This window comes from Rattus norvegicus, chromosome 19 (assembly GCF_021556685.1).
Source record: "Rattus norvegicus strain SHRSP/BbbUtx chromosome 19, alternate assembly SHRSP_T2T, whole genome shotgun sequence".
Taxonomy (NCBI): Eukaryota; Metazoa; Chordata; class Mammalia; order Rodentia; family Muridae; genus Rattus; species Rattus norvegicus.
This window is the reverse complement of record NC_141552.1, coordinates 46,348,731-46,492,909: the sequence shown is the minus strand read 5'-3', so window position 1 is coordinate 46,492,909 and position 144,179 is coordinate 46,348,731. Positions and strand designations below refer to the sequence as shown.

At 38.0% G+C, this 144,179-nt stretch overlaps 2 long non-coding RNA genes across 6 annotated transcripts; one reads left to right on the top strand and one right to left on the bottom strand.

Moving 5' to 3' along the window:
- The first annotated feature begins 45,039 nt into the window (after positions 1-45,039).
- On the top strand, positions 45,040-51,417 carry LOC147999429 (uncharacterized). 2 transcript variants are annotated; one of them, XR_015644103.1, is made up of 6 exons: positions 45,040-45,146; positions 46,233-46,434; positions 47,596-47,789; positions 49,057-49,214; positions 50,542-50,674; positions 50,785-51,417. It is a non-coding gene; the product is annotated as an uncharacterized LOC147999429 (long non-coding RNA). The 2 variants fall into 2 exon arrangements; XR_015644104.1 differs by lacking the exon at positions 49,057-49,214.
- On the bottom strand, positions 46,440-129,149 carry LOC147999428 (uncharacterized). 4 transcript variants are annotated; one of them, XR_015644106.1, is made up of 4 exons: positions 129,058-129,149; positions 67,902-68,037; positions 51,430-51,532; positions 46,440-47,863 (listed from the first exon to the last, which is right to left on the bottom strand). It is a non-coding gene; the product is annotated as an uncharacterized LOC147999428 (long non-coding RNA). The 4 variants fall into 4 exon arrangements; XR_015644105.1 differs by lacking the exons at positions 67,902-68,037; positions 129,058-129,149 and adding exons at positions 61,528-61,642; positions 98,310-98,386; XR_015644107.1 differs by lacking the exon at positions 67,902-68,037.
- Between the last annotated feature and the right edge of the window lie 15,030 nt (positions 129,150-144,179).

The following is a 144,179-nucleotide window of genomic DNA, read 5'->3' as shown; positions in this document are numbered from 1 at the left end:
AGTCCATACATTCACATGTACCGTCTTCTGAGCTCACTGCCCCCACTCCAAACAAAAGGAAGAGATTCACAGAAGTACTAGCAGTGCCAAGAAGCACAGCAGGAAAATAGCTTAGAATAATAAGCCTGTCAAACATCTTCACTAGCGCCCCAGAGAATCCTCCCTTCTGTTTGCCTCCTTCCCACGCTTCCCCTGTCGGTTCTCCTTCTATTCCTGAACAACAGCTTCAGTCATGCCTAAGGATGGTCAGATTTTAAAGTCAAGAGGTATTTGCATAATGGGACAGAAGGACAAAACTAAGTGGGACAGATAGTCCAAGTTCTGAAGTTCAGTAGACTGAAATCCGAAGCACACTGTATCTAACAAAGGAAGAAACACATAATCACACAAGTTACTAATGAAAATTATCCACTTAAGCACAGTAAAAATGAGAGAAAATTAGAGTTTGGCAGGGTTGGTGCTACCACAACCTACCAAAATCTAATTATTGTCATGTCATTCATATGTGAGTTTAATAGCCCGTGAGAGAACATCTAATCACAATTAACTAGGTGCTGTAATGATGAGCACTGGCCTTAAACAAATCTTTTTCTTAATGAGTAAATATGGCATAGGGAGACAGCTCTGTTAACAAAGTGCATGGCATACAAGAGTGTATGCCTGGATCGTTCAGATCTCCACCACTCACACTAAGTCAAGGACAAGTTGTATGCACCAGAACACAGGAGGTCACTAGCTAGTCTAGCTGAATCTCAAGCTCTGCTTCAGTGAGGAAACCTTGTCTCAAAAAAACAAATATGGAAGAGAACGATACATAATAACACTGATACCAACCTCTGACCTTCACACACACACACACACACACACACACACAGAGAGAGAGAGAGAGAGAGAGAGAGATTCTGTGCAGTAAAGAAATGATACATTGAAATTGCAGAAGACCAACAGTTTTAAAGAACCATTACTTTATGTTACCAGAGGTTCCCTAAAGACACAGTCTACTAAATTATAGGAAGCCATGGAATAACAGAACGTCAACTGCCATGAGATGACCATGTTCGAATTAAAAAAAAATATGGAAAAGGCTTGAGTTGGAGGAGGTAAGTGAATAAGATAAGAAAGTTAGTATTTCAGTGTAAGAGCTAAACTGCATTAAATTGGTGTATCATGAATAATGCAAAAATTCAAATCAACAGTGGATAATACAGAATCCAGGAATCCATAAAATCAAAATGAAAATTCCAAAGGAGATGGGAAATAGAACATTAACAGAAAAAAAGTCAAGGTACAATTACAAAAACTTCCCAAAATTTAGATGTGAATGTACTGGACACATGAAATTATTATCTCTCTGGATACTGGGAAACATTTAAGTGAAAATAAAAGTCAATTCTCTAAACTGTCTTATCTTGAAATGTTAAATTATAAGAAAAACTGTTACATAAACAAAAATTGTGCTTAAAAGATTTTCAAATTATACTAGAAAATACAAAATGTAAAAATGAAGTAATTCATAATTGTGATTGTATTAAAACAGTCATTTAAATGAATGGGACAAATTAATTATGTAATACACATAGGAAGTCAGGTAACAAAATACATGCCTCCAAGATAAATAAGCAAAAGCTAGAGCCATTGAATATAAATGTCAGAAATAATTACTTACTATGGGAATATGAAACCAATTCACAATTACTTTGCAGGATTATCCTGTAGTAAACGTCCAGATTAGTTTTAACAAATTAAGTCATTTTAGAAAACAGTACTGTTCAAAACTAGCATCTTCTTTCTAACCAAATAGTAAAACCAACTTGAAAACTGAATATAATATGTAAAAAAAAAGTTTTAAGGTCTGCAATGGCAGAGGTAACCAGGGAAGTGTGTCTATTAGTCAGCCCAGATTTGGCATGGGATGGAATGAGGCGTCAGATGAGGAGGGAAAGACAATTCCCTGAACACGTAAGTCTGGAGATCTGCTTATATCGGTTAGAATGATGTGGAATTCATTGGCTGTCCTCAGCCAGACCGTAGGACACACCACAGTTAGGAAAAAACTTAGGTGAGAATAGGGAAACAAAATATTTCATAAAGCATCTAAAGGGCTGTTTTCGCCAACAATAAGGTGAAGATTTGCAGGTATGTGGTAGTTTCCCCTGTACTCTTCAGCCTCCAGAACCAATGAGAAACAAGCATGTGTGGTTTAGATACCCTGTCTGTCTTTGGTATTCTGTTAGAGCTTCCGGTCGTGCTTCGAATGCATGGTTACCAGTTAGTGGTACAGTTTGAGGAGTTGGTGAAAACTTTAGCAGGTCTTTGAATGGTGAACTCTGAGAGTTGTAACCCATCTACTCCGCTACCTGGTCAGTGCCACATCACAAGTTGCATCTCTGTGTGTCCCCTCCCTGTGTTCAGACACCCCAGTGGTGAGATGGAGACTGAGCCACAACAAGCAGCTGCTGCACACTACCCTGCTACGGAGGCATTCTGCTCCTCCACCCCACACAATGGCTTAGTTCTCCTCAAACTATGAGCCAAAAGAAATTCTCTTCCTCCCATAAGTTACTTCTTGTCTGGTGACAGGAAAAGTAATTAATTAAACTGTCCAAAGTAAGACAATTGGAATTTAAAATGGTTTCAATGTGACAAGTAAGGAATGGTTTAAGTTTGTCATTCAAAATTATGCTTAGGTAATTATGCTTGGAATGTCTTGAGCCAGGAAAATGCGCTTGAAGGAAGGCAATTTAGCTACAAGGACTGTGTTAGGAAAGAAAGAGGAAAGAAAAGAAAAAGAATAGAGGACCTATATGAACAGGAAGATGTAAGCAGAATGTTTTTTGAATAAAAAAATCGGCAAGTCAATGAATCAGATCCCATTTCCCAACATTTGCAAAACCAAGAAATTAGATTGGAACCGCCCCTCTCCATGTCATTATTGAAAGATCGAAAGAGTAATAGATTCAGGGCACAGGATGTCTTCTTCCCAGGCTGCCATACAAAAGTATCCTAATCCTCTCAAGGAGCAATGTCTATGGGACCTGAGCACTCTTCAGCAAGTTTGAATCTATCTGTGAGAAAGTATAGTAAAAATAGGCTTGGTTTAGTTTTAGAACCATGGGTCTAATTGGCGGTCTCTTTGGATATCAGATATACTTGTGGTGTTTCCCCTTTAATGTTAACTTGATTGGCATCATATCCTGGTGGGTGTGTTTGGGTCTACGGAGCTGTTTCCAGAGGTGTTTGACTGAGGTCGGCAGACCTATTCTGAATGTGTTGGGGGTCTCAGACTGAGTAAAGAAAGGAAGTTGAGGAAAGCAGGTGACATTGGCCTCTACCTCACCATGTTTCCTGGCAGTGGACTTGAGGACAGCCACATCCCAGTACCACAGAGAGGACTCCTCTCACCACCATTTTCTCTACATCTCAATGAGTTGTGCCTTCCTCTGTGAGGGAAGATAAACCTTTCTCTTCCTTATGTCAGCTATGTGGGGTTTTTAGGGAGGTGTAGAAGGGGCAGCAAAGAGAACTATCACTATATGTATATATCTACACATTTATGAGATTTACTGCACAGTGCTACTATCAAGAAAGGTCCCTGAAAAAAGAGAGAGAGGAGAGAGGGGGAGAGAGAGAGAGAGAGAGAAAGAGAAAGAGAGAGAGAGAGAGAGAGAGAGAGAGAGAGAGAGAGAGAGAGAGAGAGAGAGAGACTGAGAGAAAGAAGCCAGGCATAATGGCACATATGTTTAGTCCCAGCACTTGAGGGGTAGGGGTAGAGAAAGGTGACTATGCATAAATTCAAGGCCGACCTGTTCAACATAGTGAATTCTATGACAGCCAGGGCCATTTAGAACTTTTTTTTTAAATGCCCTACTTAAAAAGAATTTTTTTTTCAGCTGATTCTGACTGTGCAGCATTGAAGGTAGCTCCCTGTCTTTGTCCCTAAATACAAGGAATCCAGTAATATGCCACTGGGTGTAGCGGCAGCTCCCTCTCACAGTGTAACTATAGCAAAAACATGACCTGTGACAGAACTATTGCCATTTTCTCAAGTGTCTGTGCTCGTTTCCTCTATCATACTGTATCTGTCTCATTCCTAGTACCTGTTCATAATGTTTACATATTGCTTACATGTAAGCAGTGAAATATTATGCTATAAAGTTCACAGATCCATTCTCTAGTCTATAAAATAAGTCGTATTCTATCATTGAAGGGAAATGGATACAGAAAACAAATTGCACCTGATTATATCCACTCTTGCCCAAGGTAATCAACTACCAGTGATCCACTGAGTCTCTCTCTCCTCTCTCTCTCTCTCTCTCTCTCTCTCTCTCTCTCTCTCTCTCTCTCTCTCTCTCTCTCTCTCTCTGTGTGTGTGTGTCTCAGGTACATATGTACACAGCATGTGGTTAGAGGTAGGAGGACAACCTAGGGTTTTGGTCCTGAAGCACAGCCTACATTTTGTTTAATACTGGGTCTCTCATTGGCCAAAACCTCCCCATGTAAGCTAAGCTGGCTGGCCTGTGAACTTCCAAGGATCTGCCAGTCACCATGCCTGTCTAATTATCACCATGCCCATTTTTCTCTGTGAGTTCTGGGGATCCAAACCCAGGTCCTCATATTTGTGTGGTAAACACTCTACTGAACCATCTGCCCAGCCAACCCAATACCCTTTAAATCAATCCTTTTTTATTTGTTTGTTTAATATCATAAGAAACCATTGGGCTACTTTCAAGTAAGAATATTGACTATAGATTTTCATCACCTATTTACCAGATGAGTGACTCAGAGTTCTATGGGGATGCCTACACTGGTGTTACCTGCTAGGTCTTGGACAGGAGGGTTCTTTACAGTTACTTCATCTCAGTACAACACTGGGAACAGCTGCTATCCAAGATGTATGGGTAGCAAAAGTGAAGCTGATTACCATGCTAATGTGAAAATTGTCATTTGTGAACAACTGGAAGAACAGGAATGAAGATAGAACTTCTCAGAAATACGTGGTTATACAGGTGGTAGAAATTGGATTTTGATATCAATATGATCTTATTTTGTTTGTTTGTTTGTTTGTTTATTACATACAGGCACCACTATGCTTTTCACACTGGCTTCAAACCTTCCTGAATACCTAGACTGTAGGCACACCCCAGTCACACACAGAGCTGTTGTAACTTCAATTCTATCCAAAGGTCATTCAGGAGCTTCAGATCCAATAAACACTGTGGTGGTTCACTTTGAGGATTCAGAAGAATCAAGTAGTTTAATAAAGCACAACTCTGAATGTATTTCTAAGGGGGTTTTAGAGGAGATACACTAAGGGGCAAGACCCACTCTAAATGAGAGTAGCACCCTCCTGCAGGCTGGGAGCCTAAGTGGAATAAAGGTAAAATATGGTAGAGACCTGTTGTCCCAAGCGTCCTCTTCTTCTGGGCAGTCATGATATGGGAGGTTCAGCTCTCCCATAGCCTCTTTTCAGTGAGACACTGTCACCTCTCAAAGTGGGGGGAGGTGAATCCTTCCTACCTTGAAGTTGCTAGCCTCAAATATTTTGTTACAATAGTAATAAATAATGAATAATAAATAATGAAGTCAAACATTAATACAATTTCTAGCCAGTATCTCTTAAATTTTCTATAATTAATGCAAGTCATTTATGATAATGAAAACTTAGCTTTCTAATAACACTTGTTTAAAGGTGGAGACTGTACAAATATGGTGGTATAGGACATGAAACACAAATGGAGTTAAATGTGTTTTACACACGTGTATGCATAGATACAATAACTGTTTTCCTGCCCATTCTGCTATCAAGGAGGGAAAACTGACAGGGAGCAGAGCAAATGCCTAATTGTAGGCTGCTCTTCTTTATGGAATCATAGAAAGGCCTGCTGTTGTCTTCTCTGCACTCATGTTCTATACTTTCAGATTTCCTTAATAATCATTGTTGCAATCAAATAGAATAAAAAGAGTTTATTTAAAAGAGTTGTGACAACTTTCAATTTCTGTTACAAAATACATGAGAGAATCAACTTACAAGGACAAAAGTTTTTGATCCACAGCTGCTTGGCACTGTTGACCTAGGTCTATGACAATACAGAAGATCATGGTTGAAAACTCATGACAGAGAAAGCTGCTCACCTAATGACAGACAGGGGACAGTGAGAACAGGACAGTCTGTGATCCCAGTGTCCCAGTCAAGGGCACACTCCTCTCCAACAGCCTAATTTCCTTCCAGTAGGCCCCCTCCTCCTATAGCTCTAACTACCTTCCAGTATTACCCTTAATTGAGGGCCAAGCCTTCAATACATGAGCTTTGAGGTACATTTAATTTTCTTTTTTAAAAATTTTTATTGGATATTTCTTTATTTATATTTCAAATGTTATTCTCTTTCTTGGATTCCTGTCCATAAGTCCCCTATCCTCCCCCCACCCCTTCTATAAGGGTGTTCCCCTCCCCATCCATCCCCCCTTACCGCCTTCCCCAACATTCCCTTACACTGGGGGACCATAGAAAAAGGATCCATTCATGATGGTACACATCTTTAGTCCTAGCACTTGGGGAGCAGAAGCAGACAGATCTCTTAGTTTGAGGCTATCAATCATGGTTTGCATAGTGAGTCCCAGAACAAGCAGGGCTACATAGAGCAACATTGTCTCAAACCCTCACACACAGAAAAGAAAATATACCAACTCCATTCAATGAAATAATATGAAAATCTTAACAACACATCTTTTAAAATATGTAGTTATTAAATGTATATGAAAGAGCAATGCGTGAAGGGGTAAAAACAGTTCATAATACATATAAATCAACTTTATACATGCTTGTGATATATATGTATATATCAGGAATTTGAATAGGACACTTCCTGTTGTCTTAAACTTTTGGCTGAAGCCCCAAAACTAAGAACAATGGGCTATAAATAACACTACACTCTAAGGAGAGATAATACACCTTTCAATGAAGGATTGGGGAAGTAGAACTTACCCAGCAACTATCGACCCCAGCACCCATTTTTAACCTACTTAAGTCGAAAGTTCAAAACTTAATTATAGAATGCCTTTAAGGGAAAAGAGTGGGTTGACCTTGAAGAGAGTCCAGGAGCATTTCCCTCCCCTTCCAGCCTACTCTCTAATTCTCTATAAAAGAAACAGCCTTACAGAGGCAAAACATTGACAAAGCATTGCTCATAAGCCCCAGCCCTGTGAAGTAACAGGCCCGTGGTTGTCATGGGACTAAAATAGAGTGAAAGGTCTTAACACAGCTTCATGAGTGTCTCCTTTGGAATCTGGGGAGATGAAATTGGCTTCTTAGTCAGTCATAAAAAGTGAAGGCCTGCACTGGGCTGGAGTCCCTTGACCTATTTTCCTGGAGTTACATTAGTTAGTAAGCTAAGGACAAAGGACAGTCATTAGACATGGTTTGTACTTAAGCTGCACACAAGTTGCATAGGATTGCTGAAGATGGCATGGCATGATGGCTGTGTTTTCCATCGAGGGAGGCAGTTGGGGCCCACTGGTATTCTGAATTGGCCTTTTCAATAGAGAGCACATATGGCATCTTACTGAGGTAGCCTGGGAAATGTCTGTATTTTAATGGGTGTCAAGCTCTCCAGTCATGCACCTCTTTAGCTACCTTCTAAAATATAGGTCTAGCCTGGTCAGTAATACCAGTCAAGAGAGAACTATAATAGGATGAGCAGCTAAGCTTTTTGTCTCTTTTCCACATCTCTTTGGTTAGTCCAAAATCAGAGAGGGGAAAAAATGGATAATACCATGTTCTCTTTCAAATTCCAGGTTCTTAAGTCATACTGAGACAGGAATAAGCAGAAAGAAAAGCAGAAGCTTCAATCTGGAGGAGAAGCTGAAGCTGTGAGTTAAGCATTACTGAAATTTTCAGACCTGAACATGGATATTATATTTCAAAAAGGAATATATTATTATGATTAAGAATACATAACAGGGCAATACATTTGATTTAACAAAATGTTTGTGTACACAAGGACATGCAGACAGATGTCTATGTACTGAGGAGCAGACAGATGGGCAAATGAAGAGAGAGTCTGGTAAAGATGCATAGAGATTTATACCCATAACCGTGTGTATAGCAAAATACCAAAACTCTTGTAATGATCATCTCCAAGAGGTGAACTTGAGATATTTTTCATGTATTTTGAACATCTTTATTTTCTCCTGTGTTTTACACCAGCACTGCATATTATTTAAAGGTTCTGATGAGGTTTGTACTGTTACACTAAATTCCACTAGACTAAAGCCCTCATGCCAGGGATCACTCTTTGTTTGCTATTCTGCCTCCCCAAAATGGTATCCAGCCTAGAACAGGCTGAACGCATGCTGCATTTGTTAATCTTTTAGCTAAACACTTCAGTGTAAAACACCATTAAAATTGAAGTGCAAGGAGAGGTTATACATATAACTATCATCATCATCATCATCATCATCATCATCATCATCATTATCATCATCGTGTGTGTGTGTGTGTGCATTATGTATGCATGCCTGTGGAGGTCAGCAGAAAAACTGTGGATTCTTTTCTCTCCTTCTGTCTTGACGTGGATTTGGGATCTAATTCAGTTTGTTAGGGTTGTAAGACAAGTCTACCCACTGAGCCACATCCTCATGTCAAAAAGGGATGCCAAATATATTCAAAACCCAAAATAGTTGCTTAACACAGCCAGGCCTCTTAGTAATGTAACATTCAATATACCTCACAGAAGCGTTGTTGATTATTGAAAGAACCTTCATTCTTTGCAAAGAACCATTTTCAAAACACAAGAAATTTTGGAAGGAATATATAGATCTCACTTTATGATATTTTAATCTTCTCTTGATTATTTTTTGTATTTTGTTGATTTTTTTCTACATTTTATTTCACCAAGTTTTACTAAAGTTTTCTATGTTCAGTTCCCAGATTTAAGCACTCACCTGCCAGGCAATGTACTAGATCACTCTCCTCTTGTCTTATGTCATGTTTCTATCCTCAGTGATTCCCCCACACCTGCTTAGCACCCTTGAGAAGCTGTTCACTACACGCTGAGGAAGGGAAAAGACCTGGACAGTGAACTGAGAACTTGTTGCCAATCTTCTGGCTGACACAAATGCCACAAATGTCAAGTTGTTTGGCCTTACTAGATCTCTTCACGCAAGACCCAGTGATGAATCACCACGTCTTTCTTTCACACTGTCATGTAGGCCCAGGTGGTCCTCCTGGGTGTCATGCTCTATCTATTCTGACAGTGCTCTTCAAGGGGAGTGAGAGGAGGCTGTGACATGAGCCAGATGCATTCAGAAATCTCAATTAGAGTCTTCTGTGACACTTTGGAAGCCCCCCCTTCCTTCTTGACTCGTGTCAGTTAAAGTCGGGAGCCTAGCATTTCATTCACAAAAGGAATTTAAGCTATTCATTAGAATACTCTTGCTTTAAAATTTGTGATTTTTTTTCTGGGGTGCCCTAGAAATTTCCAGGTCAAGTTGCATTACATTTCTAGGGGTCATTAACATAGACTTACAAGATGTTTAAGTGAATTATACATCTGTCATTGATTTATAACCATTATAAGACCATTTTTATTTTAATATGTTATACACACACCAACACACACACAAAACACACCCAACAAACACATACACATACAACACACACACACACACACACACACCACACACACACACACACACACACACACACACACGCACCTCCTTTAAAGTTCCCATCTTAACAAATTAGCCAGACGTATTCTGCTGGTTAAAGTTTTGCTTTCCTCCATTTTGGTGAGACTCTCCATTGGTGGACCTCCTTCTACCTTGGAATTTTATATTGACACTCAAGACTGCCTCTCCAATGGCAGCTTTCATAGACACTCAAGTTCCGTCAACATGCTGAGAATATGTGGCTTCCTGAACCAGCACATTACATTACAGTCCAATCTTTATCCAACCCACAAATCTGCCTCCAAAGGCTTTATGAGGTGTCCAGCACCCAGGCAGTGTTAATTAGATTGTACAAAGGTAAATGTGTCTGTTCAGCTTTCATAAGTAAAATCATAGTAAAGTTGTGTTCATTGGCTATAGCTTGAGAAAATGGAGTATGTCTGTTCCTTTCATCAACTTGTTTTCTCCCACTATTAAAACATAAATTTATGTCTTTCTCTAATGTCAAATGACCTAGACCTGTTTTCTTGAAGGGCATCACAGCATTTAAAAAAAAAAAGTCCTTTCTAGGGTTGGGGATTTAGCTCAGTGGTAGAGCGCTTGCCTAGCAAGCGCAAGGCCCTGGGTTCGGTCCCCAGCTCTGGAAAAAAAAAAAAAAGTCCTTTCTTACAAAGCAAATTAAAAGGTCCCAACAGACTCATTGGCTATTATCATTTTTAGGGCAAGTTTGCATTCTATCCTGTGGAAGTCTTCACTTTCTGCAACATTAGTTAATGGTGTCAAAAATACCAAAGCTATCATTCCACTTCATGTGACTAACATCTACTTCTACCAACTAGTGAATGCATGATTGAAATTCCAATGACCCAAGCCCAGAACTCTGGCTCAGATTCCTAGCTCAGTGAGAACATAGTGCCTGATAGCTGAGAGGCACTTCTTACTTTGGAGGATTTTTTGGACCTGGCAGAATACAAAGCATTCTGGGAAGACATTTTCTTCCCTCTTTAAGCCTTTTAGGTTTCTCTAAATTGTAAGTAACCAAAAATCCTAGCATCTTCTATCAAGCCTTCATTATCTCAAAGAATTGAATTTATAGCGAGGTAGTGTTCAATGTAAGCTGTTTATTTTAAGAAACAGCTAATACTTCCTGTGTTTCTCCCTGGAAAACTATTTTGCATGTATTGTATATTTAATCCCTAATGATCAATCAGGCTTTTCTGAACTGGCTGGATTGAATATTGTGTAAATCCCTCATGAAGAGATAGAGCATTTTGCACAGAAATAGATCCAAACTGAAAATAATATGATAGCATGTTATTAAATACCACCTTTCACTTTGCAGAGGTCCTCTTTTTTCTCCTTCAGAGACTCTCCCTGAAAGGAAACCAATAAATTGTTTCAGTTTATACATTCACAGATAAAAGTAGGTATGTATACAAACAAATGATCTTTGGGTTTGAAATTTTCAATTTGAGAATCACACTGCACATTTCCTGAAATATAGTTTTTCCTATTTATTTAATGTCTTAAAGCACTTCTTAATTCTTTTCTAAATGTAGCTGCAAATTAACTATTTAACCAAGCTGCCAATTAACTACTTCACTATTGACTTACACATAGACTAAACTGTTAGGTCTTGACTGAAATTACTTAGTAGTAAATACTGAATCTATTTTTGTGAGTACAAAAGTGTATCCGTGTGTGTGTGTGTGTGTGTGTGTGTGTGTGTGTGTGTATGTGTGTGTGTGTGTGTGTGTGTGTTTTAAGGATTTAGCTTATTAAAAAAAATGAAACAATATTTCCAAATGTGCTCCAAGGAGCCTTAACCAAATTGAATTTCCATTAACAATTTAGTTTCCACTTCTTCACAAATCTTTCAAAACTGTATAGTATCAGTTCCCCCAGTTTTCCTCAACCATGGGAAGAAATTCATTTAACTCCCTCATATTTCAGCTCAAATCCATTTATTTGAATTACAATTTTATAATTTTCATGACTTATAGATGGATTTTAAATATCAAAGATAATTTTGTTGTATACGCATACTTTTATTCCACCCACTCCTTGAATGTGTCTTTTATCATTCCAAACATCTTTATTTACTTAATTGACTTTAAACGTTGATTTTCTTGTGTCTTGTTTTTCTCCTTTAGACGATAGGTTTTCTTCCTTGTTTAGGAAAGAAATCTTCAAATAAACTGAAGCATTATCTTTATTATACATTACAATTTTGCATTCATGGTAAACTATTTTTGACCACATTGGAGTAACATTAGTCTATTTCTTTCTGCATCAAGATATATATATGGTTAATACATAACAACATTTAAATTTACAATTATTTAAATATATTAGCTAATATTTGTTGCTATAACCAAAAACCTGACAAGCAGCAGCTTAAGAGAGGAGAGGTTATTTTTCCTCATGAATTTTGGGAGCAGACCATGAGAAGGGGAAGGCATAATAACAGAGGAGGTCTGGTTCTGTGGCAGCAGCAGCACGAGGCCGCATGCTCCTATCTCAGCAGAGTGGGAGTCAGGAGAGTGCCAGCAGTATGAAGGATTCTTCCGTTTTCACTCTGAGATCTGTAAAATATCAGCAGTTACATTCTGCGTGTATCTTTCATCCCCAGACACAGATGTATCCAGAGTGTATCCCATAGGCAAATCTAAATCCAGGCACTTAGCAATGAATATTAACCACAATGATTAACATGTAACAGCTTACAAAATGCTTGTGTAACACACATATATAGTATATGTACATAATTAGGATGATATAATGAAATGTATATACCATAAAATTGGATATTGGTAATTTTTGGAGTTTATTAATTTGATCAAGGTGTCTCATACAGCATAGAGTACTATATTCATAGAGTATAGAGCACATCATACAACATTACCAGTTATAATGAACACTTTTGTCCTGTGCTTATCTGTAATATGAATACAACATACTTGAAGCTTTTAATAATCATATGCTAATTAAGGGATTCTTCTCCTATCTTTCTAAATTATTTTATTAATTAGATTTTTTAAAAAATGTATTAAAGTATTTTCCCATAGCCTTATAAAAGTACCAGTTAAGTGAGTCTTATAGCAGTCTTTCTGTTAAATGATGCTTTAAAAAACTATACAAAAATTAACTTGCTCAAACTATATGGTAATAATTGCTGTTGAAATTTTATATAATTAGAGACATTTATTTATTTGACAGGACAAACTTATGATCTTTCATGACAAATAAAAATCATGATAAACTTGATCTTTCTGCCTCAGCCTTGTGCCACTCTACCCAGTGATATTCTCTGTCTCTCTGTCTCTGTCTCTGTCTCTGTCTCTCTCTGTCTCTCTCTCTCTCTTTCTCTCTCTCTCTTTCTCTCTATCTGTCTGTCTGTCTCTCTCTCTCTTCTCTCTCTGAGTGTGTGTGTGTGTGTGTGTGTGTGTAATAAAGTTGCTATAAGTTATTATCTTTGGCTTATCTATTATTGTCCTTTCCTCTCTTTTTTTTTTTTAAATAACTCTGTACAATGACAAATGGCGTATTTACCATCTTACGGAACAGTTTGAAAGGCAAGCGAGTTCTAAGCACTGGAATAACTAGATGACAGAATTGTTTGTTTCTTAAAAATTCAGCCAAACATATACATTTCATTTTTTACTATGATAAAGTTAATCAGTACTTCAACTATAAAATTTTTATATTATAAAAATGTAAACATTAAGAAAACAATTGAAGGAGAAACTAGAAGATGAAAAGACATCCCATCCTTATGGATTGGGAAAATTACTAATGTCAAAATGAATCATCCTACGGAGAGCAATCCATAGGTTCAGTACGGCTCTAATAAAAATCCCTGTGTTATTCTTCAGAGAGATAGAGCAAAACCTTAAAATCCAAATGGAACTACAAAGACACCAGATAGTCCAGACAACTCTGGCCTAAAAGAACAATGCTAGACATATGAGTCAAACTGCTTCCAAGTTATAATAATATGGAACCTTACTGAAACCAACATAGTACTTGTGGGAAAAAAAGAATATGTAGATTAGGTAACCAAAGATCCAGTTCATGTAGGTACAGATATTCTATTTTTGACAGGAATGCCAAAAAAATAATTGAAGAAAACACAGAATCGTCAACAAATGGTGCTAGAGAAACTTGATGTCCACATTTAGAAGAGTGAACTATGTTCTTATTTCTAACCCTGCAGGAGAAATGACCTCTGAATGAATCAAGCATCTCAATGTAAGATCTGGACTTCTGATACTGCTTGAGGAAATAGAGATTATACTACATGATATAGACAAACATAAGGGTTTCATGAACAGGACCCTGATCACTCAGGAAATAAAGCCAACATTTAATAAATGGGACCTTGTGGTGTGAAAAAGCTGGTGTGCATTAAAGGACACAATCACATGAATGGAAGAAAATATTTGCTGGCTATATTTCCAACAAGTTTGATATCTACATATTACAAAGAACACAAAAATGTAAACAGAAAACAAACAAACAAGCAAACAAAAAGCCCAATAACCCAATCCAAAATTGGGCAACAGAATTGAGAGTTCTCAAAAGTAAAACTAAAATTGACATCATATAACTTGTTCAGGACACAGAGAAATCAAACTTGAATGTTCAGAAAACATCCTATTTGCTGACTACCATTAATAATACTGGAAACTGCTATATGAACTATGGTGGAGAAGAATCATCAGCTAAGTGTGGACCATATGCAGCAGTACTGAACTGCCTTTAAGGATATGTTCAGGGGTGCAATAATGGCATGAATATTCTGGACATAACCAACCACTTTATATTTCAATTTGAGACCTGCTCCATAAGAGAGGATAAGTGTCTGGGTACTGTAGACCTGGATAAAAGCCTATAGCTACGGAGGTCACAAGCCCATGGGGGAATCTGATAATTTGTCTTGAACATAAAATGATTTCTAAATATTTAATTTTATGACCATAGACTAATACAGCTCTTACCTTTGGTCATAGAAATCGTTATTAGCAGTGGGTGAAGATCAAAGTAAAGACCCTCAGTTTAGCCAAAGTGCTGAGAATAAGTAATCATTGAATGCTTGGCCCCAAATAGGTTATCTATGTCAGCCCTTCAATGTCCTTCCGGTCTACATACCTAGATGCTATCTGTGAGGATCTGTGGGGCTCTGGCCTGGATGATGCACGATGCAGCCAGAGTTACAGCTCTCGAGAGGACGATGGTACAAGGTGGGCTGCTATACTCCTTCCACAGACTCTACTGGTCTAGAATTGGTAGCAGGTGTCAGGAAAGCTTCGGGAGAGAAAAGTCTTCCCTGAGCGTTACAGCTCGATGTAAGATAGGCACTCTCAGACGACCTTTGGTGAAGTAACTCATGTGCTTGTGGATAGAATCTTATAAACATTTGGGGGTGTGTTCAGGAGAAGATTTAAACACCTATTATTCTCAATTATGAAAATTGCCAGGGTTCCTGAATCTGTCGACCTTACCAGGTTTCCTCTCTGGTGGTAGGATCCACTGCCCCACAATATCTCAGGGAGCAACATGAAACAGAGAGTAGGAAGTCTGACTATCAGAACGAAGGAATATGCAGAACTTGAACGACTTGCTTTTCAAGATGTTATATACCCAATGCAATCATGAACACAGCAGATGGAACCATTTATACACACACACTGGGAGCTATAGGGAATAGGAGGGCCACTGTTAGGGAAGGAGAAGGGCCAAGGGTAGGAGAGAGTACTGAGAAGTGGTTATAATAACAGTATAAAGTATGGAAATGTTAAATAAAGTCAACATCACAGACGCATGTTTTATGATTTATTTTCAGAAGTCATTTATATGCATGATGTAGATCACAAACACAAAGTCGTGTTGTATTTGTACAAATGACCCACAGTTTCAGAACTGCTAACTGCAGCTAACAAGAACAACAACCAAGGTTAAAAATACCTGCTTTGGAATTTCATCAATTCCACAAAGATAGCAATAATACTCCAGGAAAAACTAAGATCTAGAGACATAAAAAATAAGAAACCACACAATGGTAGTACACAAAGCATACTTTTAAAACTGTAAAATTGTTTAGTTATTTGATTTAACTGTATAAAACATGCTACATAGTTAATTTATCCTCTTTTTCACCTAATCCTATCTCTCTAAGAACTGACTAAATCTCAAACAATATGCCATTAAATCATAATTAGTTGATTCTAGATGTTTATATGAAACTTTCTGACTCTGAAATATCTGGAATCCTCTGTTTGCTTACTAGATTAGTTGTGATTATGACCACATGTAAACAGTAGAAACCTCAAACAGCAGCACTTTAAATACACTGGAAGTTTACTGTTTTATTTTTTTTTTTTAGGAAGAATTTGGGAGGTAAACAATCCAAGAGACTGTTTTCTATCAACATTCTTAGAGACCTAGGTCTTCACTAGCTCTCTACCCTAGTGTTCCATGGATGTGGTTGTCACTTAGACTCTGGGGTAGCCTGGTGACTATCACATACATCTGTGCAACAAGCCAAAAGTAAGGGTTGAGGAGAGTCAATGGCTGCATGCCCGCTGAAAGATCCTGAAATGTAACAGGACATTTATACTTACATCTCTAGGAAAACAAGGAAACGTCATACGTCACTATAAAGAAAATCAACCAGTATACTTTTAACATTTTCTTTAGGAAGCCATACAGTAGGCTAAAATTAGATTGTAAGACACCTAAAAACACCTATTAAGAGAAAGGTGTCATCCCTGTCATTGCCACTTCACACACACTCCCAGGGAGTCTGCATTTGCTTCCTAATCTCAGTCCCTTGAGTGTTACCCTGGTAACAAATGCCATCTACAAGCAGATGGATCTGCAGTAGTTGTGGTAGCTTGAATGACAATGGCTTCCATATGATCATATGTTCAAATACTGGGTCCTCTGTTGGAGTTGTTTGGAAAGGATTAGGAGATGTGGCCTTATGGAGGAAGTATGTCACTAGGGGCAAGTTTTGAAGTTTGAGAAGACTGGTAGCATTTCCAATATGCTCTCTGCCCCTGATTGTGGATCGAGATCTAAGTTCTCAGCTGCCAGGCTGAGACTTCATGGATTCTAACCCTCTAGAACCATAAGACTAATTAAACACTTTCTTTCATAAAATGCCTTTGTCATGGTGTTTTGTCACAGCAAGAGAAAGTAATGACTGTTAAGGAAATAGCTCAAAGGATGTGTTTTACTGTCTGTGGTTTGGTTGCTCTATATTGAGAGATAAAATCCAAATAGTTTATGAATTAAATTCTAAATCAGCAGTATATCCTGGATACAGATGACACAAAGCCAATTGTTCTGATGCCAAGTGAGTCACAGCTAGGCAGTTGAATTCAGCTGGAATGGTGGCATAGACACATGAAACCCTATGCAAAATCCAAAACTGTTAATAATAAAATAAGAAAATTATAGTCTGACTAGGATTAAGCAATATTCTGCTAGAGTAGACACAATGAGAGGATTTCTGTTTCTACTGTGGTGGCTAGGAAACTGAAGGGACTGATAATCTTTCTGAAAACTAAAAATACTGAATTAAATATATAACTGTCATGTTAAAAACACCGATGGTGTGACAAAATAGTAAAATGTTGTCAATCAGAAATCAAGTGGGAAAAGACTATAAATAGAGGCAGAAAATTAGTTCCGCTCTTGTCACAGAAACATTTTTCTGAACCAATACATTGGGATTTAATTTGCACAGCCTTTTGAAATCATATGTATTAGAAAAAAGTCAGGGGGTTAATGCACATTAAAAAACAATAACTACTTCTCAGCTAAGAACTTGGGATCTTGTATGGCTGCACACAGCAGAAAAGAATTGGAAGTCACTGTCCCCTCCTACTTCCCACCAGTCACAGGGGCCCCAAGGAAACGTGTATTGATATTAAGTAGAACAAACATGATAAATTGTCTCTGAAAAGCTGTGATCATAAACCAGCATTTGAGCAGATTTATGGTTCAAATTCATATCACTTATGTGGACCAAGAGACCTTGTACTATAAATTTAGCTGAACATGGTCCTGGACATGGTTCCCTTGGTACTTGGAAGAAACAAAGAAAAGTCATCTCTGAAATTTTAAAAATAATTCATCTTCATCTTTATTTTTATTCTAAGCCTCAAATTTTTTCCCTCAAAATTTTTCCTATAGGAAAATGAACAACTAGTTATGTATACACAAAGAATAACAATAATTCAAAGCTCCTTCGGACAATGTATTCAAGTTGTTAACTACACATTAGCAAATGCCTATTAAACAGAGTCAATATGTCCATCAAGGGCTACAGTAATGGGTGCAGCGAATCTGTGTGAAAGACCAAAATAAATATTCCAGACAGTAAGATAATGTTCTTTCTATATTGTCTCAAACTTTAATGACAGTATACTTTATTCTCATAGTGTTCTTGTTTTTTTAAAAAAAATTAAAAGGCCTGTCATCTCTAATGTAGAACCAACTATTCAAACTTGCAGCTCACCTCTGAAGGAGCTGGCTGCAGGGTTTCATGTCAAGTATCAGGGTGCTACTCTTTAACAGTGACAACAGTGGGGAGAGCATGGATCGAGGGTATAGATAAATTCTTGGTCTATGGTTTTCAGATGGGTCTTACTCAAAAGAGAGCTACAAGCTGCCAAATGTCATAAATGTGTCTTTACATCATGGAGGATTTCTGGAAATTTCTGGAAAACTTCTACTCAAATCATAGCTTACACAAATATTCTAGAATCTGCTAAAATGTAACTAAATATGTTAATAAAATATGCGGTTTCACCTGAAGGCAAACATCTTCCCCAACTTCCCAAAAATGTATCTGGGGAAACCCAAAGTAGAAAGCTTAAAATAATGGTGAGAACTTAAAATTAAGATGAAATGTACTGGATTTCATTTAAGAATTGGCATAAAATTAATGTATATTAAAGTATATTGTCCTCATATCCTCTAGCTCTAAACTTGAGCAACAAGACTTATCTCTGGGAAAGACAAATAAAGCTGACAGTTCCTGAACCGTGGTAGGAAGATGAGGGACGACAGAAGATTTTACAGTAGCATGCTTTCGGGTGGGCGCTTAAAATGTGGATATAGGAAGCACCATGGTTTAAGAGTATTTTAAATTTTTGAAGTTAGTTATAGAAGAATAAATAAGTTTAATACTTCTTAAAGTGTTTTAAAACTGTACTGTGGGACCTAAGTGAAACTGAGTAAATAAAACAAAACTTTTATTTACATGAAAACTTATAGGAATAAAGGCTTTTGGGTATTGATATCACAAGTACTTACCTTTCTGTTAATGTGCTTCAGACACAGATTTTCCTAAAGACCCAGGGGCAAAGGGCAATTTTCAGAATCAGTGGTAGGGTGATATACTTAACTTCTCCCTCTTCAGAGCTCCTGCCCTTACAGTTATAATTTTTTTTGAAGATACACTTTACTTTTAATTAAGTGGGTGTGTGGCAGGGGGAGGGCATGGCCATGTGCATGTATGTGCAGACACCCACTGAGTCCATAGAACTCCATTCTCCATGGAGCAGGAGTTTCAGTGAGCTGCTCAGAATTGAGATCAGGTTCTCTGTATAAGCACTAAATGCTTTTCTACTCTGAGTCATCTCTCTAGTACAAGGGAGAAATTTTAAAAATAATTACCTTATCACATCTCTGTCATTTAGGATGCATAAAAATTCTATAATCCATTTGTTGTTTCTATTAGATTTGAACAAAACCGTCACTGGGAGAGCAATATTTATAAGATAAAAGAAAACTTTTCATCAAAAAATTTTAATCACTAAAATTTTAGATTGTATATTATTTGTCTGAAGGTTGTTACTTCATTACTGTTTTCATCTTATTTATTTTATGTTTTTTAATAAAAACTAAATCGTGAAAAAAACAGTCAAAAAAGAAAGGGAGGAGAGAAAGAAAGAGGGGAGAGACAGAGACAGGGAGAAAGAATGAGAGAGAGAGAGAGAGAGAGAGAGAGAGAGAGAGAGAGAGAGAGGGAGGGAGAGAAAGAGAGAGAAAGAAGAAAAAAGAAAACTAGGAGACAGCCAGAAGAAAAGCAGGCAGGAAACTTGAACATCATGTCTTATTGTATTCAGGAGGGAAAAGGAGGGGCTTCCAAAATGCTAATATTAGTACAGCTTTCTGACTCATCCCTTTATCCCCCACAGCACCTGGCACATTGCTTTGCATATGTACATAATCAATATTTAAATGAATGGATGCATGCATATGAAGCTTTGAGTTCTAAAATGCTATATTTCAATTCTCCCCCTCAAATTTCACACCATACACTCATTACCGTTTTTCAAACCTGATAGAACTGAAATTAAAGCAGGATTTGGGACCAGGAAGGGCACCAATTCCTTATTGTCCTGAAGTTTAATACAGTAGATACCCATCTCTGTGTGAAGATGCTTTTCTAAAGTCACTATATAATTCCTTCGAAATACCATTCTGTTATTCATAACAAATTTATACAAGAACTTCAGGACATAAAGCAACATTTATTATTATTATTATTATTATTATTATTATTATTATTATTATTATTATTATTATTTCCTGTGGTTCTATGGGGTGACTGTTTCCAACTTAGAGATTTTTAATAAGGTAGCCTCTGAGGCTACAATCATGTGAAGCGCTAACTAGGCTGGATATCCAAGTGGCTTTTCTCATGGGGGTGGCAGTTAATAATAGCTACCAAGTGGGCTCAGTTGAAACTGTCAAATAAGTCTGAGCTTGGATTTCTCACAGTTAATGGAATTTTAGAGAAAATATCCCCCAAATTATGAAACATCTCATAACCTGACCTTGAAGTCAGCGTCACTCTGCCCAAATCCTAGTGATCGTACTCATGGCCCACATCATCCCAGGTTAAAGAGATGCAATTAGATTCCACCTCTTGATGCTGCCAGTAGCATATTGTAGAAGGAAGGAAAGAATCTATGGTGTCTGCCACATGGAGACTACCACAATGCTTACTCTTCACGGAATTCTGAATAGGTTAGATGCGAACTGGTCTAACTAAAAATTGTGTTATATAAAACCCCCCTCTGAAATCGTTTTCATATCATTTTGAGCTGCATAATTATAGGGCAAAAGGAATATTTCGACCATACAAAAATCTTGAAAAGGGGCTCGAGAGATGTATCCAAAGCCAAGAGCACTTACCGCTCTTTCACAGGACAGAGGTTCAGTCCCCAACACTGACGTGGAAGCTCCTAACTGTCAGAAACTCTGGGTACAAGGACTTGCCACATTCTTTTGGCATCTGTGGGCTTCAGGCAGGCACAAGGTATACATGTATACATGCAGGTGAGAATTCACACACGTCAGAGGAAAAATAAACCCTTTCTTAAAATCATGAAACAAGGCTTCAGTTCCATTCATGATAATAATTGGTCACATTACCCAGAAGTTTTGATGGACTTTCAGATACCTATGTTGTTTTTTGAGAAAAACTAAAGAAATACTATTATTATTATCTCTGGTAAATAAACCCTGTTCCATCCGATTGACAGTTTTACATATTCTAGGAATGAGAGCACTGTCTTTTCTTTCTCCTGGCCTTATTAGAATGGCCTGCACCCCCTGCTAATGTACTCAGTGTCAGAAAAGAAGGAGAAAGGGGTTCACATGTTCTCTTTACTACAATCTGTCAGGATTCTTGCATTGCATATTAATGTTGTCTTCATAATAATCAAAAAAGGCAAACATGACTGACTCCAATGAAACTGAGATTCTTAAAAATTGAGACTCTTAGCCAAGAAAATGGAGGAATATTTGTGGGATTCCAACATTTTTTCTTACATTATGCTACCTCGTGAACCAAGATGAGTTTTATGTACAGCTGTAAACTGATAATTTTATACATATGCATAAATAATTTTCCCATTTTTAAATTGTATATACATGACAAAATACCACTTTGGACATTGGAGGACTTGTGGAAATCTGTTCTCTCTTCCATATGCGGTTAGGGGGAATGTTCCAGGGATCCAACTCAAATCATCAGGCGTCCATCATCAAATCGTCAGTCAGTGCCCTTTCCCTGCCTTCTTTCTTTATAACTTGTATGTACTGCAGATATGGCAAAATGATAAATATCATCTATAACCTGTACATATCATTTAATATGAATTTTATATTATATATTATATACAATATAATTATATACAGTATGTCCACAAAAGGTGATAGTTCAAAAACATATTCTAAAATAAACAATAATTATTATTTTCTAAAAAAGGAAAACACACGCTAGTCATTTTTCTATTGAGCTGATATATGAAGAGAAGGTTCATGGCTATATTCACATAGATTCCAACAAAGATTTCCTTACCTATCCCCATGTGGAGATGAGAGTCTTTCTAACAGGTGGAAATGACAGAAAGCAAATTGGTTTATTGGTGCACATGCAATGCTGTGCTTCAGTCGGATCCACAGGAAGAGTGTTACCCAGCATCTTTACAGCTCAGGTACAACCTAAACTAGTTAGCAAACACCTGGTAAGAGGGTCTTGGGTAACATCCACATATTGTTGTTCTTCCTGGTAAGCAGGAATTAGAATACCTTCACTTTTCTGTTAAAGAGAAGGATTAACTTAAAAATACCTATTATTCATTTATTCACATATGCATATGTTGTTTGTTTATTTGTTTGGAGGAAGGGGTACCTCACATGTGTGTCAAGGTCAGAGGAAAATTTGTAAAGATAGCACCTAGGAATGTCATAAGGCTACAAGCACACCCTTAGAGCCATCACACAGGTCCCGAAGGCTAATTAATTAAATTATAGCTTTCTGCAAAAGCCTAAAATCAAAGACAGCCAAAACACTAAATCGGAATCTGAGAGAAAGATGTATTATTTAAATATTAGCACAGAAGCACTCTTGAATGTGAGCCATTAAAGTTTAAGTTGTTTATCTCTTAGACAGATTTAATTTAATATTATGCAAGGCAAACAGACCTTCACTTACTCTAGTCAAGTAATGTTGAATCAGTCACAGCTACTTGTTATTAAAAGAGAAAAGACAAATGGAGCAATAATCATTTGTGTGTGTCCACAGAACAGAATTGACTTGAAATGTTTGGGAAACAGTGTTGATATTTCTCGTGGTTAGTAGCTTAAAAATGTCCAGGTGCCTTGGGTCTCGTTGTGATAAACCCACGTTCAGAACAGTTAATACATTCTGACATGTTGGTCAAGGTCAGGTAATTCTGCTTTGGCTCATAGGCTCTGTTTCAATAGCTTATGCTCTGTTTGGTAAATGTTCTTTTTATAGTGATTGTTTCCCCACAGCTCAACCTGGTCACATGTCTTGGGAACAAACTTGAATATGTCCTCTCCTCTTCTGCAGGAGACAGGCATTACTCAGTCTGTTTCATTGTTTACTTTGGAGTAGGGCATGCATGCCAAGGCACACATGTGGAGGCCAGAGGACAATTATGGGAGCTGGTTCTCTCCTTCCACCATATGAGTCTTGGAGACCAAGCTCAGACCATCCGCCTCAGGAACAAGTCCCTTCACTCAACTGAGCCACCTCATCAGCCCAGCAACACAATGTTAATGGTGATTTTCATGTTGCTATTTCCCTTACCAATTTGCATACATGAGGTATCTTACTGCAACAGCTGATCTTTTTCTTTTCCTGAAAAGTTGAAAAAAATCACAGAGTGTGTGAAGAATGTCTGCGCCCTCTCCCTTTCTATGCTTCAAGCACAAGTCTTTGCATGCCAGGTTTGCAAGCACCTGTGAGTCTGAGCATGGCCTCTTGTCTTTCAAATAAAGTCCTTATCTCGGGTTCACATCTACTGTAATGGTTGATGTCATAGTGTCACAGCCTCTAGAGTGGCAGTCATTTAAAGGCTCGACCACACCCCCAGTGAGATAAGAAGTTGTCAGCCTCAAATTCATGGGTAGCCATTCAGGCAGTAATTCCAAACATCATGTTTCTAAGCAATTGCGATTAAAGGAGAGTTGCATTTGGTGGCCTTATGCAGTTCACCTAATCAACTGTTCTGTCTCTTATAGTGACCAACCCAAAACTGTTCCTAAGGAATGGATCTAACTTTTCTTTTTATCAAGTGAATACAACATATCCCATCCAAGCACCCACAGGCCTGACCCTAGTTAGCATCTGAGATCAGACTAGATTAGGTTCATTCAAGGCAATAACTTGGGAAATGTTCTCAATTCCAGTTCCCATGTGCAATAGTCCTATTCACAAGCATTAAATAACCTTTGCTCCACTCACTGGCTACAAGTAGAAACCATAAAATTATCTAGTTAGCACTTTTGAAAAGCTGGTATAGTGATTTTCTTACTTGGTTCCACTCAACATATCTTGTTCACTTTCTGTATATCCATTTTGAAAGCAAGCACTGTGCCTATGCCTGTATTTCCAGCACCCGGAAGGCAGAGGCAATAGGACGGCCTTGGTTCAAGGACTGCACAGTAAGTTCCAGGCCAACCTGACTATACAGCAATACTCACAAAATCATATTCTCTAGGTATCTCTCGGCAAGTCCTTTTCAGTTTAGTTAAATTGTCTGGGCTACACTCTTAAAGGGAAGCCAACTATAAGACAGCAAATTTTCTTTTTTTTTCTTCTATTTTTCGGAGCTGGGGACCGAACCCAGGGCCTTGCGCTTGCTAGGCAAGCGCTCTACCACTGAGCTAAATCCCCAACCCCGACAGCAAATTTTCTAAAGTTTAACCTAAATACTCTTCAACACTTTTTGTTTTTTAAAACTCAGAAAAATTTCCAACAGTATTTCTTTAAACTTTAGCACTTGCAATTTACTTTCAAAAGTATTTGTTAAAAACAAAAGTACATATGCTCCAATTTGTATGAAACAGGCACGTCTATGGGTTTAACTGGTTCTTAGGTGGCAACAGAATTGCTGGTGATATATAAGAATAGAGAAGGTGGGGACACTGACTGACATTCAAATCTAACTCTCTTCCATGACTGGAATTGTTTCTTGTGCTTATTGAAATAACAGGCTCATACATCAGGTCACGAGATTAAAAAAGAAAATGCATTGAAAAGAATCCTTAGTAAAATACCGAGCCCATTCAGAGCCGCGACAGGAGGTATTTACTGGCACAACCAAATGTGGAGATGGAAGAAATATTTGCAAGAGATTATACTCACCCCACCCAGGTGATAAGGCCAAGCTCTTAAAGAGCGTGTCCGGTTTCATTAGTCAGAGATTTGCCGGTATTGCTCTTTTGAAAAAATTTCTCACCACAGAATATGATATGGATAGGAATAAACCCATTACTTCATCCTGAGGAAATGTCGTTAGGTTTACTTTACTCCCTGGAAACATATTAAAATTCCATATTTCTCTCTGAAACCTTACTCTTGGTGAGTTAGTGAACTTGTCATCTGTATATAAAGACGATTTGCTTTCAAGGAGAATGAAAAATGGTTTTCTTCTATAATCAGGGGCTCACCTCTCTTTCCTCCCTGGCAACATACGCCATCGTGCCTGGCTCCCTAGCAACCATGTCTCTCTATCAGACAGCTTTATTTGAAGCAATCTTCACTGGAGAAAGGGTAGCACAAAAAGCACTGATGTAAAAAAAAAATTAAAAGAAATGTCTGTGCTTACTTTTAAATAATCCTTGTTTCCTTGAAATGCTAAGCACCTTTTCCTTATATAATTTTATAGGAAAATAAATTAAAAGAGCATAGATTTATCACAGAGGTAAGCCTCTGTTTAGAAAAGTGGTGCACTATGTTGAAAGAACACAATTGGTAAATTAGGCTGGAAGCATAATAGAAGATGCAACTGTCTTCTAATAGAAAGTTCTCAGAAGCGGCTCGCCAAGTGCTTCATGGTGTCATAGATGACCAAATGCAATTCTGACACAACCGGTACTTTGAGTGTATCCGTCCTGCAGCCTAAGGGCACACTAATTTCTATATTGAGTTGGTTTGCCGCGTCAAAGGTCTGGCAGAACAGGGGAAAGTTTAAGCAAACACTTCACTTTATTTGAAACAGATTTACTGCTGTCATCAGGAACACTGTGTCCTTCAGAGGCACATTTTATGGCCGCTCACCTGATGGGCTAGTTCCCTGCAAGTCATCCTTCTCAAGCCCTCCCTACGCGGAAGCTTGCCCACAGGCTTCTGTCCAGCCCCCAATCCGGAGCTAACCCCAGCACAGTGACCCAGACAACCAATTTTCTATTCCCCAAAAGAGCTTCTGTCCAGATGAAGTACCAGTAAAAACACCCTATATGTTACAAAGATAATTAATATGCTAAAATAAGAAATATTTTCTATGAAAGATAATCATTTTTATTTTAAAGAAATTTATTTTAAGAAAACCATATCTGATTATGAGGAATTTATTTAAGAAATGGATACTTTTTATATTTCTAAAGATGTATACTTTTTCAAGTCTCTCTTTAATGTCATCTATCTGTAAGCAAAGATTTATTCACTAACAAAAACTAAGCTACTAAACATATAATACTAAATTAAAATCTTATATACTGTACCTTTAAAACCATACATAGGAATATGGCATCTTAGGGAAAATATTTAAAAATAAATGCTTCCATTTTAAATTTTTATTTAAATGTATTTAAAGAAATATATAAAATTTTACATGTACATAGAATATATTAGCTTTTTACTTGAATTTACTTGTAACTCACACATAAAATATTGCACACATTTCAGCCCATAAAATTGGAATAAATATGTATGAGGTAAAAGGTCTAGAATTTTTGGGGTGAAAGATATACAATTTTTATGCATATGTTAAAAATAAATTTATACTTTAAAATGAAAATATAAATGAAAGCTTTGATAATAATGTATTCACAGATGTGTATAAACCTTCTATATTCAATATCCTATATAGTGTTATCTTGAAAAGTTCTCTGAGACAAAAGCAAACAGGCATTAATTTACAGACACACACACACACACACACACACACACACACACACACACACACTTCCCATTATAACCCTTAGGCACTGAAACTATAATAATCACGCTCAATCTCATGTTGTAAATTAGTGAAAATTATCCTCATTATTACTGCACACTCGGGGGTTCTGGGCATTTTATGATTAGCAGAAAGCTCACTGTCTCAGTTCGCACTGTCTCAGTTTTTCTAAGATCCATTTGTCCCACCTCTACTTCTGTTTTTATTCCCTCAGCCCAGCCCAAGGCCCAGTACACTCTGCAACCACTCACTCATAGATAAACAAGAGAGATCATGCTAATTTAAAAGACAAAAGACAGGGGTTGGGGATTTGGCTCAGTGGTAGAGCGCTTGCCTAGCAACCGCAAGGCCCTGGGTTCGGTCCTTAGCTCCAAAAAAAAAAAGAAAAAAAAAAAAAAAAAAAGAAGGTAAAAGACAAAAGAAAAAATAGCTTTGTTAGGCATGGTAGATGTGTTAGCTTTTACTGCAGGAACAAAAGGCTAAGGTAGCACCTTATAAACCAAAAGTTCTTGCTTGGGTGACAGTAATGATGAATTTTCGTCCTTGACTGACCTGACTACTCTCAGAGCTTGGTAAGGCATCATCATGACAGCAGCCTCTAGAAGAACAGATCCATTTATGGGGCTGAGAGATGAAGTTTTAGAGCACACTTCAGAGGACTTGAAAGCTTCTCCCCATTTCTTAAGGCTCTCAGCACCTCCCAGTGTTGCCAAGCATTACCATATGGGCCTTGGGGACATACCTTAGACCCAAATCATAGCAATAAACATCATTATAAGCCATTAATCAAAAAAATTTTTACTTAATTTAGCTAACAGTTACTCAATACTCTCTAATCTCCAACCACTGGTAAGCATTGGAAAAGCAAAAACTAACATTTCTTCCCTTATAGGACTTTGAACCTAGGAAGAGAGGAAATATGTCAAATCGTAAACAATTATCATGGTTCAAACTTGCAATGGACTCTTATTTGCAATAGATTCCTGATTTTTTTCAAATATTTGGTGCCCAAATGGTGGCATTTTTTTTGGAACTTTTTTTTATAGTAACTTTGGTGGGAGGAACTGGGGAAGGGAAGCAAGTCGTTAGGAGGTTTGGGACAGGGCTTAGTATCCTTGGTTTCATCCTGCCTCATTCACTCCTTCTTTGTTGGCCATGCCTCGGGCTCCCACTATCCATGGACGCTCACATGGGCCTCAGCAGCTACGGAAGCACCTTGTGGAAACATGAACCACAATCAAGCTTCCCTGCTTTACAACGTCCCTACAATTAGCAATACTCAGAGTATTAGCAGATGATAGGCCATAAGGAACACAGCAGATAGTAAGTGGATTCATCACAATTAGGCACCAAAAAGTGCCTAATTGTTCCGACAGATCCCGATGGCCTCTCACACCGTGGCCTACTTGACTCTGGTCTACTAGATAGTAAGTGATGTTTGTCTCTGTTTATGGGAAAACTTCCTGTGTTTTTTGAGGCAATTTTTCATCCCCTGTCCCTTCTACAAGACCCATTCTGCATGAAGGAAGTTCTTTGCTGAAGAAGTTTCTGTGGAGATAGTATGCTTTTAGTTCTGAACCAAGTTGAGGTTCATTTCAAATGAATGGCTTTCTCTCCTCTCCAGGCTCTGGGGCTTGCCCACAGGTTCTGGCCGAGTCAATGGACTCAGTTTCTCTTGCTCCTTAGCAAGGCCGATTTTACAATTGATCACTTGAGAATCAGAATATGTTGCTCATTTTGTATGTTTTCTTTTTCTCTATCATACCTCTGTATATGAGGAGTTCTGTCCTCTCCTGAACATTTCCTCCTTCTTTTTTTCTTCTTTCATTTAGTTACTCTCTCCTAAGAAGTCTGAAGATTCTGTTATATTTAGGTAAGTCTTCCATATTTACCTAAATCGATTAGCATTGATAAATGTTCTACTACTGGTATCTGAAACACATTGCTTCCTGGTAAGAACTATTTCTCCATAAGCAAAGATAACTCTCATTGGACAAGCAAAAGCAGAAAGTGAGGGCCCTTCAGTTACAACAGCCAGAGCACCCAATTATAGGTTTAGCCTCCTCGGTCTTGCAATTCTGCCGCTATTATCAAAAAGGCAGAAATGAACTCTGTAAGTCAAATATTGTATCATAAATTTTAAAGAATGAATTTAATGGAAGGGGCACAAATGGAAAATAGAAAACAAACTCTTTGGTACCTCCAAGTATTGAAAGTTTGCTTTTAATATATAAAGAATTGGATATATACAAAGACTATTTTACAAAATGGATTAAAGAAAGAAAAGTGTTTGTAAAGATTGTGTATTCTTTCTTCCTACATGTCAAAAAACATGTTTTAGTATGACAGAACTTAAATTCCAAGTATAATACTAATAATTAAATTATATTGAAACAAGAAGGGCAATGATAAACACGAAAAAGTGCACTGCATATTGTATCGAGCATGCACAGCCGACCCTTAGCACGGGATTCTACCTCTGAGAAACAGCCACTCATCCAAACTAACACATGGCTCCCACGCATGATAGTAGATCTTCTAGTTCTGACGTTCAGTCTTTGCATGGTTTATAACAGTATATAGAAGTTAAGTTTAAAAATATTGTGTTTTATCCATGCTTCATTGGTTATAAACTATGAACCATCTCTATTATTCCAAGGTGAAGTGGTTCATCATGTAAATGGGAAGGTCAGTCCTACAAAGTAAAGACAGAATAAGGAATTGATATTATTTAAAACTAGGAATCTGAAATTCAGTTTTAATCAAGCACACAAAATCAAAACCAGAATGATCTTTACAACAAATTTGTGATTATTTGTTGTTTATTATAAAAATTAAACATTTAAGTCCCACACATTATCTTTAAAAATTTATATATTAAGACCTTTGTCTTAATAGTCTGAAGAGAAAAAGAAATATCACGTGACTTTTCTTCATACTTTTTTCCCTGTGTTCTAAGAAAGTTTTAAAAGAAAACTGGCTAAGTTAATAGTCTTGCTTGGAGAAAATATGAGTTCAAAACTATCTAATCCTGATTTCAATAGTCATGTTGTTTAAATCTAAGTGGAAAGAATCTGATTATCCATGTTTTGTGAGAGTGTTGAGAGCTAGTCTCTAAATAGGATGACCATATAAGGAGCATAGAGAATGCTGTCTCCCACATGCTGATATGGCTTAGGAGCATAGCGAACTCCATTTCCCACATGCTCCCCGTTGTGTTTATAAAAACAGAAGGGAGAGAAGGAATACATTTTGGTGGACGTATAGTCAGGTGTGGGGAAAGATGGTGCCTTGTGCAGACCCATGCTGAGGCTTCCTTTCCCCCTGAGGGACCAGCCACAGGAAAGTATAGTATAGAGTTTATTCGGGGCATGGGGAGGGGAGTTGAGAGAAGAGTAGAGACAGAGACAGACAGACAGACAGACAGACAGACAGACAGACAGACATGCACGCACGCACGCACGCACACACACACACACACACTCATACACACACACACACACACACACACAGGGGGGTGTAAAGGAGCAAGCAGCCCCTTTTTTAGTGAGTCAAGCACATCTGACTGTTGCCAGGTAACTGTGGGCGGAGCCTAGAAAGAATACTAACACTCCTGTTTTTTTCAAAGTATTTCAAATGAAAGATCCAGCCTAGAAGTTACAAGTAAGACTAGTGAGTATTTGTCCTGATCTTACAATGTATTTCACTGGCAGGCTGTCTAAAGAAATCAGTCTAACCCAGATCACTCTTACTTGAAAAGGAAAATCACAGTAAATCTAGTATTAGTCTAGACTGTATCATTGGCAAGGGGTCCTTTAATATTAAGAAGTCTTAGTCTAAGCAAAAAACATTGCAAAATCTTTAAAATTTTTCCCATATCTTACATCTTCATTTATTCACAAACGTTTCCCCTGAAAAAGATTAAACATGTGACCTTTGTGCCTTAGTGCATCCTACATTATTTCAAGAAAAAGACAACAGATAATGGACCTTATTAGTAAGCAGAACATATGGTATACTAAAGTGTGAGAAGTGCTATTGGCAAAATAGTAGAAGAAAATGCTTAGAGGGTCAACCATCATGAAGAGGAGACAAGCAATATGGAACTTGCTCTGAGGCTTGCAGCAGAGTGCCTGGAAGGGTTGTAGTAGCAACTGATGCTCAAACGGTTAAGTGAAAACCAGGCAGCCAGAGGGAAGCATGGTCGGACTCATGGCCTAGAGTTTCTGTGCTGAGATTGAGAAGCCTGCCAGAAATGTGATGGCATGAAACCTTTATTCCACCTCATGGGATCTCATTGCCAGAGACACTGATTGTAAAAGAAAAAGTGATGAGACCCAGGAAAAACCAGCGATGGACTTCCCCCAGTAGGAAATATGTGAGAAGGCTCTTCATAAAAGTACTGCATAACATAACACGTTTCAGAGCTAAGGAGATGGCTCGCTTAAGAGTGTTTTAGAGTAAGCACAAAGCTCTATAGTTGATTTCCCAGAACCCACATAAATGCCAGGAATAATGGCAGCCACTCACACCACCAGTCCTGGGATGGCAGAGACAATTCAGTCCTCAGGCTTTCTGGCCAGCCAGTAAAGCAGAGCAGAATTACTGAGGCCCTTGTTCATTGAGAGGACCTCTGGAAAAAAAGAAGTGAAGAATGATTTTAGAAAGCATCTACTGTTGACCTCTGGATTTCATGACTCGTGTGTGTGTGTGTGTGTGTGTGTGTGTGTGTGGTGTGTGTGTACAACATGCATATACAAACAAAAAAATAACAGTGAATAAAATCAACATTGTATTACTGTGTTACTACTAAAAGCCATTGGGGATGTCTCTGATCTGTGCTACCTCCTGAAGTCATGTAAAGGTCCCTGGGCCCATATGGGTGTCCATGGCCCACGTTGCCCCAGAGACTGCGTTGACTTTCCTGGGCTGCCACAGAGAGCTATGATATTGTCTGTGGCCCATGCTGCAACAAAGGTCTGTGTTGATGTTATAGTCTGTACTACCACTGGAGACCAAGCTGAGGTCCGTAGCATGTGCTGAGGCCCAACTACGTCTTTGTCTCTGGTCCATACTGTTGGCAGAAACTGTCAAAATCCATGATCTGTGATGTCGCTTATTGTAAAGGGCAAGCAAACTAGTTCTCAGCCAATGACTGCAGACTCAGAGTTGAGTAAGAGGGATAGAGAGAGCTTCTCTGACAATCTCTACTGGTGCTTCATGTCTTACCTAAAGTAACAGCCTAGACAGAAAGGCATCAAAGAGAGCTCTTAAAAGATGTGATAAGATGAACTGTAGTAAATCAATTGTGGTCAGTGTAGTTCTCCACAGTCAATGGCGTCTGGCAGGGTGTGGGTAGGTAAAGACTCAGTTTTCTCTAAGAAGCTGGTCACTGGGAAGTTGACCACGTTTTAGTGAGTATATGGGCAACAGAAATTGGACATTTTTTTTTCTCTGTTTTTGGAGGAGGATGTCACAGTAAAGGGATCAGTCTTGGGAGAACTAGAAAGTGAGTGTGATTGGGGTACACAATGTGAAATTCCCAAATAATCAATAAAAACACTTTGTTAGAACAGAATCAATATTGCAAAGATATGATCTCATAGCCTTTTTTAGAAAACAAATTTTCGATTACAAAAAATTCCAAAGTATTCGCATTCACAATAGCTTCTGTCTGAATACTGAGGATTTCCACTCCTCGGGGATGCAGATTGCCAGGAAGTCTCGCCCTATTCATCACTTTCAGAAGACTATATATGTATATATGGTCTCTGCTCAATGGTTAAAAATCTTGGGCTCTTTCAACAGGTTCTCCCCCTGTGGTCATGGCATGGAAAGAAAGCAATTCATTGCTAGACTTAGATTATTTACAAGCTATATTATTGATACTCCCCATCTCAACTTATCAAACAAGAGCAAATATGACTTTAATGCCACTAGGGATATCTGACTTAGTCTAAATTAATGTTTCCCAGAGAAATAAGTTTAGAACTGCAGATAACATTGGTCCAGTTCTAGAATAGCCACATTGGGAGCAGTTTGGGTCCTAGGGTTTGCTCTATACAGCTATCACAGCTCCTGTTTTGAGTCTAATTTGTATGGGAGCAGATCAGAAAAGAGCTACATTTAAGTTTCATTTTACGATGCAATGTTGTGTTAGAAGAGAAAGAAATTAGTATTATTAAACCCCTTCAGCTGTTCAAAGCCTTCTGAAGTAATCATTTTAGATTTAAATCCATGCTGGAAAATTTCATGTTTGGAATCTAGAGGTAATTTCATTTTGGAAAATTTGGGCACTCTTTTCAGATCCACAAGATTAGTGGAATCTTAAAAAAGTAAAACTTATTGGTACACTCCCAGTCTTCTTAGCTTTCATTTGACACTCAACTTAGTAACTGTCAATTTTGTTCAAGTTAAATTCTTCATTTTATTTCAAAATTATGAAACAGTTGAATAATTTGGGAGGGGAAGGTAAGGAGCAGATCCTTAGCAGCAGAAAACAGAGGCCCACCATTGCATTTGAGGTGAGCAACTGGGAGAACACTGGCAACAAAGAGATCAGAAAAGACATTCAGAAACCTAGGACTGTGGGACAGTAAGAGAAATACCACCGTCCTTGCTCCCTCTTGGAGCTGAGGAGAGTTTCCACTTTGCGGACATAAGAGCAAGACAGTTGCAGCAAACTCCATCAATGGATACTGTGGTGTTAGCAGTTAGTGTCCCCATCTCACAAGCTTGCAGCTCAGTTAGATAGTGACCCAGGATTTCATAGCAAGCAGCCTTTCTGTGAAAAGATTCAAAACTCCCATGGTTCACTTGGGAAGTGAGCCATCTTTTGGGATGTGGCTTCTTAGAAGTCAGAAACTCTTCTACATCCCCATCTCCAGGACTTCACAGGTATTCCACCACACTGGTTGGCAGGGGGCATTTTATTCCAGCAGTGTGTCTCTTACCTAAGCTGCAGAGTGACCTGCACTGTAGCATATGTGTAGCCCACACAGAGATGAGGGGAATGTGGCACATTGAAGAAGACCATCCTGTCATTGGAGACCATGGATGTGGCTAATAACATATAAACTCCCACTTAGGCCAATGTACATACAGAGGCTGATGCCTTTGCCTACACACACACACACACACACACACACACACACACACACACACACTCACACATCCCAAGGAGAGAATTTCAGAAGTTTCTGCTATAGTGCTGCCCCTGGGGACATGTCATATGTTCTTGAGAAATTCAGTGGTGCCTTTGTTGTTGTCCCCCAGTATGTGCTATGGCTAAAGGAGTGGTGAGGAGAAAGTCTTAGCTCAGGATATCCTATGTTGCTGCACCCTCAGATGCATGTGCCTAAGAGGGATTAAAGGAACAGTGCCTGCCAAGAGTCTCTCTCCTCGTGGGTATATATTACTACAAGTAGAGAAGGACTATGTAGGAGTCTGCTGCCTCTCCAGCCCAGCTCAGCCCAGCCCAGCCCAGCCCAATCACTGCCATGATTGTTTTTACCTAAAAGATAAATCAACTCCAATAAAAATAGGAGTAGAAGATTTCCACACCTGATTTCCAACAAGAGACCGATCCCCTGAAACAAGGAAATCAACCAAGGAACATCAGAGTGCAACTCTACAATGAGTTATATGAGCTTCAACCATGGAGCACTCCACCCGGAAGCTACAGCCATGCATCCCTTTCGTGAGCACATGGAACTCTCTCCAGAATACATTGTATGTTTGTTCACACAAAGAGTCTCAACAATTTTTAAAGATATGAAAATTGTCCTGGTCTGTTCTGGGAAAACAAAACCTATGAGTAAAGAACAGAAACGGTTTAAAAATTCTATGAATACATGGAAACTGAGCAGGAGAGGTTTGAATGAATGAGAGAAGAAATCTAAAGGAAAAATTTTAAAATTGTCAAAATTAATGAAGACAGAAACAACATACCAAATTTTATGTTACCCAGCAAGTGAAATACTAAGAGGGGATTTGACATCACTAAGTATCTACATGAGAAGGGAGCATTGCAAATAAAATGCTGATATATCTGAAGTACTCAGAAAAGAAAAAAAAAACAAATTCAAAATGATTTAGAAGGAGTGAAATGATAAATTGAGAAAAAAGTGAAAGAGATTTAAAAGTATGTAAAAGATCAATAGAACACTTCCTTTAAAAACCAAATAAACAAACTTTTGCCTAGAATAATGATAAAGAGAGATGGTTGAAAGAAATAAAATGAAAGCTGAAAAAGGAAACATGACAACTGTAACAGAAATCACTACGAGTTACTGTGAAAGGTGTGTGCTAACAGGCTAGAGAAAAGCTGGAGCAGGTGGACAAATATGAGCTTATGACATGGAATTGAACTGTAGGAATATACGGAACAGTAAGACACAAAAGCCAGGAATAGATAGTATATAAGATACATGATAAAAAAGGATTCCAGAGACCGGGCAGAGGCTCAGCCATCAAGAGTACTTGCTGCTCTTTCCAGTACCCACCCATGTTGGAAGGCTCATAATCACTTATAACTCTAGTTCTAGGGGCATCCAACAACTTGATCTCCAAGGCATCTATATACAAGTCGTGTAAATATGCTTGCTTGTGTGAACACACACACACACACACACAGAGAGAGAGAGAGAGAGAGAGAGAGAGAGAGAGAGAGAGAGAGAGAGAGAGAGAGCGAGAGAGAGGCAGACTCCATTGACTGGGTGGTTTTATTGCTAAATTTTTATCAAACTGTTAAAGATGAAGTAATATCAGGTTCTTTTCAAGTTAACCCACAGAACTGAAAATGAAGAAGCCCCTCCAAATACATTTTATGAGACCAGAATTATGTATTAAACCAAAGGAAAAAAAAGAAGAAAGAAATTTTAGTTGATGTCTTCGATGAACATACACGAATTTTTTTCAATAAAATCCCAGGAATTGAATATATAATAACACATCATAAAGATCATTCACTGTAACAAATTGATTTCACCTTAGGTGGTTTCAAAACAATGCACAAAGAAATAAATGCAATAACTCTCATCAACAGAATGAAAGATTAACTTGCTTGAGGCATACACTACAAAGGGATGCTTAACTTGGTCAATGCGTCCTTCATTGAGATTTTCACTTGAACTTCCATGAAGAGTAGTAACAATGAGCATATTTATGTGCTTCATGATTGAACACTCTATTTTGAGCATGTCTACTCTGATCTTTGGCCCATTTCATATTTTCTTGGTATTGAATTGTCTGAGTTTCTTATTTATTGTGGCTGTTCATTCCTCATCAGATATATGGATTGAAATAGTCTCTTTTGACTGTGGGTTGTCTTTACTTTTCTTAGTTGTTGCCTTTGCTGTGTAGAAGTTCTTTAGTATTTATCAAAGATATCATTCTTTCTCTGTGTATCTATCTGACATCTTTGTCAAAGAAAAAAAAGTGCCAGATGTTGTGGTAGGTGCTATAAGCCCAGCATTTGGGAGTTAGATTCAAGAGATTGAGTTCAAAGCCAGCTTGGGAAACATAGACATTCTTTGTCTCCAACAAGAAAACTGGTCCCACACACAAATAGAAAAGGAGAAAGAACAGTTACCAAGCCAGTTCAAAGCAATGAAAGTCAATGCAGTCAACTGTGAATGCACAGATGCATTTCTTAATTTTCTGGTAGAAAGCTTGAAGTGAGGGGAGTGGATCTCACAGTCTGTTTACTGAGTCTGCAAAATTAATTTTTCCTCCTTTTTTTCCCTCTTTTTGCCAATCCAGATGAGTGGGTTTTTTTATCTAATTTCTGACTGCCAACTCCCAGGAGAGTAGCACTGAGCAGCTCAGGGCTCACATGACTAAGAAATCCTTTAGTGTGGACTAGGTTGTATAGGAGATGACATGACCATTCACTCATGAACTGGCAAAAGTGTAGTTACTGGTACAAGGTCTGAACGATATTGGGCCTGTCAACATTTCATCATAAAGTCGTTCCACCCTTTCCAGAAGGACTATTGGCAGTTAGTGGTTGTTTGGAATGGGATGCCATTTTCTTCAGCAATCAAGCCCATGGGGTAGTAAATAGTAAATACCACCTTACCCCTTGCTGTGCTCATGCAAACAATTCTAAATTTATTGCAAAACATATTCTCTCACCCCTCTCTCTCATACACACACACACACACACACACACACACACACAGATACTCACATAGTCATATAGAAACATACACAGAAATGCAGATGCTCACACACATATACAAACATACAGATATACAGACATAGATGCACATCCACATATGTACAAATTCACACAAACGTACATACAGACACACACTCATACACAGACATATAGATACACTTATATACACAGGAAGTCACAGACCCACATTCACATATGCATACATTCAGACACACAGACATACAGACACACAGATATACAGACACACATAGTGACACAGAGATAGAGACAGAGATAGACAGAGACATACAGACACACACACACACACACACACACACACACACACACACACACCCCTACCATGAAGATAGGAAATGGGATTAATTGGAACCAAAAAAAGGAATCTGATGGGAGATTTCAGAGGGAAGTAGTGATTAATTGCAAATATTCATGGTATATATTGGTGAAATTGTTTTTAATACATGTCACAGGGATGCAACAGAAGTAATTGGGGTTTTGATTCAATGGTTATTACCGTGTTTTGTATTTAAAGGTTAGCATCAACTCAGACTTTCTTTGTGTATTCTTTTATTTCATAAGATATGTCCAAGGTTAAATAATTTGTAAAATCTACTCTGATTTTATTATGAATTACTCTATTCACTCAAATAGCATTCAATTTTTATTCTTAAAAAAAAAGAACAAAGATAAAAGCAAAACCCAACAACAATAAAAACCAAGTTTATTGACTCCTTTTTCACATCACGCATCCCAGTCTTGCTCATCTCTCCTCCCCCCAAATAAAACATGCAACATATTAACAATAACAAAACAACTCATTGCAATTGGTCTGGTTCAAGATCTCTTGCTTCTGTGACATCATCAATATTAGATCCTCACCAGGACTCCTGTTGTTGCTCTGTGCCATGAAGATCCAGCAGCTTTGCAACAGCAGGACTGGCCCTTCATGGATCTCAACCATTCACAAATTATATAGATTTTGGTGTAGGTCAACACAGAGACCTAGATCTGGGCCTAGATGGTAGCTAATCTGGTCAGCACACCGATCCTCCCTTATCCACACCACCAGGGCAAGTTCTTCAACACTGCTCGAGCTAGACCACTCAAACATTGCCAGCAGCAGGAGGCAGGGGCAGCTCCCTTGCTCTCAGACCTTGGGGCAGGCTGGTCTTTGCCTTTATTATCAGGGCCATCTCCACTGTGTTGCCCACTTGAGGTGCAGGGTCTGCTCTCCTGAGTGCTACAGCTGGTGCTGGGCAGGACCAGCTCTCCTGGCTACTGTAAGTGACCAGGAATGGAGAGGGCATCATTCCTGCACCCACACCACTCACAGCAGATGAGCGACAGGGTCAGTCCTCCCTTTGCTCTGTCCTTGGTGCTGGTTCACTGGCTCCTGCCACTAGGGTCAGCTCTACTGTGTCATCCATGTAAGGCACAGGACATGCCCTCCTAAGTCCTCCATCTGGTGAGGGGCAGGGGCAGCTCTAGTTCTTCCAAGCTCATGACCCCGGAGGTAGTTTTTCTGAATGCCAGAGGCAGGGAGAGGTAGAGGGGGGCACCACCTCTGCATCTGTGTCACCCAATGTCAGCAGATTAGCAGGGTCAGTTCTCCCATATTCATGCCCTCAGCCCCCACCCCCACCCCACCCCCACAAATACACCAGGGTCAGCTTCACTATCTTGCCTGGGTGAAGCACAGAGCCCTGCTCTCCTAAGCACTGCTACTGGTGAGAGATGGGGCAAGTAAGGTCTACATAGTGCTTTATCAAGTGGAGGATAAAAGCAGTTGTGGTAATATGGGTGGCATGGTGGTCTTTGGGTCTGTCTTCCTCCTCCTGTGCTGTGCTGCCTGGATTTTAATTGATTTGATTTTTATGAACCCTAGGCATAAAACATAGGAAACACATCTATGAACAAAGGATTGCCATCTGCTCTGTCTGTGACTGATATAAGAACACAACCAGCAGGGTATCTCTTTGCCCATCACCAGAGGAGGTTGACTTTTATTCTAATAATCATTTTATATATGTGGGGATAAGCTGATTTGGTGGTGCGTGACTGCCCAGCTCTTTGCCAGTGCCTTATCTTTTTCTGGTCTATCCCCCAGGGATCGTCACTGCCATGACATTGCCTAGGCTCCCAGGACACCCACAGTGTTGCAGCATAGGCAGGATGGAGAACAGTGGAGTTTCTTTCCTCTCCCACTTTCTCAGATATCAATCAAGTAGTTACCATAGACCTCCTAGCTCTTGCTTCCTCTGAGCATATAGCCAGCTACTAAAACATGCCTTCTTTCCTTCGTTTATGTAGCTTTTGCATAATAGCAGTGTGTGAGTAAGCATATGTATGGCTGCATGTGCACATGTATGTTCAGGTATATATGTGCGTAAATGACAGAGATGGACACTGGATGTCTTCCTTCATTGCTCTCTATATTCCAATAGGGTCTCTTGCTGAACACAACTTTTATGTATCTGACTAGTCTAACTAGTCAACTTGTTCCAGAGATTTTTACCTTTGCCTTCTGGGTACAGAGGTTACAGGTTGACCTCCATGCCCTCCAGACATTTTGTGTGCCTGTTGGAGACTCTGGTCCGTAAGCATGCATAGCAAGTGCTTTTCCCTGCTGAGCCATTTTCCTAGTCTGCTTCTATTCTAGTCTCTGGACTTATGCTACCTTGCTATCACCTGTAAAACCACTTGTTCATATTAATTCTTTCTGGTTTAAAAAGTGAAAAATGGTTAATATTTACCTGTTTGGATGGATATCTATCTATCTATCTATCTATCTATCTATCTATCTATCTATCTATCTATAAGAATATGGATATACATATAGATTGATATATAGATATTAATATATTGATATATTGATCCATACAGGTACATATAAACATATAGTCAAATATTTTCATATATATTCAAATGTATATATATGCAAGTGGATATAATTCTATAAGTTATACCACACAAAGGGTTAAATAATAGTATATAACTACTTCTACTCATATCTTCTTTTTCTATTATGCTCTGGAAGTTACATAAAACTCTAGATAAAATGTACAAGCAATTCTACCAGCAGCCTTGCTCTCTAGACATATATACAGTTTCTCCCACTACTAAACTTTGTGTGAGACACTTGATAAAACTGAACAAATAATACATTACTAACCACAGTTCACATTTTAAGTTACCATTCATGAAGGTTAGTGTGCATTTCATGTGGATGGACCAGTGTCTAGTGAGAAGTAGCCACCACTGAGGGTCAGCAGAGGTTTCAAAACTCTAACTATACTCTGTGCTCTATCTGCACCCTTTCCCTCGTCTCTCCTCTCTAAGCTCCTGTCTCTGATCTCTTTAGTGTTTCTATAATTTTACCTCTGCCGAGTTCCAATTGGACAGAAGCCTTTGCAGATTGACTTCTTCCACATAGCAATATGTGTTTGTTTCTTCTGTATATTTTGTGGTTGGATAGCTCATTTATTTTATTGCTGGAGAATATTCCATCATATGGCTCGATCAGAGTTCATATGTTCATATAGTGAAGGAAATCCTGGATCCTTCCAAGCTTCAGAACTTGAGCATAAAGCTGTTGTAAACATTTATGTTCTTGCTTTCATGTGGACATTTTGGCTAGTTTGAGTAAGCATAAGGAAATACACTTACTCAGTCACATGGTCAGGGAAACTGACCTGTAGTAGGTCCTCTAGTAGTGATGTGCCATGATATAAAACTCCTAGCAGTGAATGGGGGCTCCTACCATTCCATAGTCTTCTAGTATTTCTTCGTTTTAATTGTCTTAATGATTTTTTTAAATAGTGTGCTGATGATTTTTTTCTGTTTTGGTGGTAAGAAGAGTCCACTAGTGATGCTACCGTAATCATGTTTGAGCACACTTTGTTCAACTATCACTATTAATATTTTGCAAAAAAGCTTTCATATCCTAGGTTGGCCTTAAATTCTCTATGTACACAAGAACATTGAACTTCTGATCCTTCGGCCTTAATCACTCAAAAACTAGGTTTATACACCATGCCCAGTTATTTGGTGCTGGGTGCTGAGAACTCAACCCATAGCTTCATTCATACAAGACAAGCATCCCCATGTCACCTATTACTATTGTAAGGCTGTTTCTCTTCTGATAAAGGAAAACAAACTTGCTTTTGTTTGTTTGTTCTTGGTCACTCTTATTTTTTTGTTTGTTTCTTAATGGTTGTAAAGCCAGAAATCAAGGATGATATTCATATATGCATAGAGCACACAACTTGTTTACACAGTGTCGATTGAAGCTCACAATGCAATGCTAGATCTTTTAACACACCATCCTTTACTATGGTAGCATGTAACTCAGAAGAGAAATAAGACTGTCATTGTCAGTTCACAAAGTAACAGTGGTGGGGCTACACAGTACCATGTCCACAGCCAGCACATCAGACTCAGCTCCAGCTTATATGACACATGGTTCGCTCTCAGAGTCAATTATCTGAATGCTCTCATACTTTCACAATACAAGCAAACCATGACAAATCACCCATTACACACCAATATGAGGTTTAAGTACAGAGAGCTATGTCCACTGCAGTGAATTTCTTATGATGTAATAATAAAAACTGATAAAGACATACTCATAAGATGGTTCTGTGGCCTAAATAATGGCATTGTCATCTCACAGACCATACATTGTTCATGAAAATGCCACGGGGAGTTAGTTTTGGACAGGAGACTGCTGCCATGCCAAGAGATCCAGCCATAAATGATGAGGAGCTTAACTAGCTCCCAGACAAGGTTTAAAGATCATACTAGAGATTAGTTTCCTAAAGCCTACAGTAGAGAACACTCCAAAGATTATCATTTGCTGCCAAGCCAATGCCAATTTTCAGAGTACTAGAACTAAGGCCATTCATGTTCTGACCTCTGTCCCCTCTGCTACAGTAGCAAAGTCAAGCGGGGTTTTAAGAATAAAGGTGCTCTCTCTGGTGTCAAAAATAGTGGTGCCTATTAAGAATATAGAAAACTTATATGAGAAAGCTAGGTAAAATGGAATATCATTTAATTTTTATTTTCCTTATATAGCTATCATTTTGAGGTATTAAATATATGTATGACATGATAATCGTCTTTAATGTATTATCTATTAAGTCATAGTAAGTTATGAAGTAGATGTTATTATTTATTTACTATACATAGACTTTATTTGACATAGTGTAAGACCTCAGCCAAGGTCATATAGCTAATGTATCTGGTATTAAAGTTGGGTCTATATTTGGAAAGTTTGAATTTTAGTATGAACCTCAGTATTTCTAGTCACACTGAACTTTTGTATATCTCCAGTATACCTGCTGTGAAAGTCTAATTCCTTTTTACCCTTTTACTTTTACCCTCTGGTGCACATAGTAGGTGTGCAATGGTGGTGAGGAGAAAAGCAGAAAGTGGAATAAAAAGAGCAAGCCATCAGCTAGACAACAGAGAGGTTTCCATTCTGAAGTCGGATTGCAGAGAAACTACCTCTGATCTAAGATTCTTCCCTCTCCCAGATGGTCTAGGGCACCTCCAGACACTCCTTTGGTTCTTCTGCCTATTCTAAGAATTATGATGTGGCTAACACAAGCTCACAATTGTCTAGTAGGACATTCTACATATGTAGTCATTTTTTACTATCTGGCTCTCATTTCCTGAATGTGCTATCTTTTAAACCAAGATTTATTCGCACCGTTTTCTCAATGTGCCATGGGCTCCATTTGGCAAGAAGAAAACTCAAGGAGTGTCGAGTGTGAGGATTTTGCTTACTCTGAATATAATATTTATTTTCCACTCCCTGCCCTCTGCAAAAGAGATTACCTGCAGACTAAAGATAAATACAGCGGAGAAGGACTGCAGATCCTTGGATAAATACAATATTCAAAGGTCTGAACAGTCAACTCGGTGATCAGATGCCCTTCCACCAATTGGATGGATTCTCTCGGTGCATGAATGCTTGAGGTGTATTTACAATAGAGATGTGGACAAGAAAGAACGTGTACATTTCAATGTTTGAATGTGCCTTAGGAATTGCTGGTTTCACACTGCTCCTCTCAGATGAGAAGACTGAGGTTTGCTAACTGACATTAGTCACGCATGTAAGAAGGTTTGAGATCAGTTTAGATCTTGTCCCATCTGATATGCAGTGACTGTAGCACACAGCTATCTAATAGGTCCACTGTTTCTACCCATGCATTCACTGGAAGCAAACTATTAAACTTGGCAAGTGTTTCTAATCATGGCATGTGATATTCATATTGAAGTATATACTCTTTGATGCATATGTAATACAATAACCACAAGGGTAATGAGAGCAGTTCAGAGCAAGCTTGTTTCAGTGATTTGACCTGAGCTCCTACTACATGCTAGGCTTGAGAACTGCACTTGTAAGCAGGACACAGACTTGCCGTCCAATGCTTCATGGATTTACTAGGCTCTTGCTCTGCAATGTAGACCTTTAACTTGGCTTTGTTGCCTATACTCTTGAAGTACCAATTTCCTCAACTATAATTTGAGCTAATATTATCAAACAGACTTGTAAAACATTTTCCAAAGAGCCCTGAAGCACATTAGTGAGCATCCACAGAATTTCTCCTAGAGGTTTCTTTTTAAAGGAAAAGAAATGAACAGCTACGTTGTGTGATGTGTGGATGTCCACAGAAGAGCGACCAAGTTTTCTCTATTTCTACTTGCTAATGTTCAAGGCCACACTTCAGTTTTGTTTTGTAAGATCTTGGGCACTAGTTGCCTTCTGTACTAATTTTGTTTTTTGTTTGTTTGTTTGTTTGTTTTGTTTTGTTTTGTTTTTTGTCTTTACACTGAAATCATTTGGAAGGTAGAAGTAGATGAGTTAGCAGGTGTTGAGGGTAGGGAGAACTGAAATTCAGACACTGAATTTTTCATTTCTTTACATGAAAAGAGCTTCAATGGTCATTTCCTGCATCCTTCCCCACTGGTCATTCAAATAAAATCTTTTCACTGTCTTTTCTAAGAGTGATCACTTGTACGTTTTAAAAATGCTTATAAGGTATTAAACAATTGTCCTTTCAAAGCACACATGTGGCTTCAAAAACTATTTATTATAGGACAGATTCTCTAGGATACCCTCTTCAGGATATAGTAGGCTTGCTACTTTACAAAGAAGTCATTGGTACCCATTCAGTATTTAAGGCCAAATTAAATCTTAGTGAATATTCATGTTTTCTCTTACTCTAGTGAAATGTCATTTAAGGAGGAAAAAGGAAATGAAAATCCCTACTCCTTAAAGGACTGGATTTTAGATGCCTGGACCAAGGATAAGCAACATTATCTCCTCTCTCTCTCTCTCTCTCTCTCTCTCTCTCTCTCTCTCTCTCTCTCTCTCTTCTTCTTCTTCTTCTTCTTCTTCTTCTTCTTCTTCTTCTTCTTCTTCTTCTTCTTCTTCTTCTTCTTCTTCTTCTTCTTCTTCTTCTTCTTCTTCCTTTATTCATCTGTGTTTACCATTTTCCCCCCTTGGGTCCCTGAGGAGAATGTGAAGTCTCTGATGGACTAAATGAACCTTCCCTCCTGGGGTTAATATGAACTGGGCTGGAGAAAGCACAGAACTTTAAAAAGTTCTTAAGGTAACTTTTCCTCATAATAAAGTTTGGGGAAAACTTCAGGCCTGTTTGTTTCCATCCTGATCTTTGTTTTAAATCTATGGTTCCTTTGCTTAGCTGTAAGATTCCCACCTGTCACCATCTTGAAATAATGGACTTAGGCTGTAGCCCCATCAACAATGTTTTCTCCAAGTGATTTTCCTCAAAAACCTAGTTTTGAGAGTTTCTCTCAAACCTTTCTAACTTCACTCCCTGATGCCCTTGCAATCCTCCCTCTGTCCCTCGATCGATCCGGTCCTCTTTTTATAATGTCTAACTGACTGCCCCTGCCACATACATTATAAATTTCTAATTCCTGGCAGATGGGAGTCCTGAGCTGCCTGACATATGAAAAGCACACTGTAAAGCATCAGGGCAGGAAACAACTTGGATCTAACATCTGGATTGCTTACCTGTGTTCTAGTCATCAGCTTGTAATTCAAACTATGCCCTTTGTACCTGGTTCTGTGATTCTAATTACAGAGAAGAGAGGACACACCTTACAAGTAAAACAACAGACAAGACTCCACCTACTGCTGCTGTTTCAGTTCACTACTAAGACACAGCAGAAGCGATGGGACACAGGATTCAGTGTCATTTTATTCATCTCCAGTAGCTTGTGGGGACTCAGACTGAATAAGAGTTGGTTCTTTATCTTTATTCTGTGATATAGGGATATTTTTATTTCTTGCCTTTTCTCTCCTCTCTGCTCTCTTATCCCCTCTCCTCTCCTCCTCTCCCTCCCCTCCCTCCCCTCCCTTGCCTTTCTTTCCCTGTCTCTCCATTCCCCTCCCATTTCTTCCCCTCCTCTCATCATCCTTCTTTCTTTCCTTTTTTATCTTTGATGTGCTCTTGGATTCGGTTTGCCAGAATTTTATTGAGTATTTTTGCGTCGATATTCATAAGGGAAATTGGTCTGAAGTTCTCTTTCTTTGTTGTGTCTTTGTGTGGTTTAGGTATAAGAGTAATTGTGGCTTCGTAGAAGGTATTCGGTAGTGATCCATCTGTTTCAATTTTGTGGAATAGTTTGGATAATATTGGTACGAGGTCTTCTATGAAGGTTTGATAGAATTCTGCACTAAACCCGTCTGGACCTGGGCTCTTTTTGGTTGGGAGACCTTTAATGACTGCTTCTATCTCCTTAGGAGTTATGGGGTTGTTTAACTGGTTTATCTGTTCCTGATTTAACTTCGGTACCTGGTATCTGTCTAGGAAATTGTCCATTTCCTGCAGATTTTCAAGTTTTGTTGAATATAGGCTTTTATAGTAAGATCTGATGATTTTTTGAATTTCCTCTGAATCTGTAGTTATGTCTCCCTTTTCATTTCTGATTTTGTTAATTTGGACACACTCTCTGTATCCTCTCGTTAGTCTGGCTAAGGGTTTATCTATCTTGTTGATTTTCTCAAAGAACCAACTTTTGGTTCTGTTGATTCTTTCTATGGTCCTTTTTGTTTCTACTTGGTTGATTGCAGCTCTGAGTTTGATTATTTCCTGCCTTCTACTCCTCCTGGGCGTATTTGCTTCTTTTTGTTCTAGAGATTTTAGGTGTGCTGTCAAGCTGCTGACATATGCTCTCTCCTGTTTCTTTCTGCAGGCACTCAGCGCTATGAATTTTCCTCTTAGCACAGCTTTCATTGTGTCCCATAAGTTTGGGTATGTTGTACCTTCATTTTCATTAAATTCTAAAAAGTCTTTAATTTCTTTCTTTATTTCTTCCTTGACCAGGTTATCATCGAGTAGAGCATTGTTCAATTTCCACGTATATGTGGGCATTCTTCCCTTACTGTTATTGAAGACCAGTTTTAGGCCGTGGTGGTCCGATAGCACGCATGGGATTATTTCTATCTTTCTGTACCTGTTGAGGCCCGTTTTTTGACCAATTATATGGTCAATTTTGGAGAAAGTACCATGAGGAGCTGAGAAGAAGGTATATCCTTTTGCTTTAGGCTTTTTTATTTTTAAAAAGTGTTACACAATAGGAAATACACAGTGTGATTTATGAAAAGCAAAAGAATTCTTCTATGGTATAACAAATTACCAGTTGGGTTACCCATCACAGTGAATGAATTAGAAGGGGCAATATGAAAACCTTCTAATATACAAAGTTCTGTTTAATATGAACCTAGGGCCTCATACATGATATACAAGTCTTCTACCAAAATATCCTACTTCTTAGTCTAGGTTTTAAACATAAAAATATTTGATTTTTGTCGGCAGACGTGTTTTCTAATAATATTGTTTTACTTTATAACTTTGAAAAGATCTTGTGTGTATGAGTGTATTTCTGCAAAGTCCTGTTCTGCAACGTGTTCAGAAAGTCCTTCTGCTGAGGGGACCAACTGGTTCTCAGGGGAGAATTGCTCTGGCCGTAGAGTGGATCTGGTGTTCAGGGTTCATTGTCTTCTTCAGTGGGGTGGTCTGCCCTGCAAGGTTCTGCTGTTCTTCACGTCCAAATTCCTGCAGGTTTCAGACAAGAACTCTGGGTCTCTAGCCAAAGTCAGGAGCACAGAAACAGACAGGAAATGCCAGGCTTTGATGCTGCCCTCACTACTTGTGAACCAAGGTGAAAAGGCAGCTTTTAGATGACCATTCTTGTGGCCCTGGCACGGAGATGAGATCAGGAGATAGAACTTCCTGGATGTGATGCTAGTATGGGAGTGAGAGTGCAGACAAGGTGGGGCAGCTAGGTAGATGTGGAACACTGGAGGGTTAATGGTCAATTTGATTTTGGACAGGAAGAGGATGAAACTTTCCTAACTGCGGCTGATTTCTTTCCAAAGGCAGCTTTCCAACTCTCTTCCATGCTCCCTGAAAACAAGGAAAATTTCAAAACAATTAAATCAAGAAGAACTTGAATGGCCACTCCCTGGGTATATAGGCAAGGGTGCAGCACTCAACTCAGTTTCTTTGCCTGTGAAATGGTGCTGACCAGCAGACATGTCCAACTTCTCATTTCTGTGAAGGCACTTGTGATACCCAGTGGGCAAAGACTGGGAGTCGGGTTCTCCCTCCTTTTCACCTTGACAGGGCATCTCTACACCATCTTCTTCACTATTTTTTTTAATTCTGGCTCATTCTGTATTCTCAGCTGGGTGCTCCTGAGCAGTCTGTCCTTTCTGTGCTGCTGCAGTCAGATTCAGCTATATAATGGTTCCTACGGTCCCAGAATTGGACACAGAACTCCGACCATCCACCAGGGAAGCATTGGGAACCAGAACTCCTTATATCTCAAGACCAGATGGCTCCAACATACTGTCTCTCTTCTGTCTAATGAAGAACATCGTGGGTACCATTTCCTGATGAGGCCAAAATTTTATTAGTTCCATATTATTTTGCCAGCTTTGTATTTGAAATATCTGAAACAGATTTATGAAGAGAAAGGTTTATTTTGGCTCCTGGTTCTACAGATTTCAGTCTAAGATTAGGTAACCATATTGCTTCAGACATTTGATAAAGGTCATACATCAGGAGAGAGGCACACGAGAGAACAAACTCCTGATATGAACCCAGGGCTAAGAGGAGACTGGCCAGGAAATGAATATCACTTTTGGAGCCATGTTTCCAATGACATCTCCTAAGCTGTTAACACATAGAACTTTCAGGGGGACATTGAATATTCAAACCATAGTATATATGTTAGAAGTATATATGTAAGAAGATGAATGAAGATTTTTCTTTTATCACATGTTTAGAAAGTTACCAGCATTAGAGTAAGGTTAATGATTTTTCATGTTTTTATTCATAATTTAATCTGTAATCACATTAGAAATTGTGACTCTGATTACCTAAAGTTTTTAAGCGACGTTTCGACTGTAATGTTTTTCTCCTTTGAGAATCTGACTTGACTTTGTATTGTGTCTACATTCTAAAGTACTTTGTAGTCACAAAAAGTATTACTTTGTCATACCATCCTAAAGGTATGCCAATTTTAATGCTAGGCAAAATAAAGATAATTAATTCATAAAAATATTAGTCACTGAAAAAAATCTATGTAGTTATGCCCAAGATACAATAATAAAGTAGCAATAATTAAATATATGAAAAAGCACCGATAAGTAAATATGCGTTGCTGCATGATGTTTACTGAATGTGACTGAAGAATTTATCGCACGTGTCGTTTGCTTTCATCATCACTGTAGATCAAATGACTTCTTAAGTACTGAGAGATATTTAGGCCAAAAATCTTGTTCCACTTATGATACAGGTTATTTTTTCGAACACATATCCTACAGTTCATTAATTCTTTTTCTTACTTATACATAGAACACTTCTTAGTCCAATCAACAAAAGGTTTTTTATTTCACTCACTGTAAGTTTGACATCTAATATTCACATTTGTTACCCTATAAGTTGGCTTTTCTTGCTTTTGTTATACAAATGACATAGTTGCTTTTATTTAATTTGACATTTAAATAATCTTAGGCTATGACTTCTCTGTAACTCTTAGGATTTGAAGTATATTTTCATTATAAATAGCCAGCTATGTCCTGTTGTGGTGGGTTCCCTTATGTTTGTGACGTTTGACTGTGACCTCGTCTTCTTTTCTTAGGTAGAGTCTCTGACTAAGCTCAGCACCCAGGGGACCCAGTCTCCTCAAGACACAGACCTTTTTGCATATCCCCACCTACAAACTCAGTTCCCTCTTGAAGTGCCTTGTGCTTCTGGCTTCCAAACCACTCTCCTGTGATCGGCTTCTCTTCCCATTTGGTCAGTGTAGTTGTGAATAAGCCCTGGCCACATTCGAAACCATTTACTGCAGCAATTATTTCAAAACAATAGTAAAGGAACATTAATTATGTCTACTGAATTAGTTATTCTCTTACTGTCATACACACTCATTAACTATACATACGTGACTACACTCTAAATATTGGGGGTGAAACAGAGCTTATCTATCTAAGGAAAATGCACAAAGTCTGATAAACTATTATAGAATGAGTTCTAGGAGAACAGGTGATAGTGATCAAAGCAGTGGCTTATAGATATTTACTTAGTATCAGGCACTGTGCTAAAGATTTAATTTTAGTAATAATCCAGAGACACAGCCAATACTCAGAGACACATGGCAGCATTCTCAGCTCATAAATGAGGAACTAAGGTCCATCTGTCAAAAACAGGAGTTGTACCCCTAGTGAGTAATGAAACTGGCTTTTCCGTGCATGTATCTCTTGCTCTAAACCATTTGTTTAAAGGAAACAGGGAGCTGAGGGAGGAGGTGCTCGGGTCTAGGATGAGTATACATCAACCCCAAGGGATGCTCAAGGAAGAAGTCATACACAAACATGAGAGACCTTGAGATAGGGAATGACTCCCTAGGTTTGAGAAACAGGAAATAATGAGGCAAAATGGGCAAAGGATGAAAATAAACCCAGAACGACAGCCTCCTGTTTCTGATTGTGGGCATTAAGTGAACTTCACTTGACATACAGGTGCTGATGGTGTATTTGAATCTAGGGGTAAAGCATATAGAGATGCATATTTGATCAAAGAAAAGAGAAAGTTACCATATTGACCTTGTATATGATTTCTTTGCTACTGTTTGCCTCATGGGGCTCTTCAGGTGCCACTGAGCTACTGTCAAGCCTGTCAAACACATAGGCTCTTTGTCATCCTGATTGTGTTTGCCCTGTAAACATGTGTAGCCCAACTGCACCGTCTTTGCCCCACTGCAAAGCATCTGTTTTCATTTATTACCGAGCTCCACCTCAGAAGTTACAGAAGAAATGTTTTACGATTTGAAATGGTAGGCAACTTTGCAAGAAAAACAAAGTCCACCGCTGCCTCCCACCCCTCAGCCTGTGTTTTCAACAGGGCATGTTCAATGATTCTATGATTTAAGCAATCAAACTACAAACATCACAACCACGATGAAACATGTTTGAAATGACATTTATAACTTTGCCAATGATCTGTGGTGTTTTATCATTTTGTTGACATATTAATGTTTCAATATCAAATGAGTAATGTTGTTCATGCATATAATTGACTGTGTCTGGGAAGTCTTAGTTATTCTTTTCTTCTCTTTATTGCTTAGGATTGAACCCAGGGCCTTGTGAATGTCAGGAGAAAACTCTTCCAATTAGAAGAAAAAAATCAACTATCTTTGCTATATTTTTCCAAATTGTACAGCAAAGGATATGTAAGGGATTTTTCCTTGCATCTATAAGGTGGGGGTTCTATTTCACTAGTGTACTGATACATTTTAGTAAGAGTAAGTCATAAAACATTGTTACTTATAGAGCCTCTTTATTGATATAGATTTTTCTGTCTGGCACAGGTTCTCGTTGATTAACCAGAGGCTGTCTGAGCACACTGCTTCATTGGAAATCCCAATGTGTGTCGTATCTTGTTCAGGTTTAGGTGAACTTGTGTTCTTGGATTGTGCTTACTGTCAGCTCTTTCTTTGACTTCAGTGTGTTGTAACCACTAAATTCTTGTATTTATTTCCATTTTGCCAATTAGCCTAAGTTGTTAGTGCAAATTTATATGTCCTGGTTCTTCTAAGTCCTTGCCAATTACTTTGGAACATTGAACACTTAACTGTGCTTGCTCTGGGGTACTAGCAATGAAACAGTAATTAACTTGAGATAGCTGTCTCCTCTCCTTAAAAGCTAGAAAATGGGATTATACTCCAATAAACAGGTTTAAGGCAACATAATGGCAACTCTTTGATAACAAGTTTTACTCATCATTAACATGTTATTTGGTTTTTCAAACATTATTTAAACTCTACAGAAATGAAAGTATAGCAAATTAACATCTTTTGATATCACCAAATGTTAATGTATTAGAGCCGGCTTGGCATGGCACTGCTCCAGAATGTACATAAATCATAAAATGTCCATCTTGACCATGTCCGAATAATTTGATTTGCTTCTGCTATAGCTATGAAATGAATAAAGTTCTCTGATTATATTCCTACCTTTGAAAATCCACTTATTATGGAAGAACAGATAAAGTACTTCTTGAAAAATGTCTAAAAATTCATTTCTTTCAACACTTCCAACATTTTGGTGGTCATTTTTCTGTGGAGAAAAATGAAATGAGAGATGGAGTTATTCTAAAAAGGGTCTCCATAGTTAACATGAATTTCAGAGATACTTAGAAGCAATGAATAGATTTGCTGAATGTCTACTCCCATATCTAGGTCAGGATGTCAAGGAACTGGGTGAACACAAAAGAACAGAATTACCTGTGTGTACAAACACGTGGTGTGTATGTAAGCTGTATATTCATGTGTAGTGGAGTGTGTGTGGAGTGGGTTTTTTAATGTTTTCCTATTCATTGTGTTTTCTTAAACTGGTTTATTACTTTAGGAATGTGAAACAGAAAGATTACAAAAGAAAGTGTGTGTGTGTGAGTGTGTGTGTGTGTGTGTGTGTGTGCTTTCTCTAGATGCTTGTTTAAGGCACAGACTAAAAAGCAGACCAAGTGCTGAAGTTAAATGGTATGTACTCACTGGTAAGTGGAAATTCACCCAAAAGCTCAAAATTTCCACAATACAACTCAGACCATATGAAGCTTAACAAGAAGGAAGGCCAAAATATAGATGCTTCAATCCCAATTAGAAGGGGAACAAAATAATCTCTGGAGGCAGAGGGAGGGGGTCTTGGGTGGGATAGAAGAGGGGAGGGAAAAGGAGTGGCAGATTCAGGTATGGAAGAGACAGGAGAGAAGTCCAGAGAGCCAGGAGAATGAATAGAAATATGTAGCAGTGGGAGGGGGACGGGAGAGGGGAAAACACTAGAAAGTCCCAGATTCCAGGGATGCAGGAGGCTCCCAGGACCCAAAGGGGATGACATTAGCTGAAATGCCAACAAAGTGGAGATGTAACTTTAAGAGACCACCCCCAGTATAGGCATGGCCCCTAGACGAGGGAAGGGGCCACTCACCCATCTCAAAAATTCTAACCCAGAGACAGCAAGACAAGCTAACACCAGATTAGTGTTTGAGGGAAATGCAGGGACAAAAAATGGAGCAGAGACTGAAGTTTAGGCTATCCAGAGACTATCCTACCTTGGGTTCCATCCCAACTACAAAGACCAAACCCCAAAGACTCTAGACACTATTGCTGATGCCAAGAACTGCTTGCAGACAGAAGCTCAGTAGGGCTGTCCTCTGAGAGGCTATGCCAGCACCTGACTAAAACAGATGCAGACACTCACAGTCAACCATATGACTGGGCCTGTGGACCCCAATGGAAGAGGTAGGGAAGGACTGAAGGAGTTGAAGGGGATTGTAACCCGATAGGAACAATCAACCAACTGGACACCTCTGAACTGTATGTAGCAGAGTATTGCCTTATCTGGTATCAATGGGGAGGGGGGTTGTTGCTTGGTCCTGTGTAGGCTTGTTGCCTCAGCAAAGGAGGATGCTAGAGGGGTGGAGCAGTAGTAAATGGGTGGGCAGGGGAGCATCCTTTATGTGTGTGTGTGTGTGTGTGTGTGTGTGTGTGTATGTGTGTATGTGTGTGTGTATGTGTGTATGTGTGTGTATGTGTATGTATGTATGTATGTATTATGCATATATGTATACATACATTGTAATCCCTAAGGTCATGTCCTAAAAATGAATTAATTGTTTCTAATTCCAAACACATAACATGCCTCTATAGGTAACATGTAGAACGATTTCAAAGTTTGGCCACATAATCTTATAACAAAAAAATTGATTTTTATACTTGATGTGTCACTCTGTGTGTGACAGTAGCACAGAAGCCTTATTTGATACCTTGTAATGTGGGTACAATAAGAAGGCTCAAAGGTGATAACAAGAAGCCAGGAGTCATTTAAGGAGTGCAGCATTGTTCGTTTGATTCAGGAAGAAGATGGAATCTGATAAATTAGTAAACTGGCCACAGCCAGTTTGAGTATGTCAATGGAAATGTCACAAAGTCCTACACCCAAATCCCCTAGGGGAAAGAGCTGAACTCCAAGAAGTGCGGACAATCCTGAGACCGCAGGACAGACCACCACTTCTGCCCACTTCTGCCTACATCCCTGGCCCAAAAGGAAACTGCATAGTGCCTCTGGATACAGGAATATAGAAGCAGTCACTGGCGGGAACCTGCTGGTTTCTGCCTGCTCCTGGAACTGAACTGAATCTGTCATTCAGCTCCCTGCACCCAAATCCCATGGGAGAGAGAATTGTACCCTCAGAAATGCAGACAATCCTGAGAATTCAGAGGAGACAATTAATCTCTGCTCACATTCCTGACCCAAGAAGAAATCACCTACTGCCATCTGTCCACCCTGGGCACAGGCCTAGAGCAGTGGGGGCAGGAAACTTCTGGCTTATGCCTGCACACCAGGAGCTCCTACACACCTGAGAGCAGAACTCTCTATCCCAGATCCAGCTGAAAGAAAACAGGTCTATCTACAGGAGTGCTGACACACAGGCCTATAGGAGGGTCAGGCCACTGTCAGAGACAGCAAAACAGACTAACACCAGAGACAACCTGAAGGTGAGAGGCAAGTGCAGAAACCTAAGCAACAGAAACCAAGACTACTTGCTATCATCAGAGCCCAATCCACCAAAGCAAATGCTAGATATCCAAACACTGGAAAAGCAAGTATTTGACTTAAAAGCACATTTTATGATGATGATGGAGGACATTAAGAAGGGCATAAATAAGTCCCTTAAAGAAATATAGGACAAAACAAGTAAACAAGTAGAAGCGCTTAAAGAGGAAACACAAAAATTCCTTAAAGAATCCCTTAAAGAATTATAGGAAAACACTATAAATGGAAGTTGAACAATGCTCTACTCAATGATAACTTGGCTAAGGAAGAAATAAAGAAAGAAATTAAAGACTTTTTAGAATTTAGTGAAAATGAAGGCAGAACATACCCAAATTTATGGGTCATAATGAGAGCGATGCTAAGAGGAAAACTCATAGCTCCGAGTGCCTCCAAAAAGAAACAGGAGAGAGCATACATTAGCAGCCTCATAGCACACATAAAAGCTCTAGAACAAAAAGAAGCAAACACAGCCAAGAGGAGTAAAAGGCAGGAAGTAATCAAACTCAAGGCTGAAATCAACCAAATAGGTACAAAAAGGACTATACAAAGAAGCAACAAAACCAGGAGTTGATTTTTTGAGAAAATCAACAGAATTGATATACCCTCAGCCAGACTAACCAGAGGGCACAGAGAATGTATCGAAATTAACAAAATCAGAAATGAAAAGGGAGACATAACAACAGAATCTGATGAAATTAAAAAAATCATCAGATCCTACAAAAGCCTATATTCAACAATACTGGATAATCTGGAGGAAATGGATAATTTTCTAGACAAATATGAGCTACAAATGTTAAATCAGCATCAGATAAACCATCTAAGCAACCCCTTAACCCCTAAAGAAATAGAAGCAGTTATTAAAAGTCTCACAACCAATAAGAGCCCAGGACCAGATGGGTTTAGTGCAGAAATCTATCAGACCTTCATAGAAGACCTCATAGCAATATTGTCCAAACTATTCCACAAAATAGAAACAGACAGAGCACTACCCAATTCCTTTTATAAAGCCACAATTATGCTTATACCTAAACCACACTAAGACCCAACAAAGAAAGAGAACTTCAGACCAATTTCTCTTATGAATACTGATACAAAATACTCAATAAAATGCTTGCAAACCAAATCCAAGAACACATCAAAATGATCATCCATCATGATCCAGTAGGCTTGATCCCAGGGATGCAAAGATAGTTCAATATATGAACCTCCATCAACATAATCCACTATATAAATAAACTCAAAGAAAAAAACACATGATCATTTCATTAGATGCTGAGAAAAAATTTGACAAAATTCACCACCCCTTCATATTAAAAGTCCTGGAAAGATCAGGAATTCAAGGCCTACACCTAAACATAGTAAAAGCAGCATACAGTAAACCATTATACATACTAAATGGAGAGAAACTTGAAGCAATCCCACTAAAATCAGGGACTAGACAAGGCTGCCCACTCTCTCCCTACTTATTCAATATAGTACTCGAAGTCCTAGCCAGAACAATCAGACAATGGAGGAGAGCAAAAGGATACAAATTGTAAAGAAAGACGTCAAAATATCACTATTTGCAGATAATACGATAGTATATTTAAGTGACCCCAAAAGTTCCACCAGAGAACTACTAAGCCTGATAAACAACTTCAGCAAAGGTGGCTGGGTATAAAATTAACTCAAATAAATCTCTTCCTCTTCTCAAAGGATAAACAAGCTGAGAAAGAAATTAGGGAATTGACATCCTTCACAATAGTCCCAAATAACATAAAATTCCTTTGATATGACTCTAACCAAGCAAGTGAAAAATCTGTGTGACAAGAACTTCAAGTCTCTCAAGAAAGAAATTGAAGAAGATCTCAGAAGATAGAAAGAACTCCCATGCTCATGGATTGGCAGGATTAATATAGTAAAAATGGTCATTTTGCCAAAAGTAATTAACAGATTCAATGCAATCCCCATCAAAATTCCAACTCAATTCTTCACAGAGTTAGAAAGAGCAATTTGCAAATTCATTTGGAATAACAAAAAACTCAGGATGTTGAAAACTATCCTCAACAATAAAAGAATTTCTGTGGTAATCAACACCCCTGGCCTCAAGCAATATTACAGAGCAATAGTGATAAAAAACTGTATGGTATTGGTACAGAGACAGGCACATAGATCAGTGGAATAGAATTGAAGACCCAGAAATGAGCCCACACACCTATGGTCACTTAATCTTTGACAAAGGAGCTAAAACCATCCAGTGGAAAAAAGATAGCGTTTTCAACAAATGATGCTCATTTAACTGGAGGTCAGCATGTGGAAGAATGCAAATCAATCCATTCTTATTGCCCTGTACAAAGCTTAGGTCCAAGTGGATCAAGGGCCTCCACATCAGACCAGATACACTCAAACTATTAGAAGAAAAAGATGGGAAGAGTCTCAATCACATGGGAACTGGGGAAATTTTCCTGAACAAAACACCAATGGCTTATGCTCCAAGATCAAGAATCAGCAATGAGACCTCATAAAACTGCAAAGCTTCTGTAAGGCAAAGGATACTGTCATTAGTTATTGGTTATTGACAAACCAGCAACCAATAGATTGGGAAAAAATCTTTACCAATCCTACAACTGATAGAGGGCTAATATCCAAAATACACAAAGAACACATGAAGTTAGACTCTAGAGAGCCAAATAACCCTATTAAAAATGGGGTACAGAGCTAAACAAAGAATTCTCAGCTGAGGAATATTGAATATTCAAGAAGTACTTAGTCATCAGGGAAATTCAAATCAAAACAACCCTGAGATTCCACCTCACACCAATCAGAATGACTAAGATCAAAAACTCAGGTGACAGCAGATGCTAACAAGGAAGTGGAGAAAGAGCAACACTCCTCCATTGTTGGTGGCCTTGCAAGCTGGTACAACCACTCTAGAAATCAGTTTGCTGGTTCCTCAGGAAATTTGACATAGTGCTTCCTAAGGATCCAGCTATACCACTTCTGGGCATACACCCAAAAGATGCTCTAATATATAACAAGGATGCATGCTCCCTCCCCTATGTTCATAGCAGCCTTACTTATAATAGCCAGAAGCTGGAAAGAATCTAGATACCCTGCAACAAAGGAATGGATACAGAAATTGTTATACATCTATACAATAGAGTATTACTCAGCTATCAAAAACATTGGCTTCATGAAATTCATAGGCAAATGGATTGAACTAGAAAATATTATCCTGAGTGAGGTAACCGAATCACAGAAAAACACACATGGTATCCACTCACTGATATATTTGGTTGATTGATGAAGCTAAGAAGTGCATGCTGACATGAGCTGAATATAGCTGTCTCCTGAGGGGGCCAGCCAGAGCATGTCAAATACAAAGGCAAATGCTAGCAGCAAACCATTGAACTGAGAACAGGATCCCTGTTGGAGGAGTTAAAGTATTGAAAGAGCTGAAAGGGGCTTCCTTATATCACTCTTCAATAACTGTCCTTACTAACTCAAGTGTGTCAACCAAGATTGTTTTTCATTTTGTTGTTTGTTTTGTCTTCTTTTGTTTTGTTTGTACATAAAAGGCAAAGAATAGTGAGGTTCAGGGCTGGATGGCTTGTGCAAGATCCCTGTGCAGCCACTGGCAATGCAAACTTTGTATTCAGCTTTAAGAGTGTCCATGTGTTCTCTGGTGAGATTACTCACAGCATGAATAGCTGTGTTAATTCTGGGTGGAGACTTTACAACAGTGAAATTTAGAGATGAGGAAATACTACTATGAGAAAGTGGATGTGGACATGGTGTGTATATTAAATATATTAAAACAGAAAAATACACAAAACAAATGGCAAAATGTATAGGACAGAAACAGCTAAAACATCAAAGAGAAGCAGACAACTATGCAATTACGATAAAGATTTCAACAGCCCAACCCATGGAGTTATTAGTAAACCAAGAAAGCAGAAGATCAATAAAGATGCAGTTGACAAGAACTGTGTTATCCATCAGTTATTCTAACTGCCACTTGCAGATGAGTTTATCCATCCTAGACAGAATTATCCTGAAGCTCACTAGGAGTACTTGCCAGGTAAGTCCCCAGTAGGCTATGAACACCATACTACACATATAGTACAAATCAGAATGTGTTGTCAGATCCCAACAGAAATAAACAAATAAAGAAAACGTCCTAATATTTGGAAACTAAAGAGCACACTTTGAAATAGCACAAGGGTAACACATTAAGCACTTTTAAGCAAATGGCTTTTAAAATAAAACTTTCCAAAATTTGAGGTTTAAGTTAAAGCAATACTTAGAGCAGATTTTATGGCATTGAATGCATATGGTATAAAAAGATTTAAAATGAGTAATCTGTTTCCACTCTAGGAAGCTAAAGAAGCAGAGAAAGAGATTATTAAAATTGAAGCAGAAGTCTATAAAGTTTAAAGCAGAACAATGGAAAAGATTAACGAAGTCTAAGGTTGGTGCTGTCAGAAGATCAATGAAATAAATAAGGAGGAGAAAAGGCTTAAACAAGATATAAATTGCCAATAGAAAAATCAAGTGAGGGGCCATCACTATCAACCCTACATATGTTATAATGATAAGAAAGCACTATTGTAAATAATTCTATGAAAACATGAAATTAACCAATTGCAGCAAACTCATAAGTGACCAAAACACAAAGGCAGAAATAGCTGGATTAGAACTTCAGGTGATAAATCACCAATTTTTCATTGATAACTTTCAAAAAAGAAAATGTTTGGCTTTGGGATTTTGATAAACTTCACCAAACCTTTATGTTATTTAGAGAAACCAGCTTTCCATTATTTCTCAGAAAACAGAAGCAGAAGGGATACTCTTTAAATCTTTGTAATCTACTACATTGACATATTAAGAAGGAAACCATATAGTCAAATCAAATTAGTGTTTTGACAGAATCCTATCTTGTAACTCATTACTCCTAACAAGTTGTAGAGTAAAACTTATAAATAAATAAACAGTAGGTAACATCTCACCAAACATGAGAAAAAATGGATACTTTCTTCTGAAGAATTGAGAAGATGCCCTTCTTATTACTCTTAGTAATAATCTTGTAACTTGAGATTGTAGCTAGTGCAATAAGATAAGGAAAATTATAATTATATAAATCAAGAAGGAAAAATAAAATCATATATTAAATAACATAATTATAATAAAAAATCTCCCAAATTCACAATATAAGAAAATTATAAGACAAAAAGTTGATATAAATATTTTCCTCCACACAAGCAAAATACAACTGGGTATGGAAAACTTGGAAATTGGCAGTATTCTGTGTTAGCCAAGGAACAAATAGTTAAGATATAGAAAGCCCGGTAGGCTCCCAGGTAATCTTATCTTCTCTCTCCATTCCCCAAGATCCAATCACCCAGCATCCTACTGCTGCAACAGACCAGTAACTGCAGCCTTTCTTCTCTGATTCCCATACCTGTGGGAATCCCACTGGGTATTCCTACATTACCCCCTGATAAACTCAATTCCCTTTCCAATTCTCCATCTCCAGCAGTCAACTCCTGCTAACCCACAAGCCATGCCTGCCGGAAAATCAGGCAGGCTTCCCAGAGACCTCCTCTTCCATCTCTGTTCCCCCAGATCTTATCCCCAAGTCTCATTTCCAGCTCTGCAGCACAAGACCTGGGAGAGCTTTCCATGATTTCTGCTGCTGGACAATGCAAAACCACCCTGCAAAACCAAGAGTTTCTCCTCCCAGGGCAACAAGTAGACTGAAGGCAGGCCTGCACCTCTCCTATTGATCCTGAGATCCAATTCTCCCAGTCTCATCATCAGCTTTGTAGAAGGAAACCTCCTGTGGTCTCTACTCTTTGATTCCCCCCCCCATAGATCAGAAAGACCTTCTTTCAACTCATCCCAGTATCTCAGCCTCCAGCACCAGCAGGCATTCCCTGTGCAGACATCAACAGAGTAAGCCAGGAAGACAGGCAACACACAGCCATCATACTCTGCAAAACCAGAGAAGAAGTAGAAACCAGTGAGCAAAACACCTACCCAGTAAAGACAAACTCAGAAATCATACCTGTAACCACCCAGAACTGACATAAAAACGCAATCAATAATGGCAGGGCACTATCTATGTTTCCATTACAACAATTATTCCACCATATCAAGTCCTGAGTATTCCAACACAGCTAAACTCAAGAAAAAGGATCTTAAAAGTGACTATATGAAGATGATAGGGGTCTTTAAAAAAAGAAGTGAATAAATCTCTTTATGAAATCTAGGAAAAAGCAAACACTAGGAGAAAATGAATAAATCCATTAAAGAAAGCCAAGAGAACACAAGTAGTTGAAGGAATGAATAAAACTGTACAAGGCTGGAAACTGGAAATGCAAGCCATAAGGCAAATAAAACTGAGGGATGCCAGGAAATGAACATTTTAGGGTTCCAAACAGAAACAACAGAGGGAAGGAAGCTTCACCAGCAGAACACAAGAGAAGGGAGAATCTCAAGCACTGAAGATACAATTTTTGAAAAATGCATAAATTGGTCAAAAATGTTAAGTCTAACATCCTGACCACCTCCCCCACCCTTGCCCCAAATCCAGGAACTCTGGGGCACTGTGAATAAACCAAACCTAAGGATAATAGAAATTAAGGAAAAAGAAACATTCCACTTCAAAGGTTCAGAACATATCAACAAAAATCATAGAAAAAAGTTTTCTTAGCCCCAAAATAAGAGCATGCCTATAAAGTTACAAGAAGCATACAGAATACCAAGTAGAATGGACCAGAAAAGAAACTCCTCTCGCCACATAATAATGAAAACAGTAAATGCACAGAACAAAGTAAAAAGCTTCAAGGGAAAAAGACCAAGTAACATATAGTTATCTATTAGAATTATACATTAATTCACAATGGAGACTCTAGAACCTAAAAGGGCCTAGACAGATGTGTAGTAGATTCTAAGAGATTATAGGTGCCTGTTGTTGTAAAAATATAAAATAAATAAATAAATAAATAAATAAATAAATAAATAAATAAATAAATAAATAAATAAAAGGGTATAGTTGTCCTTTACCTTGCTAGTGGTAGCACTGCGGTGTCCCAAAATATCTGCTAGATATCTTGGCGGAAACACATCCCAGCCACACACTTTCCTACACTCAAACCCTCACATAAAAGAACACACAACACAATAATCTTAGATCCAATTGATAAGATATAATTGCCCACTTAAACTTACAAAGCCCGGTACCATCCATCCCTTAGGAACATTGATAACAACCTGTAAATACACAGAGCAGAATCTTAATGTCACCTGCCATATTGTCCTGCCACAGCTTCTTCCTTCTCCTCCTCCTGTCTCTCTCTTCTTGTCTCCTCCTCTTCCTTCAAACTTCTCTCTCGCTCATCTTTCCTTCTCCTCCAATGATAGGCCTCCTTCTATCCTGTACCTGCCCCTCACCTGTACTTTACAAATTCAATGGGGAGGTGGTTCTGGTAAAGTCACCTCAGTTCTAAGTGACTTACTTCTGAGTTACTAGGCAGCTGTCCTTGGGGCAGTGGAATTAGCATCAAAATACAGATAACTTCAGGGCAAACCACAGCATTTCCCCCTTTTTGTCCAGTTAAAAAGCCTCTTCACCTATAAATAAATTGAGTACAGTTATTACCATTCTACAATTTATAAAGCATATGATATACTCAACACCCAGTCCATCACTATATCAGTTAGATAGAACATTTAGTTATTCATTCCAGTTTAAGAAAGGCTCAAACTCTATATTATATCTTGGCTAGCTTGTATACTATCTGATAACTATCCAATAAAATATGTATATTCAGAGTTATACAGCCTGATAGACTATTAGACTATAATCAGTCTTCAACCCCATCAGAAATATATCTATACACATATCTATACACATAGATATACAAATATACACATAGATATACAAATATCTATACACATAGGAAGCCTAACATGGCTTCTAGAACTGAGAGGTTGTAGAGACAAATCTCCACTAGCACAGTCCCCTGTTAGCAACATGTGAGCATAAGTCTTCAGCCTTCTGGCCCAAAATCAACTGAAATGCAGATTTTGAAGGGCTGATCACCCTGTCTTGGCAGAGTTTATCAGTCAACCATTCTACATAATATGTCCTTTTCTACATCAGTATTAGACTGCAGATGAAACAGGCAGTTTTGTCTAGTGGCTCTAGCCACAAAGTATTGCCTCATCTGGAGGTAGAGATGTTCAAATTCTTCATTAAATCTGCCAAAGGGGAACTGTTAGGAGTAGATATGTCTCAACAAAGGATAAATAACTTTAAATATCAAATTTTGTGGATTGCTGAGGTTTTTGAAAACCATCAACCTATATATGGCAATCTGTATTGTTGTCTTTATATCTTAATATTATCTTGAAAGTACTCTCACAAAATCAGCAATATGTTTGCTATTTGGCCCTTAACTCACATGTGTATAATCAACTCAGAAGTTTGTAATGACATCAATAGAAGGATTGGCTCTAAACCTTGTACTTTTAAACTTTTAACAAATAAATTCTATATCAAAGCAAAGATACGATTTTATTTTAGTTAACAAATGAGATTATGACTCTATAACTCAATCTAGCTAATTCCTCCCTGTTAAACTACAACCATTTCTAAATTCCTCATCAAAACAACTTTACAATAACAACTTTCAGGCCTCCAAAGTCCAGGGATTTGGGGCGACAAGTCCTCTATAACTTTTTCAAACTGTACATGGGCGTTGAGATATCCTTGGGGGTAGGGAGGAGGAAGAATAAAGCAAATGCTGTAGTTGATATGTCCTGACTGGACCCAGCTGAAAGTCCTTCAGATCAGGATTCCAAATAGGCACACTCTGCAAAATACAACTCTCAAGACAAAAGTTTAAAATCGAGATATCTTTTTGTTTGATTCTCCTGAATAAATTTTTCAGGCAATCTACCTCTATCAAATCTGATCAGTATGACTCTATAAGGTTTCCAGAGCCTAATCACACTTTTTAAAAACACAAAGACAAAATCTTTCTCCCAAAATACTGTGTTCCTTAGTCTGAAACCAGAAAAACTTGTATCTTGCACTCTCTCCCAGAGTAATAATATAACCATAAAACTCAAAGTCACTCCCATCATGAAGATTAAACAATTTTTAAAAAAGGAAGTAAGCTAAACAATGAGCCTGATAGGCTTTTGTACTCTGTGATATCAGGAAACTAACCCAAAGTTCCCATGGAACCCACGTTAAGAGAATTTGAGCTTCCTATTGTAGTAAATATCAAAAGTAACCACAAACCCTCACTAGCCGGCATCAATGAGCCATATGGTCTTTAGCGGGATAATTCATAAAACAAACCAAATACCTTCTATGAATTCTAATATCAATAAGCAACACATCAAACCAGGACTTTTGCCCAAAATATCTCAATCAGTTAAGCTCTCTACCTAGAGCCACAAATTTTTATTTAACCTTAATAACTTCTATAATATATGTCTGCATTTACTCTCCCTGGTGTTACAGACATTAATCACAACTCTTTACTTGGAGTTAGTGACCAATTTTTCCCTAAGTTCCGAACCATAAATGAAAATCACCACGTGATTTTGGTAATCTCTTTACTCTCCTTAAAACAAACTTTAACACCTTCTATTAATTCTAAAACCAATAATCAACTTAAAACTCAGGACGTTAGCCCAAAATATATCCATCTGTTAAGCTCACTACCCGGAGCCACTGATTTTTCTTTAATCTCAATAACTTCTACAATATATGTCTGCATTCACTCTCCCTGGTGTTGCACACATTCAATCACAATTCTCTACTTGGAGGTAGTGACTAATTTTTCCCTATCGAAGTTCTGAACCATGGATGAAAATCCCCACCTGATTCAGGTAATCTCTTTATTCTTCTTTCTAAAAACAAACTCAATCACATTTTAATAATATCTGTAGTTAAGAATTAGCTTGTCTAACTAGGGTTTCACCCCCTCAAAAAAAAGGTGCCAGCCTAAATTACTATACCCAGTAAATTTTCCATAGATGGAGAAAATAAGATATTTCATGATAAAGCAATATTTAAATAATATCTATCTACAAATCCAGTCCTATTGAAGGTGTTAGAAGAAAAGCTCCAATCCAAATAGGTTAAATACACCAATGAAAGCAGAGGAAAATAAATAATCCCACGTCAGTAAAATCAAAAGAAGGGACACACACACACACACACACACACACACACACACACACACACACACACACACACGTACATCACCACCACCAAAAACAACAACAATAAAAATAACAAAATAAAATAAATCAACAAATACTACTGATATCTCATAATGTCAATGTCTCAATTCCCCAGGAAAAAAGACATGGACTAACAGAATGGATGTGAAAGTAAGGACTCATCCTTCTGCTGCATCCAAACCCACACCTCAACATCAGACAGACACCACCTCAAGGTAAAAGAATTGGAAAGGTATTCCAATAAAGATGATACAGCAATTTTAATATCTGATAAATATAGACTTCAAAACAAAATAATTAAAGATAGGAAAGGACATTACATACTTACAGGAAAAATCCACCAAGAAGACATTGCAATTATTAACATTTATGCACCAAACATAAGAACACCAAGTTCATAAAAGACTACAACTTCAAAGATACTGAGAGTGGGGACTTCAGTATCCTACTCTCACCAATGAAATTGCACTCAGACAAATATTAAACAGAAAAATAATTCAGCTAACAGATGTAGTAAGTCAAATGGACCTGGCAAATATTTACAGAACATCTCACAAACAAAAGAATATACTTTCTTCTCTGCACGTCATGGAACTTTCCCCCAAACTGACCAAATACTTGGACACAAAGCAAGTCTCAACAGATGTAAGAGAAAGAACTCCTTACATCTTATCAAACAACCACAGACTAAAGCTAGATACCAATAACAAGAAAAACAACAGAAAGCTTATAAACTCATGGCATATGAACAACTCTTTATTGAATGAGGAAAAGATGGGTCAAGACAGACAGACAGTAAGAAAGAAAGAGAGAGAGAGAGAGAGAGAGAGAGAGAGAGAGAGAGAGAGAAAGAGAGAGAGAGAAGTTAAAAGTATTCTAGAATTCAATGAAAATAAATACACTGCATACCCAAACTTATGGGACACAATTAAAGCCATGCTAGGTGGTCATAGCACAGCACTAACTGCCTACATAAAAAAATGGAGAGATCTTATTCTAGCAACTTAAAAGCATACCTGACAGCTCCAGAACAGAAAGAAGTACGCATATCCAAAAGGAGTAGATGGCAAGAAATAATCAAATTTGGGGGCAAACATTAATAAAATAGAAACAAAGAGAACATCACAAAAAATCAAAGAAACAAAGAATGGGCTCTTTGAGAAAATTATTCAAAATAACTAAAAAGGCTTAGAGAGAACTCCCAAATTTAAAAATTCAGAAACAAAAAAGTGTGACCAAACAACAAACATCAAGGAAATCCAGAGGATCAACCACAAAGGCATAGTTTGACAACCTGTGTTTCACAAAATTGGAAAAATGTAAAATAAATGAATAATTTTCATAATAGGTACCAATTATGAAAGTGAATCCAAGATTAGACAAACTATTTAAATAAACCTACAATGCCCAGGGAAACAGGAGGCGTCATTAAAAGTCTCCTAAGCAGGAAAACCAAGGGCAGGATGGCTTTAGCACATAATTCGACAAGACTTTCAAAGAAGAGTTAATGTTAATACTTTTCAAATTATTTCACAAAACTTTGTCTATTTCATTTTATGAGGCCACAACCACCCTGATTATCAAACCAAATAAAGACTCAACACAGAGAATTTTAGATCAATTTTCCTTATGAGCATAGATGCAAACTACTAAATAAAACACTTGCAAACTGAATGCAAAAGCACATCAGAAAGGTCATCCACCATGATCAAGTAGGCTTCCTCCTAGAGGTACAGGGATAGTTCAAGATAAAAATCAATAAATGATGTAATTCCCTATATAAACAAACTTTTAAAAATCTATATGATCATCTCATTAGATGCAGAAAAGGCTTTTGACAAAATCCAAAATTCTGTCATTAAAAAATTTCCTGAAAAGGTTAGAGATACAAGCGACATATTTAACATAGCATAGATGATTTACAGCAAGCCTGCAGACAATATCAAATTAAACAGAGAGAAGCTCAAAGCAATTTCACTAAAATCTGGAACAAGAAAAATGTGTCCCCCCTCTCTGTACCTATTCACTATAGCACTTGAAGTTTTATCTAGAGCAATATGACAACTGAAGGAGAGCAAGGGGATACAAATTGAAAAGAAAAAAGCAAAAGTTTTGCACATAATATGATAGTACACATAAGTGACCTTAAAAGTTCCACAAGGGAACTCCTACAGCTGAAGAACTCTTTCAGAAAGTGGCAGGGTACAAGATTAAAAACGACAACAACAAATCAGTAGCCCTCCTGTGTATAAATGACAAATGGATGGAAAGAAATCAGGGAAAGAGAACTTTCACAGTATCCTCACATGGTATATACTAGCATAGGGTAACTCTAACCAAGCAAGTACAAGACATGTATGACAAAATCTCAAGTATTAGAAGAAAGAAATTGAAGAATATATCAGAAAATGGAAAGATCTGGTAGGATTAACACAGTAAAAAATAAATAAGGAGTGGCCATCCTAAGGAGAGCAATCTACTGGTTCAATGCAATTCCCATCAAAATTCCAACATAGTTCTCCATAGATGTGGAAAAAAACAATTCTCAACTTCATATAGAAAAAACAAAAAACCCAGAATAGCTAAAACAACCCTTAACAATACAAAAACTGCCAGATGTTCCAACATTTCTGATGTCCACCCTTCCTAATTTTAAGTTCTGCTACAGATCTATAGTAATAGAAACTACATGGTGTTGACATTAAAAACAGATAGGTTGATCAATGGAATCAAACAAATATAAATCCACACAGTCAAGAGCACCTGGTTTTTTAAATAAAGAAACTAGAAATACATGCTGGAAAAAAAAAGAGAGAGCATCTTCAACTAATGCTTCTGGTCTAACAGGATATCTACATGTAGAAGAATGCAAAATAGATTCAGACTTAGCACCCTGCACAAAACTCAAGTCCAGTTGGATCAAAGACCTCAGCATAAAACTAGATACACTGAACCTCATAAATTGGCACAGAAAACAAATTCCTGAACAGTGCACTGACAGTGCAGGTACTAAAGTCATCAATTACTAAATGGAACCTCGTGGAAGAGAAAAATGTCTTTAAGGGAAAGGACATGTCATCCAGATAAAGTAGCAGCCTATAGAATGGGGAAGATCTCTACCAACTCTACATCCAGTAGTGGACTAATATCCAAAATATATAAATAACTCAAGAACGTAGATGTCCCTCAACCTAAAAAAAATAGATAAAAAATAAAATGCAGTACATTTACACAATGGGACATTACTCAGCTATTTTTAAAAAAATGACATCATGAAATTTGCTGGCAAATGGGCAGAACTGGGAAAAAAAGCCCGAGGGAGGCAATCCAGACCCAGAAACACAAATAAGTTTTTCAATTTGTTTATAAGCAGATATTAACTACTAAATAAATGCTAGCAATACTACGGATCTATATGGTAATGGTGGCATAGAACTTGTGGGAACAGCCAAGAAGTGTGTGATTTGACTTAAGGCTACTCCACGAGATGAAACCTATACCTGACATTGCTTGAGTAAACAGGAATCAGATACTAGATAGCCGAGAGACTTAGGGAAGAATCAAATATTACTGGTAAGTTTGATAAGTTATCAAAAATGGCATGATATTCCATAGATCAGTTTCTTACCCAGTTATCATCAGAGAGGCCTACTATGGCAGCAGACAGAAACTGATGCAGAGACCTACAGCGGATATCACTCAGAGAGAGGGGGCTTAGATAGGAAAGTCGCCATCAAATCTTTGTCTTCAGAAGTTGGGGAATCCTGAGGAAAAGGAGACAGAAAGATTGTATGATCCAGAGAGAGTAGAGGCCATCAGGAGAACAAGGTCCTCTTAATTAATGAAGTAAGGCACATACATATGAGCTCAAAGAGACTGAAGGAGCAAGCATGGGTTGTTATTGCTTAGAAGCCTGTTACTTTCTAGTGAGAGAAAGAAAAAGAATGGATCCAGAAGGGAGAGGATATCAGGGAAGGTGGGAAGGACTAGAGGGAGGGAAATATATAAGCAGGATATATTGTATAAGAAAATAATCTACTTTCAATAAATAAAAAATGAAAAAATATAGAAAGCCAACTAAATGGGCACAGGAGGTGCATATAGAAAAACTATAAAGTTTCCCCCCTCTTAATTAAAGCTCAAAATAAATTAGATGTAATGAATATTAACACAAATAAAAATATGCTTATCCAAGCTCAGCAAACTGTTTAAAAATTAGACAAGTTTTAAAGTTCATAACAAGGCAAAAATTGACAAACGATGGGCTCAAGTCCTTCCTTGTTAGAGTGAGAGGTTCCAGAGAAGAATTCTAGAATGTTCTGTGTGGGTGTGGATTAGAGTTGGACACATTTTATGAAGTTATTTTAGTTAACATAAATACAAACAACTTCATACAAAACTGTCTTAGATATAAGTGTATTGTGTGTGTCTTTGCTCTAAGAATATATGTGTTTGCTATTCCCATGTTCTAGCCTCCAAGGGAGCCTAAAAACAATGACATCAATTAGCTGTCAGAATATCTCAAATTCTGGATTCAAAATCTTGGCTTTTAATTCCAATTTTCAGTAAAAGGAACTGGAGATCCCTAGGAAAAAATGGTTAGTTCTAGGACTAAGGCAAGAAATATGCAAGGTCAGCCTAGAATATCTTATAGCCCAGAAAATAAGAAAGTACAGGAAAAACACCTTGCAATAATGGAATATGTCAAAAGAATATAAGAGCCAATTTAAAAGGTTCCCAACAACCAAGGTAAGAACAATTGTATCAAGAAAACAAGTGGTATTGTACCACAAGCCAAAATAAAATTTCCATAATGAGATAAACAATAATTTAAAAATCAGGAGACTATGCAAATCTTCCCTGAAGAAATTAATTTACATTGACACTCCACCCTTAAGCAAGTACAGTATCATTCTACTCTTTAGATGAGCTAAGTGTAATAGCATTGTTCGAGAATAACATTTATGTTCAAGGAATAAAAAGAGAGGAACAAAAGAAAGAACAATTTACAACATAGGAACTTGAGAAGGTACCCTAGGTAGGATGGGGTGAGATGAGAATGGCTGATTATACCTATGGTCTTCTCCAAATCAAATTATTCATTTTGGTAAGAAACCCTGAGACAAGAGCTGCTAAGGGATTTCCCAGAATGCACTGGAGGGGACTCAGAGATGAGGGGTCACTGAAAGTCAGGGAAGGTCTAAGAGACAGGCAAGCCAGGAGGAACATGAGAAATCATAAGAGCAGAATCTTAGGAGGACTCATGAATGGGAAGGTGGACAAGCAGGAAAAGGTATGAATCAACTGTGGACATGAAATTGGAGAAAAATGGACCTCAGGAAAATTTAAAACTTGTCCATCAAAACATACTATCAATACAAACAAAAGACAAGTCATAAATGGCATAATTATATTTGTACATTATATTAAATTTTATATGGGCAATTATGATATAACAATGTATTAATTATTAATACTTTAATAAATTGTCAGTGTTTATTGTGTTGATATTTTTATATACATACTAGCATTTTATACCATATGTATGATCTGGGAATTCATAATCAAATCACAGAAAACTCCTGGAATTCAATGACAAAATTCTCAGAAATAGGAAAATGAATAAACATACTTACAAAATGAAACGCAAGTGGTTAATAAGTGCACAAAAAGGAGAGTGTAAGTAAGCCTACAATGTAATAGCAATCACACAATTGTCATGATAGGGCTGCTGTCAAATAAATAGAAAAGCAAGTGCAGGCAACGGTGTGGGAATCAGAAAGGTAGCATAAGAGACAGTATTGAAAGCAGAAAAAAAATGAAATATCCTCCAAAGGTCATGAGTTCAGGCTTGGTGACCAGAGTTGGCACTGTGTGAGGCAGATGCAGTACAAAAAGAAGATGCTATATCAAGATGGTGTTCTTGAAGAAGATAACGTAACCATGATGCCTTCCCCTTAATGTTTCTTTGTTTCTTGGCTACCAGGACAGGAGAGGTTTCTTCTACCATATAACCCCAACCACATTACACAGCTTCCCCCATGTCCTACTCTTCAAAAACAACTGGGCCAACTAAACACAGACAAAAATTTCCAAAGCCAGGATATTAAGTAAGCTACTCTCTTGTGTATTATTATTATCTCAGGCATTTTACAATTATGACTGAAAGCTGATTAACACAAAAGGTTGTTTTACATAAGTTAATTATAGAAATATTAGGTTACATTAGGATATGGTACAACATAGAAAAATGTATATATGTATTTCTAAATATGCAGATCCATAACTAGAACTGTGCTTCTATGTATATATGCAAAGTTGGATTATGAATGTGTGTATATCAAGTTGGAGATACCAAGTTTTAAAGAGAATGCAGATGAGTATCAGCTTTTGTGCAGAACTGAAGATGTAGAAACTCGGGTCTTTCTGGAAAGCAATCTCAGTCTTCTTAGTGGAATCATGAATTTTTATGTCTCAATACTCCTGGAGAAGATTACATCCCCGAGAAACTCTTTAAAAATCCTACAAGAAATGCATATGAGCAGACAGTTTTCTAGTGGTAACTGAAATTAGAGGTTTGTATATTTATGAGTAGAGGGAATAAATACAGTCACCATGGGCACTTATTAAGAAAAGCCACAGAGCAGTAGGAACTGTGTCATTTATACCTGGTCCAATGTAGTTAGCCTTTTAAAACAAAATGTTCATGAAAACATTTTTGAGAGCCAAAAGAATCATATGGAGATTAGCAACTAGTTTGTAAGCTGTTCAGGCATGCCTAAGTCCTTTTATGTGTACATCACATGTACATGTACATGTACACATAAAATCATTCTCTGTAGATTACACAGATGAGAAAAAGTACTAAAAATGTGAGCTGATGCTATAGTTTTGACCTAAAATGTTATCCAAAATCTTAAATGTCCAAGCCCCATGAGAGCACTGGGGAACTTGGAGCCTTTAAGGAGTCACTGTGTGCAACTCTTGTTGCCCTCTGCATCCTGGACAGAATAAGAAGAGCTTTGCTTTGTCCCATGCTTCTGCTTCACTGCCAACTCAAAGTGAGCATACACCAAACCCTTTAAAACCATGCGCTACATAAACCTTCTTTCTTGAAGCTGTTTACCTCAAGTATTTTGTCACAAAGGTGGCAGGTCAACTAATAGAGATGGATTTATGATATGAGAGGACTAGAAAGTGGAGGTAAATCAGAGATGTTGAGCATGGCACACACTTAGATGCATAGTTGATTAATTTTTGTGACTTAGATTAACAATTGTAACAAAAAACTAAAACAAGATATAGGTTATAGGTGTGGAAAACCTTCCTGTCTTTAACTCTGAAATCCGAGTCTCTGGGAAGATAAGATATCCTAGTATTCCTTCTATTGATGTGATAAAATAATTGTACAAAAGCAACCTCTGTGAGAAATGGTTTATCTCAGCTCACGGCTCCAAGCAGATTCAGTCTATCATGATGAGGAGAGCACAGCAGCAGGAAGATAGGCTAGCCTGCTGCACTACATCAACAGTCTGGAAGAGAGAGTGAACAGGTATTCAGTCAGGCTATTAAATCTCAAATCCTGACCCCAGTGACATATCTCATCCAGCAAGGATCCATCTAAAGGTTTTATAACTTTTGAAAAGAACACTACAACCAGCTTGTGTCCAAATACATGAGCCTGTGCAGAAACAGTTCATATTTAATATACAGCAGCTAATTGGTGACTATTCCAACACAAAAACAAATATACCAACCTGGAAAAATCCTTCAAGAATGTTCTAATTAGGATGTAAACAATGAATATAATTACATGTTAGAATCAATGAGGTCAGCATGCTGTTAATGTGTCTGCCATGCATTTTTAAACCAACTTGTCTATAGTGTAGAATTGATATTGTGGCTATCTTAGCTCTTATGTCTCTTTTGAATCTTTGTTCCCAGATCACTCCATGTGTTTTGGGGGGGTGAGGTGGGAGAAGAGGATGTTGTCAGTCACACAGCAAAACTCTCACAACCTCTAATCAGTATTGAAGACAGTCACTGGAGCCATGAACAGCTCACTCTCAAGGAAATGAACGTTGAGAGGTAAGTAGTAAGGGTAACTGGTAGTCCAACCCAAACAATCTCTGAGACCCTGCTTTCAGAACCAATGAACAATGCCTCTGTGCTTCTCAGTCTGCCGCTTCCACTCCACCTCACAGTGTGTAGACTGAATATGCTCCCCTCAGCATGTTTTTAATTCACTAAGTTAATTATTTTGTATTACGCTGTCTGAAAGTAACATGTTAATTACAACAGACTTTAAACATTACATGAGCCACAAACCTTCCAAAGAAGTTTGAAATGTGGCTGAGTTATGAAGGAAGTTAGATGGCCCATGTTCTTATAATAGATTTCCATGAAACTCTGATTAGAAAAGTGTGGCTTTTTATTATGTAGATAGTACAGGAATTCAGATCCATCTTACTCATTGGTCATTCCAAAGGGACATCCCAATGTCTTCATGTTTACTGAGTGTTAGGATATCTAGAATTACCTGACTCTGAAAACCTTTAATATCTTTCTTTCTTTGCCCCTCCCTTCACATAAATCACAAGACACAATTCACTGGTAGCTTGTAGACAATGGTGTAATATTTAATGGCTTATTGTATATTTTCCTGGACAAAAACTTAAATACTTTTTCTTACACTATTGGGAAAGTGACCATTTGGGTTCTGCTATAGATGTTATTAAAGAAATGAATAAATACATAAAAAATAAAATGTTGCTATAGCTACATGGAACATAAGTCATAATTGCACAAATGCATATGTTGTTTTGTTTCATGGGACTCAAAATATTTCATTATCACTTAACTATTGACATCCCTGTGGATCAGGTATATAACCTTCAGTGTTCAGCATCATTTCTGCTATAGTCTAAACATTGTATACACACACACACACACACACACACACACACACACACACACACACACACGTATATATAACCTCCTTAAAGCATATGAAGCAGCAAGAAGAGAAGAAGCAATAATGGAAAAGGACTCAAGACAGGTGATGATTTGCCTGCTGTCAAACTATAATCTGGCCACAGAGGTCGATACTGTGATACCCAAATTATCTCCCATAAATTCAGTTAAAGAAGTTTTGAGAAATAAATCACAAAAAAGGGAGGAAAATCTGGTGATCAGCTCAAGCCAAGGCTTCACTTGGTCTCCTGTTTTTCCTACCTTGGAGCAGAGGTTGGCCATTGTCCTTTCTACATTAGCTTTCACTCCACTGTGTAGGAAGTTTGTCCAAGGGTGAGGTAGGAAAGCATTATCCAAGTCCACTTTAGTTGCTTCCCTCTGTCATGTCTGGGTCTCACTGTCCCAATGTTTGTATGGTATGTTAGATGTCTTAATTCTTCCTTTAAAATTTGTGATTGCTAGCTGAAGTTTGGAAAGAAGAGTGTGGAATTATTGGTTAGAAACTGGGTCAAGTTCCTTATGGCACAAGGATCAATCCTGTGCATCAAAGAGACAGGATGGTGAAGGTAAACAAAAAAAGAATCCTTACTGATTTTCTTTCACCTTTCATGCCAAGCAATTTGAAGACCAGTGAGCTATCCAGGTGAAATGAAGTTCTCCGAAAAAGTGACACTATCTCTGTTTGATCCATCTGTAATGGTTCTCTTTTGTCACTACCTAGAATATCTTACTTTAAATATTCATTTGGAAGGAAATTAACAAGAGCATTGGATTTGGGACTTATTTTCATTTTGCCAATTCTAGAAGGTAAAATAAAAACAGCTACTCCAGGCCTGGGCCCATTTTACCTCATTCTCTTGCACTCATAGAGGAAAGAGGGTGAGAGAGAAGGACGCCCTGAAAAGTGGGTGAGCACTGATAGCTCTGCTGTTTGAGTTGTGAAACTCAAGGCAGCGAATGAGAATGACTACCTGTGATGAAGATGAGTCATTAGCAGAGCTGATCTAATGACAGTGGCTTTGCAAGGCCACACAGGAGCCCTGTCAACACCCCCTACACACACCTTAGCAGTAGGTTTGCTTTCCATGGTATAAGCTGCTTGACATTAGTCATAGTCCAAAATATTAAATGAAATTTTCTAACATAATATGGCAGAGACTTCAGTCAATAGTAGGAAGCTTGTGTACCATGTGCCAAAACCCTTGGTTTAATAATGAAACACACACACACACACACACACACACGCACGCACACACACACAGATTGTTTCTAATTATACATCATTCTAATTAGCATAATACATTCTTAGGCCACCCTACTGTATCTTGCCTAGGATACATATTGAACACTGTATGTATTACCTTCCCATATACTCAACTGGGAGCTGGCATTATCCCATAAACAAGTGTATTACATACATGAATTACAATGCCTTACCTCATTCACTTGTTCATATTATCTCATTATGTAAGAATTGTATCCCATCACATTATCGCGAGCAAAGGAGGGTAGCAGTTTTATAGCAAGTCAATTTCAGACAGAAATTATATTGATATAACTCTATTAGAGTTTATGGTTATAATTATTCTATTTTCCTATTAGGCATTACCATTCATCTCTTACTCTACCTAATTTATAAATTAAGTTTTACCACAGGTGTGTGCAGATGGGAAAATGTAGGAATTTGCATCACCTACGTCTTTAACACAGTAAAATATCCAGTATATTTTTCTCTCAAAATTAGTTTTTCAAGGACATCACAACCCAAGGTAACTCTTTTCAGAAAACAAATACACCTTTATCTTTCTCAGCAAACTATGAAGGAGTTCTTATACCTGCTTTTACTTCACACTCTTAATAAATATTAAGAAGTGATGTCCTATTTCTGTTTTAATATGAAAGATCCCCATGTCCATAGATTTAACTTCTTTATCTTCATACCAACAAATTACTTAGTTGGGCAAAGATGATTTTCTGAATAGATGATGTCCCATGGGAAAGAAACAGGTTTCGGATGGACCTGGAAAGGCTATTGGAATTAGAGAAATGGTCACCTGTCAGATATGATATGTGAGTTATCTCAGTGAGTCATGTTCTATTTTACTACAAAATCGACTCACGGGGAATGGGTCGTGCTAGGACAGGAAGGGAGTCTCTCAAAATAAAAATGGAGCTGTAGGGAACAGTTCCTTCTGGACAGTATGTCCCTAAATGTATTTCTAACTGGTTTTGTCTCTAAGAATGAAAGGACATTTTAACTCAGCAACTAAGCAACAACTTTGCTGTAACTAGCCACAGAAAATCTCCTCATCGTGGACTTTTAAGTCCAAAACTGAGCTGAAATGAGAGAACTTGGAAATGGTGATGTTTCATTAGAAATTTAGTTTCAAGACTGTAAAGGAAATATAGAATTAGTTTGTGACCCTTTGAACAACTGTGGATCTTCCTTGTTGTTTCTATGCCAATCTACCCCTTGCCACATATACCCACCTCCTTGGTTCCCAAACACCACTGCTTCACAATTTTCACAGAGTGAGACCTCAGGCAACCAGGAGCACAGCTCTGACCACATACAGAAGGTACAAGTGCCTGGGAAGAGAGTTCCCTGTTTTCTCTCTCCTTTTAACTCACCAGGCCCCTTGGCAAATGGCCAGCTAGTACTGCACTGTCACAGCCAAGGGTCTTTGTCTTGGAGTCAGACTGACCCAAAACAATCCTGTCAAATCCCACCTCTGTTCATTCTGCCCAGCTTCCCTGCCTCCTACTAACTTCTATCAGAAACAGCTCCTTAATAATTAGCCACAAACCCTTCTGTCTGATTATGCTTCAGGGAAACTCATTTGGAAAAGCTGAATCTAACTCAAAGCCACTCATAAAAGGACATCATTTGCATTTCCCATCTATCAGTCATTATTAATATGTGCATATATATGGATCTAAATTAGAAATTTCTCAGAATTAGCTTATATTAACCAACTAGAATTCCCCACAGACTACTATACTCTTTACTGTACTCTTATTCAGAGAGAATATAAGCTTAGGCTTCATCTTATCATAAGTAAATAGCAAGAGTAAAATTATAAAATACAAATTAGTGTAGATATTTAAAACCATGTTTTGATTTGTAACAGTATTTTGAGATTCTTTCATGAAAAATAATTAAATTTGATTCCTTATACGTGACTTTTTAATGCTACATAAATTATTTCTTTGTGCCCTGCAGATTTGGCTACCTTCGAATCGACATAGCAGTTGTTCAGTTAAGTGAGCTCAATTTTTAAACAGAATAATATTAAAATATTAAAGAAAAATTCATAATAAATCGGGATTTTTTTTAAATGAGTAGTACATAGTTTTTGAATCACTTCCAGCTCATTAAAGTTTTTCTGAATCCAAGCTAAATTCTTGCCCCAGAGCCTTAATATTCTTTAGTGAGAGAAGTGAATTGACTTGAGTTTAACATGAAAACTGTCAAACAGGTCATGCATTTGATAACATTGAAAATTAAGTATTATTTTATATTTCATGGTGTAATGTGTGACACATTTTTAAAAAACAAAGAAAATACTTTTCATGCAGAAAAATGATTATCTTTAGCTAAAAATGTATGCTCTTTCTATATTAGTTTTGTTTCTTTTATTTGGAAACAAGAAAATGATCATTTCAAATATGAGTTATACATTTTAAATGACAGATTAACCTACATGCAAGCCAGATTACACTGGATAACAGAAACTATATGCTTCAGCATTCATATCCATCCATTTATCCATTCCATAAATATTGTTGAACTTCTAATATGTATCAGACATACACATGGACCCTGCCCCAAGAACTTAGTCTGAATGTTCTCTCAACTTTAAATCCCCATGAAGTTTTGCAATGTTGGCACCATTGATTAATCCAGTTCTTGTAATATTGACCTTTATCTAGAGTCTAGGCCAGCTGTTCTCAAAACTTTCTAAAACTGCAACACTTTAAAACAGTTTCTCATATTGTGATGACCCCCAGCCATAAAATTATTTTACTGTTACTACATAACTAATTTTGCTATCTGTTATGTATATGCAATTATGCATAATAATCTGAATATCTTATATCAAATATGTAACCCCCAAAGGGTCACAACCACAAGCTAAGAATCACTGGTCTTTGTCTTTCCAATGCTCATTTTACTTGATTTCCTATTTTATTCTTTTATCTTCCTTTAGCTATTCTGTTGTTTGCTCATTTCCAAATGTTGATTTTGGTCAGCTCTTATCTGGCTATTGCTTGCCACCACCTCTCCAAGCTTCTACTACGAAATAACCATTCCTGAGCTAGAATTGTCTTCTATGAATGATTTCAACGTGTTATTTTCTACATGTGTATGTCTGATACATATTAGATGCTCAACAGTATTTATGGAATGAATAAATGAATGGATATGAGCTCTGAATGTCTCTTGGGAGAAGCATATGTAATCTGTTACATATTAATCAGTGTTAGCTGATTGTAATCTGTTAGCCAGTGTAATCTGGCTTGCATGTAGGTTAGCTGTTATTTAAAATATAACCCATATTTAATATGATTATTACCTTGTTTCCAAATAAAAGAAACAAAACTAATCTAGAAAGAACATACATTTCTACTTAATATTCTAGCTAATTCAAAGTGCTTGTTTTTAATTACCCATTTCACAACTATGCTGGAAAGCACAAAATCTCAAATTCAAGGTGTCCTATTCCTAAACATAAGCTCCATAGGACACAATACTCCACTGATAATGAGTTTCATACTTTCTTGACCACTCTACTAGCCCTTAATATTGTTCTCTACTTGTTTGGAATCTGTCCTTTTTCCTCCACCTTCCTATCAAACCACGATCCAGAAAATACCATCAGGGCATCAATTAAAGTCAGACATAAGTTGTATTATTCTTTTCTTTTAAAATCTCTGCAGCTTTTTATTAGTTATAGTGGAAATCCAAACTCAGAGTAGGGTGTGTAAGGTTTTTCTAATCTATTCCAACTAACACCACCACCACCACCACCACCACCACCACCACCACCACCACCACCTACTCCATCATGCACCTGCCAATTGCTGAGCTGCCATTGTCCCTTGAAACTGCCAGGCACTTATATCCTTTGATGGTTTCATTCATAGAGTGTGCTTCATTCACGAAATATCCTTTGACCTGCATGTGACTCTTCAGGTAACTGAAAATGTCTGAAGACTCGTCACTTTTGTTCTGCATCACACACTCATAGCAAGATTCCATATTTGTATTCTTGTGGATACAGAGTGTTGAATTTAAAACAGTTTACTCTGTGCATCTAACTCTCCTTTTTGGTCTTATCCTTCACTTTTTCTGTAGTTCAACCAATCATTCAAGCTGTACATCATGACTGATGCCATAGTCTTTCATGTCTCATCATCCATGTAGAATCCACTTCAGTCTGGAACAGTCTTCTACCTTTTACAAGAATATTCTCCTTCACTAGGTGGTCAGTTTTCCCCCTTTCTTCCCTGACACATCCAGATAAAACTACTTATTTGTTCTCTGTGTCTTATTAATTATACTATCAAATCGAATCATGTATTGTAAACCTTGGTCTCACCTTATCAATCATGAGATGGTAATTTTGCCTCATTTATTGCTCGTCTAGCAACCAGCATTTACGCAGGAAGTGACTAAAATCTTCAACTCAATTCAATGCCATTGAAACAAACCAGATTAATTGAGCCCTAAGATTTTCATATATAATGGTGTACAACTATGGCTATCATTCAAGTAGCATGGAGAACTTTAAAAAAACAATACTTCCCTGTCTCTAGGTGATCCTAGTTGGTCTATGGAGAGCGCTACACTGGCGCCATCTGCAATGTTCATTGGGTGATAAGGATGAATGGTCATGTGTAGCATTAAGGAAGCAGGTAAGGAGACTGTTGCGCTCCATGAATGACAGTGGAGGCCCTAGCTTGCTGACATGTGGAGGTACACATTCCTTACTGTGATTTATGGCTGACAATGAGTTCTGGGTAAGTAGAAGTTTTCCATAATAATGAAAGTGTAGCATGTCCTGAGGACTGCTACACTCCTTAAAATCCAAACACAAAAGGCCAAAACATTCCTCACTTCTGCCATTCCAAGTAAATATAAGCTCACCTATCCTTCATGGAACATGAAATTTGGTCTCTAGAACATGATAATGTCAAATCTCAGACTCTGTATCTTGGACCTTATTCTGCCACAGCAGGTATGAATGAACTTCATGTTCCTCTCCATCTTCCCTGTGTCCTTTGTCCTTTTCACAGGGATAACTCTGGCACTTAGAAAGCTACCGGCTAGGGCAGTGAGTTTTCATGACACACCCCTCACACTGGCTATGGTCTTAGTGTAACTTCTGGTTTGGCTTCCAAGAAAGTAGTCATCCCACCTGCCCTCCATGTCCCAGACTGACCTCAAAGAAGTTCTGGCTCTCCACTGTACCTCTCACCTCACATGCCTCCTCACAAGCCTTTTTCAAGAGGTAAGCACCATTTGCACTGAATGTTTTCCTAGGATCTGAGTCCCTGCAAACCATACTTCTGCTTTGCTAACTGGCCCAGTTAGATGCTTTTAAAAGGAGTGTTAGAGGGACCCTGGATGACTAGAGGAGGAAAGGAATAGGTTCACTTCGATGGAATTTCAGCTCTTGATAGCACCATACTATGTTGTATAACAATACCTCTTCTTTACCCTGAACATTCCAATGAATTAGAGATTTAGCCATCAAATCCAGCTTTTAAGTATACAACCATTCTATCTCAGAGATGCCCACCACTGCCAGAATGCACTCTTTGTAAATCTAGTGATGGGGACACAGGATACTCTAATTATCAGATGCCAGGACTAGCCAAGAAGAAATCTCAGCCCAAGTCAAAGACCTGGAGTCTTATCCTATTAATGCCATCCACCTTCAAGCTTTTATGTCCGAATAACTCAGTCTAGCCTCTCATCTCTAAGCCTCTCCCAAATCTGAAGAGGATTTGGGACCAAAAGCTGACCACCCGGATCTAAAGAGATCTGGTCAAACAGCTGCCTGAACCCAAATCCCATGGGAGGGAGAGCTAGTTTCAGAGGGGCAGACATACCTGGGAAGCCAGAGGAGACTACTCTATGTCCACATTTCTGATTCTAGAGGAAAACACCTAGCACCATCTGGGCCCCATGTGCACAGGGTCCCAAGAGAAGGAGGAGCAGGCCCTTCTGGTTGCTGCCCTCACGGAGAGCCGAAACCCAGCTCTGAGGAGTGAATCCAGGCCCAAGACCAGAGGTAAGACCAACTTTTCTACTCCAAGTGACCTGCCTGGTGGACTCAGGACACACACCCACAGAAACACCTAAGACCAGTAGAAAGGAACAACTACATTCCCGAGAACAGAACACTCTGTTCCCATAACTGGCTGAAAGAGAACAGGAAAACAGGTCTATAGCACTCCTGACACACAGGCCTATAGGATGGTCTAACCACTGTCAGAAATAGCAGAACAAGGTAACACCAGACACAACATGATGGCAAGAGACAAGCACAGAAACCCAAGCAACAGAAACCAAGACTCCATGGCATCATAGGAGCCCTATTCTCCCACCAAAGCTAAAACTGAATATCCAAACACACTAGAAAAGCAGGATCTAAATTTAAAATCACTTTTGATCATGATGATGGAGGACTTTAAGAAAGACATAAAGACCTACCTTAGAGAAATGCAGGAAAACACAAACACACCACACACACACACACACACACACACACACACACACACAACAATAAAAACAAGCAGAAGCCTATAGAGAGGAAATGTAAAAAAAATCCCTAAAAGAATTACAAGAAAACACAATCAAACAGGTGAAGAAATTAAAAATGGAAATATAAGCAATAAAGAAACCACAAAGGGAGACAACCCTGGATATAGAAAACCAAAGGAAGAGATAAGGAGCCGTAGATACAAGCATCACCAACAGAATAAAAGAGATAGAAGAGAGAATCTCAGGAGCAGAAGATTCCACAGAAATCATCAACACAACTGTCAAAGATAATGGAAAATGGAAAAAGTTACTGCCCCTAAACATACAGGAAATCCAGGACACAATGAGAAGATCAAACTTAAGGATAATAGGTATAAAAGAGAGAGAGAAGACTCCCAGCTCAAAGACCCAGTAAATACCTTCAACAAAATCATAAAAGAAAATTTCCCTAACCTAAAGAAAGAGATGCCCCTAAACATACAAAAAGGCTACAGAACTCCAAACAGATTGAACCAGAAAAGAAACTCCTCCCATCACATAATACTCAAAACACCAAATGCACAAAAGAAAGAATATTAAAAGCAGTAAGGGGAAAAGGTCAAGTAACATATAAAGGCAGACATATCAGATTCACACCAGACTTCTCACCAGAGACTATGAAAGCCAGAAGATCCTGGACAGATGTCATACAGACCCTAAGAGAAAACAAATGCCAGCCCAGGTTACTGTATCCAGCAAAACTCTCAATTAACATGATCAGAAACCAAGATATTCCATGACAAAACCAAATTTACACAATATCTTTCTACAAATCCAGCCCTACAAACGATAATAAATGGTAAAACCCAAGACAAGGAGGCATGCTACACCCTAGAAAAAGAAAGAAACTAATCATTTTGCAACAAAACAAAGAGAAGACAAGCACACAAACATAATCTCACATCCAAACATGAATATAACAGGAAGTAACAATCAATGTTCCTTAATATCTCTCAACATCAATGGACTCAATTCTCCAATAAAAAGACACAGATTAACAAACTGGATACGCAATGAGGACCCAACATTTTGCTGCCTACAGGAAACACACCTCAGAGACAAAGACAGACACTACTTCAGACTAAAAGGCTGGAAAACAACTTTCAAAGCAAATGGTCTGAAGAAGCAAGCTGGAGTAGCCATTCTAATATCAAATTAAATTGATTTTCAACCAAAAGTCATCAAAAAAGATAAGGAAGTACACTTCATATTCATCAGAGGAAAAATCCACCAAGATAAATTCTCAATCATAAATATCTATGCTACAAATACAATGGCACCTACATACATAAAAGAAACCTTACTAAAGCTCAAAGGACGCATTGCAGCTCACACAATAATAGTAGGAGATTTCAACACCCCACCACCCAACTCTCATCAATGGACAGATCGTGGAAACAGAAATTAAACAGAGACATAGACAGACTAAGAGAAATCATGAACCATATGAATTGAACAGATATTTATAGAACATTATATCCTAAAACAAAAAGATATACCTTCCTCTCAGCACCTCATGGTACTTTCTCCAAAATTGACCATATAATCGATCATAAAACAGGACTCAACAGATACAGAAAGATAGAAATAATCCCATGCGTCCTATCAGACCACCACGGCCTAAAGCTGGTCTTCAATAACAGTAAGGAAAGAATGCCCACATATACATGGAAGTTGAACAATGCTCTACTCAATGATAACCTTGTCAAGGAAGAATAAAAAAAGAAATTAAAGACTTCTTAAAATTTAATGAAAATGAAGGTACAACATACCCAAACTAATGCGACACAATGACAGCTATGCTAAGAGGAAAACTCATAGCTCTGAGTGCCTGCAGAAAGAAACAGGACAGAGCATATATCAGCAGCTTGACAGCACACCTAAAAGCTCTAGAACAAAAAGAAGCAAACACACCCAGGAGGAGTAGAAGGCAAGAAATAATCAAACTCAGAGCTGAAATCAACCAAGTAGAAACAAAAAAAGACTATACAAAAATCAACAGAACCAAAAGCTGGTTCTTTGAGAAAATCAACAAGATAGATAAGCCCTTAGCCAGACTAACCAGAGGATACAAAGAGTGTATCCAAATTAACAAAATCAGAAATGAAAAGGGAGACATAACAACAGAGCCAGAGAAAATTCAAAAAAATCATCAGATCCTACTACAAAAGCCTATATTCACAAAACTTGAAAATCTAGGAAATGTACAATTTCCTAGACAGATACCAGGTACTGAAGTTACATCAGGAACAGATAAACCATTTAAACCAACTCATTACTCCTAAAGAAATAGAAGCAGTCATTAAAAGTCTCCCAACCGAAAAGAGCCCAGGTCCAGATAGGTTCAGAATTCTATCAGACCTTCATAGAAGACCTCACACCAATACAATCCAAACTATTCCACAAAATTGAAACAGACAAAGTGTTTACAAATTCTTTCTTGGAAGCCACAATTACTCTTATACCTAAACCACACAAAGACCCAACAAAGAAAGAACTTCCGACCAATTTCCTTTATAATATTGACACAAAGACACTCGATAAAATTCTTGCAAACGGAATCCAAGATTCAGTTTTCAAAATAATCATCCATCAAAAAAATCATCGATCATGATCATGTAGGCTTCATTCCAGGGATGCAGGGATGGTTTAATATACGGAAAACCATCAATGTAATACATTATATAAATAAACTGAAAGAACAAAACCACAGGGTTATTTCTTTAGTTCCTGAGGAAGCATTTGACGAAATTCAGCAGCAGCTCTCTGCTCCCAGACCCTGTGAGAGAGAGACCCAACCGCCTGGTCAGGTGGGCACTCCTGAGGCTGCAGAGCGGAAGAGACCACCAACACTGCTCACCCCTGCCCACATCCCTGGCCCAAGAGGAAACTGTATAAGGCCTCTGGGCTCCCGTGGGGGAGGGCCCAGGAGCGGCAGGACCCCTGCCTAAGACACCGCGGGAACCTGAAGGAAACAGACCGGATAAACAGTTCTCTGCACCCAAATCCCGTGGGAGGGAGAGCTAAACCTTCAGAGAGGCAGACAAGCCTGGGAAACCAGAAGAGACTGCTCTCTGCACACACATCTCGGACGCCAGAGGAAAAAGCCAAAGACCATCTGGAACCCTGGTGCACTGAAGCTCCCGGAAGGGGCGGCACAGGTCTTCCTGGTTGCTGCCACTGCAGAGAGCCCGTGGGCAGCACCCCACGAGCGAACTTGAGCCTCGGGACCACAGGTAAGACCAACTTTTCTGCTGCAAGAAAGCTGCCTGGTGAACTCAAGACACAGGCCCACAGGAAGAGCTAAAGACCTGTAGAGAGGAAAAACTTCACGCCCGAAAGCAGAACACTCTGTCCCCATAACTGACTGAAAGAGAGGAAAACAGGTCTACAGCACTCCTGACACACAGGCTTATACGACAGTCTAGCCACTGTCAGAAATAGCAGAAAAAAGTAACACTAGAAATAATCTGATGGCGAGAGGCAAGCACAGGAACCCAAGCAAAAGAAACCAAGACTACTTGGCATCACTGGAGCCCAATTCTCCCACCAAAACAAACATGGAATATCCAAACACACCAGAAAAGCAAGATCTAGTTTCAAAATCATATTTGATCATGATGCTGGAGGACTTCAAGAAAGGCATAAAGAACTCCCTTAGGGAAACACAGGAAAACATTAATAAACAAGTAGAAGCCTACAGAGAGGAATCACAAAAATCCCTGAAAGAATTCCAGGAAAACACAATCAAACAGTTGAAGGAATTAAAAATGGAAATAGAAGCAATCAAGAAAGAACACATGGAAACAACCCAGGATATAGAAAACCAAAAGAAGAGACAAGGAGCTGTAGATACAAGCTTCACCAACAGAATACAAGAGATGGAAGAGAGAATCTCAGGAGCAGAAGATTCCATAGAAATCATTGACTCAACTGTCAAAGATAATGTAAAGCGGAAAAAGCTACTGGTCCAAAACATACAGGAAATCCAGGACTCAATGAGAAGATCAAACCTAAGGATAATAGGTATAGAAGAGAGTGAAGACTCCCAGCTCAAAGGACCAGTAAATATCTTCAACAAAATCATAGAAGAAAACTTCCCTAATCTAAAAAAGAGATACCCATAGGCATACAAGAAGCCTACAGAACTCCAAATAGATTGGACCAGAAAAGGAACACCTCCCGTCACATAATAGTCAAAACACCAAACGCACAAAATAAAGAAAGAATATTAAAAGCAGTAAGGGAAAAAGGTCAAGTAACATATAAAGGCAGACCTATCAGAATCACACCAGACTTCTCGCCAGAAACTATGAAGGCCAGAAGATCCTGGACTGATGTCATACAGACCCTAAGAGAACACAAATGCCAGCCCAGGTTACTGTATCCTGCAAGACTCTCAATTAACATAGATGGAGAAACCAAGATATTCCATGACAAAACCAAATTTACACAATATCTTTCTACAAATCCAGCACTACAAAGGATAATGAATGGTAAAGCCCAACATAAGGAGGCAAGCTATAACCTAGAAGAAGCAAGAAACTAATCGTCTAGACAACAAAACAAAGAGAATGAAAGCACACAAACATAACCTCACATCCAAATATGAATATAACGGGAAGCAATAATCACTATTCCTTAATATCTCTCAACATCAATGGCCTCAACTCCCCAATAAAAAGACATAGATTAACAAACTGGATACGCAACGAGGACCCTGCATTCTGCTGCCTACAGGAAACACACCTCAGAGACAAAGACAAACATTACCTCAGAGTGAAAGGCTGGAAAACAATTTTCCAAGCAAATGGTCAGAAGAAGCAAGCTGGAGTAGCCATTCTAATATCAAATAAAATCAATTTTCAATTAAAAGTCATCAAAAAAGATAAGGAAGGACACTTCATATTCATCAAAGGAAAAATCCACCAAGATGAACTCTCAATCCTAAATATCTATGCCCCAAATACAAGGGCACTTACATATGTAAAAGAAACCTTACTAAAGCTCAAAACACACATTGCACGTCACACAATAATAGTGGGAGATTTCAACACCCCACTCTCATCAAGGGACAGATCATGGAAACAGAAATTGAACAGAGATGTAGACAGACTAAGAGAAGTCATGAGCCAAATGGACTTAACGGATATTTATAGAACATTCTATCCTAAAGCAAAAGGATATACCTTCTTCTCAGCTCCTCATGGTACTTTCTCCAAAATTGACCATATAATTGGTCAAAAAACGGGCCTCAACAGGTACAGAAAGATAGAAATAATCCCATGCGTGCTATCGGACCACCACGGCCTAAAACTGGTCTTCAATAACAATCAAGGAAGAATGCCCACATATACTTGGAAATTGAACAATGCTCAACTCAATGATAACCTGGTCAAGGAAGAAATAAAGAAAGAAATTAAAAACTTTTTAGAATTTAATGAAAATGAAGGTACAACATACCCAAACTTATGGGACACAATGAAAGCTGTGCTAAGAGGAAAACTCATAGCGCTGAGTGCCTGCAGAAAGAAACAGGAAAGAGCATATGTCAGCAGCTTGACAGCACACCTAAAAGCTCTAGAACAAAAAGAAGCAAATACACCCAGGAGGAGTAGAAGGCAGGAAATAATCAAACTCAGAGCTAAAATCAACCAAGTAGAAACAAAAAGGACCATAGAAAGAATCAACAGAACCAAAAGTTGGTTCTTTGAGAAAATCAACAAGATAAATAAACCCTTAGCCAGACTAACGAGAGGACACAGAGAGTGCGTCCAAATTAACAAAATCAGAAATGAAAAGGGAGACATAACAACAGATTCAGAGGAAATTCAAAAAATCATCAGATCTTACTATAAAAACCTATACTCAACAAAACTTGAAAATCTTCAGGAAATGGACAATTTCCTAGACAGATACCAGGTACCGAAGTTAAATCAGGAACAGATAAACCAGTTAAACAACCCCATAACTCCTAAGGAAATAGAAGCAGTCATTAAAGGTCTCCCAACCAAAAAGAGCCCAGGTCCAGACGGGTTTAGTGCAGAATTCTACCAAACCTTCAGAGAAGACCTCATACCAATATTATCCAAAATATTCCACAAAATTGAAACACATGGATCACTACCGAATACCTTCTACGAAGCCACAATTACTCTTATACCTAAACCACACAAAGACACAACAAAGAAAGAGAACTTCAGACCAATTTCCCTTATGAATATTGATGCAAAAATACTCAACAAAATTCTGGCAAACCGAATCCAAGAGCACATCAAAACAATCATCGACCATGACCAAGTAGGCTTCATCCCAGGCATGCAGGGATGGTTTAATATACGGAAAACCATCAACGTGATCCATTATATAAACAAACTGAAAGAACAAAACCACATGATCATTTCATTAGACGCTGAGAAAGCATTTGACAAAATTCAACACCCCTTCATGATAAAAGTCCTGGAAAGAATAGGAATTCAAGGCCCATACCTGAACATAGTAAAAGCCATATACAGCAAACCAGTTGCTAACATTAAACTAAATGGAGAGAAACTCGAAGCAATCCCACTAAAATCAGGGACTAGACAAGGCTGCCCACTCTCTCCCTACTTATTCAATATAGTTCTTGAAGTTCTAGCCAGAGCAATCAGACAACAAAAGGAGGTCAAGGGGATACAGATCGGAAAAGAAGAAGTCAAAATATCACGGTTTGCAGATGATATGATAGTATATTTAAGTGATCCCAAAAGTTCCACCAGAGAACTACTAAAGCTGATAAACAACTTCAGCAAAGTGGCTGGGTATAAAATTAACTCAAATAAATCAGTAGCCTTCCTCTACACAAAAGAGAAACAAGCCGAGAAAGAAATTAGGGAAACGACACCCTTCATAATAGACCCAAATAATATAAAGTACCTCGGTGTGACTTTAACCAAGCAAGTAAAAGATCTGTACAATAAGAACTTCAAGACACTGAAGAAGGAAATTGAAGAAGACCTCAGAAGATGGAAAGATCTCCCATGCTCATGGATTGGCAGGATTAATATAGTAAAAATGGCCATTTTACCAAAAGCAATCTACAGATTCAATGCAATCCCCATCAAAATACCAATCCAATTCTTCAAAGAGTTAGACAGAACAATTTGCAAATTCATCTGGAATAACAAAAAACCCAGGATAGCTAAAGCTATCCTCAACAATAAAAGGACTTCAGGGGGAATCACTATCCCTGAACTCAAGCAGTATTACAGAGCAATAGTGATAAAAACTGCATGGTATTGGTACAGAGACAGACAGATAGACCAATGGAATAGAATTGAAGACCCAGAAATGAACCCACACACCTATGGTCACTTGATTTTTGACAAAGGAGCCAAAACCATCCAATGGAAAAAAGATAGCATTTTCAGCAAATGGTGCTGGTTCAACTGGAGGGCAACATGTAGAAGAATGCAGATCGATCCATCCTTATCACCCTGTACAAAGCTTAAGTCCAAGTGGATCAAGGACCTCCACATCGAACCGGACACACTCAAACTCATAGAAGAAAAACTAGGGAAGCATCTGGAACACATGGGCACTGGAAAAAATTTCCTGAACAAAACACCAATGGCTTATGCTCTAAGATCAAGAATCGACAAATGGGATCTCATAAAACTGCAAAGCTTCTGTAAGGCAAAGGACACTGTGGTTAGGACAAAACGGCAACCAACAGATTGGGAAAAGATCTTTACCAACCCTACAACAGATAGAGGCCTTATATCCAAAATATACAAAGAACTCAAGAAGTTAGACCACAGGGAAACAAATAACCCTATTAAAAAATGGGGCTCAGAGCTAAACAAAGAATTCACAGCTGAGGAATGCCGAATGGCTGAGAAACACCTAAAGAAATGTTCAACATCTTTAGTCATAAGGGAAATGCAAATCAAAACAACCCTGAGATTTCACCTCACACCAGTGAGAATGGCTAAGATCAAAAACTCAGGTGACAGCAGATGCTGGTGAGGATGTGGAGAAAGAGGAACACTCCTCCATTGTTGGTGGGATTGCAGACTGGTAAAACCATTCTGGAAATCAGTCTGGAGGTTCCTCAGAAAATTGGACATTGAACTGCCTGAGGATCCAGCTATACCTCTCTTGGGCATATACCCAAAAGATGCCTCAACATATAAAAGAGACACGTGCTCCACTATGTTCATCGCAGCCTTATTTATAATAGCCAGAAACTGGAAAGAACCCAGATGCCCTTCAACAGAGGAATGGATACAGAAAATGTGGTACATCTACACAATGGAATATTACTCAGCTATCAAAAACAACGAGTTTATGAAATTCGTAGGCAAATGGTTGGAACTGGAAAATATCATCCTGAGTGAGCTAACCCAATCACAGAAAGACATACATGGTATGCACTCATTGATAAGTGGCTATTAGCCCAAATGCTTGAATTACCCTAGATCCCTAGAACAAACGAAACTCAAGATGGATGATCAAAATGTGAATGCTTTACTCCTTCTTTAAATGAGGAAAAAGAATACCCTTGGCAGGGAAGGGAGAGGCAAAGATTAAAACAGAGACTGAAGGAACACCCATTCAGAGCCTGCCCCACATGTGGCCCATACATATACAGCCACCCAATTAGACAAGATGGATGAAGCAAAGAAGTGCAGACCGACAGGAGCCGGATGTAGATCGTTCCTGAGAGACACAGCCAGAATACAGCAAATACAGAGGTGAATGCCAGCAGCAAACCACTGAACTGAGAATAGGTCCCCCGTTGAAGGAATCAGAGAAAGAACTGGAAGAGCTTGAAGGGGCTCGAGACCCCAAAAGTACAACAATGTTAAGCAACCAGAGCTTCCAGTGACTAAGCCACTACCTAAAGACTATACATGGACTGACCCTGGACTCTGACCCCATAGGTAGCAATGAATATCCTAGTAAGAGCACCAGTGGAAGGGGAAGCCCTGGGTCCTGCTAAGACTGAACCCCCAGTGAACTAGACTATGGGGGGAGGGCGGCAATGGGGGGAGGGTTGGGAGGGGAACACCCATAAAGAAGGGGAGGGGGGAGGGGGATGTTTGCCCGGAAACCGGGAAAGGGAATAACACTTGAAATGTATATAAGAAATACTCAAGTTAATAAAAAAAAAAAGACAAAATTCAACACCCCTTGGGGATTTGGCTCAGTGGTAGAGTGCTTGCCTAGCAAGCGCAAGGCCCTGGGTTGGTCCCCAGCTCCGAAAAAAAGAATAGAAAAAAAAAAGTCCTGGAAAGAATAGGAATTCAACGCCCATAAGTAAACATAGTAAAAGCCATATACAGCAAACCAGTAGCTAACATTAAACTAAATGGAGAGAAACTTGAAGCAATCCCACTAAAATCAGGGACTAGACAAGGCTGCCCACTCTCTCCCTCCTTATTCAGTATAGCTCTTGAAATTCCAGACAGAGCAATCAGAAAACCAAAAAAAAAAAAAAAAATCAAAGGGATACAGATTGGAAAAGAAGAAGTCAAAATATCACTATTTGCAGATGATATGATAGTATTTTTTAGTGATCCCAAAAGATCCACCAGAGAACTACTAAACCTGATAAACACCTTCAGCAAAGTGGATGGGTATAAAATTAACTCAAATAAATCAGTAGCCTTCCTCTACACAGAAGAGAAACAAGCCGAGAAAGAAAGTAGGGAAATGACACCCTTCATAATAGTCCCAAATAATATAAAATACCTCGGTGTGACTTTAGCCAAGCAAGTGAAAGATCTGTATGATAAGAACTTCAAGCCTCTGAAGAAAGAAATTGAAGATCTCAGAAGATGGAAAGATCTCCCATGCTCATGGATTGGCAGGATTAATATAGTAAAAATGGCCATTTTACCCAAAGCGATCTTCAGATTCAATGCAATCCCCATCAAAATACCAATCCAATTCTTCAGAGAGTTAGAAAGAACAATTTGCAAATTCATCTGGAATAACAAAAAACCCAGGATAGCTAAAACTATCCTCAACAACAAAAGGACTTCTGGGAGAATCACTATCCCTGAACTCAAGCAGTATTACAGAGCAATAGTGATAAAAACTCTATGGTATTGGTACAGAGACAGACAGATAGACCAGTGGAAGAATTGAAGACCCAGAAATGAACCCACACAACTATGGGCACTTGATTTTTGACAAAGGAGCCAAAACCATCCTATGGAAAAAAGATAGCATTTTCAACAAATGGTGCTGGTTCAACTGGAGGTCAGCATGTAGAAGAATGCATATCGATCCATGCTTATCACCCTGTACAAAGCTTAAGTCCAAGTGGATCAAGGACCTCCACATCAATCCATATACACTCAAACTAATAGAAGAAAAAGTGGGGAAGAATCTCAAACACATGGGCACTGGAGAAAATTTCCTGAACAAAACACCAATGGCTTATGCTCTAAGATCAAGAATCAACAAATGGGATCTCATAAAAGCACAAAGCTTCTGTAAGGTAAAGGACACTGTGGTTAGGACAAAACAGCAACCATTTGGGAAAAGATCTTTACCAATCCTACAACTGATAGAGGACTTACATCCAAAATATACAAAGAATTCACGAAGTTAGATTGCAGGGAGACAAATAACCCTACTAAAAAATGGGGTTCAGAGCTAAACAAAGAATTCACAGCTAAGGAATGCCGAATGGCTGAGAAGCACCTAAAGAAATGTTCAACGTCTTTAGTCATAAGGGAAATACAAATCAAAACAACCCTGAGATCGCACCTCATACCAGTCAGAATGACTAAGATCAAAACTCCGGCGACAGCAGATTCTGGTGAGGATGTGGAAAAAGAGGAACACTCCTCCATTGTTGGTGGAATTGCAGACTGGTACAACCATTCTGGAAATAAGTCTGGAGGTTCCTTAGAAAATTGGACATTGAACTACCTGAGGACCCAGCTATACCTCTCTTGGGCCTATACCCAAAAGATGCCCCAACATATAACAAAGACACATGCTCCACTATGTTCATAGCAGCCTTATTTATAATAGCCAGAAGCTGGAAACAGCCCAGACGCCCTTCAACAGATGAATAGATACAGAAAATGTGGTACATCTACGCAGTGGAATGCTACTCAGCTACCAAAAACAATGACTTTATGAAATTCATAGGCAAATGGATGGAACTGGAAAATATCATCATGAGTGAGGTAACCCAAACACAGAAAAACACACATGGTATGCACTCATTGATAAGTGGCTATTAGCCCAAATGCTTGAATTACCCTAGATGCCTAGAACAAATGAAACTCAAGACGGATGATCAAAATGTGAATGCTTCACTCCTTCTCTAAAAGGGGAACAAGAATACCCTTGGCAGGTAATAGAGAGGCAAAGATTAAAACAGACTGAAGGAACACCTTCAGAGCCTGCCCCACATGTGGCCCATACATATACAGCCACCCAATTAGACAAGATGGATGAAGCAAAGAAGTGCAGGCTGACAGGAGCCGGATGTAGAGCGCTCCTGAGAGACACAGCCAGAATACAGCAAATACAGAGGCGAATGCCAGCAGCAAACCACTGAACTGAGAATAGGACCCCCGTTGAAGGAATCAGAGAAAGAACTGGAAGAGCTTGAAGGGGCTCGAGACCCCATATGTACAACAATACCAAGCAACCAGAGCTTCCAGGGACTAAGCCACTACCTAAAGACTATACATGGACTGACCCTGAACTCTGACCTCATAGGTAGCAATGAATATCCTAGTAAGAGCACCAGTGGAAGGGGAAGCCCTGGGTCCTGCTAAGACTGAACCCCCAGTGAACATGATTGTTGGGGAGAGGACAGGAACACCCATATAGAAGGGAAGGGAGAGGGGCTAGGGCAATGTTGGCCTGGAAACTGGAAAAGGGAATAACAATTGAAATGTAAATAAGAAATACCCAATTTAATAAAGATGGAGCAAAAAGAAAAGAAACCAAAAGCTTCCTATACTTTTCAATTTGACAATAATTTTTTTGAACTCTTCATGCATTATCAAGCTTTCACTAAATAATTTAACTTACTTACATAGATTCTCAGTGTTATAATAACTGGTATGGCTTCTCCTTTCTACAGTACCCTATTACTTGGAACTTGACTTTATTAGCAACAACTGAAGTAAGTTCAACTATTTCTACTCCTTGACCTTCCTGTCCTCATTAGAGTAAGCCTCTGTAGCAATAGAATGGCTTGAGGTGTAATATTTAAACTACCACTGGTGTACTATAGCCAATAATTGTGAATTATTTAAGTCGAAATGTATCTATTTGGCTAATAAGGACGGTATTCATAACCAACTAATTTGGGGCCAGCTAGCATAACTACAAAGTCTTTTCATTCCTCTCTATGACTATCAATTGAATTGACGATCAAATGCAGAAGAAAAGTATAGCTGTCTTCAATGAGAGGCTGGAGAGAATGTGTGAAATAAAGGAAGCCTTCTTCACTCTTGGTGGGAATGCAAATTAATACAGCCAATATAGACATTTGTTTGCCCAATTCTCAAAAACTCCAAACAAGGTTACCACATATTCCTGACCTGGGATGTCTAAGCTCCCTTTCTTGCTAAACAATTCACTCTTACATCATGGTTTCACAGGTTACACATGATGCAACACTCTTACGCTTTAATATGAAGTGTATTTTATAGACTGATTAAAAGACAATTGAGACATATAAAGATATTAATATGTGAAAAATTATTATCATAATTGGTATTTAGGGCTTAGCAAATGATAATGTGTATGTGAATTTACTTGCATTATTAGGTAATCATTGCAACAAATCTGTGAAATAGTATTGCCTCCTCCTCCTCCTCTTCTTTTTCTTCCCTCTTCTTCATTCTTCTTCATTCTTCCTTCTTCTCTCCTTCCCACTATGTGGTGTGTGTCTACTTCTAAGTCTGTCTTATTTCAGATGATAAAAATAAATCAAGAAGTAAACTAATCTGTTGATACATTACAACGTGGAAATGACAGAATCACAGTTCAGCCCTGGCGTCCCTTGTCTGTTTGCCAATCTATTACATTGCTTCTGCTCATTTACTTTTTAGAATGTGCCCCATACCCTAAACACTTCATGTGTTTGTTTTCATTAAGAGTTGAATGTATGATTCACTCAGTATATTTTTAAATTTATAAATATATTCCTCCATGTGTGTATTACAGTTCTTAATTCATGCACTTACAAAAGTTAATCCTCAGATCATGGTTTCTGAATAAATTTTATTGTCCCACCAGGCTTCAAATAGACAAGTGGTAAGATTATAAATCTACAATGAAAAAAAATGGGAGTTGGTAACTATAAATTGAGAACAAAATCAAGTGTATTAAAGCTGAGATACTTTTACATTTGATAATATAAAATTAATTTCTAGAGCTGAAAAGATGGTTCAGTGGTTAAAAGTGCTTGTTGATCTTCCAGAGGACCCAGGTTCAGTTCTTAGCACCCAAGTCAGGTGTCTCACAACTCAGCTCCAGGGCATTCAGTGACTTCTGGACTCCACAAGCATCTGCACACTGCATACACATATTCCATACACCCACAGAGACATATATTATAAAAATAAAACAAAATCTTGAAAAATTCATGTCAAAGTAATGGTTCATAACTTTAGAGCTAAAGAATTCAGCTGGACAGTAGAAAAATCAGGTTTCTTGCCAGACCTTTTAAAGGGAAATGGAGAGAAATGAAGTCACCCTGAGCCCAACATTCTCTCAAGAGGGAAGATACCTCTCCACCACTTCCTGCCTGGTCACCTACACACACCACCATCAGCATGGCACTGTCTTCCCCAGGAGAAATGGAGGAAGATAAGTTGACAGTTATGAGCCTATCTTATGAATGTAGATGTCTACAGTGGAGAGCAGAAACCTAGAGCCAAGATTAAAGGGAAAAAATTGGCTTCCATGTTTGACCAGGAGGGTGACAAGTAAAAGATAGTAAAGAAATCTCTCTGAATAGCATCTTTGTAGGTCAATATTATAAGGCAAGAACATCAAGGAGTGGAAGAGGATATTGTCTGACAGAAGTCACCTGGACTGTGATTCTATGACAATGAAACCACATAATCAGAGAGCCACAGGGAAACTGCATTGCAGAGGTAATCCAAGACAGTTCTTTCAAAATTCACAATTAGCCTTGGTTTCTATTATTTTTATTTAGATAAGGCTTTAAATAGATCTTCTTTCCAGGGAGAATCTTGAAACTCAAACACACTTTTAGCAAAATGCTACTAATAAGGAATGAGTCTCAACTGTTTAAATGAATTCTTAAGGCACTTTGCTATTTTAGGCTCATTCATTCTTTCAGGCAAAAACTATTTATGATATGCCACATTTAAGGTACAGTTCCAGATGCTAGAGGACATAGGAATGAATAAAACAGATAAAATACTACCTTTGGAAAATTTATAACTCAATTTGCAGTAATTGGTGATTCATATACAAATAAATTATCAAAAATTCCCTCACATAAAGTTTCATTCCTCAATTGGGGGGATTTATAAGTAGGATTAATCACATTGTCTAAAAACAGTGCATTATAAAACCTTAAAAAGAAAATGGAAATTCTTACATTATCAATATATCATTTTCTTAAAGGAGTTCAGACAAATATGACTCATAACATTTTTATTTCATCTTGCTGTCATTGGCTCATAAAGTCTTGAACTACTTAAAGCTGTTTTCAAGAATACACACACACACACACACACACACAGAGAGAGAGAGAGAGAGAGAGAGAGAGAGAGAGAGAGAGAGAGAGATAAATAGGTGTGAGAAATGTGAGGAACATAACAAATATAAACTGGCAACCAAGAAGTTTCTGCCTATATGAACCAAAAGCTGCCCTGGGTCTTTGAATACTTTGTACAGTATGTGAGAGGTTTCTGCTAGTCAAATAGTGACAAAATATCCATTAGACACATACAGAAGTCCATCTAGAGTTGCTAATTCAAGGAATAAAGCATTGAATGTAGATTTCTACATAGGGATAGAGGAAATTATTTAACAATGACAAAAAAGGAGATAATATTTCAGATATATGAAATGACAAGATATTGAAACTCCTTCACACAGATCTTATCAATCACCTGTGCTAATATAATAAAAAAGATCTATTGATATAATGTCAATATGTTTTTCTCTAAAATGGACGACCCAGATGATGAACTAAAACTGGGCGAGAAAACTAGCTCAGCTAGTAAACTACTTGCCTCACATTATAAGAACCTGAGTTCAGTCCCCAAAATGCACACTCTTTTTAAAGCCAGACACAATAGCACATGTCTAGAATTGATCTCCAAGAATCACTAGCTAACAGAATCTCCAGAATAGTGAGAGAGAGACCCTGTCTCAATGAAATACTAAACAAACAAACAAACGACAAATGAGGTGGGCAGTGTCTGAAGAAAGACACTCCAGGTTGTGCACTGGCTCTGGTAGGCATACATGAGGTATGTACCTGTACATATGTGCACCTGCACACACAATGATGTGTCATATGTAAGCAGATATGAAGGTTGAAAAACAGCTGATTTGTTTTATCTTTAGTAACTCACAGTTTGAGATAGATCCACACAGTACAAACTTTTGTTTCCAATTGAGTTCGAAATGAAAGATCATTTAGGTCAAAGTTCTTTAATTTTCTACAAAGCTCCCTAGAAACACTTTTGTTACTGGATCACAGATGCACTTTGAATGGCAAGAATCTGAGTAAATCAGTACAAACTACATTGTAAGGGAAAGGATGAACCAGTCCAAATACACTACCACAAAATCCTTAGGGAAAATACAAACCCAAGTGTGTTAAGTATTTTACTTGGTAACATGCTGCAAACAGCTAATTGGAGTCAATACAAACTGTCAAAAATATAAACAAATGTTTCTTTGAAAAAATATTTACCTCACCAAATTTTTACTCTTTCATTTATTGATATCACTTTTCCTTCAGTTACTGAACATGTAGGAGAACATCACATCCATCATTCGTTCTGTGCTAGTAGGTCTGTCCATGTGTCTGCACCTGTGTGTACCTGTGGATGTATGGAGGTCACAGGCTGACAATGGTGTCCTCTTCTGTCACTCCCATCTTGTGGTTTGACATGGAGCCTCTCCCAGTAAGCCCTGTGCTCACGTATTCAACTATGCAGAGCTCTGGGGATCTGTGCTTCTTTGCAAGCCAGCACTTGAGTGACAAACATGAACTACCTTGCCTTGGTTATTTTGTACATGGATGTTAGGGGTCAAAGCTCAGGTCCTGATGCTAGGGGTCAGAGCTCAGGTCCTGATGCTAGGGGTCAGAGCTCAAGTCCTGGTGCTAGGGGTCAGAGCTCAGGTCCTGGTGATAGGGGTCAGAGCTCAGATCCTGATGCTAAGGGTCAGAGCTCAGGTCCTGGTGATAGGGGTCAGAGCTCAGGTCCTGATGCTTGAGCAGCAGGCACTTTGCTGAGTGAACCATCTCCCCAGTCTCAGGTTTGCTTTTTTATCCTGTTTGAATTCTCCCTGTTTATATGTTTGTTTTCTCATAAAACCAGAAGTATGCTGCTGAGCAAAAATCCTAAAGAGGCCATTTAAGTGCAAATCATAAAACAATTTTCCCCAACCTCACTCTATATTTGGCAAAGTAAATGATATTTTAAGGTAAAAAACTATTATATAAGACTTACAATAAATAACAATGCATTAATGTTGTAGGATTCTCACACAAGCACATGATCTGGGTGGAAACTCTTTCCTTTCTCAGAGACATGGGATTTGCTCCCCTCAATCAAACAGTCAGTTAAGAATCTGCTACCCTACGTCCAACTCCATGATCACTAGGTTTACCTTACCTAGATGTGAGGAAAGAATATAAACATAATATAAACAATGAAAATAATAAAACTTAATATTTAAAATTTAATTTTGATAAACTCAATACTTATATTTTTCTTTGTAATTTGACAAAGATTGGAAACATACACTGGATCTAAAACCTGAGACCCTTGATACACTTGTCAGACATGGCTCATTTCAGAAAGAAGGGAGCACTCACAGCGTTGACTCAAAGCAGAGACAGGTGCCTGACTCTGCATCTTCTGTGATTTCTACATTCCAGGAATTATATGAGGACTAAGAAAAGATAATGTTGTCTGTGACTTGTACTAAAGATACACAGATCACAGGCTTTGACCACTCTCATATTTAGATGTCTTTCTAAAGATGACCCTTAAAGAAAGAAATTACCTCAGCTCTTTGCTGGCTAAAGCCCATGGATGTTTCTTCCTTCCTCCATTCTCTCGTTAAGGGTTCTCTCCTGTGACTGATCTTTGTACTTCTTGGAAGTGACTAATGATGTGTGTTGAACTGAAAATACGGGCCCTGTCTGGCTCTGAAAAAGACATTCTCTGGAAATGTACTAATAAAATACTCAGGTGAGCACAGTGTTCTCATACAACTCAGTATTTATGTGTCCAATACTCGCCAAGACATAGCATGCTAATAGCAGTCGTTGATCCTCCCCAACAAACAACCTTGTCAACAATGAGAAATCCACACAGATGTCTCAAGAAGAAATCTTGAAACTGAGAGTCCCGATACATTTCCTAAGCAAAGGTGGAAAGACCTAGAAGCCTTTCTTGGGGGTTTTACCTGTGTCACTCTTTTGTGTTGCTTCTCTCAGACATCTCCTGTGACCTTCCCACATCTCATATCTAGCCGCTCTTCCTGTATATGGGAGGCCAGGACACATTCACCCTGATGGAACAATTCTGCTTTGAAAGGACTTCCATGAATATTGCCCACCTGTAGAGATGGCTATGAGACAAGAACATTGTTGAAATGGACTCCACTTTGCAGAAAAAAAAATGTTCTGATAAACTTTGTCATCACAACCTCAATCAATATAACTATGCTACCTGCAGTCCGAAGTGTTCACTCAGTAGCCAGAAAGGGAGACCTCTCTAGTGCTTCTAAGAAGAGGGCATACATTGCTGAGTTGGACAGCAAAGCTAGAGGGACTGGCTAGTAATTTATCCACCCAGTTAACCTGTTCAGTGCCCATGCACTAGAGAACCAGTAGAAGCTGTGTTTATTGCCCTGAGTTAAACTAATGTCTGTTGAGTTCCAACATTGACTTAGTCGGATGGTCCTTTTCAATGGAAAGGGAAGTTTGACTATGGTGGCACATAGTAGTAACCCTGATTCTTATTTGGAGAAACACTTGGAATAACAATGTTTGCAGTGGACTAGGGGTTTTGAACATAGACCTCAAAATACCTGCAGATTTAATTATATTAATGCAGATCTCATAATACTAATAAAGCCCAGAATTCACTAAGGAGAAAATTGTCTGCCAAAAATTGTGAAAGGACAAACATTAAAAAGCTATATGAATTATTTATAAACACATAAAGCTTCAAATTTTAAGCATTAATCTTTTTTCTTTCTAAAATTAAGATATTTTTCTATAAAAATAAAAACTCTTCATAGTTATTTTTTTCTTTCCTTAATCTCCCTATTACTGTACTGCTCCAAAATGGGAATTGTGTAGCTTATTTATTTCATGTAGACATCTTAAACATGAACTTTCCAGGCAGAGAAAAATATTGTCCCTTCTTTTTCAGAGACTAATTTAGTTCTAGCTCATAGCATTATGGGAAACCCACCTTATATGTTCTGTGTAGCTCACTATCTGTTCCTCAGTGCACGTGAAGAAACCATTTACAGGAATTTAATGTTTGTTACTTACATGCACCTAAACATATTTGATTTCCATACCTGACAGAAAATAAACATCAACCTAAAAAAGCATGTAGGATACCTACATCAGAGTGGGGACCTAGATGAACATTGTTGTCATCCACATCTAGAGATGAGGATTGGTGAGGGGAATAAAAGCATCTATTTCAAAACTTCAGATTACACTTCTTTTATTCTTCAGTTATTAAATTAGTTTGATATCCCTTTCATGCAATATCCTCACCTAGATTATTACCTGCCTGGGCCACAGATTCATCAGAGTCAAGACAGGGAAGGAAAGGAAGAGATGGCAAGCAGTATCATATCTATTCACACATAACCATAATATCATTTAATTTAATGCTAGCTCACTAACTCCCAGCTCTAAGCCCAAAATTCTTTTCCAACTAACCCATTTGTCGGCCATTCTTCTGGACCCATACCGTACTTGGGAATGCATTCCCATAATGCAAGTATAGATGTTTTTTATTCCCTGTTAAATCATATCATTAATTTAATTTATTAAAGTAAAACCATACTTTTGCATTTTGTCCTTATAACACAATAGTTTTTATCCAGAGACAGTTTTTGTGTTCTGGGAGACACTTGCCAAAATCTGCAGGCATTTGTGATTGTCACAAGCTGAGGAAACGTCAGGGAGAGCACCCCTGGCAGCTGGTGGGTGGAGTCCAAGGACATTCAGCCAAATGTCCTAAAATGCACAGGAGAGCCTCCCTTAAACCTGCCGTCCAAGAGTTAGCAAGTCAATGCTATTTCAGTTCAGAAATAGATCAAGAGAAAGCATAAGGTTCTTACTTAGAAGCTTCTGTGATAGCCTATTTCACTGTGGACACAGTGGTGTGATAGACCCTCCTCCAAAGAAAAACAAATGAACAACCAGATGTAGAAAGTGCCATCAGCAAATGACTTATGGCTGCCAACTTCTTTGAGATTTGCTCCAACAAACTGTAACCAGATGCAGAGAATCTTCTCAGCCAAGACCACAGTTTCTCAGTCTTGAACCACCATAAATACCCTTGAGGCAAGAATGTAAGGGCTTGTTCATTTCAGGCACTGTGGAAAAATTCCAGTGTATTGTAAACCATTTGGATCTCTCAGAGTGCACCAGGCCTGAACTTCAGACCAACTTATGGTTAATTGTACTGATTCTAACCCATAATACACATCCATCTCACCCATCTTATTCACTATGCCTTCTCAGAAACCCAATGTGGGGACAGGATTCTTAAGGATCATACAGCCTCTAAGAAAATGTAAAGTAACGATACGTCCAACATGGCTAAGCCATAAAATTTGGACTTTCATAAATGATATTCGTCTATGAAGAATAAAAAATAATAACTGCATTTTTGTCAGGAGAGAGTGGGCTAGAGAAATGAAAAGTGATTTAAAACTGAATAGAGAGTTTGCACTGCAGGATGTGTTTTATGGGTCATTATAACTAGTGTTCTTATGGAAACAGAGTTTTCAAGCACTGTATTTTTTTTTTGTTTCTTTGATTTAGCAGATAGACATTTATTCCTGACAGATGATTTCAGCTTTTAAAATGCAAAACGTTTGGGGTAAATTGTATCTTACCTGAATCTTCATAAAAGGAAAGTAGAAGCCTTTGCATTTGTTAGTCAGGAAACATTTAACATCAGTGGGGTAGTCTGGTGAATGAGCAGGTTGCAGAGGGAAGCAAGGCTCATGAGTGATTGGGAGAGTGACAAGCGAACAAAGCTGAGAAGGGGTGACCCTCCAAGTACTGTTCAGTATGCTCATTGCTAAGTAGTTGTACACTAGTAGCTATCCATCAGGAAGCCAAAATGTCTTAATTTGTATACACAATCAGTTGAGACCATAACCTAGAATGAATTTGCACACATTTGACCTTATAACCTTGTAGACACCTGCCCTTAGCAGTACAGGACTGTGAACGCGAAAACTCCATTAGTAAGGACACTGCTATTGAAAACCATGCTGTCCCTCGAAGGTTCATGTGTTGAACAGTTTTTCCCCCAGTCAGTGGTGCTATTTTAGAAGACTGTGGAACCCATAAGAATCAAAGTCTGACTGTCAAAAATAGGCTAAGACCCAGCTGTGAAGGCCATAGCTGCGCCTGATTCCAGGCTGTTCTCTGCTGTCTTACCTACCTTCCTATGTACAGTTTCTGTATCCATACACCTCCTGCCACTTATTGAGCCTCTACGCCTGTCTTTCCTGTTGTAATAGACTGGAATTTCATAAATGTCACCCAAACACATTTTTCCTTGATTGGCTTGTGTTTGTTAGGTATTTGAGTCACAAGACACAAGAGTAACTAACACAATTTCTTTCATAGCACCTGATCCCAATGGAGCAGGGACAGACAGGAGATGGTGGAGAGTCTACACTGGGCCAGAGGAACAAGCCAGTCATTCTTGGAAGACACCTGTAGATTATAAAGAGGTAGGTCTCTTGGAAGGATGGAAACACGGAAACCTTTGGAAAGAGAATCAGTCAGAAATTTCCTACTGGGGAGTGTTAAGTCCATGGTTATATCACATGACTTTGACACTGTACTACAAATCTACACCTCAAAATGTATGCAAATGTATATTTGAATGTGTGTGTGTACATAATACTCACATATACCTAGGAAGATACATACACACGTACACACATATATATTCATGGACAATATATACATAAACAAAGAGGTACTGCCTGATTTATGATCTGTTTATAGCATCATAAATTGAAAACATCATAAGTTAAAAATGTCTTTAATACACTTAATTTCCTGACTTCCACAGCTAGGAACAGTGTACAATATTGGTTCTTTCCCTTCAGAATGTCATAGCTGACTGAGAGACACAGCCTACCACCACTGCCCACTCTCACAAGACAGTTTCATACCACATGTCATTAGACAGAAAAAGATCGCTATTCAAAATCTGGAGTACAGCTTCTACTGAATGTGTTATCATTTCATTCTGGCATAAAGTAAAAAAAATGTTATAAAGTAAATCATTGTAAGTTAGGAATGTCTGTACATCGAACTGCCTAGAACTCCAGTTTATAAGGTAACATTCCTGAGAACTGAGTTTTCAAGACATGAGCTTATCTGCAGTTAGATCTTGTATAAGCAAGCTGCCTTTGGTACCTTGTATGTGCTACCTGGGACTAGCTTCATTTTCCAAGGTCCCTAAGTGTGCTGTATTCCTTGGACAAATGACAAAAGCGATGGAGACTGGCCTGGCATCATGTATTTTTACTTTTCTATATTCTCTTCTTTGTGGTAAAAGTAGAAAGGGATTTCAGAGATGCCATGTTAGCATTTGCATTAATTCACACTTTCTTTGGAAGTTTAATCCTACCAGTCAGGAAATGCAAAATTTGAGGTTCTTCCATTTTATGTAAATTTGCATGGTTTTAATTGGCTACATTTTTAATTACTTGGGAACAACTACCATTTTATTGTCCCATTTTCACACACATAAAAAAATGGCAACTTAAGTTTCTTCGCTGCACCTACTCCTTATGGCATTCTTCAGCATTAACCTTAAAATGACTATTAGCATTGCTCAGTGAAGAACAGTGCTTAAGAGGCTGGACAGTTTGCACATCCAAAATGGCATTGCATGTGCAACTTGCAAATGCTAAATGAAGTCATAGGGCAATTACAGAAAGCAAATTAATAAGCCAAAATCTGGAGGCTTTTGCAAATGCACAAATGTAGCTTCCAATTTATCAGCATCCATGGCTTCTCCATTCCTCACTGTCTCGTTCTGCTTTGGGACTCTCAGTGATCATTCTCACCTCAACCAGAAGGGTTAGTAAAGAAAAGTGCCAAGAAACTCAAAGCAGCCCCGTACTGTTGGTAACCCTTCAGTGTTTTGTTGAGTTAAACAGTAAAAATTATTAGTAGCTGTGATAATCTCTAAAGAACATGTTGTATTTTATTTATTCCTCTCTACCTCTTTTGTCTAGCCCATCAGTGCTGATAACTCAAAGCCTGCTTAGTTTATTATAGCACGCTCAACAATGTTGCCACTTTGAGTCAAGATCACAAGGGAAAACAGGAATTCAAATTGCTCCAGCACAGACATTTACAGAAAAAAACTGACAGACTTCAATTCAAGGAAGTCAAAGAATCTAATAACGAAAAAGAGTCACAAAATCATCCCTTCTGAACTTTCTAAGGAACCAAGTAAATGTACTCCTTCCATTGAAGCCTTGAGTAGATATAGAGGAATCTCTTTATAATATCTAAAAACCCTCTTCCCTACAGTCTTCTGAGATTTTAACATTCAAATGTGCAAATTGTTGATGATTGTAAAAAAAAAAGAATATTAACTATGTTTTAATTGTATAATTTAGAAGTCCCTACTACTCCAGGCTGTGAGTGCAGCATGTAACAGATTCACATTAAAATCCAATGTACAAATGTGGAAATCATGTCCCCTAACATAGAAGAACACACGTATGTACACATATGCACACGCACACACACACACACACACACACACACAGAGTTAGTTTTTTCTGGTTTGTGAATCACACACATCCTCCACAAGTACTCACTTTTAGAGAGGCTGGTCCACTGATTCTGGATCCATTGATGAACTGAACAATAGCTATTAGAATTTGGGTATCCTTCAGGATTGATGTGATGCCCAAGGTCATTGTCACTGTTGGTACAGCTACTGAGAAAGTTGTCCATAGGTTAAAGTATAGCTTAGTAGTTTCTTGAGACGTTAAAAACACTTAGCCATCCCCCAACAAAAATAGAAAAAATGTTTAGGCTAGCTTAGGCCCTAAGCATTTCATTGCAATGTAGATCTTAGTAAACTAGGGCTATGCATCTGTACTAACTATTATTACAGAAACTATGCTTTGAATAAAAATCAATAATAAAAATTGGGGGTTGGGCATGGTGGCACATTCTTTTAATCCCAACACTTGGGAGACAGAGGTAGGCAGATCTCCATGAATTCAAGGCCAGCCTGGTCTACAGAGCCAGTTCCAGGATAGCCAGGAAACAGAGAAACCTTGTCTCAAAAAACAAACAAACAACAACAAAAAAATAGAAAGGAAGGAAGGAAAGAAGGAAGAAAGGAAAAGAAAGAAAAATTAGAGCTGTACACGATGGATGAACCTAAATGGCTACATTTCTCGTTTTTTTATTTTTTTTAATTTATTTATTTATTATATACAAGTACACTGTAGCTGTCTTCAGACACACAAGAAGAGGGCATTAGATCTCATTACAGATGGTTGTGAGCCACCATGTGGTTGCTGGGATTTGAACTCAGGATCTCTGGAAGAGCAGTCAGTGCTAGATTTCTCTAGATCCTATGTGCTAGTTGACCACATGGTGAATCATAATTATAACTCTTCAGCCTTTGCATTTTCTGAAATTATAGCAACGGAACTCAACCACCCCAACTAAACAAGCATTTACTGGATATGCTTACCTACTGTTCACATCTACTACATGTAAACATGGTAACGGTACCCAGCATGCTTCATTGGCAGACATGTGCAGCTGTAGGCAATTAATGTTACTCAAATTGTCCCAGCGGTGGTGGCAGGCAGCACATGTTCCTCGTTCCTCACTACCCTCCCCAATATTCTGGGTTCCCCCATGAAAGAAACGTAGTCTTTTTTTTTTTTTTTTTGGTTCTTTTTTTTCGGAGCTGTGGACCGAACCCAGGACCTTGCGCTTCCTAGGCAAGCACTCTACCACTGAGCTAAATCCCCAACCCCCTTATTTTTTTTTAATATGCCTTAAACAGCTCAATGACTGGGCCACTCCCGAACCTCCACTTAGCTCACACCTCTCCTCTGATACTCCTGAGTTATCACTTACTAAAATCTATATTTCATTTTTGTTTTCCTAGACCCAATGGGGAAGCCCCCAGGGCCACTTTTCCTCAGCACTTACATAATTGGTTTGTTTTGTCATGGCAATAGAACAGTAACTAAGACAGAAGGTTACAGGCAGAATGTGAAAATGAATGTATTTAGGAAGGAAAAAAATCCACATGTGGACCCAAGGAATTTCATGTGATTCGGAAAGCTTCAGAAGGTTTGCAAGGTGCCACCAGAGGGATCAGCAGAAGCCAGGTCTTGAAGGACCTTGACTGCCAGGTTCAAAATTTGACACATCTAAAGGACTATGGAGAATTGATAGCTGCTTTTAAACAGAGAAATGGTACAATTCTGTTCATGATTTAAAAGAGTAATTCTAAAACTATATTGCAAAGGAATGAAGCAAGATCCCATCTTCGAACACTGCTTGCATGATTGTATTTTCTTTAAGATCTAAAGTATAGTGACCCAAATCTCCACATTCCTAGAATAGTACTGAGACTTCTTCTCCGTATACAAATGCTCAGTAGGGAAGGTGGTTAAGAAAACCCCCAGGTTACTTTTGAATTGGCAAGATATTGAGGAAGAGATGGAGGGAGGGTGAGAGGAAGGGAGGGGGAGAAAATATGAAGAGAAAGAATATTTCCCTGAAATTTTGGAATTTGATTTGGGCTTCAGAATTAGAAAAGTCTTGCTTAGAACCAATGGGATAACATGAATGAGTTCATCTAGACAAGAAATGCGCAAAGAACACAAAGTACTTACATAAGTGGGTCAAAGTGTGTGTGTGCTCTGCGGAGAAAGTTCGTGCACTTCCTCTAGGAACCATGTGAGATGGAATCCGAGAGCCCTCATAGAGCACTGAGGAGTTTTATTCTAATATGATCCCTGTTCAGTCCTCATGTAAGTTTTAGGGGAAAAATGAAGTAAATGATATTGTGTAGATCTCCACTGCTGTACAGGCTTTTCCATGCCAGAAATCATCTCTTCTGTTTGAAATTTCAGGGTCATGTACCATACACATTTGATAAGTCCTCAATAAACATGTAATGTAGGTTGAAAATGGATGGATGGACAGATGGATGAAGGATAAACAAACAAAAGAATGACTAACAAGGTGGATTTTTCTTTTTACCATTAAGGTGGAGGATCTGAGGATAAATTTATCTTAACACATTAAAAAAACTAAGAAATATTAGCTAGACAATGGGACTCTTATCATGCTCTGAAAAATAAAATAAAAAAGATAGAAAGTTAGTTCCTCATAGTATCCCAAAAAACTGCCTTGTGAATTCTCAAGGTTTTCTTCAAGATGATTTTCCCAATCTGGAATTTTTACAACCCTGGATTCTCACTTGGCCCAAATAAGAGGGTTTCCCTTCCTTGGAATCAAATGCTACAGTTTGGAGACAGACATAAAAGTACAATACATTGTGTAGGGCGACCATGCATTTTTTCCCCAAGAAATCAACACCCCTTTTCACACTTAAAATAAAACATCTCAAGCCAGCTCCTTAATTAGAAAGAATAAGTTGTTTCCTTGATTAATTGCATGCTGCAGAGAAAGACTATGTAGGAGGTAATAATTTATGGTAGCAATTGTAGGTGATTTTTGTCAAAAACTTTGCATGGTTTCATACTGTAGATTTTGGCAAGCATGATACACCATCAAAGGGGAGGGAGCTGGAGAAAGTAAAATAAATATTTAAGCCCAGAGAGATCCTTCTGACAACTGTTCGTTCTCAGTTCATCTGTTCCTCATTTCGTGATATATGGTATGAACAACAGCCCCACTCCAACTCTCACAGCCCTTCATACTTTAACATTCAACAAATATGTTATTGCATATATATAAAATGTATTGTTATAATTAGCATTCACAGATAGCTCTACTAATGGAATTGCATGAGTATATATGTGTAAGGCTAAAAGTTTCCTTCTGACCAACCATCTTTCCCCGTGGGAGGATTCTCTATATTTATGTCTTTAGAAACAACTTCAGAGCCAATCATTTCTTGTGGCTGTCTCCTTGCTCAATGGGTTACTAGTGACTTTTCTCTAAAAGAATTATATGAGTTTACTCCCTGCCAAGTAGAGCTTTGGGCTGCTGCTAAACCCAGAGTGTCTCAACAATATGGTAAGTCTTTATGTTGTATTCCAAGGTCAAGCTCTCATTTCTTCTTGGAGTTATCAGTTTCCATTTTCCTTATAAATGTTACTAGTTTGCTATCTTCTGGTTTGTGGTCAGACTTATCAGTTTAAAGAAAAACAAAACCCAAAATAACCTGAAAAACGTCAATGCACAATACCACAATCCTTCCAAAGGCTGCATTGCACCAGTTAGACATTTATAAACTGAGTCCTTGGAGAAAGGTTGAGGAATGGAGAAGCTGCTTTCATCACACCAGTCTCCAGGCACATCCATGGCTACTTCTCTGTTTGCTGACTGATGTTTGAAGGCCCAGCCCACAGTAGGTGGTGCCATCCTTGAGAAAATAGACATGAGCTGCATAAGAAAGGTAGCTGGGCAATCCATGAGGAGAAGCTTGTAAGTACCTTTCATCTATAACCCAGGGAGTCTGCTATAGTCCCTGCCTTCAGGTTCCCATCATGCTTGAGTTCTTGGTTTGGAGTCCCTCAGTAACACACTGTAGATAAAGCTGAAATAGAATCATTCCTCCCCAGATTGTTTTTGGTCTAAATTTTATCCCAGCAACAGAAAGCAAACTGAAACAAGACCATGCATTTTTTATTTCCTAACTGAAATTTACCTCTAAGTCTAAAATGTAAATTTGTTCATTTTGGTGCTACTAAAACTGACAATAATTTATTGTTAATATAGAGAAGTGTGACTAGTTTTTAATGTTGATTTTATGTTGTATCTTCACTGAGGTTTTGTTTCTGTTTTTTTGTATCGTTTTGTTTCATGGGGTTTTTGTTGTTGTTGTTGTTGTTATTGTTCATTGTTTTTCTATCTTGGCATCTTTGTGTTTGCCTCATATTGCATTGTCAACTAATGAGTCTTATTGACTCCATCTTGTTTATGCTCCATTTTTGTTTGCTAATTGCTATAAATAAGAATTTCATTATCATATACAATTGAAGTGGTAAGTCTTGTTGCTAATCTTTGCAATTTTCACTATTATTATTTATGATCAAATTATGAATATTCCCCACATAAGTCTTATAATGTTGAAATAATTTTCATCTTCTTTGAGTGGGTTGGGAATTTTTTGGCATTAAAAAGATATTGATTGTTCTCTGAATTTTTCTGAAGTTTTTTGAAGTAATTACATTTTTCCTTCATTGTTAGTATAGTATATCACATTAATTTTTATGTTGAAGTATCAACATATCCCAAATATAAATCCCAGTTAATCATAGTACACAATTCTTAAATATACTTTAATATTCACTTTAGAAATATCTTATTGAGAATTTCATGTCAATGTATTTATCTCAGCATTTGTTTCAAAGATCTCTGTAGAGTGTCTTCACTAGACTTTGCAATCTTAGTAATGCTGGCTTCATACAATGTTTTTGGAATTATATATTCCTCTTCAAATATCTAAGAAATTTGAAAAATACTGCTTTTTTTCAACTTCTGGTTTAATTATCAAGAAAGCCATGTATCTTGAGCTTTTATTCTTGTTGTTGAGAAAGTTATTACTGATTAAAAACTTGCCGATTAAAACCATTTGTGCAACTACCCCCATTTTTTTCTTGCTCAGTCTTGGTAAGGTGTATGCTTATAAGAGTTCACTCATTTAAGTTTTCCTTCTGTTACTGATCTCTAGCTTGTCTACTATGATTATGTGCTCTTGAGAAGCATGTGAAATCTACTGTCATTAAGTGGGCAGAGGGGCAGCCAGGATCAGGCACAGATGGGAGATAAACCAACAACCACAAACAACCGACAGACAAAAGACACAGTAGACAAGTACAGAACTCAAACTTCCGTTTTGGTCAAAATAATAATCCAAAAGGAAGTCTGTGATGTTATTCTGTCCTGTAAAGCATCAACAACAAGGTTTGATGCCTCTGAGATTGTCTAATATGCTTTGCAAAGGCACTATTTCATGAATATCCCTGAGTCTTCAGGGGATGGGTTGATATAGATATCCTACTTAGAACTGGTCACTCTGAAACCTCTTATTTTCTGCATGTTGGCCAGTTGTAGCTTTCTATGTTAATCATCATTGACTACAAGAAGAAATTTCTTCGATAAGGATTAAGTTATCATTGGGTATGGTGATAAGTCATTATAAATCATTTTACTGTTATGTTCATTTAGCAGAATAGTAATAGTAGATTCTCCCCTGGGGTCTATGACCAACCTGGGCACTGGTTCTTGGTTTTGTTCATAGTGCCAAGTATTGGTTCTATCTCATGGAGCAGACTTAAATCCAACCAGAAGGTGAGTGGATGGTTACTCCCAACCATTCATACCACTATTGTACCAGTAGGCATGTTTTGCCATATAAGTCATTGTTGCAATTTTCAATATTCACAGATGGTGCAGTGATACTTATTTTTCCTTTTCTGGTAATATACATAGAACTTTCAAAGAATACCAGTCAGATTTATCCATGATCTATGACTCAGTACATGGTATCTTCTGCAATTAGATCTTACCCTCAAGATCTGAAAGGTAACCAAGAGAAATGGAAATCACTAATAATGTTTTTTTGAACCAGGGCCTAATTGCTAAATAGGTAGCCATAAGAGAGATGAGTCTGAAAGTCATTAAAAACATATAAACCTAAATAAGTTAATAGAATATACTATTATGATATATTAAATCACATACTTTATATAATTTTCCATTAAAATCAAATGACATGTTCAAATATAACATATCTAATTTATATGTCGATTTTTCTTTTTTCTTATTACCCATTAGAGTGTTCTATACTGCCTAGATGGTCAGGATCCAGAAGCTGGATGGCTCAGAGACCTAGGGTAGAACCAAACACAAAAGGAGGGGGGACAAGTCAACTTGATGATTCCTAACTATATTCTACTATATTCATAGATCAGTGCCTAGGCCAATTGTCATCAGTGGAGTATTATCTAGCCCAGCTGTCATCAGAGGAGATCAGCTAGCAACTGATCAGAGCAGAGGTAGAAACCCACAGCCAAACACTAGGCAAAGAGGAACCCTGCCAAAGAGGAGGAGGATGGATTTTAGGAGCTGGAGTGGTCAAGGACACTAGGAGAACATGGCCTACAGAATCAACTAAGCAGGGATCAGAGGGGTTCACAGAGACTGAAGTGGCAACAGCAGAGCCTACATGGGCCAGACCCCCTGAAAACATACTGTGACTGTTTAGTTTGGGGCTTTTGGTGGATTCCTAACAATGAAAGGGGCTGTCTGCCTCTTTTGCCTACTTGTGGGACCATTTTTTCTCCTACTTCCCACCCTCGGTATGAGGGTTTGTGCCTAGTCTTACTGCATCTTATATGTCAAGCTTGGTGATATACATGGGAGGTCTACTGTTTTCTCAGGGAAACAGAGGAGCAGTGAATCTGGGGAGAAGGGGGGATGGGGAAGGTGGGGGCTAGGAGGAGGGGAGACTGTGGTTAGTATACATTATATGAGAGAAGAATAAAGAAAAAGAAAAAAAAGAAAATTCACTGCCAAAGAATAAGAAAAGATTTTTCATAGAGAACAGCAAAATATTCACTGAAGACTAGTTACTAATTATCTGTGCACATAGATATTTAATTTAAATTCCTTCTGTAATTTCCATAGATAGTAAGGGATCAAGTATGCCCATTTCTTCTAATACTTGTAATTATGACTAATGATGACAGTGACCTTACTTATCAACAGCACTGACTTGGCTAGTTACTTCCACTTGAGATTAATTAATTGATTCATACATTAAAAATTAACTGCCTAATATGTGCTAACTTTTCAATTTGTAGTCTCTACAACATGGAGATTCAATGTGGAGAAAAATAAGAACCAAAATATTACAGAGTATTCAATGAAAGTGAGGGGACTTCCCTGAGATATCAGATGAGACAACACAGGACAGTCACTTAGCTCATACCATTTCCTCTAAGTTTCACCTTAAACCCTTGTTGTCTAGGAGTGGTTTTTTCGTCTGCAACTGTGAGTGTCCAGGAAAACTCCATCTACACAAGTACATATGATCTCAGTCTTCAAATCTACTATCTGTCCTCAAAATATCAGACACTGAAAATGAAATTTGAAAGCTGGAGAGATGGCTCAGCGGTTAAGAGCACCGACTCCTCTTCCAGAGGTCCTGAGTTCAAATCCCAGCAACCACATGGTGGCTCACAACCATCTGTAATGAGATCTGATGCCCTCTTCTGGTGTGTCTGAAGATAGCTACAATGTACTTATATATAATAAATTAATAAATAAATCTTTTTTAAAAAAGAAAGAAAATGAAATTTGAATATCAGTTTATAAAGAACAATGCCTAAACCCAGTGGGAAATGCAGTCAAAAGATACTAACAGAAATGAAAACAGCAACACTGCCTCAAGAATAAGTGTCCACGTTCATTATATTACTATATTTTTTTCTGTTTAGGGACTAAAACTAGTGATAAGTTCCAAAGTTATAAAAATATTCACTAACTTTTACCCAATAAAGCATTCCCAATAATTTAATGAAATGGCTTTCTGAAACTGCAAGCAAAATGTTTTCTGGATAAAATTGTGATGTCAAGAATGGCACTATTATCCTAATTTTAAAATATAAATGGTTCAGGATTCAGAAAAATTGGTAAATTATGAGATATTATGGAGAAGCAAAAAAGAAATTGCTTAAATGAATGATTATTGTTTTACTGGCTACAAAAGTCTACACAGAAAATAATGAAGAAAGCAAATAACTATATGGCAGATAACAGCATCAATTTTATCAAAAGCAAAAATATGGTATATTAGGTAATATCTGCTTATTTGTAGGCACCACTTGTTTTTAAATGATAGCTTCATTTGTATGTGTGTTGGTCATACATGTTTAAATATAATCTTCTCACATAGGCAGATGTTTTATGTGCAGTAATCTTTATTCTACTTAGTAATCCTACTTAGCATCAATTTCATGTATAAAACCATTATTGTATTATTTAATTTTATTTATACTCTTAGCATGTTATCCTTTTTTTAAAAAAAAAATCTTTTATATTGTTTCCTAGTTTTTCAGGGGTACCAACCCTCCCTGACACATCAAGTCTCATCAGGACCAAGTCTATCCTCTCCCACTAAGGCTAGAGAAGTTAGCCCAGGTAAGGGAAGGGGATCCAAGTTCAGTCAACAGAGTCAAAGACAGCCCTTACTCCAACTGTTAAGGGTCCCACATAAGACCAAGCTGCACATCTGCTACTAATGTGTAATGGGCTTTGGTACAGCCCATGCATGGTCTTTAGGTAGTGGTTCAGACTCTATGAGCCCCATAGACCCCAGTTAGTTGACTCTGTAGGCCTTCTTATGGTATGTATCTGTGATCCCTCTGACTCTCTCAATCCTCCCACCACTCTTCCACTAGAAGTTCTACCTGGCCACAGGAGGTGGCAACATCAGGCTCCATATCCCTAGAGGATAAGAATCTCAGTCAGTGTCACCCTCATAGACTTCCTGGAGCCTCCTCAGTCCCAGGTCTCTATCTAGTTTCAGACATGCCCGCCCCACTTACTGACTGGTTCCATTCTCTCTCCTAGCCCTCTTTTGCCCTTCCCACACCTGATTCCCATCCCAGCCTCCCCCACCCTGTCTCTGAGTGAGATTCAAGCATCTTCCCTTGGGACTTCCCTATTACTTAACTTCTTTAGGTCTGTGGATTGTAGCATGGTTATCATGTATTTTATGACTAATATTCACGTATACGGGAATTACATACCATGTATGCCTTTCTGGATCTGGGTTGCCTCATCCAGGATGACATTTTCTAGTACCATCCATTTGCCTGCAAATTTCATGATGTCGTCTTTGTTTTTAACAGCTGAGTAGTATTCCATTATGTAGATGCACCACATTTTCTTTATCCATTCTTTGGTTGAGGAACATCTGAGTGGTTTCCAGTTTCTGGCTATTATAAATAAAGTTGCTATGAATATAGATGAGCAAATGTTCTTGTGGGCTTCCTGTTTATGCCCAGGAGGAGTATAGCTGGGTCTGGAGTTACATCTATTCCCAATTTTCTGAGAAACTGCCAAATTGTTTTCAAAAGTGATGGTACAAGTTTTCACTTCCACCAACAATAGAAGAGTTGTTATCCTTGTGTTGTTGTAAAAATATAAAAAATTAAAAAAGTATCTTTTACCTACTCTATGTTTGGTATCACAGTGCCCTAAGAAATCTGCTAGATATTTTAATTCTCAGTCAGCAAAGCCTCTCACCTTCTTTGCTCCAGCCCATATCACACTGCCGAAGGCCTCTTTCTGAGCCATCAGCAATCTCTCTCCCTATCTAGTTCCCAAGGCAGGTTTCCATGACAGAAACACACATCCCAACTCCATGGTGGGCCAGACCAGCCTCCCCACACTCCATTACACTTAAATCTACACATGAAAGAACACACAACACAATAACCTTTGACCCAATTGATAAGATATAATTGCCCACCTAAACATACAAAGCCCAGTACCATCCATCCCTTAAGAACATTAATAACAACCTATAGATACACAGAGCAAAATCTTAACATCACCTGCCATATTGTCCTTCCACAGCTTCTCCCCTCTCCCTCCTGTCTCTCCCTCCTTTCCATTCCAGTCTCCTCCTCTTCCTTCAAACTTTTCTCTCGCCCATCCTTCCTTCTCATCCAATGACAGGTCTCCTTCTATCCTGTACCTGCCCTCACCTGTATTTTACAAATTAAATGGGGAGAAAGTTCTGGTGAAGTCACATGAGTCTTGAGTATGTGACTAGGCAGTTGTCCTTGAGGCAGCGGAACTAGCATCAAAATACAGATAACTCCAGAGCAAACCACAACATTTCCCCCTTTTTGCCCAGTTAAAAGGCCTTTTCACTTATATATAAATTGAGTACAATTATTACCATTCTACAATTTATAAAACGTACCATACACTCAACACCCAGTCCATCAATTTTGTCCATTTACTAAAGCACCTTGTCATCTCTCCTAAAAGAATATAATTCTATACCTGACTTGTATCCTGCTTTGAGATCATATGCCATCTGAAAAACCACCCTTTCAAATTCATTATCCTCAATGCTAAACACCTTGGGTTGTCTACAAGACTACCAGTCTTCAACCACGTCAGAACTCTTTGAATGACCAAATATCTATACACATAAGAAGTCTACACAGCTTCCAGAAATGAGAGGTTGTAGAGACAAATCTCCACTAGCACAGTCCTCTGCTAGCAACATGTGAGTACAAGTTCTTCAGCCTTTTGGCCCAAAATCAACTGACAGACCTGTGAAATGCAGATTTTTGAAGGACTGATCACCCTGTCTTGGCAGAGCTCATCAGTCAACTATTCTGCATAATTTGTCCTTTTCTGGACAGTATTAGTCTGCAGATGAAACAGGCAGTTTTGTCCAGTGGCTGCCTAGTCACAAAGTATTGCCTCACCTGGATGTAGAGATGTTCAAATTCTTCATTAAATCCACCAAAGGGGAACTATTAGGAGCAGATATGTCTCAACAAAAGATAAATAACTTTAAATCTCAAAATTTTGTGGATTTCTGACCTCTTTGAAAACCATCTATCTATATAAGACAATATGGACTGTTGTCTTTATATCTTAAATATTATCTTGAAAGTACTCTCAAAACCTCAGAGCCACAAATTTGCTATTTGGCCCTTAAATCACATGTGTAATCAACTCAGAAGTTTGTAATGCCATCAATAGAAGGACTGGCTCCAAACCTTGTACTTTTAAACTTTTTTAACAAATAAATTCTATACCAAAACAAAGATATGGTGTCAGATTAGTTATCAAATGAGATTATGACTGTATAACTCAGTCTAGCTAATTCCTTCCTGTTAAATTACAACCATTTCTAAATTCCTCATAAAAACAACTTTAGAATAACCACTTTCAGCTCCCCCCCCAAAGTCCAGGGAATTGGGGTGACAACTCCTCCATAACTTCTTCAAGCTGTACATGGGCGTTGAGATATCCTTAGGGGTAGGGGGTAGGAAGAATGAAGCAAATGCTGTAGCAGGATGTGTGTCAACTGGACCCAGCTGAAAGTCCTTCAGACCAGAATCCAAGTAGGCACATTCTGCAAAATACAACTCTCAAGAAAAAAGTTTAGAATCAAGGTATCTTTTTGTTTGATTCTCCTGAATCAATTTTTTCAGGTAGTCTACTTCTATCAAATCTGATCAGTATGACTGTGAGGTTTCCAGAGCCTAATCACACTTTTTAAAAACACAAAGACAAAATCTTTCTCCCAAAATACTGTGTTCCTTAGTCTGTAACCAGAAAAACTTGTATCTTGCACTCTCTCCCAGAGTAATAATATAACCATAAAACTCAAAGTCACTCCCATTATGAAGATTGAACAATTTTTGAAAAAGGAAGTAAGCTAAACAATGAGCCTGATAGGCTTTTATACTCTATGATATCAGGAAATGAACCCAAAATTCCCATGGAGCCCACTTTAAGATAATCCAAGCTTCCTGTTGTGGTAAATATCAAAAATAACCACAAACCCTTGCTAGCCGGCATCAGCGAGCCATTTAACCTTTAGTGGGGTAATTCATAAAACAAACCAAATACCTTCTATCAATTCCAATATCAATAAGCAACATATCAAACCAGGACTTTAGTCCAAAATACATCCATCTGTTAAGCTCTCTGCCCAGAGCCACAGATTTTTACCTTACCTTAATACCCTAAATATATATCCATCTGTGAAGCTCTCTACCCGGAGCCACATATTTTTACTTAACCTTAATAACTTGTAAGTATCACAACACTCTACTTGAAGTCAGTGACTAATTTTTCCCTATGTAAGTCCCAAACCATCAATGAAAATCTCCACGTGATTCGGGTAATCTCTTTACTCTCTTCTCTCTAAAAACAAACTTAATCACCTTTTAATAATACCTGTCATTAAGAAGTAGCTTGTCTAACTAGTATTTCAACCCAAAATTCCCGTGGAGCCCATGTTAGAAGGAATATGAGTATCCTGAAAGACTTTCTAAACAACTTTCTTTAAAGAGTAGCTTTTAATCTCTAACTCTCTGATCTGCCATTGCTTATCACACACCAGGAGACCTACAGCCTGCCAGCCCAGGCTGCTTCCCTGTTTCTTTGTTTAAATTCCTGCCCTTGAGATATCACATGACTTAACATGGCGCCTCTTACTTAGAAAATAAAAACTTTCTCTCAGTTCTTAGGATTACTAGTAGATTCTTGCCCATCAAAAAAATTAGAAAAGTATCTTTTATCCCCACTAGGTCTATACTGCAGTGCCCCAAGATATCTGCTAGATAACTTGGCGGAAACGCATCCCAACTCCACGGTGGTGGCCCAGTGGATCCAGTGGCTGCACACTTTCCTACACACAAACTGGCACATAAAAGAACACACAACACAATAACATTTGACCCAATTAATAATATATAATTGCCCACCTAAACATACAAAGCCCAATACACATCCATCCCTTAAAAACATTTGTAACAACCTATAAAGGTACAGCGTAGAATCTTAACGTCGCCCGCCATATTCTCCTGCCACGGCTTCTCTCCCTCCTTGCTCCACATCCTTGCCAGCATGTGCTGATAATCGATTTTTTTTTATCTTAGCCATTCCGTCAGGTGTAAGATGATATATCAGAGTTGTTTTGAATTGCATTTCCCTGATGAATAAAAACTGTGAACATTTTTAAGTGCTTTTCAACCTTTAGAGATTGATCTGTGAAGAATTCTGTTTATTTCTGTACCCTATATTTAAGTTAGGTTACTCTAGTTTCTTGAATTCTTTATATGTTTTGTTAGATTCTTTATAAATTTTGCATATTTGTCCTCTGTCAGATATGGAGTTGATGAAGATCTTTTCTTGGTCTGTAGGCTGTCTTTTTGTCTTACAGAAATTTTTCAGTTTCATTAGATCACACTTATCAATTGCTAATCTTAGTGCCTGAGCTGTTGATGTTCTGTTCAGAAAGTTGTCTCCTGTGCCAATGTGTTCAATATTTCCTCTTCTATCAGATTTAGTGTATCCAGATTTATGTTGAAATTTTTGATCCACTTTCACTTGAATTTTGTGCAGGGTAATAAACATGAATCTATTTGAATTCTTCTACATGCAGACATCCAGTTAGACCAGCACCATTTGTTGAAGGTGTTTTCTTCTTTTTCACTGTATGGTTTTGGCCTCTTTGTAAAATCAAATGTCAATAGGTGTGTGGGTTTATTTATGGGTCTTTGATTCTTCAAAATTCTACTCATGAGTTAATGCTAATGAAAGACCCCTGGAGCGGGGAGACCCTCACTCTAGTCTCAGGATGATGCGATCCCACAAGAACTCACTTGAGACCGGCCTTGCTGTAATAAACATGAGGTTTATTGATAGGAACCAGTGCACTGGGGTCGAGACTCATATCCCACGCAGGGGCAGTGGAGTTCGACCCCCAGTAACTAAGACAAGGAGAATTTAAAGGAAGAAACCGCAACCCCAGCGGGTAGGGAGGGCATCATTGGAAAATGTGGAGAATACCAGTGAAAAATCACAAAGAGAAGCTTCCTGCTTCTCAAGATTATTTTTGAAGATTTTAATCTAACTTTATGGTCAGCTAGTACAGGTAGAGGGCAGGATCTGGAATTTGAGGTATTTAGGGGTATTTTTTAAACTTCTGACTTCTTAGTTGCATTTTTTATTCTTTCACTACTTCTAATTCTAACCACACAAGCAACACCGGAAAGAATGACTTGTAAATATGCCATTACATATGAACTTTTGTTTATATAAATGAATATTACTGATTGAATAGGAAAGGTCACAATCATGTCCTGAGGACTTGGCTGCAAGCTGGACTTCAGAGAACTGATCATATCCAGGAGACTCTGATCTAATAAGTTGATTGATGCCTTAATTATTTTTTAATATGATGGTATTGTTGGATCAGGTTTAAAGATTGTAATGGGACACAGTCAAAGTTAAGTTGGTCAGTGGGGAAATACCCACGAAGGCTACATCTTCCCTGGACATTTCTTTCTTTTACAATCTGAAGTTGAGGAACTTGCTGCACATACTGATACTGGAGTCATGTTCAACCTTGCTTCCGGCCCAAAGTGATGAAGCTGGCACACTGGGAGTTGAGCTCTCTAAAATCATGAATTAATATCAATATTTATATCCATAGCTTTTTCTCTCAGTTATTTTGGTCACAGCAACATGAAAGCAAATACATACAGTGATATCCTTAGTTCTCCTACCTTTGATAAAGTGTCTGTGCATTTTAGTTTTAGAATAACTTGCCAAAATACATCTTAAGATGGTACAATATTTCTAAACACAGTTTGTCACTTCCTTTTTAATGCTTTGGTAGTCTCTTGTGTGTAATATAATGGTTTTTCTTACTTTGACATATATTTCCTTTATTGCAAATATTATCACTTCCATTGTTTGTTGGACATTTATTTAAATAATCTTTTCTGTAAATTTCAGTTTTTAACATTTAAATTGACACATATATAGTTAAGTCTATAAATCTTACATGCATGGCTACATAAAGTTTTACATCAACATATTCTTCCCAGAGTAGCAGACAAAATATATACAGCATTCCAAAGACTCCCTCACACTTTTTGCAAACAAAATGCATTGCTACCTCACCACACTCGAGGGGAGAGTCACTCTATTCTACAGCCGTCCATCGCAGAGAGAAACTTCAGCTGTTGTAAGTTTAAAAAAAAGTTTGCATAATAAGGTCATTGATGTGTACTTCATTCACTAAGTGTTACATGTATTAAGGTCAGTTATAGAGTAGAAAATTGAAGTGGTACAAACGCTTCTTTACTTCTTGCAAATTAGAATGTTCTATCAGCCACCCCCTTCTCAGAGGAAAGGGGAGGAGAGAGGGGGAAGAGTTGTCTGAGGGGGGACTGGATGATAGGAAGATTGATATTGGGACATGAAATGAATTAATAACTAAACTAATAAAAAAGAACCTTCTGCCATTTACCATATCACTTGTTCTTTGTTTGGAACTATTGAAAATCCATTGCAATTGTATTCTTTTTCTATACCTTTTAGTAGACATAGCAATCATATGTCATATGAATATACTTATCCTAAGAATCACAGAGTCATAAAGTAGACATAATATCTAAATAATTCAAAATGGCATTCAAAGAGAAATGTACCAGCATGTATTCCCACTGGAATGACTGAAGTCCAGTTTCCATATGACATAGTGGGAGAGGGATGCTGTTTGCCAGTCTTAATTTTATTCTGCTAATTGTGAACTGGATCTCGTTTATATTTCCTTGATTGGTAATGATGTTGAATTTTTCTTAGTTTTATTGATATGTTGAAGACAGTTTTATTAAATACCGCTATTGATATATTACTCTTCTTGTAATTAGGTTATATGGCTTTCTCTTCAAGACTTGCATTCTTATTTTTTGCCTATTTATAGTATATATTCACACCTTTCTTTGATGTGTTTGCTATGAATGTGTCCTCTCAGGCTGAGGCTTGCTTTCTCTATATTTTACTTTGCTAAGGTGGGGCCTCAGTCAGGGTCTCACTGTGTTATATAGGCTAGTATCAATTTCACAATCCTCCTGCCTCAGTTTCCAAGTAACAGATATATACACCACACTGCCTCAATTACTGCAGGTTTTATGGGTCTTACTATCAAGTGTTGCATGTTTAATTTAATTTTCAAACATGTTATCCTACTGTTCTACATAACTGTAACTATGCATAACTTGCTGTGATCTGAGATTTTAGTTAACATGTATTTATTGTACTCATTAATAAGTTCAGTATAGTGTTAGACTGATTGAATCAGCCCACATAGTTCAGACTTCTTCTGTACATTCAAATTGATACTTGAGTATTTTGGGGTTTTTTAGCTTTGTTTTTTAACTTCTACTTTTGAGAGAAAACGGGTAGTACATTTTTCAGTCTGGCTTACTTCATTTAACATAATATTTCCACTTCTATCAATTTTGTTGAAAGCAACCATATTTTATTATTCTTCACTGAAGAATAATATTCCACTGAATATATATATATATATTCATATATGTGTGTCTGCATTTTCTTCAACCTTTCATCTGTTGATGAATACCTAAAATAATGCCATATATTAGCCCTAGGAACAGCTCCAGCATAAACCCATGTGTACAGGTATCACTTTCATATGCTGACTTCATTTTCTCTGAATGGTCACCCAGATATGGGATGTCGATTCATATGGTAGATCTATTTTCAGTGTTGTCAGGATGTCCATGCTATTACCATAAATGGTTGTACTAATTTAATTCCTTGAAAAGGTATGTGAGAATTAATCTTCTCATTCTTATAGCATTAAGTGACTTTGATGACAGCCATTCTAATAGGCATGAGCTGAAACCTCATCCAACCATCATTTGTATTTTCCTAATGCCTTTGAGCCTTTTCGCTGATTTATTGAGTATTTGACTCTTACTTTGAGAAATATCAATTCAGAATATGTACTCACCATTAGTTACATTGCCTTGTACATTTGCAACTGAGCTCTTATATTCCTTATATATTCTGGATATGACTGTTTTATCAGCAAGTACTCATCAAATATTTTCTTGCTACTGTAGGTTATGTCTTTGTTCATTGCTTTCTTTAATATACAGAAATGTTGAGTTGAAATTAGTGCAATCTGTCAATTTCTGTTCAGTGTTCTACATTTGATGGTACTAGTCAGAAAACCTTTGCTGGGACCAGTATCTTGAAACGTTTCCCCAAAACTTTAATTCTGTATCTTACAGTATGTTAGGTGTTTATCCCACTTTGGGTTGACTTTGGACAGGTGAAGGTAGGTGTCTAATTTCAATTTCCTTTAAATGGAAAACCAGTTTCTCATTACCATTAATTAAGGCTTCCTTTAGTGTAAATTTTTAGCATCTTTCTCAAGATCTGTGAGCTGCGGACATGTTTACATGACTCTGTCATGTTTTTGTTTTTGTTTTTTTTTTCCTGTGTGTCTATTGCTTGCCAGTACCAGACTGTTGTGACCTTTCTGGATGTATATTGTTTCTTTAAATAAGGTACCATAATGCTTCCATTTTTAGTCTTTTGCTCAAATCATTTTTTAAGAAAATACATTTAGTTACTAGCTTTCATTCATTTAGTTATTAGTTTTCATGAATGGATGTTTTGCCTACATGTATATCTGTGTACCGCATGTATACATTGGCAGTGGAGGCCAGAATCAGATCTTATCTAATAAAAGATCCCCTGGAATTAGAGTTATACATGGTTATTAGCCATCATTTGGGTGCTGGGAAGTGAATCCAGCTCCTTTGGAAGAGCAGCCAGTGCTCTTAGCCACTAGGCTGTCTCTCCAGCCCCTTGACTAAATAAGATCTTTCTGGCTATTGGGGGATGGTTGTAGTTCCATATGAATTTTAAGATTATTTTTATAGTTTCTGTGAAAATATTAATCATTTATGTGGTTTACATGGGATCTATGGCTCATTTAGAGTAGAATGAATACTAACAGTTTTATTTCTCCATGAACATGGAAGGTCTTGGGTCATTTTCTGTGTGTAGGCTTCAGGTATTTTCATCAGCAATTTGTAATATTCATTGCAAGAGCTTTTATTTCCTTAGTTAAATACTAGCTCTCTGAATGTTTGCTGTGTAGATTTGCTTTCATGATTTCTCTCTCCACAGTCTCATGACTAGACTATTAAAATGATAGCATCATTTAAATTTGTAAAAGCTTTTGATTCTCTATCTGGAAGATCTGTGAATGTAAGTAATATTCTATACAGCCTTGAAGCCTATTTTTCCCTACTTTTTAACTACTCACAGAGTGATTAAGTACCACCTCCACTCAGCATTTTTAAAGTTTGTCTTTTTCTTCATTTATTTTCCTATGTTGTTATTGTTGTTGTTTAAGCTTTGGATTTTTTTTTTTGTTTAGTAGTAGTTGTTGCTACTGTTGCTATTGTTGTTTTGAGATAGGTAGTGCAAGCTTGCTTTGACATCACTGTGTGCCTGCAGGTGACCTCAAAATCTCCCTTCTTCCCCATGCTGAGCACTGAGATCATAAGGATGATCCTAGCAATCTTCCCCTTCCTCTTTTCATTCAAAATATTGGTTATTTGTGCTTCCTTTCTTTTTTTCTAGCACTGCTTTTTTCAATTTATTGATTTTCCTATTTTTCTAGTGATTTTCCTAAAGACCTAGATGCTGATATCATTCATTTACCTTCTTCTGTTGTTCTTCTGTTGGTCTCACCCAGAGCTAGTCTACATGAGGTCTTAATACAGTTTTACTTTAGTAATGCAGCAGATTCAAGGACTGCTCATATGCAATGTCTGATGTTGTCCTCTGCATAGGTCACTCTTTTCTGTGCGAGGACTAAATATTTGGCTACTGTGAAAGGTTGTTGGCCTAGAGGATCACACCCACACTTTAATCTGGAAATGCCTGCACACTGCAAATCAAACCAATTCTAGGGCTCTTTTATTTTGTTTACTTCCTTCCTATGATCATTATCTTCCTCTATCCACTTCAGAAAACACTACTGTGCCACACCACAGGCTTCTTCATTCTTCTCCCTCTTTACTAGGAGAGAATAAATTAAATACATTTACTTAATTACCACTGGAAACAGACTTCATTTAGTTAGAAATTATTTGAGTTTTATGCACGACATTTAGAATTCTTGGGGGGATGGTATGTATGTCAATTTTAGCTTACTTCTTTTCAATTTTGATTTCTTCAAATATGATTGACTTCTGTTCACACCATTTGCCCATTTCAGTAATACTAACTCACTGTGTGTGAGCTAGTCTACTTTTACATCATTTTCCTTAGTTTAGCACCTCTCTTCCTACAACCAAGATGTTGGTAGTGGTGGTAATAATATTGTTTGTCCTGAGACTTGTTTTCCGTTTCTGACTACTCAACAGAGCTAATGTTCTTGACTTACTCTAAGTTTACATTACAGGCTCCAAATGACTAAGAATACAGCAGTGTTCCTGTCCATAGTTCTAGACCTCTTCAGAATTAGTCAAAACTAATTGGTACTCTCATAATATCAGATGCCTACCTCATGCCATTGGCAATTGGAAGAGTAACAAGAAAACTCTGGTTTGCTACAGTGATATAATGGCAGAATGTGCTCTTATCCTATGCTAAAGCAATTTCTTTTATAGACAGATTGGATTCATCAAGAAAATGTCTTCCTCCTTAGCCTGGTATCATAGTTAGGGTTTTTATTGCCATGACAAATACCATGACAAAAACAAAGTGGGAGACAATGTTTATTTTAGTTTACAGTTTCACATCATAATCCGTTGCTGAGGGAAGTTGGTAAAGGAACTCAAACAGAAGAAACATAGAGCAAGGAGCTGATGTAAAGGCCATAGAAGGATGCTGTTTACTGGCTTGGTCCTTGTGGCTTGATCAGTCTGATTCATAGTAACATCCAGGACCATGAGCCCAGGACTAACACCACCCACACTGAACTGGGTACTCCCACGCAAATATTCAATCAAGAAAATACCCCATAGACTTTCCCTAGGCCAATCAGGGAGGGAACGTTTCTCAATTGAAGTTTCCTCTTCCAGAATGACTCCAGCTCATGTCAAATTGACATACCAGCATACCTGGCATAAAATTTAAAAACTCTATACAAATGCACATGATTTAACATTAATTTACCATTTATTAAAATTTTCCCAGAATACAGACTTTTCATTCTGATTTAGTTGCATCTTTGTAGTCAAACACTAACTTAAGATCTACAGGCTCCTGGTTTAGTGAGAGCTTTGGTTCTATAGGAACACCATCAGAGAGCCCTAATTAGGGGCTTTCTTCCATTGAGATCAGTGGGCATGTGAAGTCTATATGGGAAAATGGGAATAAAGGTTATAAAGTAAGTAATTGTGGAAGATAGTTTACTCTACAAGTAATATAGACAAGGCCTACAGGAGGTGGGAAATACTAGCTGTGTCATGACTATGATGCCTCTTCTTGGCCTTCAGAAGAGAAGTGTCTGAGTCATTCCATCCCTGAACTCAAGAAATTATGAGGAAAAGAGAGGCTTCCTGCAGAGAAAACTACTCATTCGTTAAGACATCAAACATGGAGATCAATATTCCATTGTGAAGAATCAATGAACCTTTTTCAAAAGTTTGTGAGTGACTGATCTCTGCCACAAAACCGAGCCTCGGGATATTTTCAGTCCAAGCCTGTTAGAAAGACCCGAACATCAGAGATGAATGGAATAGCATCTTATCTCTATCAGAAAATTTAATGTGCTTGATATGCAGAAGTCTTCAGTGATGGATAATGTATTATGATGTCTACAGTGTTGACATGCAAGAACATGAGTGTTGGGGCTGGGGATTTAGCTCAGTGGTAGAGCGCTTACCTAGGAAGCACAAGGCCCTGGGTTCGGTCCCCAGCTCCAAAAAAAAAGAACCAAAAAAAAAAAAAAAGAACATGAGTGTTAATGGAAGGAAGGAAGGAAGGAAGGAAGGAAGGAAGGAAGGAAGGAAGGAAAGAAGGAAAGAAGGAAAGAAGGAAAGAAGGAAAAAAGTAGGGAGGGGGAGGAAAGAAGGATGATGGAAGGAAGGAAGAAGAGAAGGCAGGGAGAGATGGAGGAAGGGAGTTGGTTCATGGTGAATGATGTTTGATTTAAGGTATTATAATCTATTATAAACATCACTTTCACCATGCTTTCAAATTTGCATCACCAGTTTTGAATGAAAGGCACAAGTAATACCATTTTTCCTGAGGTGACAAAAGATGCCTCCATTCTCATATCTATTTGATGAGGGCTTAGGGAAGATGTTGACTGGATTGGTTATGGGATAACCAGAGTCCTCTGAAAATAGGTTAGTCAATGGGCCAGGTAGACCTCCTTGAACACACTGTAATTACCTGCTTGGATTCTTAATGCATATTTGATATAGATATATGCAGTCAATCATACTGGCTAGGTTAAGAAATATCAGTATAGCAGGAAACCTCTAGAATTTGCATTCTGTGGTCAAGATACTCTAGAGGAATGAAAATAAATAAAAGAGAATAAATGCTGTATTTCTTACAAGGAAATGGGGGTAGAAAAGGTCATGGTTTTATTGAATGATCTACCCCTTCACAGAATTTAAGTGGATGAAGTGCTATAAGTTTTACAAGGTGGTGCCCGCAAACACAACACATGTGTTCAGTATTTCTTTACTGCAACTGATCGTTGCAGCTTCTAAATTTTAGGAAGCACTTATTTACTTGCCTAAATAATTGTCTCAGCTCTTATTACACAGGTCACATGCAGCACGCCTTTCCTTTGCAAGGACAGTGGCTTACCCTTACAGTCCTGTCTCATTTTCCTTTCTTCTACCCCAGTTTACTGACTGACTTGGCATCAGATTACAGAGAAACAACTGTGGTTGTGTGTGGTTTTTTGCCTTTGAACTTGCAAATTAGGCCATAAAATGGATTAGATAGTAGTTATTTCCTATTGTGTTTCTTAAGTCTCATATTTTTACATGAGTAAACTAATGCTACTAGAAATTTGCAAGAAATTGGTCAAATATTTCTTGTTCACTATCACTGTAAATTCCAAGCACATGAAGCTTAGATGCAAAATTTGCCTTGACATGTGATAATCTTCAGTCATTTTGATTTGGAAGAGAACTTTTCTTCGTTTCCATTTCTGAGCATAAAAACATTGCAAACTCTTCAGCTCCCTGAAGTTCTCCTACAGGATGAAATATTTGAAATGCTGTGGATTTAGAGACTGCTAGTTGGGTTCAACATAAAATTGAGCTATCGTGACTATCTTACTCAGACTTTGATACTCTGTTAGTACATTTTACATTCTTTTCAAATCCCTGAGTTACATGATAATGAAAACCTTTCAGCAAAGCATGCTTAAACTTCTGCATAGCAAATTTTGTAATAATAACTTTCTTGCTTGGTACTTTGGGAAACAGGCAATCTTACATGCTCAAATGTGCTGTTTTTATCTTTCTGTGGCAATTTTGTTAATCTGTCGGGAGTAATGAAACAGTGAGCAGGTAAGTATTTATAATCCATTTTCATAACTGTAGCTCTCTCCAACACAGCACCAATCCCATACAAGTTTGCATTGACTAGCACAAGAAATGCCATCTCCACGAATCAGTCACCACCACTAATACTCTTAGAAAACTGTGCATGTGTCCTCCAACATGTCTGTGTTTGCAATTTTGCATTTTTCACATTTACAAAGATACATTTATCTATGTAGGTAGCACATTGAAGTATAAATTGTGGAAATAAATCTTCAGAGGCACGGAGATGACACAACACAGGAGCTGATATATAAAATGGCTAGTTAAAATGTTAGCTGGAATCAGGGTAATGGAAATTAAAATTACTTCAGGATTTCCTCCTACTCCAGTTTGAATGGCCAAGATCAATAAAACAAATTACAGCATATGTCAGTGAGGATTCAGGGGAATAAGAATACTTATTTACTGCTGGTGGGAGTGAAAACTGGCACAGTAGCCACTATGGAAGAAAACAGTGTTGGAGTTCCTCAGGAAGCTAAGAATTAATCTACCTCAAGATCCAGATATACTACTCTTGGACATATACCAAAGGGCTCTCTATCAAACTACAGAGACATTTGTTCAACCTTTGCTGCTCTATTCACAATGGACAGAAATCGGAAACAGCCTAGGTATTCATTCCACAAAGGAGTAGATAATGAAAAGGTGGTACATTTATACTATGAAATATTATTCGTCTATTAAAAAATTAAATCTCTGGTAAGATAATGGAACCAGAGAAAAATCAACTTAAGTGAGGTATTCCAGAAATATAAATATTGTGTATTTTCTCTTATATGTATTTAAGTTTTCTATATGTGTGTTATAATCTGATTAATCACAGAGGTGGGAATCTAATAAGGGACAAGTATGGAGAAAAGGATCTCCCAAGGAAGGGAAATACAACACAGTATCATAATAAAAAGAGATTAAAGAGGAAACTACACTAGAAGGATGAAATGAGGAGAAAGGCAGAACAACAGGGTACAGGATGAACTCTAGGGAAGGATGACTAACACTAAAGGCCTTCTGAAAGACCATGTGGAAACCTACTGCCATAGAAGCTTCCTGAAATATACATATATATGAAAGAAATCTAAAGGAAGCTTCCTTAAAATGGAGGTCATAATGCCCCAGCTAGACATCTTATGCTACCAAGTAAAACCTTCAGTGCCAGGAATGGGCTGCAATTTGCTAAGTCATTGGCCAAAGAGGTCCCATGGGCCTCACCTCTCCAAAGCCTGATGGTAAGGTCCTACCACTAAAGACATGGCTTAAATTAAAACACAGACGAGTAAAGCTGGTACAGAACTAGAAGCTTCAGTACTACTGCACAACAGTCATGTACTGGAAGGTACCAGAAGTACAGAATGGGACAGGTACTCATCACTATCGGGTCAAACCTTAAGACTCAGTACAACAGGATGGGACAGGTACTCATCACTATCGGGTCAAACCTTAAGACTCAGTACAACAGGATGGGACAGGTACTCATCACTATCGGGTCAAACCTTAAGACTCAGTACAACAGGATGGGACAGGTACTCATCACTATCGGGTCAAACCTTAAGACTCAGTACAACAGGATGGGACAGGTACTCATCACTATCGGGTCAAACCTTAAGACTCAGTACAACAGGATGGGACAGGTACTCATCACTATCGGGTCAAACCTTAAGACTCAGTACAGCAGGATGGGACAGGTACTCACCACTATCGGGTCAAACCTTAAGACTCAGTACAACAAGATGGGACAGGTACTCATCACTATCGGGTCAAACCTCATGACTCTGAACAACAGGATAAGACAGTTATTCATCAGTATCATGGCAAACTTCACCTACAATAGCCATCCAACCAAAAGGTACACTGGTATAATAGTGGCACAAATGTTGAGAGAGTGCCCAGGCACTTTAAAGTTGGATTTAATGTCTACTTTGTGAGATGGAGTGCATGCACAACGCTGTAACGTGACTGGGAACCTGAGATTACGTGGGTCACTGGCTTAGGGAAAGACTTGCTACTACTATTCTCCTAAAGGGGCTTAGCAGGATAATTACTGCTGATGAAATATTTCTATTACTGTAGATCAGCGTATCACTTAGTTGTGCCTCATCAGAGAAGCTTCTCCTTGCAGTTGACAAGAATTAACACAGAGACTTACAGGCGAAAAGTATGGAGAGTGTGTGAGACTTTGGAGTACTCCATGGTAAATCGGATGTCTTCATCAAACCCCTCCCCTCATGGCTCAGAGATCTATGGAAAGAGAAAGTAGAAAGTCTGAGAGAGCCAGAGGGGATTATGATTCCAAGAAAACAGTGTCTTCCAGATACAACAGAACTGATGCACGTATGAATTCACAAAGACTCGGGCAACATGTATACAACCTGTACAGGTTCAAGCCAGAGAGGTCCCAGTGATAAAAAGGGAAGTGACAAAGGATCCCACCTGTGATGGAAAAGAGCTGTTTGCTGTAGCAATGCTTTTTATATATAAATTTTGACTCTGTGTTACTGCTCCCCGCCCCAATGAAACACATACACAGCCTTTATATTTTGATAAGCCTTACACAGTGCAGTAGCTAGACCACTTCCTAACCTCTATGCAGTTAATCCACTTTCCTCCAATAATCCCGAGTTAGTACTTACTAAATTCTATATTCTACCTTCCCCGCCCTGGACCCAGAGAGCTGTCCAACCAAGCCATGCACTCTCTGCTCCTTCACATGCTGGCTATGCCTCCCTGTCCCCCACTCTTCTCAGGCACAGCATCTCTTTTCTCTTCATTCTTCTCCTAGCATGGTGGATCATCTTCTTCCTCCTTCTCTGTCCCAAATCTGGGAATCCTAAATGTCCCACCTCTGTCTGCCTACCCAGCTCTTGCTGCCAGCAACTGTACTTCCAATCAGAACCAACTGTGGGGCAGGGTCCTGCAACGTCGTACAAGCAAACACTTGTGTAAGCAGTTTTGGGGACCAAAATTAACATTATAATACAAGCAGCATTAGGACAAACACACTACAGTTTGCAACTGATACCTCTTAACAAAGCAAAAGTCAGCTTTTCTCCAGTGGCATGTCACTGGGTATGTCAACCACACTCAAGGTGCAGCCCATGTCCAGAAGAAGTTAAGACAAAACAAACAAACAAAACCTCCATTAAATGATTTTGTTGTTTGTTTTATTTTGCTTTGATTTTTGTAGACTTTTTGTTTTGTTTTAATTTTCATTTTGGGGGGTTTGTTTTGAAATACACGCACAGACTGGAGCAGAGAGAAAAGGAGAGAGAGGGGGGAAGACACAGACAGAGAGAGACAGACAAACAGACAGACAGACACACACAGAAACAGAGAGATAGAGACCAAGAGGGTAAAGGAAGTAAAAAAGGGTCTGGGAGAAGGAGAGAGAAGGGGAACATTTTGATCGAAATATATCGTTGGCAAAAAAAAATATTAATTATAAAAAAGAGTGGGAAAAGGAAAGGTATTATCACTAGACAATCTAAGAGACCTGATGAAATGAACAGATACAATTTGGTTTCAGTCAATCACTGATTAGCTATGTGATCCACAACAAGGTCCTGGGCCTCACTACCTGTCAAAAATTCTGTTTTCACAGTGGAAAAATTCTTCCTCCACCAATGATTAGAGTGATGTTGAGTATTTTTTTCTGGTTGATTGATTCATTAATTGACTTGCCACTACTAAAGACTAAATCTTAAATTTCAACACACTTAGGTCAGCCACTTGACCACTGAGGTGTATCTCCCAGCTGTATGATTGTTCTTAAATTCCATTTAGCTCTACATTCTGATTCTATGATTTCAAATGAGACCAGGAAAATTAAAGATCCTACCCCTGGCTGTCTTTCATATGTGAGTTCAGTGCCACTGGGCATCGTATGTGCCGCTGACCATGCAGAGGATTCACTAGACCTTCGGGACAAATATTCTACCTAGAAAGACAGACTACCTGGGTAGAAATTATAGTCTCTAAAGTTACAGTTCTTTCCCAGGGTAGATCCCTTTCCATTGTGTCCAAGAGTATAGCCTAATCAAATCCATACATCTCCCATTTTAAAGGAGACTCTTCCAATAGCTTTTTAAATACTGCTTTTTAGGGATTGTAAAGTGAAGATTAACAATTAAATTAAATGAATACCCGAAGGAGATGTGGATAGTAAAAGCAATCATTAGTTTGCCTGAAGGCCAACCCTGGGAGAATGGTTCCAATGGTTTTCTTTGGCTTACAATTACTTTGTTAAAGCCCATTCTATTTTTTTTCTTTTTTCTTGTATGTGCACGCACATGTGTGTGTGTGTTTGTGTGTGTGTGTGTGTGTCTGTCTGTCTGTCTGTCTGTGTAAAAGAGAATAAAAGAAAAAGACAGACAGACAAACAGAACATGACATAAAACAAGAATAATATAACAATTATGTACTTGGTGAAATTTTTTGATGTAACTCTAGGTAATATCTTAATGGTAGTGAATACATCTTTAAAGGGCAGCTGCTTTCTCTACTTTACCAACCGAGCTTGAATCATAATCCCATCACTACTAGCTTTGTGATCTGCACAAATACTAAACTTGTCTCAGCCTCAATATGTCTTGGTATAGAAATATAGAGATAAATATAAAATAAGGACGTGAAGTTAATAGAGCAGGCTGAGGTGCCCCTCTTGCTCCACTTTGCTGGGTTTCTTCTGAGTAACTTCATCCTCAGAATTTGGAAATGTTTAAAGAATAGTCTCTCATCCTCTCTGATTCTTCGGGCTTTGTTTTTGTTTTTGATTTTGTTGTTTATTTGTCCTTTGCAATGTACTTATTGCTTATTTATTTATAGTCCTGAGGGTTTAAACCCTTTAAAGCAGTACCAACAAAAGGCTAATCACTCTTCTGGAACTATCTGTAGATTAAAGAGTCTAAGGGATGAGAAAATTAATTTCTGAATTACATCTTGAAATATAATGATTCGTGGAGTAAACGGTAACAGGCTAATAAAATTCCTAGCAATGATAGCATCGAAGTCAATTTGGTGCTTGAGGTTAGAGTGTGGTTACAGAAAATGATGTCTTAGTTTTAATAAATATATGCTAAAGCATGTGGGACTACAGGATTCTAGAGTTTGCTCTCAAAGTTTCAAAATTTATATGTGTACATATGTATATCATGTGGATACATCGACATGTGCACTGTATAACTTGCAATGGATTGACTATTATGACAGTGAAGGTACTCAGTAAAAACCATGTTTTAAATTCAGAGCTTTATCTTGTCTAAGGCTGGCAATCTAGGGATGAACCCTCATTCACTATGCTAGGCAGCAACTGTGAACCACAGAACATAACTAGTCATGCAGTCATGAGTTAACCACACTCATAATGGACTGATCTATGGTTTTGTGGACACAGATGCTCATCAAATTATATGAGATGCTCAGCGTTGAACTGTAAAATAAGATTTGTATTAAATGATTCTTATAAGCTATAGATTAATGTAAGAGTCATAAAGACCTGTAAGGCAGGCTAGAATGAAGCCTTTTAGCATATTAAATGTATTTTTTAAATTACAAATTTTTCAACTTTTGACAGGTTTATTTGTACATAAACCTACTTTAATTCAAGGGACATGTATCCCTTAATTGCAAGTTCATTTACTCACTAACATTGATTTGCAAATATAAAATCAATACTTGTGGTGCTTTGGCAGTCATCTGTAGACATGCTCAGCTTGTTGAAACTGTGATTTGCTGAATGTGCCTCTTGCCAACAGAGGCTCAATAAGCTACCCTTGCCTCTCTACTTACAGTTCTTCTAATATGAGCACACGTTCTTTCATAGCCTTCTTAGGGTCTCATTTTCACGTTTCTTTTTTGCATTGGTGATTTTCATGTTTGGAAATCATCATAATACACTTCTTTAATCCCAGCACCCAGGAGGCAGAGGCAGATAGATCTCTGAGTTCAAGGCCAGCCTGGTCTATAGAGTGAGTTCCAGGGTAGCCAGGACTACACAGAGAAAACACATCTCAAAATCAAAAAAAAAAAAAAAAAGGAGGAAATGTACTGAATCATGGTGCCAAAGTGCTGACCTTTCATCCTAAGGCTGGGATGTCCCTTATGGGAAAAAACAAATTTGAAAAAACCTTTGCCCAAGAATGAAGAACGTCGCTGTTGGCCATGAGTTCCATGTTGATGAATCCATGGCGCACTTTAATAGATTTTTATTTTAATGCAAAGCAAATGGAAAATCAGTAAGAACAAAATAGAATTCCATACCACAGAAGGTAACCTATGATTATGCTATTAGAAATAACAAGTCAGATTGATCTGGTGGAGGGAGAGGCGTATGTTTGTGTGTTGTTGTTTTGCTTTGCTGAGTTTTGTTTGAAAAGCTGCTTTCTTAGGAACCATGGAGATGGCCCAGTGGGTTAAGGCAATTGCAGCCAGGCCTGACAATATGAGTTTGACCCACGGAATCCATTGTGGAATGAAAGAACTGACTCCAACTTGGCGTCGGATCTCCATATGAAAGATATTGCACAAATGAATGCACCATAAATTTTTATAATATATGTAAAATCAAAAACTTCCCTAGGGATTGTTGCCATTGATATAGAGAAGATTAAAATAAATACTTGAAGTATAATAATAAGTCAAACTCCAATACATCTTCGAACTCCCCAACACATTTTACATAAGGTACTTTTAAAATGAGACGCACATTAATCCAAGCTAAGCATTGATCAACCGGAGAAAGCTAGAGGCATGTGGGAACCTAACCCTATATTTCCCTTAGGAAATTTACTAAGTATTTACAAGACAATGTTCAAAAGGACTTTATAAAACAAACCTGTCATGACTACCAAGGATAAGGAAATTAAAAAGAAAGCAAGGAAAGGAATAACTTAGAAATATCCTAAAATGTCTTAGGAAGGATTTACAGAATACACTGAAAGTCTCCATATATTGCTTCAGATTTCAATATGTTTCAATATTCCAATGAATTTTTAAAAGGAAGAAAAAAGGCCACTGTCTCCTTGATTCAAAATTTTCATTAATAGACAAGAACAATCTAAAGGTTCTTTTAACTTCTGCATTTCATAAAGTATTGGGTGTTGAGAGCAGGTGTATATTGACTCTAGGCGGCCATGGGCAGCCTAGCGAGAGGACTGGTTCAACAAGACATGAGAAAAATCCAGTAGGAGTTATAGGGTCAGAAGCAACTCAGATTTGTGAGCAAACTGAAGACTCGCTGGGACTGGTTGGACCTGCTTACAACTATAAACTATGCAAAGTCCTCAGGAACTGTCCTGCCGGCCCCAGGTCAATCACATGAATGGAAAAGAAGCAGCAGAGCCATCGACTTCCTCCTCCTCTGCATTAATAGTCAGCCTTTCTCAACGCTGCAAATATTCCCGAGATATTTGTCAAAACTTCTTCCGATTATGAAAAATAGTGAAGAATAAAGAACAAAACCTGCCTTTCCATCTGTGGCGAATATTTGTTTACTGAAGTTGATAGAAGTGTTGCTTTTCATCGGGTGAAATGAACTTCATATTTCCAAATAAATTATATTGCATGGCAAAAAAAAAAAAAAAAAAAAAAAAAAAAAAAAAGAAGTGTTGCTTTGGTTGTGTGGGGATTAGAGTCACTTTTCTTGGCTTGTTTCCTTAGGGAATAATACATTTAACAATATATCCTGGGCATATTTCTAATTGCATGCATGCAAACAAGTGCATAATCATAAATACAAATCTCACAACACATCTTCATAAACTTAACAAATAAAGCAGCATAACGCCACACTCCCTACCTTCTCAGTGGCTGCTTCCTCTAGTGTGACGACTCCTGTAACACTTTGCAGATTGCTGAGTTTTTACGAGTGACATGGCATCACTGGTACACTGCGCTAGCTGGTCTCTTCTTTTGCTGTCTCTATGAAAACCAGCAATGCTTCTACATAATGATTGTTTCTCTGTTCTCGCTGTTGTGTAAATATCAAACATGCTTGTTTGAATATACTAAAATGTATTTATTCAGGTAATCGTTGAAAGGTATTTGGACTGTTTCAAGTTTGGGAAATTACTAATTGAAATCCTTTAAGCACTCCTAAATTATATTTTGGTAGAAAACTGTACACAGGTTTATAGCTACTGTAAGATTCTTGAGTATGCTGCCAGCTTTCTATTATAGGGGCAAAAAAATAATCCCAAAATAATCAATCAACTTATATGATAGGAAGGCTCTTTTTGGCTGCCCATCTCAGAGATTCCAATGCATGATTATTAGACCTGTAGCTGCAAAGGATGGTAAAAATCATGCCTTGGCCACAGTGTGTAGAGGAAAGATTGCTCTTTTTGTTGTATCTGGGAAGCAAAAAGAAACAATTTGCCACAGTCCCATTAAACTCTTTCAGGGATCACACACAGTGATATAACTTCCTCCAGTTATGCCCACCTCCTAGAGGTCCAACTACCTACCCTTAGTGTCATGGAATGGTAAAGCTTTGAGTAAATGAGTCTTTGAAGAACACCTACCCAAGAACAGGCTGGGTGCCTAGATCTGTGTGTGTTCAATGTTCAGGGATCACACACAGTGATATAACTTCCTCCAGTTATGCCCACCTCCTAGAGGTCCAACTACCTACCCTTAGTGTCATGGAATGGTAAAGCTTTGAGTAAATGAGTCTTTGAAGAACACCTACCCAAGAACAGGCTGGGTGCCTAGATCTGTGTGTGTTCAATGTTCAGCTTTCACTTGCAAAGGAGTTGACAAATGGTCACAATGTTTTTTATTGTATTCTATTTATTCTTTATTTTACTCATAAAATATATTCTGCAAAACTTCTTGGAGAATGGAAAGTAGATTTTCTATTTTGATGAACTACATGAAAAAATGTTTGTGTAAAAAGAAACGAGTAGTTCTATATTTGTTTATTTACACACAAAATTTAAAAATTGAGACTTGAATGGCTTTTAATTAGTAGCAAATTCTTGGATGTAAAGACGGTATCTTGCAAATGTCAGACTTTCTCAAGTTGATAAAGCTAATTAATTTCTAAATAAATCACAGTCCTAAACATTTCCACTGCAAAAACACTGGTTTTTTTGTAATGAAGAAAGTATAAATTGAGTTTTCAAAACATTTACAAAAATGATTCTAACTTGAAATTTAAAAAGAAATCATATGCTTCCTAGAACCCAAGATTAACAAAGAAAGAACACAGAGTAAATTAACATATATTGTCTTAAAGGGTAAATAATGAAGGGATGGAAGCATTTTTTAATCAAAAGAAATAAAAGTATTCAAAAATATAATAGTTAAGATGAGCAAACAATCCAAAATTTAGACAACAGGATATAAAAAGGAAAGGGAGTCAACAAAGCTAAATTTTGAGGAAAACAACACTAAAATAATTTTTAAAGCTTTTGGCAACTAGATAGTGGGAGAGAATGTACCCATGAGACTATCAATTCAGAATACATCAAGACATTTTACTTAAATTGATATTCCATTGAGGCAAAAAATATAAAGCTTTAATGATTAGAGAAATAAACCTATAACTTACAGAAGATAAAAAGGGTACATTATCATCAGTATTTACTACATCTGAAGAAAAGCAGTTGATGTGTTTAAGGAATTTAAGAAACGAAAATATGAACCAAGTACTTTCTATTCACTAAATTTTATTCTTGATACAGAAAGCACCATCGGTTATGACCGTGAAAGAAAAGAGGAGTTTTATCCTCTGAGTCCTTGAGACACCAATCAGAAAAGTACCCTAAAGTAACCAATATAAGCAGAGGCATTGCCAATTATGGACTTATGGCAAGAAGTAAATGCATAAATACATATTAAAGTAATTTTTAAAAAGTATTGAAAGAGTATAGTATCTCATACATTAATATTTTCAGTAACTTTATTACCTTGCTATAAACTTCTCTATGTGTAAAGTGAAATGAAACATGCAATTATAGGAGATTTTAATTGTAATACTTCCTATGACTCTGAAATAGTATCACTATTTAAAACAGACTAAGTTTAATAAAAAAAACTTTCTGGTTCTGATTTGAATTTTTAGTCACATTAATAACAAACAGTGAGCACATATGCAGTAACTATATGTTGAAACAACCTAGAAGCAATTTCTATCCTAGAACAGTGAGTTTCCACTGTGACCAATGCTAGAACAGTGAGCTCATGATCCTGAAACAAAAATAGAGGGCAGGGGGTACACTTCCCATGACATAACTGATTCCAGTCACGGAAAGGAAATGAACAGGAGTATATAATATTGTGTCATCCCAGAGGACAATGAACCTGGTATTATTTTAATACTTAAGATTACAAAGGGCTCAACTTGAAGATACCACTATACAAAGTCAGAAATATTAACATCATAATTAATTTTTCTTTTCTTATTACATTGTCCATTACATCGCTGAGAAGCAGCAGGTAGAAGGAACATCCAGGCTTGACTGCTGGATTTTCAGGAGAACTTCTAGTTTCCATGGCAAGTCTGCTCTCAGCTGGTGGTAATTTTATAGTTGATCATTATTGAGTTGAAGAAGTTCTATCGTTCTTACAGTTTTGCTGACTGGGTATTTTATTGTGACTGATTATTGAGATCTGTCAAGTAGGTTTTCTCTGTCTTTTGATAGAACATGATCCCAGGCCTTTTCCTTAGCCTGTGCCTCAGTATGTTTTGGTCATTTCGAATCTTGCAAACCTTGGAAAAGTTCCATTAAATTTGCATAACTTTTGCAGGCATGTGGTATTTGATAAGCTAGCAGAGAATTTTATCTCTGTATTCCTAGTTTCTTATGAGATTTTTATACATGTTGGCTATTGTGTTGGAATATGGGAAACAGACTAATATAGGAATTAACCATTCATTACAACTATGTATCATAAAAGATTAATTAACCACCTGTGGGTGTCTAGAAACTAATTCATTATCTTAAAAATTAAATAAGTTAGAAGAAAGAATGAGTCATTAATCCTGCCTTTCCAGCAAGTTTACCCCTGGGTCATTAAGTAGTAGTTGTAGAGTTTTATCTTTCATTTTAAAAGTAGCGAGAGTTTAAATAAAATTATAAGTGAAAAAAATAATAAAGCACAATTACTTTTAAGGCTAATACTCTGGGAAATGCCAAACTGAAAGGCTAACAGACCAGAACACACATAAACTGTGGCGACAGTACAAAGTGAAATGACCTGAAACTCTTGCTGCAGGAATGTCTGCCAGAACATGGCAAGGAATCTATACTAGGAAGAGAGAAATTGTAAGTTTTTGCTGTTTGAATGAATTGAGTCGGCATCAGCTATATTCAATAGTTTTATCTAGATTGGCCCCAAGCTTGAAGTAACCCAAACCTCCATCAACTGTTGAATGAATTAACGAACCATAGCAAATCCATATTATAGAACACCACCCAACCATGAAAGAAGAGCTAAGTGTGGTGGTACACGCCGGCATTCCTAACCCTCATGAGACTGAGGAAGAATTGTGAATTCAAGGGAAACCCGAGCTATATAGGTAAAACCTGTCTCAAATACACACACACACACACACACACACACACACACACACACATACACACATACACACGCACATACGCACATACGCACATACGCACATACACACATACATACATATGTACATACACACACATACACACATACACACATACACACATACACATATACATAATTACATACACACACATACACACATACACACATATACACATACAAACATACACACACATACACACATACACACATACATACACATACACACATATACACATGTACACATGTACATACATACATACGTGCATACACACATACACACATACACACATATACACATACAAACATACACACACATACACACGTACATACATACATATATACATACACACATGCACACATACACACATTTGACCAATGCACACAGAAGCACAGGTGATTCTCAAACATGAAAGAACCTGAAAACAAAAGATGCTATGACACGCAATTCCTTAAAATTCTAGCAAAGGCAACACTATAGTGATAAAAGAAAAGCAGTGGTTTGAGTAGGCAGGCAGAGGAGTCTCACTGCAAAAAGCTTTTGGGGTCATGGAAATGTATCATTGTGACAAGTTTCTTGCCTGTGTACATTTCTCAAAACTCATAAAATGCCATATTTGAAAATGATGAACTTAAAGGTACATAAATTTCACTTTGTTAAACATAATTTTACAATAGAGTAAAATGTAGACATTACATTGCTCCTTCTGAAAATAATTAACTTGAATGCTCCTGCATATAGGAGACCGCAGGCCTGATCACATCATTGGGTCCAGTTGTAACTTGAAGGAAATATAAATGGCAAATGAGTGTGTTAAAATGTACCGGCCACGAGAAGCAATAAGGAACCCATTACAGAAACTCCGCCGGTCAAATTCCAAGGTTTCCCAAAGACATCTGAAAACTGCAGGAAAATAATCAAGACTAGGCCATGAGTTTGAAGTATGTTTAGTGGGGTCAAAAACATGTGATTAACATAAAAGTTAGAAGGAAGTTTCCTCAGAATGACTTATTGAAATTGACCCTAGGAAGGTCTTCTAGAGTACCAGCAAAGTCCTATTTCTACACAAGCACACATGTGCACTCTCCTATGTACAAACACACACACACACACACACACACACACACACACACAACACACACACACAAACACACACACACTTAGTGATTAGAAGCATATTCAGATTGTACACAATTCATTAAGCCATGAACTCTCCAAAACTAGTCCCAATGTGACTTCTGGCTTACTCAGGAACTTGTGAGACCCGGCACAAGCTTAATGAATCAGGAAGACTCAGGCTGTGCAGTAATTTGTCCTTAAAGTCCCTCCAGTTCATTAAAACACAAGCTGAATCTGGGACACACAGCATTCAGTCCCACAGTTGTATGCAGTTTTCTGCTATTATGATTCAAACGATTTCTACAGCTGCTTGTTTATCTGTTCCTTAACTTATCTATGTATTTATTGTGTGTGTTAATGTGTAAGGGGGGGGGGTAAAGACATGCCACAGTGCTCTGTGGAGGTCAGAATGTAACTTGTAGTTCTCTTCTTTCGCTAGTTGGAATCCAGGACAGGAGGTCATCAGGCTTGACAGCAAATATCTCACTGACCCTAAACCATTCTTTAAAGTTATATGTTATGAGGAGAAACTGGTAGATATGTGTACTGTATTCATTATGTATTAATTTTATGTGTTGTATATTCGTTATATACCTATATTTGTGTGATAAATATATGAAGTGACATACTCAACTTTAGTCTTGATCAAGGTACAAAGAATAAAAGTGGAGAATTAAACTTCTTTTAATTCCACCATATTGTGGACATTATTTTGAGTTGAATATCACGGTTTTAACTTGAAAGAACTAAAACATTTAAAAGAGAGCACACAAAAAACTAAGGCAATGACATAAGCACGTTTGAAATTCTGTTTCATATATATATGAATTTACTGGAATGACTTTGCAGGCTGTGAACATAAAGTCTAAGATTCTAGAAGTTGCTTAGTCCCACAAGGCTGAGTGTCTCAGCTGCTCTTCTGTATATGCTAGAATCCTGAAGAAGTAGGCTCCATACCAGTAAGGAATGGATGTGCTAGCAAGGTGAGGGTAGGCAGGCAAAGAACAACGAACCTTTCCTTCTTCCATTGTCCTTCTATAGACTTCAGGCAGAAGGTATGACTCAGTTTAAATGTGTGCTGTCCCCCCTCAAGATTTCGATTAAAGATATGTCTTCCTACTTCAAGATCTGAACTAAAGGCGTGTACCTTCCTTTTCAAGATCCAATCACAGGTGCGCTCTCCATTTCTGGATTTTAGTTTATTCCGGATATAGTCAAGTCAACAACCAAAAATAGCCATCACAGTAGGCAAAGTCAGGCAGATCTCTATAGGTTCAAAGCCAACCTGGTCTACATAAGAAGTACCAGTCCTTCCAGGGCTACATTGTAATATTCTACCCAGCTCCCCCCATAAATGTGCCTTTTAGAACACACGAATATCACAATATGTGCGTGTGTTCCAATTAAAATGTTTAGTCATCAAATTCATGAGAATCAGTCTTAGAAAACAAATTGCTATTTTTATAGAAAGTTTTGTACAGGCATATATTACATGATAAGCGTATTCGCCAGCCCGATTACTGTATATCCTCACTTTTTGTGCCCCCTAATCCCATTTGTCATTGCTACATTCTATAGTGATTTTAGAACCACAAATGCAGAAAGCATATTTGTCTTTCTGAGACTGGTCCAATTCTCTTACTATGACTATCTCCAATTCCATCTATTTCCCTGTAAATGACATAAATTCAGTGTTTCTGTGGATGAAAAATTCTGGTGTGTGTGTGTATGTGTGTGTGTGTATGTGTGTGTGTGTATGTGTGTGTGTGTGTGTATGTGTGTGTGTGTATGTGTGTGTGTATGTGTGTGTATGTGTGTGTATGTGTGTGTGTGTGTGTGTGTGTGTGTGTGTGTGTTGCTTATGTATTCTTCTGTCCTTGGACAACAAGATTAGTTCCATAACTTAACCATTTTGAACAGAGCTGCAATAGACACTACTCTGCAAATGTCTGTGATGGATTGACTTGGATTGGTACCTTACAGATAGGTATGCCCAGTTTAATGCCTGAGTCATGTAGAAGATCTAGTTTCAGTTTCTGAGAAACCTCCACACTGATTTTCACAGAGACTGAATTAACTTACAGTCTTACCAGCAATATACAATAACTTCTTTGTTCACATCGTAGTCAGGATCTGTTGGTTTTGTTTTCTTAATGACTGGGAATCTGACTGTGGTAAGATGGGATCTCAAAGATGTTGTGATTTGTATTTATCTGAGAGATAGTAAAATTAAACATTTTTCAAATGATAATTGTACAAATCACTGTTTTAATGGCTGTGAGAATTCTCACACATTTAACATCATTCAACTACAATTTTCATCCAATTTTCTTCAACTTAAGAAGACTTTCTCCACAAAACTCCTAGTACCATCTAGCAGCCATGGTGCCGAGCCATTCTGCACAGCTCATGAGACTCAATTGTGTGCAGTTTTTCACCACTTTATATTTGGTGACATGGAATTGATAGATTAGAATTAGTAATGATGGGGATGTTTATGTCATGAAAATCTGCAGTCCCTACAAATCAAGACACCGATAGCCTCAGAGCCAACTGTCAAATATGTTCCAGCAACAACACAGTTGGACAATTTCATGGTTTCATGGAAAGTTTTCATAGGACACTGTGAACTACTGCTTTCCATCACTTTCCACAACTGCAGCCCTTACAAATTCTAAATTTATTATATCTGTAAGTTGTACTGGATAAACATATTGAAGTTTTTATTACACTTGATATACTAAACTGCCTTGGTAAGAAAATTTAATCACTAAAGTACAGTTAGGAAAAACACAGAAGTTGATAAAGGAAAGAAAAGGAAGAGTGACCTGCTGTTGTTCTGTCTGTATGTGGAAGTCTAGCGATGCCACAAAACCCTTACAATTCTTATGAAGCTGTAAAAGAGCACAATCTTCCAATTGTGTGACTGGTTTCTGTTTATGTGAAAGTAATCTTTGCAGGTAGGATAAAGTTCTATTTTGTCATTCTTTTCAAGCACAGCATCTCTAATCTTCCGTAACTCCAATTGTGCAGAATATAGCAAATAGAGATATTTCTAGATGTGTGTACCACTGGCTGAGCATACTAATATCAGAAGATCAAGGCCACGTGAGTGTTGAACCATAAGCTGCTTCTTGCATTAGAACAGTTTTAAACATGCTTCCAGTAAATGGCACACATGCTAGCACAAATGTCAAATGTCACCCCTGTTGTCCTCTCTCAGCTACGCTCACTCAAACTCTTTAGAGATTGACTCCATACACCAGCAGGGACATAGGACAGGAGCCAATGGCTAGAGATTTTTGAACAGGTGGTAGCCAGCAGGGAGACAACTCTATCAGTACAACTTGTCTTATAATGGAAGAGGAATTGTCCTTCACCCTATTACAAGAGACTTGTAACCTAAGGACCATCTTGCCAAGTCTTGGTTGCTGGCAGCAGCCCTCCTTAAACAGATTTAGGACACACCGCACAGATAAAGTATGCAACACACTCCTAGCACAGCAGAACAAGTACAGAAATGTGAAAACAAAACCCTGTTGCTCAGTAACCCTTGGCCATGTGTCATACAGTAACCCTGAGCCCAACCCTGAAGCAAGGTTCCAATTCCTCATCCATGGAGTCACACATACCAGAATTGCAGACTTGTATGTCATGAGCTCCAGAGAAAGAGGAAACTGATAATGGACCGTGCTTTACTGCACAGTGTAATGCCCATAAATTCAACAAATCAGATACAGACTTGTTAGCAGGTTGACAATAGTGTTTGCATGATCATATTAACACAATTCTAACTTATAAAAAACTATATTACATTTATCTTTGGTTGTAGGTAATAGTAAGTTAGGAGATGTTTCTTTATACTTCAACTTCATGATATATATTTGTACCTGCATACACACATGCGCGCACACACACACAGACACACACACACACATGCACACACACACACATGCACACACACACACATGCACACACCATAAACCAAGGATGAATGTTACCACAGTCAAACCTCTTCTAAAGTTTTTCTACTAGTCAAATGTGTAAAAGCACTATTTGACTTTTGGTAATTGTTCTGAATGTCTCTATAATTACAGGGAAACTTTAAATAAACTTTTAGACTTTTTAAACTTTTAGACTCAACTAAAAAGTACTGATCAATTATATCACCTAATGAGACTCCTGTGACTTCAAACTAAGGAAGTCTCAGGGTTAGTGCATATTCTTGATCAATACCTTGCTGCCAATGTTTGTTACCTTACTGTAAAATCATCATTCATTATTCAAATTCCAAAGGGGAAGGAATAGTCTAATCTTATATTTTTGGTTGTGAGCCTAACCTTTAATGGCTAAGTCATTTCTCCAGCCCAGGAATAGTCTAATCTTAATGACAATTTTCACCTTTGTCCAACAACTACTGCTTAGTTATTGCAAAGGCTGACTTTGTCAGCTTGTCATTCATTAGCAGTATAGTAGTAGTAGTAGTAGTAGTAGTAGTAGTAGTAGTAGTAGTAGTAGTAGTAATAGTAGTATATTGCAATGACAATTGTAATTATATTTTTTCTGACAGTATCTCATGTAGCCTAGGCTGCACA